Below are 107,622 nucleotides of genomic sequence, written 5' to 3' on the forward strand. Positions count from 1 at the left end.
TATAGAAATATCAGATATAAACATATGCTGAACTTTTCTAGTTGTGGTTTAAAAGGGAGAGACAACCTCAAAGTTTGAGTCTGGAAAAGAGCTCCTGTGACTTTAATGCACAATGGCGAATCTTTAGTGCGTTCAGGCTTCCGGCAGTGTTGCCGTAGCTGAATAATTTAATCAAACGGTCATCATGTGCCTAATCCAGTCACCAGGGGCGGCTGGTAACTTTTACGACTGGATAAAACAAAGCGCACATTCAGTCTTCCAACATTTGTATCTTTTGGTGAAGTTTTCGGGATAATTCTGAATTTGTGATGAATGCAAACAGGTTTTGTAGTAATGGAGAAATGACTCCTCGTCCTCAACTAATTGACTCGGGTCAGAACAGCCGTCGTGGCTAACACTGTCAATCTAGTTAATCTTTTCTCCTTACCTTAGTTCTTTCTTTATAAATTTTTTTTTTTTAGGTCTGCCTTGTCAATATTTGTTTTTCTTATCTCGCGATTCGTTGGATAAAATGATTTCCCTGCGGGGATCAATATCTTGAATTGCGTGAATTCAGGTTCAACTCAGTAACTAGACTGGATTAGAGTTACAGTTTTCTCCTAAAGCGTAAATCTTCACGTCACAACAGGCTTCGTAGTGTTTTAAGTTGGATTTCATGTGATAGACAAAAAAAAAGATGTTACTTTCACATCTTGAAAAGTCAGAGTTTTAATCATTTTCCACGTCTGAATAAGTATGGAGAAGAAAGAAAACAGGCAAAATGTTGGAGTTTCTGGATGTTGTTCCTTGTCCTGTTATATACATTTCTAAATAATCAATTTTTCTAGAGTGATTTTATATTTAATTTACATTCTTTATCTTTGATTTGAACCATCTTAACTGGACATTGTGCTTAACTTATTGATTACTTTGGTTTTATGGTAAACTTTTGTTTTTTTGGGGCCTTTTTTAGTCTTATTCTGAATTATAATGCTTCAGCATCTAACTAAATTTGTTAAAAAAACAACAACAGGAAAATAGATTTTGGAAGAAGAAACAGATCATGGGAAAATAACAATATATTGGGCAGAGAACCCATAAACTGATTTAAAAAGGTTTAAACTGGAACGTTCTTCTGCTTTTCTGGGCATCTGGATCTTCTTGGATCCAAAATAAAGGCATCAAACATTGTTACAGAAACCTATTGACACTCAGCTATCACTATCATGCATGGTGGTGGCAGCATCATGCTGTGGGTGTTCTCTTCTGTTATAAGGTCAGTCCTCATTTCGTTGCGTCTCCTGTGTTTCAGAGGAAATCCAACAAAGCGAAGGAGAAGAAGGCCCGGCGTCTGGAGGAGAGGGCAGCGATGGACGCTGTGTGTGCAAAGGTGGACGCAGCCAATAAGGTAAATTGGTGGGAGATTCAATGCAGTTAAACTTTATTTATTTATTTATTTAGCGGCAATTCACAACACACGTCATCTCAAGGCGGTTTAAAAAGTAAAATTCAATCAAATCATACAGATTGGTCAAAAAGTTTTCTATTTAAGGAAACCCAGTAGAGTCCATCAAATCTTGACAAGCAGCATTCACTCCTGAAAGAGTGTAGAGCCACAGGGAGAGTCGTCTGCATTGTCCATGGCTTTGCAGCAATCCCTCATACTGAGCAAGCATGAAGAGACAGTGGAGAGGAAAACTCCCCTTTAACAGGAAGGAAAACCCTCCAGCAGAACCAGAACCAGGCTCAGTGTGAACGGTCATCTGCCTCGACCCACTGGGGGTTACAGAAGACAGAGCAGAGACACAGAAAGCACAGAAGCACACATTGATCCAGGAATCATTTCTTTAACGCTTGAGGTAGCTGCCCTCAGCACAGGAAGCGGTTAACTACTCGCTGACGGCAAAAATAAACTAAAACCCTTCGGTTTTACATGCGCGGGTCATAGACCAGTTCCTCCGGTGAGACTGGATTAGATCGCACACGGCACTTAAAGCCGTTTTGCAGCTTACGGTAAAGGTCACCATTCCACGTTATGTAAAAAAAAAAATAAATAAATAAATAGAGCTCAGGATATCTATAATTAATATGCACATGACAGCAGAAGCTCGCGGCAGCATCATATGCCTCCCTATACATAATTAATCAGCGTCATTAATTGGCGCAGGTTGGGTTGAATTTGAGCAATCTGTGCCCATCATCCAGTCACTGAAGAGCAAATGCTTCGTCAACAAGCTCCCTGTGGACGTATTGTGACCCTTACAGAGATTCATCATCCGACTGTTCCTTAGGAGTTTCCTACCATCGATCTGATTGCTGGAGGTCTCAGATTGATAAATAAATAGCAGAGCTGTCTAGATCCCTCTAGCTCTCTGTCTCTGGTGATCATTAGCTGCAGAGCTTTGGTGGTTTCGCAGATCTGAATCTGAAAGGTAACAGAAAGTGGTCACCGGTAGGACTGCACAATTAATCGCATTTTCAATATAATCGCGATTTTAAAAAAACAACACAATTTTCAAATCGCAGAGGTCTTCAATTTTTGGCTATGTAACAAATAGTGAATCAGACGCGTCCTTTAGGTGTCGGTAAAATGTTTAAAGTGGGATTGCCTCAACATGGAAGGGAAGACAGTTGCAGCAGTGAGATAATCTAATTTTATTACTTGTTTTAGCGTTTATATAATCATACATAGCATTAAGTACTGGTCAATCAGTTTAATACATAGACTTGTTGGTTGGTTGGACTTTATGTTTAACAAGGATTGATGTCCAATTAAATTAAAAGCGTTCTCTTGAATAATATTCTGATCAATAGAAACATTAAAAGTTCATATTTAAAATAGTTCTTGTTTACAAACATCTTTATCTAGAGGCCATTTTTGTTGCTTGTGGTTAATGCATAGAAAAGTCAAAATTGCAATTTTGGTTGAACTATATCGTAGGCAGAACGCATTACTGCTCTGAGTTTAGACGCTGTGGGTCTTTTAGCAACTAATCCACACGGCGAGGAAACAAAATGATTTGTTGTTTGTATATGTTTAAAAACACATGATAAATTAAACTGGGGGGGGGGGGGATCGCATTAAATCTCAATACTAACATAAAAAATCTCAATTAGATTTTTTGCCAAAATCGTTTAGCCCTAGTCACCGGTGCTTTTATTATTTTTTTTAAACCACTTCCATCTGTGCTTGTTAATTCTCTGGCAATAGTGCTGCGACAAGACCAAAAACGTATATGTAGTCGCACTTACCTCCTGGCGATAACTGTCAGGTTATTAATACTTGTTAACGCTCCGGTTAAGATCACAAATTCTTCAAGAAGTTAGAAAAAGGTGTTATTTTCTGAAATCCGTGTCCAGCGTTGTGCTTTGTGGATTTTTAGTTTCCCCGCAGGCCTTGTCCACACGTAGCCCGAATAGCTGGGAAAACAAACACGTTCTCGTGCACATAAAAACTCGTCTTTACGCGACCAAAGGTTATTATTTCTGAAAGCTCCCGACAATGTGGAGAGTTGATGAAAACGCTTGTTTTTTTTTAGCCCTTGTGCGTGTTTTGTGTATGACAAAATTGAGTTTTAGGGTCCCGCGTATCACAGTCTACGACAAACGATGGGGTTGCTGATTTTTACGTTTTTGCTCGTTTGTTTTTACCAGCCCAGCTGCTCTCAATACGTTGAGGTGCAACGGAGAAAGAGGGCTTCGAGGTCGGCCGTTTTTACGCCCTCCCTATATGGAGGGTCCTTGGGTTGTTGTGAAGGATTCTGATTGGTTGACATAGGTTTTAGCTTTGCGGTACACCGCCCCCCTATGCTCACTCAGGTTTAAAACAACGCCCGCTGGCATATCTGTGCAGGTTCGTATATATCGCAATATATCAAGATTTCTTTTAAGAGATATGACTACCGTATTTTTCAGACCATAAGGCACACTAAATATTGTTCCAAAGTGCGTAATATCACTCCGCCGCTCCGCGTACACGCATACTACCTGAGAGGGAGAGTTATCTGTCTGTAGTTGGACAACACTGCCCTGTTTCTAACGCAAGGCCAAAATAGTGAATTAACTTACTAGGTTTATTTTTGCTAACACTAGTTTAGACATTACAGTCAGGCAGTCTTGTAGACAGCTCAGGGGTCCTATCAGGTAGTGACACACTGTACCTTGTTGCTCTGATTTTCCATTGAGCAGAGCGGCTTCATTGCTAACTGAAGTCGAGCTTACACGTTTTAACATATTTTAGCGCATTGTACCACATAAAATCAGCCAATCAGCACAACTTTAATCACATATAAGGCGCACCATACATTTTGAGAAAATTTTAAGTGCGCCTTATAGTCCAACAATTACGGTATATTGTATATATCGAGACAGTCTATGTTAAGTTCTAATTATGGTTTTGTGTTTTGCAGTAGGTTATCGTTCAGCTGTTTCTCATATTTATCTGCAGCTGTTTTAAAAAAAAAAAAAAATGTGGCTGTGAGGCATTTGGGTTAAATCTCATTGTTCCCGCCAGCGCATTCCAGCGTAGTGGACCGTTATGCTGAAAGTTGTCAAAGTTACGCAGAAATTAGAGCGCAGCAGTCAGTACGACACGGGTGTTTGAGAGCATAGAGAAGCCAAAAAAAAAGCTCTTGAACGTGCATCAGCGCAGCTATAAAGCTCCCGAACAACATTAAAGTAGGGCTGTCAATCGATTTAAAAAATTAATCTAATTAATTACATACTCTGTAATTAATTAATCTAAATGAATCGCGTATAATTTTTGCCGGAGAAACAGCCGAGCGAGTGCACAGCTGTTGTTGAGCGTGGAATGAGCAGGTGCGCGCGAGCAGAGATGGAACTGTGAGCGAGGAAAGAAGGATGAGCGCGCGCCAGACCAGTTTTGATCGTTGAGAGTTGTCTCACTGCGTGCTTCATTTGTTCCTGCGCACTCAGACAGAAGGCAAAAATATCGCTACATATAGTTTCACAGAGCTGAGCAGCAGTGCTGTCTTCTTCTGTCTTTACTTTCTTTTTCTCTGTCTTCTCGCGACTCCCCTGTGACTCTTTGGCGCCCCCCCCCCCAAGGGAGGCGCGCCTCACCGATTGAAATCCACTGCTATACGACATTGATTAATTTGTGTTATTTTTTTTAATCCGTTTTTTTTTTTTTTAAATAATTAATCGAAATTAACGCGTTATTTTAACAGCCCTACATTAAAGCTAACGCTAGCTAGCGCTAGCCTGACGGACAGCCCCCTTCAAGCTGCGCTACGCTGCAGGGATGCATCCAGAGAAGCAGCGAAAACGACACGCCAGCGCAAACGCCACAAAACCCTGATTTAAAAAAAAAGAAAAAAAGAAAACCCCAGAGTGAATTAAATGGATCTATTGCCCAGCCCTGGTTATCACCGTAGGGTCAAAGCATTTATCGTCTTGCAACTTGCCAAGAAACATTTACAAGTCTTGGCAGGGGACGTAGGATATATCTGCGCTTGTATCCATAATTTAGTTTTCTGACGGGATTGGAGAAAAGTAACACACTGAAGTAAATTCAAAGTATCTGCGCCACCTCATAATAAACCCTGCGCATGCAGAAATGTAGGAAATCCCCTCACGTGTTTGCCTGCTAACCGCGATCAACATCAGACCGTTGTCTTCATATGAACAAGCGGCGCGTTCAGTTTGATCCTGATCATCGAAGTTTTGACGTTTGGCTGTGCATTAGTCGCTTTTATAAGCTTTTCTGCGCCGTAATGATGATTTTGTCCCTCCTCACAGCTTGACGACCCTCTGGCTGCCTTCCCCGCCTTCAAAAAGTACGACAGAAATGGGTACGCCTCCCCGCTACAAGTTTCCATGCAGCTTTTCTGGGACTGGTGAATGCTCCATGGTGACGTTTTGCTCTGGTCTCGTTCAGGTTGAACCTGCAGATAGAGTGCAAGAGAGTGACCTCCCTCAACCCGCTGGCCGTGGAGTGGGCCTTCGAACTCACCAGAGCCAACATGCAGACACTGTAAGGAGTCCTTGGTTTGGTCCCGCTGGCAGCAGACGCCGCATCGATTGCTTCGCTGTGTTTGTTTTCTCTCACTTTGGCAGAGCTTTTTTAAAAAAAATCTGCTTCCGTTCCACCAAGACGGTCGTACACTGCAAAAACAACTCTAAAAATAAGTCAAATTTTCTTAAAATTAGTGTATTTGTCCTTGATTTGAGCAGGCAAATAAGATCATCTGCCAATGCAATGAGTATTTTTGACCCCTAAAATAAGATAATTTGATAAACTGCACTTGAAATAAGATGACGGAGATGAGTTGTTCCTATATTAAGTGCAAAAAAAAATCTTATTCCATTATTTGTCTGCTCAAATCAAGGACAAATGCACTCATTTTAAGAAAATTTGACTTATTGCAGTGTAAAGTCTAAGCAGCCTGTGTGCAGTTTGTGCCGTTTCAGAGCGGCTTCCCCTCTGCTGTCGCTGCAGATACGAGCAGAGCGAGTGGGGGTGGAAGGAGAGGGAAAAGCGAGAGGAGATGAACGACGAGAGGGCGTGGTACCTGCTGGCCCGCGACGCCGACTCCACCCCCCTGGCCTTCTCCCACTTCCGGTTTGACGTGGAGTGCGGGGAGGAGGTTTTATACTGGTAGGTTCGCTCTGCACCCCAGGAAAAACAAACCCTGAAGCCAGTTTATGTTGTGGTTTTTATTTTATTTTTTTGTTTGACCCGCTCTGGTGTTTCTGGACCCTGCAGCTACGAGGTGCAGCTGGAGAGCAAAGTGAGGAGGAAAGGACTCGGCAAGTTTCTCATCCAGATCCTGCAGCTCATCGCTAACAGGTGACCGGCACAAAGCATGTGTAGTTCATGCAGCCACCGGCAAAAAAGCATTTACGTCTTCTCCATAGCTGGGTCGCATTACAACCACAAACCTTATAATAATGGTAATACGAGTAAAAATACATTTATTTAAAACTGCCTTTCAAAGCACTCACAGGGTTCCCACGGGTCCTTGAAATCCTTGAAAGTTTGTGAATCTGAAAAAATAAATTCAAGGCCCTTGAAAGTTATTGAAAACAGCCAAAAAAACACCTTGAATTTTTTTGTGGGGTTGAAAGTTCACACGGATGATGACTCATGTCTCATTATTTTACTACCACACGATCTTTTAAAATTATGTTGATTCCACAGACTTTTAATTTGCAAAAGTACGTTGACTCTTCTTCGTTAGTTGGTAGGCTACGGTTCAGGCCTACGTGCGTCCAATAGGTTACATTCACGCAGTGTTGCCAACTCAGCGACTTTGTCGCTATAATTAGAGACTTTTCAGAGTCAAAGTCAAAAACTAGCTTAATCAAAGATGAAAGTAAGTGAAACAAATTGATATAATTCTGAACATCTCAATGCTGCACTTTTTTCCATTGAAATTCCATGAAGCGGTAGGCTAATGTACATCTAATATGTAATGCATAGCTATGTACTGTGGATATAAATGTAAGCTAAGAATATGATCAATATCAATGTAGGCTATAAATTTAGTCCACTTTCTTGCATTACTTCTGACCCAACAACTTCTACGCCGTTTAGTCTTTTATTGAATTTGCATTGTATTAAAATATGATAACCTATTCAGCGGTCACAGTAGGTAAATGCCGCCACGTGTGGTCCTTGAATTTGAGGAAATTGGTCCTGGAAAGTCCTTGAAAGGTCCTTGAATTTGATGTTCGCAAGGTGTGTGAACCCTGCACTCAAGGACGCTGGACAGATCAAGCAGCGTAATAACAATAAAGTAGGAATTTAGTGTATTTATTTAAGGTAGCTTGGGGCAAAACAAAGTAGTGCACATCTGCAAAGTGGAAAGAAAAGTATATATGCGTTTAAAAATACGAGTTGAATGTCTGCTTTTTACAATGTGGTGGAATTGAACGGTCGACCAGCGCCTCCTAACCGCCTCTCCTCTCGTTTCCTTCCAGCACACAGATGAAGAAAGTGATGTTGACGGTCTTCAAACACAACCACGGAGCTTACCAGTTCTTCAGAGAAGCTCTACAGTGAGTGCAGCAGCTCTGTCCTTTTAAAATGTTAAAAAGATGTAACGTCTACTCTTATAGAACACTTTCTGTTCATCACATCAATACAGCAGGGGTGGGAACTTCCACCATTGACCCATTTTGACCCATTTCCTCAGGTAAATGGTAAATAATAAAAACGAGTAGACTCAAAAACAGCTTCTTTCACTTATAAAGCCAGCAGGGCCCCTGAGCGCCTCCACTGGCCGGATCTGCTCCAGATTTAGTTGATTAGTGCCCTTCATATCAGCATAAAGTAGATTTTATTATTAAAAAAAAAAAACATTATTAAATGATTTGAACAGCTTTTCCCCGGATTCTTCTAAACCTGACGATGGTAATTTTAATCCATCAGTCCACCGTTGTAGGTACCAGATCGGCTCGGGGTCCTGCGCCTTCTGATGACGTCACATTATGGCAACGCCACTCAAACAAACTACATAGAGCCCGCAGTCTGCATTTGTAACAAATCAATTTAATTTTGTTAATTTAGCGGTTTCTTTTTTCTCAAAAGCTTCAGGCTTAAAGATGAACATAGAAAAATGTGAAATCTTAGCAATTCAAAAATAATCAACCCACTTTAATTGATAAAAATTAGGTAAAATATTTAGGTATAATGATTAACAAGGACCACACTGAAAATGACAGAACAAATATTCAAGCCATTTTACAAAAAAAAATCAACAAATATTTGCCAATTTGCTCAATTTTTGAAAGAATATTGTTAACAAAAACGGAAGGGATAGCCAGATTAATTTATCCAGCATATATCTTAAATATACCAAATACTACAATAAAAAAATAATCAAATTCATCACAATTTCATCTGGAATAATAAAAAACACGTGATCAGAAAGAACGACATAGTAATATCAGTAGAAAAAGGGGGAATAAACGCTATTGATTTTAAAGTGATGAATGCCGTGATAAAGTTAAAATGGCTGCAGGCTTTTATTAAAAATTAAGAGTTTATGGTTTATTTTCCCTTCAAAACTTTAAAAAAAAAAATTGGAGGAAGGAAATTTCTCTTAAGATGTAACTTTGATCCGGCAAAATTACCATTTAAATTGTCAGACTACCACAGAAGCATTCCAAAATGATATTAAAAGTTTTCATGCCTAGATTAAGTTACTGGAAAATAACCATAAATTAACAAAATAAAATTGATTTATAACAAATGGAGACCGCGGGCATAATGTAGTTTGTTTGAGTGGATTTGCCATATGATGACGTCATCGGGAAGCGCCCGAGCCGATCTGGTACCTACACCGGACGTGTCGCCAAAAATGAAGATCTTTGCCTTGGAGTCCATTTGAGGATTGTAAAATGTCTTTTTACGGTATAAAAGGCAGATTAGTCTTCAAATGTACTTGGGCAGTAACGGTTTCTCCCTCTTGTCACGTTTCACACCAACACCGATGCGCCTCTGTGACACAGAGCCCGTCTCTCTTCTGATCGGTGCGATGGCAGCATGTTCCCCTGCCTGTAGTCACCTGACCAGAGGAACGTGGCCCCTTCAGGCATCTGGAGGTCCACGGTTCTCCTCCTGATACCTTAACTCATTTTACTTCCTTTTTTTTTTCTTTTTTTTTTGTTATGAAACCTGTGGAAGCACCTAGTTTTAGGTTTTGGCTTGAAATACATTTACAGGTGTAGCTTTTTTTAATTATAAATCAGCTTTTGCAGAATCTGGTCCACCAGGTTCTGCAAAAGCTTTTTCCCTGCTGCCATCAGACTGTTGAACTGCTGAACTACAACCCATAAACTCCGCACAAACATTTGCATATTTGCACATTTTGCATCATTGAATCTCCACCTAGCATTATAAATGCTACCGAACTCTTAGTCTTTAAATGCATTCTTGCACAAATACCCTTTGCACAATCAATTCTGCACAGACAAATGGTTTTTCTAAAAAAAAAAAAAAAAAACTCACCTGTACACTGTGACTTCACCTGCATTGTCTACATTTAAATTGTTTACTTTTAAATCACTGCTGCACCTAAAACTGTAATTTAACTTTTACTGCAATTTACAAGCTGTATGCAACGAAATTACGTTCAGTACACACTCTGTGCATACAAAATTACAAAGTAGTCTAAGTCTCTAAGTCTAAGAAACACTTCTCTTTTTTTTTCTCCCCACACAGTAAGGAGTCTCTATTTATATAGTTTATGTGAACATGTGGTTTTCAATTTTAGTTTGTATAAAGAAAATGGCTCTAAGATGCAGTCGTTTTGTCCTTTGATCTACTTTTAAAAAAAATCGTACGCTACTATTTCTAATTTTATGTTTATTAAGCTGGAAGCGCTGACAGCGTTGCTGTAAGAGCAGAGCTCTGCACTGCAAAAATGGAACTAAAAATAAGTAATATTTTCTTAAAATGAGTAAATCTGTCCTTGATCTGAGAGGGTAAATAAGATGATCTGCCAATGGAACGAGACTTTTGCACTTAAAATAGGAACAACTCATCTCCTTCATCTTATTTCAAGTGCAGTTAGTCTAATTATCTTACTTTAGGGGTCAAAATACTCACTCCATTGGCAGATAATCTTATTTACCTGCTCAAATCTAGGACAAAAACACAACTTTTAAGAGCATTTTACTTATTTTTAGATGTGGGTAAAGTCTTCTCTCTGTCAGAGCCTGTGCCGCTCGCTCACCCAGCTCCTCTCCCTCCAGGTTCGAGATCGACGAGACCTCGCCGAGCATGTCGGGCTGCTGCGGCGACGACTGCTCCTACGAGATCCTCAGCAGGCGGACCAAACACGGCGAGGCCTCGGCGGGCCACACCCACGGCGGCGGCCACTGTGGCGGCTGCTGCCACTAATCCCTCCACCCCCCACCCCCACCCCACCCCGCTCTCGGTTAAAAGCCGGCAACTTTCAGAAGCTGTGTGTGTGGAAATGACGGAGCGTTTTTGGGCTTGAACGGCCTCGGAGAGCCGCGGGAAACGATTTCCTGGCTCGAGGTGCTTTCTTTCTTTTTTTTTTTTTTTTCAGGATTGTGTTTTGTGCGTGTTTTGTTCAGTGCTGCAACGACATCAAGCAGCTTTTTCCCCTTCTCCAACTTATTGACCTGCACCCAGTTTCTCCACCTCCATCCACTCGTTCCTCTTAGTTCTTCTCAGTCAGACGTCAAGGCGACTCCTCCGTCTCCTCGTCGTGCCGCGGAGTGACGACATACTTTCATTCCTGAACTGTGGCTCAAGACCCATTACTGGTGCTGGTGTCTGAAGAGCTCTTTTTTTAAATAAAGCTGTAGTCAGCTGTAAAGCTTTAAATCATGCCCTGACTCACGACGGTAGGCGTAGAATCTGAACGAGGGTAGGATTGGACCGGTTTCAGCTTCTAGATTTTTCTCTTTGCGTTATGGACACAAGTCACAGGATTGCTTTCATCAGTGTCTTTAGTTATGGACCTGGAAAAAAAAACAACCAGATCATTCCCTGTTTTTATAGTCGCATAGAAGCTGCTTTAGCCCTTTATTTTTTTTTTCTTGTAGTGCCGTTTTTAATCCAGAAAGTAGCTTTGCTAGTTCCTTTCCTCTCTTTTAATGCTTTCCGATACTCGTCCACTGAAGCCAAGCGGTCGCGCTCTTCTCTTTAGTCACCCAAGAAGAAGACCTCAGTCCCGCTCGCCTCGTTTCTCAGAGGTCCAGATATCAGTGTTGGCGCCACACGCACTCACCGTGAGCACGAGATGTTTTTTTGCGTTCTTTTTGCCAGGGTGGATCGATTATACAACGTTAAACCGCGATGGCTTTTAAGAACAAGAAAGGGGTGCAGGGCGTGACGGCTAATCCGCCCAGAGAGCAACTTTAACTAGATACTCGCCTACAATCTGCGCCTCAGTCGCCTGCTTTGTTTAGGGAATTAGCGAAGCTCCTGGGATGATAACTCTGGTTGTTTTTCTACAGCTGCTCATGTTATCAGAACTAGTGGGTAGTTTAAATCCTAAGTAATTAGGGATGACTTGAAACATTTCAGCAGGTTTGAGGACTGTTGTCTTTCCAGAAGCTTTATGCTGGTGCTGCTTTAACCCCGCCTACCCAGGTTTAGTCGCGTGTTTCTGGTCATTGTTGTGTTGGAACACCTTCTTTTTCCCCTGAGTTTGCACCATCTAGCTGTTGGTTTGGGTTTAAGTAAAAAAAAAAAAAAAAAAGTAGATTGTCCTCCTTTATTGTTCCATCTATTGTTCCATGTTTGGCAAATAGCCCTTATCCCAGGATTACACCAGGAGCTCGCTGGCGGCTAGACGAAGCGTGTGGTCGAGGTGCAGCTTGCTGCAGGGTGGCGTCTAACCAATGCGTATTAAACGTGCACGTAAATAGTTAGTCAGTATTTATAAATTTAAACTTGTGCATCAAATACTTGAAAATCATTTGCTGTATAATCAATCCACCCTGGAAGAAAGTAACTGCTGAAATAAATCACTAAAGAGGCCACGATTAACGTGACGTTTATATTCACGATGAGTGAATGCTGAGCTGATCTATTGCTACCTTTAAAAAAAAAAAAAAACTCCCCTTATGTTTTTTTTTTTTTTTTTTTTTTTTGAGCAAATCATATTGATTTTACCAATATCACCTTCAGAAGATTAATAACGGTTTTGTACATGAAAGCTAAGCGTCATTCCTTCTCTGTACCTCAGTGTTACATTTTTTTTTTCAAGGTATTAGTTTTCTTGCATGAAAAGAAAGGAAAATTTAAGTAAAATTTAAATAAAATGTGGGTCTGACAACAGCTCAGATTTTTGTTTTGCAATGTTTTTTATTAACCAGCAGAAATATGCCAAACCTGCAGCTGCATGAAATTTTAAAGTTAATTTAGCCGTGCAGTAAACGTCAAGCAAAGTTATTCTGCACATCTGCGTAATATTGTCGCTGCATAAATTTGTTTTAGGGTATTTTATTTTTGCTTTTCCCCCCTACGGTAGCTCTTTAGTTTTACGTCTAGTCCTACATTTGCGTGCACCAGGGGTTGAATAAAGGAAATGAGGATTTCTCCCTCCAGCATCACAATAAGGGCCTTAAGTTGGTACGTTTTAAGTGTTTTTTTTCGCTGTTTGTTTCAAGAGGCTCCATCAAGTTTTGGTTTTGACGGCTGTTGTAAAAATGTGAACCTGGAGGCTGAAATGTGAAACAGGTCAGAGACGATATCGTAAAAAAAAATTCATGGCTGACTGATTATGAAAGGGTTTATGAAGTGAGGCTTGCTGATTAATTTTTTTTTCCTCAGCTCAAAAATAACAGTTTTTACGTCTCTTTCAACGATCAGGGGCGACTAAAGGACCAGGCGACGCGCTCATATTTGTACTATAACTCCTTTTTGTACCATATAGGTAAAAATTAAAACAGTGCCGTTCTGTGTAGTCTCACACTCTCTCAGGTCAGTCAATCATCTTCTCAGCTTCCTGTTGGCTCTGATCCGGAGTCTGTTTCATACGTAAACACGGACATTTTAAAGACAAACACAACCTGAATAGTGAAAACACTGAAATCCCTGTTAGTAACTTGTTCTTTTTTTTTTTTTTGTTTTTTTTAGTTTGTTCCAGTTCCTTAAAAATGTGACATTGCATGAGAGTACATTTAGATCTGCTGCAGACTGTGTTTTTAAAAATAAAAAGCCTCATTGGTGGTTTGAGGAGGATGTCTGTACAAAAAAAAAAAAAAACAATCTTATCCGGTTAATTTTGAAGCCGATGAGTCATTCTTGTTTCTTCTTCAACGTGTCAGATCCTTCTCTTCACTTTTGTTTCTTCTCTGTATATAAGTATAAATATATATAAGCTGTTGTGGATCCATCCTCTCGACTCTTCTTGGCCTTTTAGGGGCAAAAAAACGCTTTTTTTAAAAATAAAAAATAAAAACGTGGTGTTGAATTAAAAACAAACGCCACGTTTGAGATTGCGTGTTTCAGTGACAATGAAAGGGAAAGTCATTCTGCCTTGTCAGTGTTTTTATTTGTATGTTACAAATAAAGGAAAGTTGTCTGACTTCAATAGAAATGTCTCATTTTCATTTATTTTGTTGGATTGATGTGTGCATACATATATGTGTATACATATTTCCTTTTCTAGTCCCACAGAGAGGAAATTTGTCTCCGTTTAACCCATCCCTTTGGGAAAAGTGTGCTGCCAGCACAGGGTGGTCAAGGGTCTTGCTTAGAGACCCAGAGTGACCGAGTTTCAAACTGTCAACCTTTGGGACCTCTCCAAGGCGTAAACACCTGGCTCTCCAACCACAAGGCCACCATTCCCACATTAGAGATTAACAAGATGGAAAGGCTTTACCTGAGCAGTTCTTTTCCAGTTGCATGTCTTTACCACACCAGTGAAAAATCAGAACAAGGAGATCTTTGAATTTCATGATTCCTTTCAACCTGAGAATCATCTAAGCTCAAACACTAGAATTACTGTGCAATTAAATGTTTGGGGGCATTTTGATGATTAAGCACATTTTATATTTGTAGTGTTAATATATAATTACAAGTTGTGGCGTAATTGTCAAAAACATTAATATTTAAGGGAGGTCAGTGGTGTTGTGGGGACTGGTGGGCTGCTTAAAGTGGACCCGGTTTTGTCAGAAAATGTAATTTTTTTTTATGATTAATTATGAACATATTCTAATTTCAAAATGATGATTCTAAGAATAATTATAATTTAGATCGTTTTTATTTTAGATAAAAAATATATTTTGAAATCTGTATTTTTAATTCCAATACAAATATTTCATAATTGTTGATGGCGATTAAAGACTTCATTTTAATATCTACATTGAGAAAAAAAATTCAGTAATATTGAAACTACGTGGTGGGTAATTTTCTAATTATTTGTGGCAACCTGTGAAAGAGTGGGGGGGAAAATTGTAAAATCAATTATAACTCGTAATAAGATAAATTAGTTAAATGTTATTTTTATGGTTAACTGGAAATATGATAAATAAAGGATATGGGTTCAAGTTACATAGTTTTAATGATTTACATTTTATATCATATGCTGGTTAACTGAAATTTTGTTTATATTATTTGTTTATATATATATATATATATATATATATATATATATATATATATATATATATATATATTGTTCTTCGCTCAGTGCGGAACTCATTGTGGATGTTTCCAGGGGGACTCTTGATGGGGTTGCACTCGCACCGGACGTTGTTGGTGTAGTTCACTGCAGACATAAAATGAATGGAGGTTTTGATGCTGTGAGCTCCCTTTGTTTACATCTGGTCAAGATGACATGAAGCTTTAAGTTTGACACTTTCCCGCCACCGGTGAGTGATGCTAACTGTTAGCCTAGCCTTTTTCTCACCCCCCTCTAGCTTTAATTAGCTTAACCACTGATTTGTCGCCGTGTTATTCGAAGCTCAGATGCCTTTCGGGCACAAACTGCGAAGCTGCTGTGTGAAGAAACGGCTTAATTAAAAAAGAAAGACAAAGAAATCAACACCAGCTTAATGTGTTTTCCTAGAGTTGCCATGGCAGCGAGGATGAAGCTGAAGCTGAAGACTGTGTTTGTGCTCTACTTCATGGTGTCCCTGATGGGTCTCATCTATGCTCTGATGCAGCTGGGTGAGTGGTCAGCACACGGGCTTCACAAAACCCGGCAGCAGGACAAATATATCCATAACTGATTAAAAAAATACAACATAATTTGTCACCTTTATGGTGATTTATACAAGATAATAACAAAATAGTGTGTTGTTATGAACTGAGTCAATACTTTAGAGTAGCTCCACACCCGTTCTAGGAGACAGCAGAAGACCACCTTAGATTGGGTGCGATGTACTTGTGAGTAGTGGTTTTCTTCCAGCCTTGTGACAGATGTGACAGGTCTGGACTTTGACTAGGCCATTCTGACTGGCAGTTCTTATTGTAGTTTTTAAACCTTTGCCCCACTCTTAAATCACTGGCATCCTCCACAACAGGGGTCTGCAACCTGTGCCTCCAGAGATTAAGTGGCTCTTAACACCTTCGACTAACCATATAACGTTTTACTTTTTCTAATGGAACAATTGCGTTGAATTTCCACACCAGAACAAACTGTTTTTCTATTGTCGTTTGGTTAGAAACAGCGGGTTTTTTTTTTTTTTAATTGTTTGAACATCCTTTTACACAGATAAACATCCATAGCCGCTAGCGCAAAGTGTATACAACCTCTTTTTTTGCAAAGCTTTTATGATTTTCTTTATTTTGCCATCTAAAAATAGAAATAAAACAGTGGTTCTTTAAAAATGGCAACAAATTTCATGTGGAAGATATTTGTAAAAAAGAAAAAAAAGATACGTTTTCCAAATGGAAACATTAGCGGCTCTAAAAGAGTTTTATTTAGCTGGACTCAGGGCATTAATGGCTCTTTGGATTGTGAAGGTTGTCACAGACACTAAATTGGGTTTAGGTCTGGACTTTGACTAGGCCATTCTGACTGATAGTTGTGCTTTTCGGCTGAACCTTTGCCACACTCTTAAATATCTGGCATCCTCTAGAAAAAAAAAACTGCTTTCTTGCAGGACTCTGCTGGGTTAACCATCACCCATCTTCGTTGTATCCTGCACAAAAAACTAACACTCAAATCTCATCCAACAACAGCAGCTCCTTCAGATTTGGTGCTCGGCAATGTTTTATTGGGTTTGTGGCAAAGGACATCTTGGATGCAATATTTGGTGCAAATTCTGCATGCCAGTTATGTGTTTGGCCACTTGAGTAGACTTTCAATGCCCTTCATTCCCACAATTCGTGCACATTTTCTTTGTGAGGGGCATACTAAAGCTCTCAAAGAGACACTGTGACGAAATGTTGGTTGATAATAACTCGGGTCATCGTCACCAATACCATGTCAATCCCAGGTTTTCTTGATATAATGCACCCTTTACGGTTAGAGTTTAGCCGTTCTCTTAAATTTTCACATGACGCATTGAACAGGGTTCTATTAGATGCTTAAATCTCGGGTCGTTGTTTTATAAGCTGAACCTGCTCTAAACTAATTAACCGCAGTAGAGTGAAGGGGTTAGGTTTGTTTTCCTACACTTCATGATTATGCTGTAATCTGTGTTTTAATCTCAGAAAAATGCACTGTGCTTGTAACGTGGCCGTACAGGACTGTCTCAGAAAATTAGAATATTGTGATAAAGTTCTTTATTTTCTGTAATGCAATTAAAAAACATGAAATGTCATACATTCTGGATTCATTACAAATCAACTGAAATATCGCAAGCCTTTTATTGTTTTAATATCGCTGATTATGGCGTACAGCTGAAGAAATCTCAAAAATCATATCTCAAAATATTAGAATATTTCCTCAGACCAAGTAAAAAAAAATTATAACAGCAAAACAAAATCAAACATTTGAAAATGTCCATTAATGCACTCAGTACTTGGCTGGGAATCCTTTTGCACAGATTACTGCATCAATGCGGCGTGGCGTGGAGGCAATCAGCCTGTGGCATTGCTGAGGTGTTATGGATGCCCAGGATGCTTCAATAGCGGCCTTTAGCTCATTTGCATTGTTGGGTCTGGTGTCTTTCAGCTTCTTCTTCACAATACCCCACAAATTCTCTATGGGGTTCAGGTCAGGGGAATTGGCAGGCCAATGAAGGACAGTAATGCCATGGTCAGTACACCAGTTACTGTGAGAATCTTATGTCGTCTCTTAACCACTACCATACTTGTGATTTAGTTTACTGAACCAAGCTGAGTGTTTTTCAAGGCTCAGGAAACCCTTGCAGGTGTTTCGAGTTAATTAGACGATTCAAGTGATTAGTTGAATAGCCTACTAGTATACTTTTTCACGATATTCTAATTTTCTGAGACAGTCCTGTACGTGGGGGGGAAATGTCTCCCATGTCTGAAATTGTCCCTCAGGCCAGCACTGCGACTGCACGGAGCGCGACCTGCCAAAGGATCGGGCCATATCCCGCCTGCAGGAGGAGCTCTACCGCCTTCAGGGCCAGATAAGGCAGCTGGAGAAGCTGAAGCAGCCCGAGAAGCAACCTCCCAAGGCCTCCCTGCCCACCATCTTCGTCATCACGCCCACCTACGCCAGGTATTCCTCCGGCCGGGCCGACCCGCCCCATCTCTCCTTTCCGCTTCAGTCGTCCTCAAGCCCCTCTCTCTCTCCTTTTTGCAGGCTGGTGCAGAAGGCCGAGCTGACGCGCCTCTCCCTGACTTTCCTCCACGTCCCGCAGCTGCACTGGATCGTGGTGGAGGACTCGCCGCGCAGGACGCCGCTGGTTACCAACTTCCTGATGAAGAGCGGCCTGACCTACACCCACCTGTACGTGCCCACCGCCAAGGAGCGCAAACTGCAGGAGGTGGGTGCAGGCGAGGGCTAAAAGCCGGCTTTTTTTTGTTTGATTGTTTTTAAACACTTTTTTTTTTACTAACCGCCTCCTGTCGGTGTCAGGGTGACCCCAGCTGGCTGAAGCCCCGCGGCGTGGAGCAGAGAAACGAAGGACTGCGGTGGCTCAGGGAGGACAGACGGGCTCAGCCGGGGGAGGACGGGCAGCAGGGGGTGGTCTACTTCGCCGATGACGACAACACGTACAGCCCGCAGCTGTTTGAGGAGGTGGGGGGGATATTTTTGTCCTTTTTTAAGGCACAGTTTCGTCTTTAAACTGCAGACCCTTTAAACGTCACGTCTGCTTTTCCCCAGATGAGGAGCACTCAGCGGGTTTCCGTGTGGCCGGTGGGGCTGGTCGGCGGCATGAAATTTGAGAGCCCCGTGGTTGAAGGAGGAAAGGTGGGTTGTTGTTTCTCTGCTCGTTGCGCTGCGTTCCTGTGCTTCTGGTTAGAAATTCAACTCAAGATACGCGCTTTTTATAAGTTTAACTGATTACAAGTTTTACAGATTACTATGAGGCAGATTTAACAGACTAATAAAAAAAATTTTAAGCTTCAAGACAACAGATTTGTTTATTTGTGCACAATGTCCACCAGTTCACAGGACTACGCTCTTGTTTTTTGGCAATAAAGTAGGAGATTAAATTGTTACAAAACAGTAAGATTTTACTTTTGTAATTTCATCTTTTATCAATCTAGCCAAACAAGAGTGAGTTAAATACAGTACGAACACTTGGCTAAAATCTTAAAGCCCCAGTGTGTAAGATTTTCACACTGGCGCGCCATCTAGTGGTGCGCTAAATGAATTACAAACAACTTTGCTACTACCGTATTTTCAGGACTATAAGTCGCTGCGGAGTACAAGTCGCCCCAGCCATAAAATGCATAATAAAGAAGGAAAAAACATATATAAGTTGCACTGGAGTATAAGTCGCATTTTTGGGGGAAATTTATTTGATAATATCCAACATCAAGAACAGACATGTCATCTTAAAAGGCAATTTTAAATAAAAATAAAACGGAGGCAACATCAGGCTGAATATTTGTACGGTTAGCTTACGCTACATGAAACAACTGAGAACGTGCCTGGTATGTTAACATGATATATTAAAAGCTATTCAGATAACTATAGCATAAACAACATCCGAAGAAGTTAACCAAAGCACCCGTGTCACTCCAAATAACTAAAATCCAGTGAAATCTCCATCTTCGGTGTCACTTTCAAATAACTCTGTTAACTCCGGAGGTAGAAGCAGCGGCACTTCCGCTTCTACGTCGCTTACGTCTGATTCATCGTCAGTCGCAGTTCCAATTATTCCAGCCTTTCGGTTGTCACCGAAGCCCATGCTTTGTCGATCCATTTAATGACTTCCAGGAAAGTTGCACGCCGCATTCTCCCGGTTGCCGTGAAGCTGTGCTGTCCATCCGTCATCCACTGCTCCCACAGGTTACGCAAGACTGCCTTAAAGCTCTTATTCACGGAGATATCAAGTGGCTGGAGTATTTTGGTTAAGCCCTTCTCAGTTGTTACCGACAATGTTGAAATTATCAACACAGGCCTAGAGCGCCCTCTTGTGGTTTGGTGTGAAAATAACAGGTGTAATGATATATCAGTAATAAATAATTTCACACATAAGTCGCTCCAGAGTATAAGTCGCACCCCCGGCCAAACTATGAAAAAAAACTGCGACTTATAGTCCGGAAAATAGGGTACTACTAATAGCTACTATGGAAGCCTCGGAGTATAATAAGTGTGACAATGCCAACATGTCCTCCATGTATTAGCTACTGCTAATAGCTATTAGCTACGATCATCATGTGAAACGGCTTTTGGCACTGTTGTCAAGTCCGCTTGCTTTTTTTCTAAAGTCGCTGGTAAATTCCGATAGTCACATTTTTTGGGCTCATTTATAAACGTGCATTCGCTTATTTTGGGTCTAAAATAAGCGACTATAAGCACAAGTAAAGAGACCCGGCGGTTCTTGCTGCAGTGCTACAGACGGGGAACGGCTGGCCGATTTCCCTCTGCGTACTGTACACACAGACCCTGAACGACCCGTTTCTGCCGGCAGGACAGAGACGTTGCTGGTCCACACTGCCCTGTTTCTAACGCCAAAATTCAACTTCACCGTTATGTCCAATCAACTTACCTGTCCAGCAGAAAGCCTGCAACCTCTGCATCTGAGTCCGCGCGCCCTTATAGTTATCTCCACTCCACCTGGTAATAATAGCTACGCCAATATAGACTCTCCTTTTTTTTCCCCCCCCTGGTTATTACTTTTTCTTTTCTTGGTTACTTCCCTCTCGCTGGGCAAAGAGTATGGATCCATTTCAAGAGAAAACGGCAAATAGAATGATCTACTGTCGTCTTTGCTTCTCAGACAGATGGGGAAAATATGTCTGGGTGACAGTGGGTGCATCACACCTATGTATTTATAAACTACTAATTCTAACCTATTAAAAGGCTTTCATTTTTGATGTGATGTTAATTAGACTTTGCCAGAATACGTATTTATAAAAGCAATACTTGATTTTTGCTAATTAAAAGCCAAATTAGTTACACTCTGTCCCTTTAAATAAAAGTATGAAGGTTCAAACCACATACTGGGCCCTGCTGATTCGTGTCTCTCTCAGCCATTTGTTGTAGATTTGCCGTCTTTGTTCTGTTGTTCAGTCGGTTTGGGACAAACTTCAGCCGTCGGACACGTCGCCTCACATCAGGCTTTAATAATTCTTGGGTCATCGTCTATTTTTATGACTGCAAAGTGCTGAGATCCAGTGGCTGCAAGGCAAGCCCAAATCTTCACCTCTCCACCACCGAGTTGCTAGGAAGTGTTTGTTATTTTTCCTCTCGCTCTGTAATTTAGAAGCAGGAATCTCTACTTTAATCTCATCTGTTCCAGACGTCTTGTGGTTCACTTAGATGCGGCGTTGCAAACAAAGTCGTTTTGTTGCATTGTTTTGTTTTTTTAGCCAGAAGATCCCTTCCAGTGGACCCATACTTGTTCTTTATCTACTCACTCTATTGTGTACTTTATTATTTAACATGCTGAGGGCTGGGTTTCTTTAATTGCTCTGTGCTTTGCAGAGTTTGACCTCTGGTCCTGGGATGACTGGCAACTTTCCTAAATGATTTATGCGCCTGTAGCAGAATCTAGATTTGACTAAACGAAGGCGCTGGTTTTGTAACAACAGGTTCATGACTAGTAGCTTAATGTGTTGAAACTGAAACTGTCCACCGGAGTCACGCCGGACGCTTCCTTTCAGGTGGTTCGCTTCCACACCGGCTGGCGGCCCAGTCGGCCCTTCCCGATGGACATGGCCGGCTTCGCCGTGTCCCTAAAGCTGGTCCTGGCCAATCCGGACGCCTGCTTTGACGGAGAGGCCCCCATGGGCTTCCTGGAAAGCAGCCTCCTCAAGGGTCTGGTCACAGTGGACGAGCTGGAGCCCAAAGCAGACAACTGCACTAAAGTATGAGACCCTGCACACGTTCTCCATGTCTGTTTTCAAGCGCTTCCATAATATCAGAAGTAGTTTTACTTCTCGTTGAGCATGGTTTGTGTTTGTTAACATCTCTGCTTGTCTGATGTTTAGGTGCTGGTGTGGCACACCAGGACAGAGAAACCGAAGATGAAGAGAGAGGAGGCGCTGCAGGTGCAGGGACTGGGCTCAGATCCCGCCGTGGAGGTGTGAGCGCCTCCACAGACGCATGAAAAAGCATCCCCTTAAAAACAGGCTTCTAAGTTTACTTTACCGCGGCTCTCGGGTTTTTGGTTCAGCTACTAAGCGAGTGCGACACATAAATGTTTCGGTGTACATGGGGTTGCAGTTTTATTTGACGATTCATGGTGCAGTTTAACCAGTTGCCTGAAGGGGGCTCCACATTACAACATTTGACATCCCCGTCTATGGAGAAACAAAAGTGCCACAATTTCATGCACAGATAAGTTGTTAAATAAATATTAATTCATGGGATATTTGACTTAAAATTAGAAATACATTGACCAAATAAATGGCTTGTTCTTTCATTATTTAAATCTTTCAATAATTTGTAAATTCTTTATGTAATCAAGTGAAAATGGATAAATAAGCATCTAGAATTTGTATTTTCATTATATATCTATATCTATCTATCTATCTATCTATCTATCTATCTATCGATCAGGAGCGAGCTACAGGAGCGGAGCTACGAGCGATCGCTCTCGGCTCCTCTCTCTCTCTCTCTCTCTTCTCTCTCTCTCTCTCTCTCTCTCTCGCCTCGCTCCGCTCGTCTCTCGCTCTCTCTCTCTCTATTTATAGATATATAGATATATATATATATATATATATATATATATATATATATATATATATATATATAAATTATTTTACCATCCTGTATTACAGCATATCATAATTTTATTCATTTTCTGTTTTCTACACATAAATATAAATATAAAATAAATGATTATTGTACTTTCATGAAATGCTGCAACACAGGTTATACACTTTTTTTTTTTTTTTTTGGATAGTGGCACTTTTGGTCCTCCATGCTTGCAGACAGATTTTGCATACACAAATGTTAGAATAAACTCCTAGTTGTTCCTGGCAGCAGCAGCAGCTGGATATATTTAGACTGTATGTGTTTTGCCCTCGGCCTCTCCATCCCTCTGTCTGATTTTATTTCCCCCCCGAGAGTCAAAGACAAATATTCATGCATGGCTTTTGGTTTTGCATGATTAACTTGTGAAACTCTGCATTACGTCGTTAGATGCTTTGTACCGAACGGTGGACAAGTTCTGTTAAGTATTTTTGAGCCAAGGTAAAGCGTTAATAGCAGTTCTACAGCAATAAGAAATATTCACAACAAAAAACACTAGCTAAATGTTTAGCATTACAGCGAACAAATCCAGTCTTGTCTCCATGCTGGTGCAACACTGCAACGTGACACAATTCTAGGCTCTAATGGTTTGCCGCCCAAAGCAGTTTCAGAGCTTATGTCTTGCACCACTTAGACCATAAAAACCCCCGAGTGAGGTGAGGGGAAACTGCTGAAGCTCATAAACAAGTGTATTCAAAGCGCAATAAGCAAACAAACAAAAAATGCACAGTGTTGCATTTCCTCTCTGGGGAACACTTGAATTTGACCGTAATGGGCAGGAATCTGTTGCTACTTTTATTTTTTGCGGCATATCAAGGTCGAACAGCAATCTCCCCACAACCTCCTTAGCAGTCAGAGGACTGAAGATCATTAACCTTCATCAGTGTAAAAACAGCCTGTGCCTGCTTAAAGAAAAATAGTGCCTGTGAGAAAGCTTATCTGCTGGTGTTTGTGTATTTATTATTGTGATTATTGTTCTCTACGTTGTACAGTGTGATAATGTCTGCCCCAGGCCTTGTAAATAAACATCATGTAAACACATTTGATCTGTCTGTGATGCGTTCAAACGTCCTCTGTTTTTAACAGGCTTGCAAGTGGAGAAAATGAGCTACAGACGTTAGAGCGAATGCTCGTACAGATAAGCTTTAGGTTTCTGCTGTTTAAACGCAAAACAAAGGATGTGAATCACATTTGGCGAAAAAATTAATTAATTAATTCATTAAAAGCACGGTTGCCACATTTTTTAATCGGGTTGAGTCATTCCAGAAGCTAAATGTTAGCCAGTCTGATCCCTTCCAGAAACTGTTTTTATGGGTTTTTCATCGTGGTCCTGTTGGAATATCTAACCCAGGTAGCGCCGAGGCTCAAGGCTTTTACGTTATCTGGAAACTGTGATGTAAGTTTTAAAGGGACATGGGCGGAGAAGGTATCGACCTGCTCCATCAAGCTCCACTGAAAGCTGCGGCTGCCCACATGGAGAGGCCTAACACCTCAGGAGAAGAGCTTTGTGATCAGATGAGTCAAAGATTGAGCTGTCGGGAAACAATGAGGAGAATTTGTGAAAACACATTGTTGCCTACTGTCAAACCAGGTGGTGGCAGCATAATGCTGAGGGACTGCTTTGGTTGTAAATAGTGTGTTGTACAAAAGGGATGGAGCACTGAAGGAGGATGACCATCTTATCTCTTATGCAGAAGGACACGTCAAGGCTGGTTTTAGGACGGATAAAGCAGAACTCCTGGAAGGGTCCTGAACTCAACCCTATAAAAAAGCTATAAATGACGCTTAAAAGTGGGATCTGTGCCAAAAAAAACCCAACTGGTTTAGATGAACTCTCCCGTTTCTGATTGGAATAATTTTTAAACATCCTGCCAGAACCATTCAGGACCTTCTTAATTAATGTCTACTTAAAGACTGTAGTTCCTCTGCAACTACCGTTAAATATTAGTTAGTTGGGGGGGGGGGGGGTATGTATAATTTTGGCCCTGTGGATTACAGAAAATCCACAATAAATTCAAAAGCTTGCCCACTCAACCCTTGTTTTTAAAACCGCTGAGGTTGTGTGATATCTAACCATTTCAGCCATTTAAATAAATCATTAAAAGCCCCCAGACTAATGGGAAAGCAGGACGAGAGCATGTAAACTGAATAGAGCTGTGTAAATAAAGTTTTTAAGTTTTCTATTCATAGTACTGTTCAAAAACAGCCGGGTTCCAATTTTCAGTTACTGAAAATTAAAAAAGAGAGATCATATTTGTCCCACTTTATCTTTCCTTCATTGGCTCTTTATATAATTTAAAATTCTCCTTCTAACGTATAAAGCCCTTAATAATCAAGCTCCATCATATATCAGAGCTCTGATTACCCCGTATGTTCCTAACAGAGCACTTCGCTCTCAGACTGCAGGTCTGCTGGTGGTTCCTAGAGTCTCTAAAAGTAGAATGGGAGGCAGATCCTTTAGCTATCAGGCTCCTCTCCTGTGGAACCAACTCCCAGTTTTGGTCTGTGAGGCAGACACCCTGTCTACTTTTAAGACTAATCTTAAAACTTTCCTTTTTGACAAAGCTTATAGTTAGAGTGGCTCATACCCTGAGCTACCTCTATAGTTATGCTGCTATAGGCTTAGGCTGCTGGAGGACATCAGGGCCTATTTTTCTCACTCTGCTGAGTTCTCCTACTGTTCTCCAATTTTGCACTATTTGCTGGCATTTCAACTTTCAACAACTGAGCCTTTACTGCAACTAACTGCAAGCTCTCTTTCATCCTCTAGACCTGAAAATTGACTCAGAGCTCATCTGCTTAGCTGTGTCTCTCTCGTAGATTAAGCCACAAAATAAGCTGCCACTACATTTTTACTTTTCTCCCACATAGAAAGTACTCCTGGATCAGTGCTTCTGAGCTCTTTTTGCGTCTCTGCTCTGCCTTCTCAATCCCACAGGCGTTCCTGGTAGATGACTGTTCACACTGAGCCTGATTCAGCTGGAGGGTTCTTCTTGTAAAAGGGGAGATTTCCTCTCACCTGTTGCTACATGCATTCTCAGTATGAAGGATTGAAGTCAACAAAGCAATTCAGACGAATGTCCACTGTGGCCACATGTTCATGCAGGAGGAGTGATTGCTGCACGTCAATGACTCAATGCAATCCGCTTTGTGTCCTTGGATAGAAAACATTTTAATCAATCTGCCCATGAGTTGATTGAATTCACTTCTTAAAGAGCCTTGAAATGACATGTTGTGAATTGGTGCAATAGAAATAAACTGAATTCAGTTCAAAAATTACTCAAAGCTCATTTTAAGCAATTTATTTGTAAAACCCAACAATCTCCTGGCAGAACTTGAAGTCTGGAGATTAATACACACTAAGTAGTAGTAGTACTTCAAGATGACCTTTCTTTCTCGGTTTGTAAAGTAGTTTGACTAATTTGGCGTCTTGTCAAAAATAAAAGCAGAGAAAGCAGATTAATTTTCCTTTCCTCGTCTCCAATGATCGCAAAAGAAGCTTAAAAGCAAATCCTGCGTGTTTTGAGAGCAAGAAGCCGGCCCAGAAAGGGAAGCACAATGAGCAACGGTGACGGTGTTGATGTGTAGGAATTTCCTCCCCATGTTTTTAATGGAGGCAGGCTGGTCAGGGTTAATGGCTGTTGCAGCAATTAGCAGGAGAAACATCTCACAGGAAGATAAGTCACAAGATACAGACTAATGGAAACATAAATAACTTAAAGTGGTAAAACTCTCCACAAAGACGCAATTCTGTCCAAAACCAACTTTGGTCGACTTTAAAAGGTGGCAACAAACCTAAAATCATGCCTGTTAGATCTCCTTATATAGGGGTAAATAATCAGTTTACCCTATCCTGATTTATGACGATTGTTAATCTAAAAAATAAATAACCAGATTCTGACTTTGATGGTAACTTCATTTTACCACGGAGAACAAAACATGTCATTGTTGTCTTGCAGCTCCTCCGGGATGTAGGACAACAAGACAAAACAATCAGAATCTTATGAAAGTTAAACCTTTTGGAAAAATGGGCAAACACTATAGGTTCTAGATTTACTGGGCAAGAACAGAACTGACACCTGGGAGAAATCGGTTTTCCTGTATTCACACTCATTGTCCGAGCCCCTTCAGCTGACTCCTCTCGATGTGGAGGAGTAGTGGCTCTGCTCTGAGCCACTCCCAAACGGCTGAGCTCTTATGTCTAAAAGAAAGTGCCCGGCCACCCTGGAGAGGAAGCTCGTTCTTTCAGTCGCAACCCAAGGTTCATGACCAAAAGTGAGGGTAGGAACATTGACCGATCGGGAAATCGAGAGCTTCGCCTTTTGTCTTCACCACAACGGATTGGTTCAAGTGTACCCATCACTGCGGCGGCCTCCTGATCCATCCTGCTCCTCACTCGTAAACAAGACCCCAAGATAATGAAACTACATCTTAAGTTACATCTTAAGAGAAATTTCCTTCCTCCAATTAAAAAAAAAAAAAAAGTTTTGAAGGGAAACTAAACCATAAACTATTTTCATTTTTAATAAAAGTCTGCAGCCATTTTAATTTTATAACTGCATTCATCACTTTAAAATCAATAACCTTTATTCCTCCTTTTTTTTACTGATATTACTACGTTGTGCTTTCTGATCACATGTTTTTTTATTATTCCAGATGAAATTGTGACAATATTCTTCCAAAACTTTAGCCAACTGTCAAATATTTGTTGATTTTTATTTTTTATTTTTTTGTAAAATGGCTTGAATATTTGTTCTGTCATTTTCAGTGTGGTCCTTGTTAAACATTATACCTAAATATTTTACCTAATATTTACCAATTAAAGTGGGTTGATTATTTTTGAATTGATAAGATTTCACATTTTTCTTTGTTCATCTATAAGCCTGAAGCTTGTGAGAAAAAAGAAACCGCTAAATTAACTAAATAAAATTGATTCGTTACAAATGTCAATGTAGTTTGCACTGCAAAAATGGGACAAAAATAAGTAAAATTTTCTTAAAATTTGTGTATCTGTCCTTGATTTGAGCAGGTAAATAAGATGATCTGCCAACAGAATAAGATTTTGCACTTAAAATAGGAACAATGCATCTCCATCTTCTTATTTCAAGTGTTAAATGTCTAATTATCTTAATTTAGGGGTCAAAATACTCATTCCACTGGCAGATGATATTATTTACCTGCTCAAATGAAGGACAAAAACCACATGTTTAAGAACATTTGTTTATTTTTAGATCTGTTTTTGCAGTGTGATTGAGTGGCGTTGCCATAATGTGACGTCATCGGGAGGCACAGGGACCATGGAGAATTTCTTCGTAAAATTGTCCGTTTACAAACCGCAATCCCGCACTCGAATAAAGCCTACACCCCGCTATAATTACTTTAGTAAGTTGTCCAGACCAATCACAATGTTTTGCGTAATTGTGCAAACGTTAAACCAATCATGTATAGTGACGTCATCAGAAGGCGCAGGACCCCTGAGTCGATCTGGTACCTACACCGGCTAGGAATAGCTGGGCTCTGGAACCCAGATCCTCCTTGAGAGAGAAACGTGTTTACTTCCTGGTTATTAAAAAAATATAAACATAAAAGATACAGGGGTTGGACAATGAAACTGAAACACCTGGTGTTAGACCACAATCATTTATTAGTATTGTGTAGGGCCTCCTTTTGCGGCCAATACAGCGTCGATTCGTCTTGGGAATGACATATACAAGTCCTGCACAGTGGTCAGAGGGATTTTAAGCCGTTCTTCTTGCAGGATAGTGGCCAGGTCACGACGTGATGCTGGTGGAAGAAAATGTTTCCTGACTCGCTCCTCCAAAACACCCCAAAGTGGCTCAATAATATTTAGATCTGGTGACTGCAGGCCATGGGAGATGTTCAACTTCACTTTCATGTTCATCAAACCAATCTTTCACCAGTCTTGCTGTGTGTATTGGTGCATTGTCATCCTGATACACGGCACCTCCTTCAGGATACAATGTTTGAACCATTGGATGCACATGGTCCTCCAGAATGGTCCGGTAGTCCTTGGCAGTGACGCGCCCATCTAGCATAAGTATGGGGCCAAGGGAATGCCATGATATGGCAGCCCAAACCATCACTGATCCACCCCCATGCTTCACTCTGGGCATGCAATAGTCTGGGTGGTACGCTTCTTTGGGGCTTCTCCGCACCGTAACTCTCCCGGATGTGGGCAAAACAGTAAAGGTGGACTCATCAGAGAACAATACATGTTTCACATTGTTCACAGCCCAAGATTTGCGCTCCTTGCACCATTGAAACCGACGTTTGGCATTGGCACGAGTGACCAAAGGTTTGGCTATAGCAGCCCGGCCGTGGATATTGACCCTGTGGAGCTCCCGACGGACAGTTTTGGTGGAAACAGGAGAGTTGAGGTGCACATTTAATTCTGCTGTGACTTGGGGAGCCGTGGTTTTATGTTTTTTGGATACAATCCGGGTTAGCACCCGAACATCTCTTTCAGACAGCTTCCTCTTGCGTCCACAGTTAATCCTGTTGGATGAGGTTCGTCCTTCTTGGTGGTATGCTGACATTACCCTGGATACCGTGGCTCTTGATACATCACAAAGACTTGCTGTCTTGGTCACAGATGTGCCAGCAAGACGTGCACCAACAATTTGTCCTCTTTTGAACTCTGGTATGTGACCCATAGTGTTGTGTGCATTGCAATATTTTGAGCAAAACTGTGCTCTTACCCTGCTAATTGGACCTTCACACTCTGCTCTTTTTGGTTCAATGTGCAATTAATGAAGACTGGCCACCAGGCTGGTCCAATTTAGCCATGAAACCTCCCTCACTAAAATGAGAGATGTTTCAGTTTCATTGTCCAACCCCTGTAGTCTGCTTTAAGTTGTAAGAGTTTTGTGTTCATGTCCAGTGGAAGCCTGGTCACTTTCAATGCTACCATGTTTTGTCTTTCGCTGTTTCTCGAAAACTCGTGCTAACCGGGCATCTGTTTTTAGTCTGAAGATGAGCTTCGTTTTCATGAGGACGTTTCCGTCACCTGTCTGTGATTTTCCCCCCTTGAGTCCGCACCCATAAGATCATTCAGCCTCTCAGCTGTTTGATGACAGGTTTAATCATCCCGACCTGTCTCTACCTGACGGCGGACTCCACCAGCGTCATCCGCCCTCTAACACGGCTGAGGTGTCTAACGAGCGCCGTGACGGACAGCTGCTTGTGGAAGTCGCTGCCCTGTGACCAAACATGGAGAGGGAGGAGACGCACGCACACTCAGTGAGATATGAGTAAGAGGAGCTGAAGCCACAACTCTGTCAGATCCACAATGATTCACTCACATTCACGTGCTTTTTGAGCACCACACTGCAAAAACGGATCTAAAAATAAGTAAAATGTTCTTAAAGTTAGTGTATTTGTCCTTGATTTGAGCAGGTAAATAAGATGATTTGCCAATGGAATAAGATTGTTGCGCTTAAAATAGGAACAATTCATCTCCATCGTCTTATTTCAAGTGCAGTATGTCTAATTATCTTATTTCAGGGGTCAAAATACTCATTCCATTGGCAGATAATCTTATTTACCTGCTCAAATCAAGGACAAATACACTAACTTTAAGAACATTTTACTTAATTTTACATCCATTTTTGCAGTGCACCTCAGTTTCAAGCTGTCAGTGTTCAAAACGCATGACAAGCTGTGCTGAATTGGTGTGTTTGGCCCTGTGCTTCTCTGATGTTGTCATCTCTTCCTGCTCAAACACGCATGTCGGAGAGTACGTCCTGACTTAAATCAGACAGGCTCTGGGACCATTACTTCAGCTCCCACTCTCTGTCCCGCCCAAACACACCGTTCACTGTCCAAACAGAAATATGAAAGGGCATTTCCTTATCTTTTTTTTTTAAAGGTCTTAAACAAACATGTAAAGCCTGCCGTTTAACGTCTGAGGAATGCTCTTGTTTGAAAGGGAGTAGCCCACGCAGCCAATCTGAGCCTGGTAGTAGTTGCTGGTCAACCGTGTGACTGTTCACAAAGAGGAAAATCCTTCAGAAGTCACCCAATTTGGTAAATAGAGTGTGAGTTAACCTCGGTTTGAATCCAGTTGTCCTGTGAAGGCCTCAGAGGTTTGTTAGAGAAGGTCAGAGAACGAACGACGCCATGAAGGCCAAGGAACACAGCGGACCGGTCAGGGTGGAACGTGGAGAGGTTTAAGGAAGAGTGTGGTTTTAAAAGCAATATCAAAAATACTACAATAAACAGCAATAACCTTAGAGAAGAAAATGTTCCTGCTCATCAACCCGGACAGGATTGTTAGGAAATGTGAGAAATAATATCTAGAAGCAGGAGCTCATTTGAGAGATTTGGAAAACTTTGCAGATGTAAAATGTCCTGATTGGCAGAGTTTAAGGAGAAAGCATTTGTTCCTTTATTTTTGTTAAACTGAAAATGGCAGCATGTCTGCAGTTTGTAAAGTTGCACCTGAATTAATAAGAACACTTCGAAAGACAAAAAAAAAATTATTAACAAATGAGACCAGATGCTGGTGAAGGTTCTCAGTCATCCAGGTCATGGTCATTCCAAAAAAAGTAAAAACAAAGCAACTGGACTTGTTTTTCATAGTTGAAGACGTTTTGCTTCCTCTCCAGGAAGCTTTCTCGATTTAAAAAGTGTGGAGTAACAAGCTTTATACCATTGCCAACAAACTCCTGCAAGCCAGGCCAATAACGACCCTAACAACTCCTCGTTACAGAGGAGTGGACCAGTTTCGGTTCAATCTGCTGGCTTAATGTCTTTAACGACCGCCCATTACTAAGGGGTGGACCTGTTTCTGTTGAATTTGCATATTATCTAAGCCATTACCAGGCCTTTGTTTGGCAGTAGTATAAAGCTTGTTACTCCACATTACTCCAGACTTTTTGAATTGAGAAAGCTTCCTGGAGAGGAAGCGAAACGTCTTCAACTACGGAAAACAAGTCCAGTTGCTTTGTTTTTTACTTTTGTTTTTAAATAAGACCAAAGCAGACATATTTGAGGAAAGTACCCTATTTCGAGAAAAGCAAACGGAGCTCCCCAGCACCCACTGCCGAGCACGGTGGTGGAGGGCTGATCATCGGGGCTTGTATTGCAGCCACAGGACGACCATTACCTCTTCTGTATACCAAACCATCTGTTCGACAGCTGAAGCTCAACACAAACTACTTCCTGAACAGGACAATGGTGCCGGATAAAGAAGGGAAAATGGCTGAGAAACCAATTCAATTAATTAAATGAACCAAGTTAAAATGCAGAAGTTTGACTTCAAGGGAGCGGTGCAGAGAGAGAGATGTCTGCACACCTGAATGGAGTGGGCCAGATTTACTGCACAGCAGTAAGTGGGTAGTAACCACTTACATTTATTCAGCTACATTTACTTTTTTGGCCAAAATGTACTTTTAGGAGTACTTTCACTGCGCTACACTTTTTACTTTTACTTGAGTGATATTAATATTCAAGTATCGCTACACTTACTTGAGTAAAATCTCTGGCTGCTCTACCTACTGCGACTAACTTCGTGGATAAAGAACTTGTTTTAACCAAAAAATGCACCAGAGAGACAAAAAACCCAGAGTTCATGTTAAAGTGGGACTTCTTATTTGTCTATTTTCTATCTGCTGAGATCACTGAGCCATTTGGAGGTCACATGAACGTACAGTAAAAAGCAGATATTGTCATTGAAAGTACTTTGCACTGTTCTAACATACTGTGTATTAACTGTAAGTACTGTGTTCTAGTTTAATGTTAGGAAAATGTGTTAGAAAAGTGTTTCTTCTGCCTGAATTTGATGTTTTATTATTTTATTCTTTGCATATTTTTTTCTTTCCTGTCTTTAAAATACCAGAATTTGTACATTACCTTATATTTTTGTCCGTCTGATTACATAATTCTTAAATATTAAATCCTCAGCTGTTGAGGATTGGTTACTTAGTAGTTGAGTAACCTTCCTACTGAATACTTTTATCCTTGAGTCATTTCTTGGCTGACTACTTTTTACTTTTACTTAAGTAAAAATATGTTGAAGCAGTGCTACTCTTACCTGAGTACAGCGTTTTGGCTACTCTACCCACCTCTGCTCCACAGCAACACGAAAGACTAATAAAGTCATAAAGAGAACAAATAGTTCAATTTATTGCTGCCAGAGGGCGGTTCTGCAAACTATTGGGTCACGGGGCGCAATTTTCCTACGACTTCTGCTTTACTTATCTATGCACTCGTCAGTATTTTTGGATAAAGCCCAATAACAGTCACACCTTTTGGGCGCCTGTCAGTCAGTTCAGTCGACTAAGTCTGAGATGAAATGAGTTAACTGGTTCAAATATTGAACAAGATCCAATTATATTCAATAAATTCTAATATGAGCTCTAATAAGGTTCGTTTGCCAGATTAAAAGTACCGTTAGAAGATAACAACCTTTGAGCGGGTATTAAACCTACTTTTTATCATGTTATGAAAAAAGTTTTATTTTTTATTGGCCCGAGGTATTCTTTTAATCTTAAATGTTGGGTTTTAACAGCTGTAAGCGGAAACCCATCACAATTAACACAAATAGTTAATCCAACAGAGTGTGTTTCACTTATTGAACTGAAATAAATTTGCTTTTCAATTATATTTTAATTTATTGTATGTGACTACTGTCTCATTACATTTTTAAGTGGCTTTAAAATCCCTTTAATGGTTGTTTTAATGAGCTGTGAACACCAGTCGCTCACATACGCCTGCTGTGTTTGACGTAATTGTTGTGTTAATAGTAGCTGAACGATCAACCTTTGAGACTGATGTTAATTTATCTCTCTGCCAGCTGTTCAGGTTCAACCCTGTACCACCTAGTTGCTGATAACAGTATGCAGGAAACATGAGACGTCTGAAGGTACATCTTCCTGGAGGCATGCTAAGTCTGCCTTACAGATTTAACAGCAGAGTTGTTGTTTTTTTTTATCTTCAAGAGCGTAGAGAGAAGGTATGCATGTGTCTGTGAGTAGAAACAGAGTCCTTGATAGTGCGAGCTCTTTGCTGCTGGTGCTGCTCCGCTGTGGGTTGATGACGACAGACGTGCAAGCTCGGGTGGAGCTTGTGAGTGACGTGGTGTGTTAAAGGGAGTTTACTGAGCTGTTCTCAGTCATTCACACACACACGCAGAGCAGGAGAAGGACTCGCAGAAGAACAACAGACAACACCAGGACGTCAGGTAAGATTTACATTAATATTATTATCTATTTTAAGTTAGTAGAGTTCGCTTGTTACTGCATCCTCAGAGTAATTTCTTTCTGTTACCAGCAGCAGACACACAAACTTAAAAAAAAAAATGTAATAATGTATATTATACAATGACTCACCACCTTTAATCATAGCGAAAAATAAGAAATGTTTTTTTTTTTTTAAGTTACTGGAGACAACAACTAAGCAACGCTGCAATTTTGATTTTACGACTACCCAAATAAAAAGTTAATATTTGATAAATAAGCAAAACAGAAAGTAAAAATAGTTAGATGAGGGGGGGGGGGGAATAAATAAATTTGAGATTTGTTTGTGCAGTTCTGTTGCTTTTTAGGCAGCCAAAGCTTTTTAAAATAGACGTCATCTAATATATTGCCATCTAAAATACCATTTAAACATGAAACGGTTGCGTCATGTTTTTTTATTAGTGTCTTTTGCTTTGTGTCAGCTGGAAGAACATGTGTTGCTAGGTGTTGTTGCATGCAAAGTGGTTGTGCCACACTGACCGCCTGTGGCACAACCACTTCCTCCGGTCTGATCCCAAAACACAAGCATGGGAGGAAACAAGCAACAAGGAAAAACAGGAACTCATACCATCATCTAAATCCTTGCAAATATGTGAAGTAAACTCCAGATTTAGCTGATCAGAAGAAGGATGTGTCGTCCTCTCCGGCTGCCGGTACATTTAAGAAGTTCTGGGTCTTTCTAGATGAGAAGAATCTACGCTTTAATTGAGTCCAGTCTGTGTAGCGGCAGCCTTGTCTTTTCCAAACAGAAAGCCTGTTAAACTCTGCCGCACCCAACCCTGATTCAGATAGCCTGTCCACCCAACAACAGAGTTAAAAAAAAGTATTTTTATAAGACTAAAGATGCTACAATGAAATGGCAGACTATCATGTGGCATTGTGCCGTTTTTACGGCAACTCATTGGACATAGAAAAGTAGGCATTGAGCATGTGCATATGAGTTTGATTTGTCTCGAAATTGCGTCTCTCTTGAGTTCAGCGTGTTCTAATTGCAAGTGGACAAAAAAACATTATTAAATGTGGTTAGCAATCAGGCTAACAATGCGTATCAATGCAAGCAACAGTGTGCATCTCTCTAGTTTATGCATTGAAACATTACATATTAACAAAGATTGCCCTTTACTTTGTGTGCCACTGGTTTAATGTGACACAAACCATCACCAGGCCAGCTAATTTAAGGTAAGTGATTCTACATAAGAGATTAAAAGGTTTCTCACTGACCCCAACCTTAAAATCCAATATGGCTGCCTTGCAAACAAAACAGAAAAGGTATTTCTCTACACTTCTCGTTAAATCTTTCGCACACTTAGTACAGTACAAACATGTTGCTCCAAATATACAAAATGCAGAGATATGCATTGTCATTACCTTGTAAGGCTAATTGTTCGGTCACTGACCAGCTCAATAAGCAAATACCACCATGTTGGAAAGTAAAACTCGGTTTCAGGTAGAGAGATTTATGAAACGTTGTATAGGTAGCCTTCAGCACTAGTGCCCTGCTCACTCTGCTGCCAAATTGTAATTTTGTCGCCATATTTAGCTTGTATTCCCTCAGTTGCTATTGATTGTTTATTTAAAAAAAACACAACAAATCTACAGACTTGTTCTGGTGTATTTGAGACTTCAGCAGCAGGATCGTCCCTTTCACTGGTAGACGCTGCTGTGGGCCATTCCCCCGTCCAAAAACACTCATCAGCAGCCCAGTCATCTCACAGCGGTCCCTCCCAGCTGCAGTCAGAGCAGGAGGTGTTTACTCCAAGTCCAGACTGCAATTGATTCACACCTTGGTGTTGCCTGGGTTGTTCCTTTTACAACGCCATATAACCTAAACCAGGCATGAAAAACTAAAGTCAAGAGCTAAAAATGGGACATTAAAATTGACAGAAGAAAGTTCTTTTTTAGCTTAAACCTGTATTCATTTATTCTTTGCTAAATGTTTGTCCATCGCATTACTTTAATCCTCTTTCCTACAGCATCCCAATTTAATGACACGATGCACTTAGCCAATTTAGTAAATTAATTGATAACGGGCAATCACTACCTTCTTTAAAGAGGAATTTGCAACGATGGACTCACCATTACCCAGTTCCTGCAGGGAGTGCTTAATATTTCCTCCAAGAACTTCTCTAATAAGTAGTTGTTGATATAAAAGATCAACGTTCTTCAGCAACTCATCTTGGTGGCTGCTGGTGTCTATTAGCTCTATCTCACACCTGTCTAGTTCTTACTTACTTTTTATACTTTCTGAGTAACACTAAAGGTAGCCCAGGCACCACCACTGGCAGCAGTTGGAGAACATTGAGACTTTTGCAGTTTTCCTTAACATGTTGAAGGTCCCATCTGTGGCAAAACCCCAATCTGCAACGTTAACAGTAAGGTTTTGTTCATTCACAGCTGCTATGACGTCGCATGACAACCCAACAAGAACCCCGTTTTGGCTTCAACCCTGCCTTTCACTCTGAATTTATTGATTTTGGTTGCTGTTTTGCCTGCACCTGGAGCGCTGGATGTCAGAGTCCGACTGTCTGTGTTTGTTTTCCGCTGTAAGAACACTGTGCCTTTGGTTTTAACACCCTGCTCAGTCAAAACCCTGATAACGCCGGCACTGACCTCCTACAGTACATACCATCCACAGCAGCTGATCGACACTGATAAACTCGCAGAGCTTTGCACAGTCTGTACCAGTGTGGAGCTGGAATTTGCACCAGAGTTATCCATCAATAGCCTTTTACAACGTTGACTATTCAGTCTTATCTCTTTTAATCATCAGAACCTTTTGAAGAGTGAACCGGGTTGAGTGAAAGGCAAGGAAATTAAAAGAATGGCGGCGAAGGTTGTGTTGTGTAACATTGTTAATCTCTTAATCATGTCATGTCTTTTCTGTTTTAGGATAAACAAGGAGAAGATGACAATCGGTAGAAACTCAAGGAAGACCTCAACCCGAAGCTCCATCCGGGCCCCGAAGTTCCTGGACAAATCCGGCGGCTTCTACGGTCGCCTCGATGAACCCGAGAGCGCCACCGATGGGGGTGAAATGAGCGGCGACAAAGTGGAGATGGAGGCCAAAGACACCGACTCGTCCTCAACCGCGGTACGCAACACGGCGGCAGATGAAGACGTGGAGAGATTTGCCGTGGTCGAGGACGACGGAGAGACTCTCCTGCGAAGGAAACCCAGCCGCCTCAGCAGCAGGTGGAGGAGAAGCTCCAGGAGGAAGCGGAGGGATGAAAGAGTCGAGGAGGCCCAAGACGAGAGACCCGGCCTGGATGCTCAGGAGGACAAGATGAGGATGGAGGCCGAGAAACTGAGAGCGACGGAGAAAGAAACAACGGAGGAGCCTGGCCTCCCTCACTTCCAAGTCCGGGAGTTTGCGGATGACCGCGTCCTGATCCGAGACAAGAAGAGGGGGAGAGAAGAGGAGGAGGACGAGGAAGAGGGAGAGGAGGAGAGGAAGATGAAGAAGGAGCAAGAGGAAGGGATGAAGATGGTGAAGAGGACCACGGTGAAGGACTATCGCAAGGTGAGACGTCGTTAATGTCGGTTTAAGATATCAGATTTGCACGAGTTTTACATTTTTCTCCGCTTGGCTTAACTTTAATCCCCTTTAACGGTTACATAACCGAGCGCTCGGAGCATGTGGAACAAGAGGGCAAAGTTCTGCCTCGTCACTGGTTATTAATCACCAAGGAAACCCTTCATATCACCTTAATGCAGCACCGCCTGGGACAAAGTACAGCCGCCACCGAGGCATAACACCAACATAATAATTAGCAATTTATTTTTCCATCTACTTCACCTTTGGCGGGGTGGTAAAAGTTAAACCAGGGGACAGAGGTCAGCGGGCGGTGGAACATGTGCACTTTGGCCAGCCTCGCTTGTCCTCAGAGATTTTCTGCTCCGACTGAGATGCGCTTACCCCTAGGTGGCATTCCTGAGGCTCCGATGTCTCGTTCTTTGATCAGTGGACTGAAACGGGAGCCTTCCTAGCAAACCAACAGACTGAAAACATTCCTCTGATGTTAATCTACTGCTAAAAGCCTCCTGGTCAGACCCACTGTACCACCGGATTAGAACTTTATCAGCTTGTTGTATTATGATTCAGAAATGGACAAGTCTGTTTTTTTTTCCACTGACCTCAACCCCAAAATTCAATTTAACTGCCTTGCATTTAAAAGTTAGCCATAGACAGCGTTAAAAAAGAAATGTATCTGCACTTCCGACTCCTTCATTAGCTCTTTGATCCCCCATACCCTGGTTCACTGTTGCACAATTAAGATTTTTTTTTTTTTATTTGATGAACATGATTATGCTTCGATAATACACTTATCTTCAGAGGACCACTAGTAGCCCTTCTCCACAGTTTGAAAACGTTACATCTGAACTTTGTTGGTCTTTGATATGATGTATATTGGTTTTTGCCCAGAGCGGCACAACCTGGGGGGGAGGCTAACACTTAACATACCATTTTTTTTATTATTCATCATCAGATTAACAGGTTTTCTGTTACTAACCGGTATGTCCACTCAACAGGAAGTGGACGGCCCAAGCCATATGCTAAGGTTGCACTCTTTTTTGTTGAGGTATCACAACTTTAACATGTTTAAAGCGGTCAAACCTGATCTGGGTTATTCTGATCTGCACAAAGAATCACTGCTGGACATTTGGCAAACCTTGGCAATCAGTGAGAAATAAACATCAGCTGTGTAAGACCCATGTTTTTTTTCCCAAAATATATTTATTTAAGTTTTAATTGTTTAAGTAGACATCTTGAACAGTGTATACAATATGACAACAGAAATAATAGCATTCCTTGTTCACACCAAAGTGAAGTACAGACAAAAACAGTAAAAAAAAAAGAAAAGAAAAAAGACTAACAAATGTCCTCTCATAGTATCTGTTCTAGTACAGCTGGTCACCTTTCACTTTATATTGGGAATTAAGTTTAACAGTAAAAGTCCTTCAATAAATTGTCTTTGAGAACTGCAATACACTTGCTCTTCAATCATTATCAGCGTCTTCTGAAATATTTAAATGCTTGACATATGTGATGAAGGAATTCCAGATAGATTCAAACAGGTCCTGTTTGCCCTTCAATATATACATAATTCTTTCCAAAGGGAGGACAGATAACATCTGCTGCAGCCATAGGTTGATGGTCGGTCTGCGAATCTTCTTCCAACAGATCGATATACACCTCTTTGCATTAAGTAAACTTAAGTTTATAAACACTTGTTCATTTTTTGTATAAGTGTGTTTTCCTGGGTATATTCCAAACACAAATAGCTTTGGCTCGAAGATTATCTGTTTTGAAATTATTTTTTCAATGGTATGCTTTACCTCTTTCCAGAACTGTATAATTTCCCTGCACTGCCACATACAGTGGACCAGAGTTCCTCTGCCTTCTGTGCATTTTGGACATACATCAGGTATCTCCTTGTTATATCTGTTGAGGTCCACCGGTGTTATGTACACCCGCATTAACCACTTAAATTGAATAAGCTTAAGGGCTGTATTAATAGAGCTGGTGTGGGCCAATTTACAAGCTGTCTGCCAATCTTCTTCTACTAGCTCTATCGACAAGTCTTCTTTCCAAGCCTGAAGTCTATCCTGAGATCCCTCTGAAGTATGCGACATCATTAAGTGATAAAAGTCGGTTATGATTCCTTTCTTCAAACTGTCCTTCGTTAACATTTTTTCTAACGTTGACATGACAGGCTTTGTTAACTCATTGTTCTGATTTGTTCGTATGAAGTTCCTAAGTTGGAGATATTTGAAGAAATGTTTCTTATCCAGATAAAATTTATGCTGTAGATCCTGAAAGCTCATTAGTATGTCTGAGTCTGACTCATAACAATTCTGAATCATTTGGAGTCCTTTGTCTTTCCATAGTTTGAATGTTGGGTCAGTTCTTCCAGGTACAAAGAGCTGGTTTCCCCACACCGGGCTGAATAAAGACAGACTATTTGGTTCGTTTAAGGTTCTTCTTACATCTTTCCACACTCTTATCATATTTTTAAGAAATGGATTTTTAGCGTGTTTTAGAAGCTTTAGTATCGAATTTGAATACAAGTATGAGGGGAGAGTTAAATTTAAATTCTGAGTCTCCATTTCAATCCAATGTAGAGAATGGTTACTGTAGTAAAACATCATAGACCTTAGCTGGACAGCATAATAATACAAGCGGAAATTCGGGCACTTTAAGCCTCCCCGGTCATAAGGGAGATACAGTAGAGACAGACGTAGTCTGGGCTTCCTGTTGTTCCATAAGAAACGTAACATCTTCTTCTTTATTTGTGAGAAGAATTCAGGAGGAGGCGGAAGAGCAACATTCTGAAACACATAAAGCACCTTTGGCAATATATTCATTTTAATTATATTTATTCTTCCAACTAAAGATATTGGTAAGGTCATCCATCTTTCAAATAACTTGTCTACTTCATTCAATATGTGATTGTAATTTGACACAACGACCTGATCAAGGTCAGAAAAGATTTGTACCCCTAAATATTTGAAATCGCTGACTATTTTGAACTGCAAGACATCTGAGGGAGGGTTGTTTCTTTCATTTGCGTTCATTAAGAGAATAGAAGACTTGTTTTTGTTTATTTTGTATCCAGAAATTTCACTAAATGATTTAATTATTTCCATGATAGTTTGTATTGATCGATTTAATTTTGATATGAACAAAATCACATCATCTGCAAACAAAGAAATCCTGTGCTCTGTAGGTCCAACAGTGATTCCAGTGAGATGAGGGTTTGAGCGAATTGCAATAGCAAAGGGCTCTATTGCCAGAGTGAATAGTAAAGGCGATAAAGGGCAGCCCTGCCTACAGCCTCTATTAATCTTTATTGGTTTGGAAATATTTCTATTAGTTAATATTTCAGCTGAGGCATTACTGTATAGTATTTTGACCCATTTTACAAAGTTGTTTCCACAGTTGAAATTACCCATAACTTGAAAAAGATAATCCCAGTGGACTCTGTCGAATGCCTTTTCGGCATCTAATGACAAAAGGGCTGAGTCTGGGGCACCTTTATTATAGTGAATTATATTTAATAGTCTCCTCACGTTATGAAAGCCTTGCCTCCCCAAAATAAACCCATTTTGGTCTTGATCAATTATCTTTGTTAAAACTTTTTGCAATCGTCTTGCTAACAACTTGGAGATTATTTTTAGGTCTGAATTCAATAAACTAATCGGCCTAAAGTTCTCACATTTATTTGGAGCTCTACCTGGCTTCGGCAGTAGGATTATCATGGCGGCATTTATTGAGGAAGGTAAATAATTTGAGTGAAAAATTTCTTTAAACATATCTAATAATGGGGACAGGAGCTTGTCTTTGAGGATCTTATATAAATCTATTGGAATTCCATCTGGGCCTGCTCTTTTCCCTAGTTGCATATTGTCAATGGCTTGTCCTATATCTTCTGTTGTAATATCTTGATCCAAATTATCTTTATCTTCCTTTAAGAGTTTAGGTATATTCAAGTTTTTTAAGAAAGAGTTTATGCTTTCCAAATTTATGTTTGTTTGTGATTTATACAATTCTTCATAGTAGTTTTTGAAGGCTACATTAATTTCTTGGGGATCCTGTAGGGTTAGGTCGTTTGATATAATTGCTGTAATTGGTTGTTTTGTTTCCAACTGTTTTATTTGCCATGCCAGTAATTTGCCTGTTTTGTCACCCTTTTCATAAAATGTTTGTTTGAGACGCAAGAGATTTGCTGCTGCTCTGGAAGCTGAATACTTATCATATTCTGCTCTCAAAATCAATAATTCCTTTTCTAGTTGTGTGTCATTCCCTTTGTTTACTTTAGCTTGGGTTGCCTTTATTTTATCTTCCAGATGTATTCTATATCGTTCAGTTTGTCTTGATTTAGAGGCTGTATAACTGATAATATGTCCCCTAAGAAAGGCCTTAAACGCTTCCCATTTTATACTTGCTGTCGTTTCTGTAGTGTTAGTTAGGAAGAATTCATCAGTCTGCTTTCTTATATACTCCACAAAATTTCGGTCTTGTAGCCATTTATGCTGAAATTGCCATCTTGGTGTATCTCTCTTTAATTGATCATCTTTGTAGCTCAAACAACATGGAGCATGATCAGAAATTGCTATATTGTCATAGGAGCAGTCCTGAATTCTAAACTTTAATTCTGTGGAAATTAAAAAGTAATCTATTCTGGAGTAAGTTTTGAAAGTACTTGAGTAACAGGAGTATGTTTTATTAGTTGGGTTTTTTTCTCTCCAAACATCTAGCAGCTTCAGCTCCTTCATCATACAATGAATTGCTGCTCTACAGTTAGAATGTGATTGGTCTTGTCCAGTTGATCTGTCCATGTTTGGGTTTAATGTACAATTGAAGTCTCCCCCTATTATATGTAATCCTTTAAGCGTCGAAAGAGTGAGGAGTAGGTTGTTGTAAAAGTTACTGTCATCCTCATTGGGTCCATATATATTGGTTAGAATTAAATTTTCCGACATTAAGGAGCCTTGGAGAATTAAGTACCTTCCTCTTTTATCTTTAATAATGTTTTTAATTTGCAGGGGCACTGAATCATGTATTAGAGTCATAACTCCTCTAGAATGAGTTGAGAATGGTGCCGTATATATGTTGCCCCTCCACCTCCTCCTAACCTTTAAGATGTTCTCATCAAGAAGATGTGTTTCCTGAAGAAATATAATCTTAGAGTCCATTTCTTTCAGTCTATTCATAACCTGCTTGACTTTTTGGAGACGTTGAAGTCCCCTGCAGTTCCATGAAACAAAATTAAATTTTACAGTTTGAGGCATAAAGTAATAGAGGTAGTTGGACGCTTTACTGTATAGAAATGAGAGGCGCAACAAAGTCGGATGCTAGAACATACATCCAATACACAAACCGAAAAAAAACCCCTTTCTACCATTTCCCTTCTCCACACTGGGAGAATCCCACCCACATACATTAGACTCCCCTTATAGCAAAAAGCCGATCCACAACCAGTGAGGATCTGCAAAACCACTATTCTGCAGGAAATGCCCTTGTTGTTGCTTATAGCTTATGATTCCTGCCCACTGAAATTGAAAAAATATCTTTAACATGTTAAGGAACATTGAAATATAACCCATCAAGTCAACATATTGAATTACCAAGAAGATTCCCAGATAACATGAGACCGCTTTTAACTATATGGTATCATATGATGGATTTCAATGATACAAAGTTTATCTTACTTTACACTCCATCTGAAGCTTCATTCTTTACTTAGTGTTCTATGGGTCCTGAGCCCCCTTGGATTTTCTTGAGAAACTCCCTTGCGTCCCCAGGTGTTTTGAATGCCTGTGTTTTGTTTTCATGAGTCACTAGAAGCGTTGCAGGATGAGTTATTCCGTTGCGAATGCCCAATTTACGCAGCTCTTCACGGATCGGATCGAACTTTTTCCTCAGCTGGTGAAGCTCGGTGGCCAGGTCGGGGTAGAAGCGGACCCGTTGTTCCTTATAGAAGACGTCCTTCTTTTCCCGTGCAGCTCGAATGACGGCTTGCCTTTCTCGGTGGTTGAGGAACCTCATTATCAGGGTTCTTGGTCGGGAAGCTCCGTCCGCTCTCGGTCCTAATCTGTGAGCTCTTTCCAGGCTCACCGAGGGTTGCAGCGCCTCATTCCCCAACGCCTCCGGTATCCACTTCTCCAAAAAAGCACACAGATCGGGACCCTCGGCTCCTTCGGGCAAGTTCACGAGTCTCAAGTTGTTCAGGCGAGATCTTGTTTCCAAGTCCATGAGTTTGTCTTCCATAGATTTATTTTTAGCCTGCAGGGAGCTCACGTTAGCTTTTAGGTTAGCCACTTCGTCTTCCGCGGTAGAAATGCGGTCCTCCGCCCGTGACATTCGTTCATTATAGTCTTTCAGTTCCTGTTTTACATCTTGCATTGTCACCATCACTCCGTCAAGTTTCGCGGAGAATTCGTTTCTCAATGACTCCAGTGCAGCTAGGATTTGATCCGACTTACTATTATCCGGTTCATTTTTCTCTTCATGCGCAGCCATGTTTTTGTCCTTGCTAGCTTCTCCACGAAGGTTGTGTTCGAATAACTTTGTTTGCTTGGATGCTTCTCTTTTCCCTTTATGTTGTCTAGTTGAGCTTGACATTATACATCAGATTGTCCCTTTTTTTATATAAATCTTTGTGGGCAGCGATTATTTTCCCTCTTTTTAAAAGCAACAAACTGCTGGGCGATGTGCGATGCGCCTTCTCACATGGCCGCCATAACCGGAAGTCCAAGACCCATGTTTTCATGTAAACAACCCGCAGCGTTGGCATCTGGTCAGCGGCTAATGTCCCAATCAGGGACAAAGGTTTTGAGGCGTCTGATAAAACGGTTCGCCATTTCTGGTTCTGTTGTAACTCCAGCTTGTTCTTCCCCAGATGTAAATATTCCCCATTTGACTTAATAAGAGCCATTATTTCCTGGTAGAGCTTTATTATTCTCAGGACACAGTAATGCCACGCTGCACAATGGGCAGCTTGTACTCGGAACAAGGAAATGTTGCTCACCAGCAAACTCCAGAAGTGACAAGAACAAACACAACGACAGAAATGAACAATCCTGCCGTAAATTATCAAGGGAAACATTAACATGTTATCAAAACAGGATTGGACTGTATAATTAGTTTGATTTGTGCAGAATGCAGCAGGTTTAATTCAACCCTACACCTCTTCCTTTCCTTCAGGCCTTTGATCGAGCTCTTCGCCGCGGCTGGGGCGCCTTCATCACCAACCTGTACAGCGTCACGCTCACGCCCGTCAAGTCTTCCTCGCCACCGTCCACCTCGCCTTCGCTGAAGAAGAAGACCCAGCACGCCTCTGTGTTGGCTGAGTTTCAGTAGAGCTGCAGGAGAAAGAAAAAAAAACACGGACTTTAAAAAAAAAAATCTACGATGGAGTCAGGGCTGGAGCAGCGAGCTTTTATGCTGACTACAAGGCCTTAGATTAGGCAATAATTATTTATGTTTGTTATTAAGTCTTAATTACTTGGTGGAGCCTTTCTGTTTCTATTCAGTTTGCACCCAGACTGGTATTTATTTTACAGTCTGGAGGAGCCAAGCTGTGGATTTTGCATTGAAGTCTAACATTTGTGAGTTCAGCTGCTCTCTTTTTTTTAAGAACAGCCTCATTATCATATATCTAATCCACTGTCAGGAGCATGCAGTGCAGATGATCTCGTTACCTTGGGGTTGGCACGATGAAACAAATCATGTGTTGATGTGTAACCGCTTAAGGAAACCAAAGATTTCACAAGCAGCGATGACGGATCAGTGGAGTTTTGTTTTTTGGAAATGTCCGCACTTCTATTTATGGCCGTCTGGCAGCTACTCGGCAATCAGCTGGCTGAGGTTAAGGAGCTCGGAAAATACACCCATGCCCGCACATCCACTTTAAGCTTGATTCTGACTCATATTACGTTGAATAAATCTGGATAACAGTATTTACAGAGAAATATTTGAAACACCTGCGTTCCAGCACGGAGATACATGAGGTACAGCTTTCTTCTGTTGTTCTGATGACGGTCATAGAAACCTGACGGGACGGTATATAATAATAATATATCTTCTTTTTTTTTTCTTGCACAGAAAAATTGAAATGACTAGATGTGTTTATTTTGTGTATTTATTTTCATAAAAAAATAAATTAGACATCTATTATAAAATACATATGCATGTATACATACATACATAATGTTTGTTTTACATAAATCATTTTATATATCAATATATTTTTAAATATTTAAGATTCCGCTTAACGTTTTGAGGCTAACACAATCCTAGTGTCCTTTGACATGTGTTTAAGGGCTGTTGACGATTGATTTTTGTAAAAATAAAATGTACAATTACGAGCAATAAATTTGTAAGAACCTATCTTGCCTTTTCAATGTTTTATCGTGTGCATTTTTCCACATATTTAGGGACAGTTAAGGTTCCAAATAAAAGATTGAAACCTTTCATTAGTAAGTTGAACAAAAACCCTTTTCCTTATATCCTAATCAGAGCTTTAAATGCTAGAGCCCCCTCCATACTTTCTGGAACCCCTCATAAGGATGTGAACAAATCCCCTAAAATAAGATGTCTATGGAGACCCTAAGATGCCACACTTTGCTGCAGTCCTACAACAGTTACTTTTTTTTATCCTGCTTGGCAAAATAAATATGGGTCCTTGTTCAGCTTTGTTTGTCACAGTTCCAGTTGACTTTGGTTAGGGCTGGGCGATATGGATTAAAAAATAAATCTCTGATTTTATCATACCAAATCCGATTAATAAATTTTTTTCCTGCTTTTTGTTTCATAAAAATAAATGAAAGAAATTACTTTTCGTCAGGGAGTTGACCTGAATTCAAATGGCAATTAAAAACAAGCTGTGAAACATGCTTGTAAAACAAGAAAATTAAACAAGAACAATGAAAATATAACAAAACATTTGCTGCTAGTGGTATTACACATTGAGCTAAGAACAGGCTTCACTGCACTTGTGAACTTCAAACTAAGTTTAAAAAAAAGTAAATAAGTAAATTAAGTACCTCGTATTATGGTAAAAAAAAGTTTCCACTTAACAATATTTTGACAATACATTTGCATAAACATATAATTAGCATCACACGCTGTTCTCTTCATGGAAACCCAATGAGTGTATTGGCAAAATAAAATCCAGATTTTCCAAAAATGAAATCTTAAAGAATTGTAAATTCGAATTAATCGATCAAATCAATTTAGCGCCCAGCCCTAACTCTGGTCAACTTTAAAATGGCAATTATACATAAAAAATATGACAGTAATAATTATTTTATAGGAATTAGTGGTGCCATTACCTGTAACAATGTTTTTTGCTTCAGAATAAATCAAACTTAAATTAAGTTGGATTTTTCTCCAATTTCCAGTTCAACGTTATTGTAAGAAAACAAGCATAAAATTATTTTAAGGCTTTTTTTTTTGTAAAATTCTTTGCAATTTTCTGTAAAGGTTGACATAAAAAATCACATGAATCAACTGTAAAGTAGAACTTCGTTTTCTGTGGTTGTCGTAGCTCTATACACAGTATAACTTATACCAGTTCTCAAAAAAAGAGATGATTTAACCTGAATTATGACTATCTTATAAAAACACAATAAAACCGGCAATAGGTTTCTTGCAGTCATGGTTTAATCTCTCAAAAGATTAAGAAGCAAATCCTGGCTCTACAACCACAAAGTCTACTGATCCTGTTTCAAAATGCATCCAGCAGTGTTTTGCTAGGTTGTTAGACTGCAAACATACAAATATATTATGCCTAGTTGGTATATTGCAAGAGTTTGATGCTAAGTTTGTATTATTTTATTCTACAGCTTTAATACATTTGGAAAACTGCTAGGTCAACCCAACTTGGGTTATTTTTCTAACCAGTTCACGTGTTCAATTATGGACTGTTTCAGTACGGGGTTTAATCCAGCACACTACGTCAGGTTTTCTGTCCCCAAAACAGGTTAAAGTGACAAACAAGCTTGCATTTAGTCCTTAAAGGAGTGATTTGTAAAGAATAAACCATAATCGGGACTACTAAACAAGCAATGCTTGGGTTGAAATTAAATAATTTGTATCTTTCCATCAATTTTCTATACCTACCTGATCTTTGCAGAGTTGCAGATGTGGCTTTGTGCTCATCTTTGACAGCCAATGGCAGAGAGGCAGTGACATTTAGAGAGACCAACTAAGCTAAAATGCATGTTTTTGGCTAGTAAAAACAAGCTATTTCTAAAGTACCCAGAAATAACCTACACATTCACTGAGGAAACATGCAAACTCTATGCAAAGGAGGCCCAGATTTACCCTGTTGCAGATGCAACAACCCTCCACTCCATAAAGTAAGGGCTTTGTACAGTAAGGGCTTTGTGCAGCATGCTGCATTCTTGCTAACTATGCAAAAAAGCAATAGATAACCCGTTTAGGATTCTGAGTAAAGCAGACAACCTTTTTGGTATCGTGGTGCCACACAGGCTGTGCTGACCAGGTAGGGTTGACAACTCTTTAAAGAAAACAAACAAGGGACAATGGTTGGCCAGGTGTTGTCTTCCACCCTACTGTCAGGATTGATCTTTTTTGGCCTTTTCGTCTGCGTATGAAATGATTTTGTAAACATTTGACTTGAACCTTGAATTTGGTTAGACACATAATTTTGTTTCTAAACATGGGACAGTTCCTTTTTTACAAGGGACAGCTGGGCAACTCTATGACCAGGGCCACCGTATAACAAAATAACATAAAGTACAGTTATAATAAATATTTAGCTGTCTGTGTAGATATGTGTACTGAGTTAGCCCAGATCCATCTGTAAATCTTAGCTTTAACTGGTAGAAATATAGACAGAATATTCACTTTTCTGCTTTTTGATATATATAAAAAAATAAACAAAAATTATCCATCCATACATCCATTGTCTGACCCACTTAATCCCTCATGGGCATTAAGTGGGTCAGAAACCCCGCGATCTCCAGCGTTAACAAAATAAAAAAATAAAAAAAAAAAAAAATATATATATATATATATATATATATATATATATATATATATATAATTATAAAAATCTTGTGAGTTTATATATATATATATATATATATATATATATATATATATATATATATATATATATATATATATATATATGTATATATACATATATACGGTATATATATATATAAATCTTAAGAATTTATATATATATATATATATATATATATATATATATATAAATCTTGTGAGTTTAGTTTGGTTGCATGCTTGCTTTTGATAACTTTGGTTCCACCTTTTGGTGGAAATTATAATTTGCATCTAGCGGAAATGACGTGGCGAAAAACGTTTCTCCCGCCTTTTTATAAGTATCTCCAGAGTAGGATTTTCATTTTTTAAATACACACTATTTTTGCTTAAATGTGGTGTTTATCACACATTATATTTTTCCTTAGCATAAAATGACTAGATTAAACGTCATAACGTCGTTTTCCCGGTAAAAGTCCGGCGGTGGGAGGAGTCAAAGCGACAGGAGATAAAAGCCAGACGGACCGGTTTCCTCTTCCAGTTCCTCCTAACCTCCGCAGCTGGTAAGATCATCCGCCTCCCTGCCCTGACACGCTTCTCTTAGAAATGCAGTATTTTCACTCTTGTCGTTCAGAAATAACCTAAAACAGCGTTAGAGCTGCAGCTGAATGATGGCTTCACTTCGCATTTAGTTTAAAATTATATATATAACCCAGAAGCCTCGCTGCGTTTAGCTGTGCAGCGCCAACGGCTCGAAGGCAATCCTCGACCATCCGCCTTCAAATCCTTTTAATCCTCTCTGCAAAATACTCTTAACTTGATTCAAAATACACTTTTTATATTTTTACTTCACTATTGTCGCCAAAACTGCATCTTAAAATATATTTTCCAGTCGGATGGATGCGGTGGCCGCTGCTAGCCTTGTAGCATCGTCTCTCAATGATGAGAATTTTCACAGACCTGTACTGAATGACTGTGATTGTACTTTTATTCTTCTGATGTGAGACGGTATTTATTTTATAATTGTAATTTTCAAATTTTGATCCTGGTGGGTCGCATGGCTCAGTCACGTGTTGGCTGACTGGAGGGGGTGTAGCATGCTAGGCTAGGTTGGCATGCTAACATCTGTGCTCTTGTTTTTTCTGCTAGGAGAGAAAACGCGGGGCGCGTGCAGCTGCTAAAGGTGAGCAATGGCTCCGTTTCTCCCTGATAATTCACCTCTTTATTGCGTTTATGACGTGGCCCTTACGTATTTTTGCCACCTCATGCTACGGTGATGTGCTAATTGAACTCTCTCACTGAATAATCCCATGAGGACACTTCATTCTGTAATTCTGAGTGGCATGCAGCCATTATTAACTGTCTTATTATAGTCTCTTTATTCCTGCAATTCAGTTTTCTTGTTTGTTTTTCTAGGTGGGGAGTTTTGCGGCTTTTTCCAGATGGAGGTAACTATTGATCGAACCTGATTTGGGCTGAATCCTATTCCCTAGTCCTCAGATTAATCCTGCAACAGATGTTGGAACGCACCATTTCTGACAAGAATAGTTATTGCTCAGCAGTCTTCTGCTAAAAAGCAAAATGGAAGATGCAGATAAATTTGAAACCTTTATGTTGCTGGAAAATGTACCCTCCATTAAGTTGTTAAATTGTAACCATTTTCACGTCCTATCCTTTTCTGAACTGTTTCTGTCCCCGTTAAGTGGGACGCCCCCCCACCAGGTGTATTGGGATTCAGCCTTACAGTTAATATGGCTGCTGATAGGGCTTTTGGTTGATACTCCCTATCAATAAAGCCACCTTGTTGTTGCCATATCGGGTCTTTTTAGTGTTTAAACTGACCTGTATTAAGGTTACAGTAATTGCTTCCCCCCCCCCCCCCCCCCCCCCCCCCCGTTTCTGACCCCCTCAAATTGAAATCACCCTCTTTGTGGCCATTCGTGCCCAATAATCCCAATTTTCCTTCGATACCCAATGCAACAGTTCATATGGCTCCATTTCAACCTCCAAGGTGTTTGTGTAAAACAGTGAGGGGGGGGTGAAATAATTGTTACAGCAGTCCTACCCAATATTTTTGCCTCTGGAGCGGCGTGCTGCAGTGATGAGTCTATGAACTCTCTCTTACCGAATCTGACTTTGAAGAAACCCCTTTACCAGATTCTGAGCAGCATGGTTGCTCCAGTAGACGCACCAGTACCCATCGTTTCAGCCTAGAAAAGCTTTAATAATCGTCTCCTGTCCCACAGATGTGTCCCGGACCTCGCCGTAAAGGAGGAATGAATCAATTCATGCAGGTAATGAGCCTTCATGTGAAATGTGGGTTGATTATAAAGGCGTAGTGATGAGTTTTATAACAAACAAGCATATGCCTGAATCTCCTGATGAGTTATTTATCTGAGCAGCCTTCCTAAAGCACAGATTTGTGTTTTTTATTAAAGGCAGCATCTAATTAACTCCTTCTCCTGCAGATTAATCCACCAGTGGGAACAGCAATGTTGGAAAAATGTCAGAAACTACTGGATGTAAGTAAATGGCTTTTTTAAAGGTCTGATAGTCTGGCTGTGGGTATAAAACTGATGATTACTCTTGACAAGCATATGCCTGAACATTGTGATGTCAGACTTTAATCTGATTGCCCTAATATTTAGCTTTATTTTTTTTTTAATGAACCATCAGTATTTTGTGCATTTTAATAACCTGCCTGATGTGTTGCAGGTGAATCTGGAAGCCTGACATGAAATCTCAGCTGAGAAAAGCTCCAATCATTGGGTAGGTGCTCTTCTGGGCCTCCATAACTTTGTTGCAGGCTTTTTTTTTTTTTTTTTTTGTGTGCAAATTGTAAATTGTTTGAAAGGATGACATGGGTTAGCACCCATTAAACTCCTGGACGACTGATGTCACATGGCGGTCTGTCACCAAAGCCCTGATCAAACATGCAGACCATTAACAGAGCAGCAGGTTATGCTTCTTGACTCTTTCTGATGCAGTCTCTTCTCTTCCTACAGTGACTCTTCAGTGACCATTTCTCTGACTGCAGCCTCCTGAAAGATGTCTTGGTGAGGATTTTTATTTCCCTTTTTTAAAGACTGGGTGGAAATTAACACTTTATTAAAACAGTGTGGTGCCAAGTTCACAAACTATTAAGACCCCATGAGCCTAAACCTTTTTTAATCTAAAGGGTTTTACTAGTTTATTTCCTTCAGAACTTAAAGCCCCCCCAACCAGCCACAGTAGGAAGATCTATATTTTAGTGTGCAGATGTCTGACCCAATGATGCAGTTAAAACATTTATTGGTCAACATTTGTTACAGGGAGGGAATTCCTGACAATTCACCAGTAATCCTGAAATCTGACAAGCTTTGTTTACATTATTTCAGTAGGTCTGATTTTTCTAGTTGTGTGGCAAAATTCAACTGCATCAAGTAACAAAGAATGTATCATTAATTTGTATTTTTTTTTCCTGCTAAAGTATTTGGCTCTTTGGGTGAAGTGGGGCAAGTAGCAACAGTTCTTTTGGTGTCATGTCTCTGCCATCCAGGAGAGGGCGCTGTGTGTACAGTGTTAATTTCCACTCTTGATGCAGCTTCAGTGATGAAAACTACTCAGCTCACTTTGATCCGATGTGAAAATTCCACAAACATCTGAGCAGCTGCATTTACCCGTTTCTAACCTCCACACATCAGCCGATTGAAACGAGCATTAATTTGATGTCTATTTTCTTTTTTTTGATAGATGTCGGAGCCGCATGGAGGCCTGGTGATCAGAGGTAAGACCTGGTGTCTGCTCTGCAGATCTATTAGCTTCACATCTGCTGTAAATGATGAGATAATCTGGAATCTCGTTCGTCTGAACTGCTGTTGAGAAAACCACATCTGACATCAGTCAAATTAATAATAAAGTTATTCGTTTTAATTAACCACATGAGTCCCCTGACCTGGTGTCTTTTTGCTGCTACAGGTTGGCTGTCCTGCGTGGCGTCGCTGTGGCCTAGCTGCTGGTCTAATAGGTGAGATGTGACACTTTGTTAGGGCGAAAAAGCAGGCGTAGCACATCCAGTTTCCTTTGTGATGAAAACCCGCACGCGTCTTACGCCGTGTGTCGACGCCAGACCTGAAAAGGTGAACCCACTGGTGTTGCCTCGGCAACAAGGGGACGGCTTGTTGGGGGTACCAACGGTCTGATTGGAAACCAGGATGTGGATTGAGAATATCTGCATTTTGTTTTTTTTTTTTTTACCTAAATAAGCTACATGAAGCATGGTGATCCATATTAAATGACATTTTGTTTTATTTTTTTTAAAATTCAGGTTGTGTACGTGACAGCTGGACCGAAGCAGACCAGGTTCTGACCAGGTTGGTGCTCCTCTATACTGTAATTTCTAACGATCGCCGGTAGACATGATGACTTGTTTTACCGCCCCAGTCTGAAAAGTCATGACTGATTGGTATTTCCTTCTGATCCGTCATGAGTGGCAGTAAATCCGAAAGTCCTTAAACGCATCACGGACCAGTGATCCTCTTGTTTCAGGTCTGCTGATGCTGGGAACCCATCTGTGGGGCCTCACCTGGTCTCTGCTGCAGGTAAACATGCAGATGTGGTGGCATAGCTGGGATTGTGTAAATGATGAAACGATGCTGATCAGTCGGGGACTCATCAACCCCCCTCAGTCTGCATCTCCTCCTGTTGACTCTGTCAGGCACTGAGAACCCTGAACAGTGCCAGGTGTAAAGTGACCTGCTGAGATCTGATGGATTCAGGAGTTAAAGCTGAGGGTCTGACTGAAGAAAAACTCTGACTTAATCCCAGCATATTCATCGCCCTGATATGCCTGCTGACATTTAATGTTTGTAACAAAGTTTTGAAGTCATGCTTTTTTTTTTTTTTTTTTTTTCCTTTTTTCTAAGGGGAAATCCTCTTCATCTTGGTGAGTATTCTGTTTTTAACTCATGAATTTGAGGTTAATCTTTCTTGGTGGCCTTTAGTCTTGATTTGACATTGAAGTCTTTACCGTATATTCATCTGGTACCCAAGATGACATGATTTCCATTAAACCAATGGTTGATAGTTCACCATTGGAAGGACATCTGGGTGTATGTAAGCTTCTGACTTGGACCAGACAAAGTGTTGCTGGGATGGTGGAAGTGATGAAGCTATTTCACAGTCGTGGGGGGCTTCCACCTCAGCTAGTATCCCCCCCTGTTGACTCAGTGTGGCGCTGAGGAGCCTGGGCCATGATCAGGTGTAAGGTTGTCCTGCTGAGTTCTGATGGAGCTGGGGTTCTGGTTGAGTCTTGACTGAAAACCTTTTCTGACCACCATCCCGGTTAAAAGTTGCACTTCAGCTTTATTGCTGCACCTGTCTGCTGATGATCTGCACTTTAAATCGACACTCTGCTGCTTTCCTTTTCAGCTCTGAAGTCATAAAGTGATGAATGTTGAGTGATCAGAAACATTTACCCTAGTCAGCCTGATGGTCCAGCTCCATCACTGACCTCCCAGCTCCATCACTGACCTCCTGCCTGCTGCAGGTTTACAGTCTGAAGAGGAAAAGACTGATTCCAGGTACATGAAACCAGCGTCTGCTTCATTTCTGACAGAACCCACTTGCATAGTGATGAGTTCCTATTACCGCCCCAGTCTGAATAACAATGACTGATTGGTATTTTCTGATCTTGTGTTTTTCTACATGCCTGGAAAATCTACCTGCCACAATCTGTCTTGTCTGACATCCATTTATTTGTCTCTTCCCTGCAGGTCAGGGGGCTCACCATGGAGACCGCTGTCTGCCCAGAGGAGTTGTAGACGTGCTCATTCTGTCTTATCTTCATCTCATGCTGTAATAATAAAATATTGATTAAACATTCTCAGGTTTCATGTTTTTATGCTCTTATGCAGTAATGAAGCTTTAAATCTAGGATTTCATAAAATTGTTCTGACTAGTAGATTGCACAACAGGCCTCAGAACTGAAGTTGTGGAGCACTTGGCGACTTGTTTGGTATGGTTTGACTCATTGACCACCAGACCTGCTGGAGAACCAGTGAGGTTATTAACATTTCTGTTTTGGGGTTTAGTTGCTGCTTCTCGTTGCTCTAGTGCCCAAAGTAAAGCAGTAAAAATAACTTTAATACCCATAATGGTTATTTCACCTGGTATGGAAGTAAAATTCCCCACAAGCAATCCTCAGTTTTCTTAATTAAGTTAATGGTGCCTTTTTATCTGGAAAGTCGGAACTAGGAGCCGCAGATTACGTCATCTCCGCTTTTGCAGTCCAGTCTCCACCACTGAGTTATATAAAACACTGGAGTGCTGATTTTGCCGAAAAACAAGTCACTGGCCGCCATTTTGCTCCTCCCTACTCTCACAGAATGCCATAGGATTTGGTTGCAACAACAAGCAGTTTTCTGGCTGTGAAAACGTTTCACAGGTAATTCTACAGTCAGTGGATGTACTAACACTCAACTACTAGGAAATTAGGTGCTGAAATATTTTACGTGTATATGTATACACGTATGTAAATGTTTTTGTATATATAAATGTTTTATATATACATAACAATATATAATGCAAAATATTTCAGCACATGACTTTCTCAGTACTTGATAGTTTTAGAACATAAAAGTATATGGCATTTGACATTTTAAAACTCTTAAGCCCCCCCCTGAACATGAGAAAATCCTCATTCGATGCTGTAGCGCACATATTCCCTAGCCTCGTGAGACCATCCTGATCTCGCGAGCTTTCAAGGTTTCACTCGCAGATCAGTCTGGCTACTCTCCGTTAAAGAAAATTTGGAGCCATTCACCAAACGAACGTCCAATCAGCGTTGGCTTTGAGGCGGGTTGAGGTGTGACGCAACGAGAAGCGCGTCAGTTCAGTCTAAACAACATGGCGGCTTCAGCCGATGAAACTAGCGTTAGCGTGGCTATCGAGCAAGTTTTATCGGAATTACAGAGTATTTCTTTGCTGAGCTAACAGAGTGACGACGAATCTGATTGGTTCATTTGGCCCGTCTATCACCAACATAGGCCAATCAGCTAACCAGTATTTTCGCCCCTTCCCAAAATTACTTCAACAGAAGGTTTCCAGATGGATATGCGGAGCAAATCTATCTGGCGGAGTCAGGTTACATATTCCCTAGTTACTGGGGGGAAATAGGGAGTACCAATATGGCGGCTGGTGGCTTCAAAGCGACTCGTTCTAACAGACGGTGATTAGCACTCCAGTGGATAAGAGATCAGTGATTTCCACCCGTCGGATAGTAGGAAAAACCATGGATGCGCACAATGACAAAACATAAATGCTGTGGTGTTTTGTGCATATAAACAGCTCCCTGGTGCCCACTGAATGGTAGCAGATGTATGACTAAATGTTACATGACAGCTGCTACAGTCAGGTTTTACTATACTGTTTACAGTGTAGCAGCCATCATGAATGCCGACGTCTGGAGCCATCCTGTTCATTTCCTGACTCAGAATCCCGACTTTAGGGCCGTTCCAGTTACAGTTTTCTGACCAGAAAGTTGTAAATCCCGAGGACAAATGGCACGCGTTGTGTTGCCCATGTTCCTGAACCAATGACGTGACAGAGCAGCATTTTGTCATATATTGGCAGAAGAGCAGCGGCCTGCAAACATGGAAGCCAGAAATGGAGCAGGATACAACAGCATTGTGTCAGTAAACATTCAGCAGCCTCAGGGGGACGCTGTTCAATAATACGTTTCCTTTGGCTGAATGGTCTCCACTCTAAATTTTGCTGCACAAAAGCCTCACTTCTGCTGACTATGCAACCTGTGACACTTCTCCGTGTGCTGCGTTGTTCCAGTTTAAAACACCAGGTGGCATTACTGCTTTAAGCTCCTTTTTAAGGGCTTGTTTTATTGAAAATTGACTTCACTACCTGCATGTGAACTCTGAGATTAACAGCAACACTTACTGTACTCTTGAAGGCAAACCCTAGTATTTTTTTATTCTGCCACATCACTGGCAGTGTTAATCCAGCTTTTACAGCCAAGTAAGCTTTCTAGGCTTTAAAGGTGTCAAATTGAATCAGACATTGATTGTTCATGCTTTGATTTGGGCTTGTCTTACACAGCATTTTTTTTTTTTTTTTAGGGAAAAAAAAAAGCATTTTTTTTGTTTAGAAGTTAAGGATCATGAGCGCCTCCAGCTAATACTTTAAACCAACACAACACCGTATAATACTTTTGGTGTGCTTTCTCTTCTTTAAAGCTGTTAGTGAGTCAACAAACACATTTTAAACCTTTAGAGCAGTGGCTCCATCTTGATTCTTTTACAAAGCAGCCAAAGACTCACTTATTAAGCCTAGCTACTGACTTGTTTTAACTTGTATGTTCCACAAGCTAAAAACTTAAATTATGAAGGCAGGGTACTGACAATACATTCTTTAATCTTTCAGTGTGGCCAATTAAACTATAGACTGGAGTAAAAAGAGGACAAACCTTCACCTGCAGGGGAGGAACGTGCATTTTCCACCCCGAAAGCTTGTGGGTTGGATTTGAACCTGAGAGTCTGAACCAATGGATCGTGGTCACCAGTTATTTATTAGACAAAAATCAAACATGAATAAAGGCAAAACAAAAAGTGCAGCGTTTCTAATCAGTCCAGCTCTGTCCGAACCAAAGCCTCAGTCTGCGGTGAAGATCCTGGCAGCGATATCGTCTAATAACCAGTCCACTCCAGCCAACAGGTTCTCTCCCGTTACCGCGCTGCAGCCGATGATGCACCAGTGATGCGCCTTGATGTCATCCAGAGCCAACGCCTGCAGGGGAACATGGGAAACAGGAAGTAGGCCCGCTTAGCAACGCTCTGACTGCCAATCAGGGGTCCGTTCTTCGTACGTCGCTAACTCAGTTAGCAGGATTTCATTGTTGACGATTTGGCATGATCTTGGATCGTTTGGTTCTTCGAAACTCATCCCGGACTTGCTGTCATAGTAACATGTGCGCAAAGTTGAGCCTGCTCCCGAGCAGGCTTATTTCATGTAAACAGGATTAGATCGTAGCGGAGGAGATAGGGAAGTCTGTCTAGCCAGCGCACTTGGACCACCTAGTGGCAGAGAAAGGGACAGAATTGTGGAACACCATTTTTTTTATGTTCAATAAAAGACGAAACAAATAATGCTTTGTTCCTGTCGTTTTATTGAAACAATTATTTATAAAGAACTGTCAGCAAGTCATCTTTTGCCTGCAGTAAGAGATAGTTATGTAAAGTCAGCAATACTACTATGTGTAAAATGGTGTATTAGAATTTACTCTGAAGGTCCTTTTGAAGCAATTCGATCTCTAGTGCAGTTTTTCTCTTTTTCACGTTGTGAAGTTCAATTTCTCCTCTTAATTTGTATATTTTTTTTTTAGGTCAAAATACTTTTTCTTTTGTTGAAGATGCCGTTAATATAGAGAACAGATGGCACCTTGAGTCATTTTGTGGAAAAAAAAAAGAAAAAGGGTTAAACATGTAAAAGTAAAAAGAACCCGATTTTTTTCCAGCCTTCTTATTGGTGGCAGTTAAAAACAGACAAACACATAATTTAACAGTGGCTTTTAAAAAATAGGAAGAAGTTGCTTTTTAAAATACAGTATAATAATTAAAGGCTATCATTTTGTATAATATTCTTTTACTTCACTTATTTCCACATGTTCTAGTGGCCCCCATGGAGGCTCTGACATAAAAGAACAAAGTATTTATGAAATTATTAAAATGCAAAAATACATACTGTAGAAAGTGATAGAAACATCTATCATGGACAGTATTTACAATTTAATTTGTCTGCTGCTGTTTGCCAGCCCTCTCTCCTGGTTTTAGCAGACTTCGTTCCCTGTCGTTTTAATTGACTCAAATTCGGCATAACCTTCCAAGCTGTTGTTCTGCTGGGAGAAAAACTGTGGGCGTTCTTTGGCCATGCTGAACAGCCAATAGCAGCGCTGCTGATCATTGTTTCTACTATCGATACATTTCCCCTTTTAAACAAACGCATGAACGCGCAGTTGTCTCAGATAACTCAATCCAGCCATACTAATCATAAACAACAGGTGTGTTCGAAGAACCTAATTAGCCGGATCATGATTAGCCCGATGAAATCATCTTGGATGTGTCATTTGATCTTGGATGTTTCAAGCAACGTACGAAGAACGGACCCCTTGACTTCATTTGAAGTGGGCCTACCTCTCTTATGGCCTCTTTGGACAACGCTCCTGGTAAATCCTGCTTGTTGGCAAACACCAGCAGCGTCGCGCCCGCTAACCTCTGCGAAACGTAGAAAGGCGTTAGAACTTGGTTCTTTGTAGAGCGGCTGTTTTATTTGCCTGGAATCTCTGAAATACGACTACTTTCTTTTATGTGACACTCTGACCAACTTTCTCGTCTATTAGCAAACAAGCAAACCAACCAAAACGGTCAAAGATGACACCTTGTGACTATACAGCTGGTATTCATGACTCTTAATAGGACAAAGAAGTTTGCTAAACCTCCTCCAGCAGCAGCGAGCTCAGCTCCTGCCTGCAGTCCTCCAGTCGCAGTCTGTCTGCGCTGTCCACCACCCACACCAGCCCGTCTGTGCTCTCAAAGTAGTTCCTCCAGTAGGAGCGCAGGGACTTCTGGCCGCCAACGTCCCAAATGTTCAGCTTGAACCTGGAAGAGTGGGAGAGTGGGATCAAGATGGAAAGTTAGCAGCGGATCGTTTCTCCCTGGGGGACAGGGTTGCTGGAAAGTATGGATTTTATTTTCAGTGTTTGTCCAGGTCTGGAGGAGTGTAGACACCCGGACCCCGTTTCAGGAAAAGATGTCTGATCTACCCGGAGTAGTTCTACCTCGCGCTGTCGTAACTCGCCGTATTTGGTTTCAGAACAGGTGATATCAGTCAGGTAACTAAACACGTCAAAGAAGCCCTCATCAATGGAGCGCAGATAATGTGATTCATCATGGCAACGGCAGGAAATAAGAAGCCTGGAAATGCGCATGTCCCTCGAGCGGAATTAGAAATCTTTAATGAAGGCAAATGGAGAATATTAAACCCTAACTAACATAAATAAACATTGCTGCAGAAAAAGCGAGTTGGTGGCAGAGAATTGCTGAAAAAGTCAATGAGTGAGTGATATGAGTTATTGGATGGAGAATTAAAGCTGTACTCTCACACTACTTTCACTCAACATCCAAAAAAAAAAAAAGAAGGGGGGGGGCATTAATTACATGTCTAGGTGTAACCAGACAGGCATAAAAAGGGCGTGGCACCAAATCAAAACATGAAAATACAGTTTAATCAGGTAAGGTCCAGTTCTAGGTCATTCTTATGTTTACCCTTAATCAACTACAGCATTAATTGTCTATATTCAACATAATCAATTAATAATGGGATGGTGTGAGTTATTGAAGTAACTGATATATTCAGCCATTCCTTCTAAAAATCAGTTCTTGTAAGTGCATAATTTGTGCCATCCTACTTTATATTAACCATATAGGATATATTTCTACATTACTTTGAAGTATAATTGCCGTTATTTAAGTGAAGAAATTTGCTGTAGCCCTATATATGGGGGAGGGGAGGGGGGGCAATCAGAGCTGGAATTCACCCAAATTTGGTACAGACTAAATTATTGCTTTCAATCTGTGGTTTCTTTTTATTAATATTGTGGGTCTCTGACTATGGAACGCCTTTAAACTACAACTGAGTGCAACAATAACATTCCTGACAGCGCAACATAGTTGCCTCTGAAAGATTTTATGCATCACCTACATTATTAAAAAAGAGCAGCATAAAAAAACTGTTCTGAACTGAGAGCGTTATATCATTATAGGAGCGATGTGCGGGCTGAGAATATTGAGATAAATCATTGACAGCAGAGAAAAACGGCAACGCTTGAAAATATTTAAATCCAGAAATGATCAGACATTTAAGCTTTGACTCAGGGTAAAGGCTTCTGAGCCTTCTGAAACGGAAATGCCAGGGTATGCAGGAATTTACCCCAGAAATTACTCTGAATCTCCACTAACCCAGCTTTCTGAAACGGGGCATGAGCAACAAATAAAAACAAAGACGAGCAAAAACACCCGACTGAGAAAAAGAACCCCCGTAAACCAAAAAGCCAGGCATGACCAGAAGAAAAAAACATGCTGGCAAAAAAAACAAACCCAGTTAATTCATGTTTCAGCTTCTCTCCTGTCAAATTGAATGGTTTCGTCGTATTATGTGACGGTTTTGTCCCGCGTTTGTACGTTAAAGAGCTGTTCACCCTCTGTGCTCCAGGGTCTCGATGTTGAAGCCCAGCGTCGGAGAGATGGTGCTGACATCCTCTCCGTTGAACTTCTTCAGGATGGTCGTCTTGCCTGCGTTATCCAGCCCTCTGCAGGGAGCAACGTTAAAGCAACTCCACACAGCTTCAGACACACACGCCCATATTTACAGAAACTTCCCCCGAGAGGCATACAGAAATATTGGTATTTATTTTGGTCGTTTTGCGTACAGATATATGTCGGAATATGTTAAATTTTGTGTCTTTAATTACATCCACCCTGACTTTTTTTTTATTATCCTTCCTTAATTCAGTCATTTATTTATTATTTCTGCTTATTTTCAGTCTGAGGGGAGCTACTCTGTGGTATCGGACTGACCTAAACATAATAACCCAGAGATATCTTGTCCCTCCATGGAGATGCCTCCACGGATTCAACCCGGACCCACCACCAAACCGATCATGCATCTTCAGCAATGTATTTATTGTCTTTTTATTTCTATTTACTTTTTTCAGTTGTTTCTACAGCAGCGATTGAACTACCCGGTGATACAGACAAAGTCCCAGAATTCCCCTTTTATCCACGTTGTTATATTTGTGTCATAACCTACATAAATTTGTGCTGCAAAAAGAAAACACCAGTCCGCCTCAGTACAAAATGGTATACACACACAATAACATGCGGCGTCTAATAGAAGTGCTGCAGCAGAAAACTGTCATTTTATTACCACAATAACAGGCGGTGGGTATAACGGGTTTTATGCTTCCTGCAGTTTGTTCTGGAGAGCAAGCTTGTTTTTAGCTAGGCTAAACCGTAGCAGAAAAGGATACAGCATCAGCAGCCTCATCTCCCGCTCCTTCTGTTTCATCTTCTTCAATATCGTCAGCAAACCCATCTTTAACCTCAGGAAAAACTCCTAAAAGAAACACTGTGGTTGTTAAAGAACGCAGACGTTGGTTTAAAGGCTAAAGATGTTAGCTTTCACAAGCAGCATTGCCGTGAGAGACGCAGCCGGTAGCGTAAGCCCCACCCGTAGCTTCTGATTGGTCCATTCGCTTCTTACAGCCGTTCGATTGGATGCCAAGTGCCTCTGAAGCTAGGGGATTGGCCAATGGGTAACTCTTTTGTGCGTTCCTTTTCCAATAGGAAATGTCAACTGGAACGCCCTCGAAAGTACGAGTCGGAAAAGAACACTGAGCTATATAATACACTGGAGTGCTGATTTTGCCGAAAAACTGAAGTCACTGGCCGCCATCTTGCTACTCCCTACTCTCACAGAATCCCATAGGATTTGGTTGCAACAACAAGCAGTTTTCTGGCTGTGTGAAAATTTTCACAGGTAATTCTACAGTCAGTGGATGTACTAACACTATCAACTACTAGGACATTAGGTGCTGAGATATTTTACATGTTATTCATATTAAATATACATATATGTATATATAAGTATGTGTATATGTATATATGTATATATATGTATACACATATGTAAATATATGTTTTTGTATATTGTTATTTATATATTTATAAATGTTAAATATATATATTTAAATGAATAAAATGCAAAATATTTCAGCACATGACTTTCTCAGTACTTGATATTTTTAGAACATAACATAAAAGTATATGGCATTTGACATTTTAAAAGTTTTAAGCCCCCCCCTGAACAGGAGAAAATCCTTGTTATTCGATGCTGCAGCGCACATATTCCCTAGTTACTGAGGGGAAATAGGGAGTACCAATATGGCGGCTGGTGGCTTCAAAGCGACTCGTTCTAACAACAGGCTATTAGCACTCCAGTGTATAATATAGCTCAGTGGAAAAGAACCATACCCGACTTCCGCGCTCAAGATGGCGGCTACTTCCGTCAACAGTGAGTTAAAACCTGTCTTACTTTGGCTGTTTTTTTTAGCGGTTCTGTTGTTCTTATGCAACATGTGTTGAACTGAACACGTACTACTTTTCAGTGTTTATAAGACGTGAGGTTTCTACGTTGTGTGTGTGTGTATGAAACACAGCGTATGTAAATCACTAATGTTGCAGGCTGCCGTTGCTAGCGAAGCGAATAGATATATTGTTGCATTCCATTTGTCTCGGAAATAGGAGCTGGGACTGAGGTAAGTCCGAGTAAAAGGCGTTCCAGTTAATACCGTCGGAGAAGTCGGGATTCCAAAATTAAACGAATAAAAAAGGCTTTGGATTCCAATATGGCGACGGCCAGGAACGATGTTGTTTTGTCCATGGCACTTCTATAAACGTCATTTGAAGCTGTACTCTCCACGTGCCAAACAGCACTTTTATTTTTTTCGGTTCAGATTTATAGTTGTTACAGTTGATTTTTCCAAATTGAAGCCGGGATTTTCTAGTTCCGACTTCAATGCACTATATCACTGCGCTGCATTCCATTTCTCCTCGGTTGTCGGAATTCTCGCCCTCCGGGTCAGATAATTTGGAACCATAGGCGTAACGGTCGGGGTGTACTGGTAGGACATGTCCCCCCCTACACTTTTCCATTCTGCCCCCCCCCCCCCCCCACACACACACACACGTTTTGAGCCACTACGACTGTTTAATCCCTTTTTCACCTGAGGTAACGTGTTTTTCCCAGCCGTCTGTCAACGCATCATGAGCGGAACCAGCCAAAGCATGCAAATGTAGAAAACTGATTTTTTTTTCGCCCCAAATAAAACATGTACATTGAGTAATTAGCTAAATGACGCCTCGTTAATACTTCCCATTATTGAGTAATTAGCTTAAATGATGCCTCATTAACCCAGTATCACGGTAAGCCAGTTAAAAAGAATACTATTGTTACCTCTGTGTCGCCTCCCTTGCTAGTTAGTTCATGGTCGAGAATAAATACAATACAACCCTCTTTAATTTCTGTGTAGACCGTTCCATATATTTTAAAATAATTTTTTAGTGCCACAACAGAGCAGAAGCAGTGGACAATGATGTTGGGTCTTCACCAAGCAGTTATCAGGAGAAGGGTTTTTTACTGATATTTCAGAGTAACTCTCATTCCCACGCTAAAATATTTTATTCTGTATTTAAAAGGTCGCCCGGGGAGAAGGCCATGAGGCAAGGCAGAGATCAGACTGCAGCACTGAAAGTGAGAGCCTGCAGACAGTGACAGAGTAGGGGGTTGATTCTTTGTTTGATTCATTTGGTAAATGTTTGATTTCAGATATTATTGACCTCTGCATTATTTGCATTCTTAAAGGAAGCAGGGATACGTCAAGCCATTTTTCTTTATCGTGATTAACTGTGCACATCTGTTACATTTACATTTAGTGTTTGGTCACTTTCTATGTTCATGCCAATACATTAATTATGAGGCTTACAACCCTGTTACCTTGTCACTTCCATTTTTGTACGTTGTTAGTCGGAGCTAACCATGTGTTTTCCTTTCTTTTTTTTTTTCTTTTAAGTCTACGTCGACAATGGCATGTACATGTTTCTGGACCCCCTGAAGACTACCCCGTTCCCAGGTCCCTTATACCAGAGGGCAGGAGACCCTTTGTCATACTACATGGACAAGGCTCTGTCTGTGAAAGTCAGGATGTTGCAGCTGAGCGAGCTGAACCACCCGCCAGGTAAGACGGTAACACCAGTAGAAATGGTAAACAAAGTAAGTTGCTGAGATTAATTTTCTTTCCTGTGTTTCAGAGGAGTCCAGTGTCCTTGTGGACGCGGAGAGATGCCCCTCACCGGCCCTCACCGTCAAACTGGACGGGTTCAGCAGAGAACACACGCTGTTCCTCATCGATCTGATGCGGCAGCACCTGGCGGACGACAGCGGCCCCCCCAGAGACCTGGCGGAGCTCGTCGCTCGGCTGAAGAGGAAAAAGGGCAGCAAGAGGCTGCTGTGGCAGGACGCCGCGGAGAAGCTGGAAGCTCGCTTTAAGGCGTCCTTCTGTCCGGACAGAGTAGCCAGAAAATGGGGGACGCTGGTCGAAGCCTACAAGAAGATAAAAGACAGCAACAGGTCCGCGGAGACGGGGAGGATGCGCTTCAAATATTACAAAGAGATGGACGAGCTGATGGGGGGAGAGGACGACACGGCCCTGTCTGATAATGAGGGGAGTGCAGATCTAGATGTGTGTAGACCTGAGGAGAAGGTGGAGAACCACGCAGAACCTACGGGCACGGCAACGAGCCCGGAGCCGGCTGTGGCCAAAAACGACGGGTTCAGCAGGAAACACACGCTGTTCCTCATCGATCTGATGCGCCGACACCTGGCGGACGACAGCGGACCCCCCAGAGACCTGGCGGAGCTCAACGCTCGGCTGAAAACCACGAAGGGCAGCAAGAAAAAGCTGTGGCAGGAAGCGGCGGAGAAGCTGGAGGCTCACTTCAAGGCGTCCTTCTGTCCGGACAGAGTGTCCAGAAAATGGGGGACGCTGGTGGACGGCTACAAAAAGGCAAAAGACGACAGATCCGCCGGGAAGGAGACGACGCGCTTTAAGTACCTCAGAGAAATGGAGGAGCTGGTGGGCGCGCAGGACGACGTCGTCCTCTCTGAGGTCGGCTCATGCAGAGGTCTGCTGGGACAGGACGACGACAACAAGACACCCAGGGGCGCCGCCACGGAGCAGAGAGACAGACTGACGTCTCCCACAGACTCACGGAAACGCAAGAGGGCGGTGGACGAGGAGGACATACTGGACATGTTCCGTCAGTCGGAGGAGGCCAGCCAGCGGCGTCACCAGGAGACGCTGGAGCAGCTCAGGGCAGCGCAGGAGGACTTCAGGTCGGCCCAGCAGAGCTTTGAGTCCCTCATGAATCAGCTGCTGAAAAAACTGTAGTCCGAGTTTGAAAGAGGCCGCGGCTGCTTTGTGTTTTCACAGGAGGCCGTGGAAGTTGCACACTTGTTTTTTTTTTTTTTTTTGTATTTTAATAAAATACCAGCTGTCGATTTATCACAAAGATAGTTTTTTTTAATGCAATGACTGGAACCCTTTCTTTTCCCCGTCCACTGTACAGATGTCAGGGTTTCCGCTACATAGCGCAAAAAACCCGCCACGCCTTCAGAATGAATATTTAAAAATAAAAATGTTAAAACAATGTAAAGTATACCAGATTTATATACCCTATATTATGCAAAGCTGATATTTACGCACTTATACTAGCCGTATTGTGAGTTTGAAATTAATTATCACGAAAGGTTAAAATACTTTATTTTGAAAAACCGCTGCACTGTTCTCAGGGGGGGGAAGGAAAACGAGATAGACCAGTCCATAGGCATTATAAACGTAGACGCCTGGTTACATGCTGGAGCCACTGAGCTATATTTATTCACTGGAGTGCTGATTTTGCTGAAAAACTGAAGTCACTGGCCGCCATCTTGCTACTCCCTACTCTCACAGAATCCCACAGGATTTGGTTGCAACAACAAGCAGTTTTCTGGCTGAGTGAAAACGTTTCACAGGTAATTCTACAGTCAGTGGATGTACTAACACTATCAACTACTAGGAAATTAGGTGCTAAAATATTTTACATGTTATTCATATAAAAATATATATATATATATATATATATATATGTGAGTGTAAATATGTTTTTGTATATTATTTATAAATGTTATATAAATAACATGCAAAATATTTCAGTACATGACTTTCTCAGTACTTGATAGTTTTAGAACATAACATAAAAGTATATGGCATTTGACATCTTAAAAGTCTTAAGCCCCCCCTGAACATGAGAAGATCCTCGTTATTCGATGCTGTAGCGCACATATTCCCTGGTTACTGGGGAAAATAGGGAGTACCAATATGCCGGCTGGTGGCTTCTAAGCGAATCGTTCTAACAGTGGGCGATTAGCACTCCAGTGTATAATAAAGATCAGTGGAGTAAACACAGAGGGAGCCACTTTTCCCATATTTTTTGCAGCTTAAGGTTGCAATAACCGGCGATTAATTACTGAAAGCAGATCACCATTTTGGGCTGAGATTGGTTCTGAAGATGAGTTTTTACCTGGTGAGAACATTGCAGAAACCCAATAGATGGACCATAATTTTATACTTATTAATCTGTTATCTCCGTATTTAACAAACTAAGGCTGAATCGCGTTGCCAAATTAAATACCATAGAGTTAAAGAGTCAAACACATGAAAGAAGCTGTGTCAAGCAGTTGTTTTTCCAGGGTGTTAAGCTCCAGCTCTAATTGCAGGCAGGGTGTAAGACACTGGAATGACCTGGAAATTTTAAAATACTCCTAGAGGAAACCCTGAATGTGCTTTTCTGGCAAACCATAAAATACCATGTATAAATTGTGGGTGTGGTTTTCTATTTTGCTCATGTCAACTTTTTTTGTTGTTGTTTTTGTGCTTTAACTACTGATAACTGCAATAATCCTGATCTGCTTCCATTACCGCTTGCTTTAAATAATAGATGAAACAATGAAAACAATGCAGCACAGGGTGGAGAATACGTTTTTTAATGGATAGCATTTAGTGCAATATAGAAACAGCACTGCACTGCAAAAAGGGAACTAAAAGTTTTCTTGAAATTAGTGTATTTGTCCTTGATTTGAGCTGCTAAAATAAAATGATCTGCCGATGGAATGATATTTTTGCGCTTAAAATAGGAACAATTAATCTCCACCTTATTTCAAGTGCAGTATCAATCAATCAATCAATCAAATTTTATTGTCAATTACAATTTGCATTGCAATCGAAAAATCAGTATATATAATTATCTAATTTTAGGGGTAAAATCCTCTTATTTACCATCTCAGATCAAGAACATATGCACTCATTTCAAGAAATTGTAACATAATTTTAGTTTATATTTTTGTGCATTGCAGAAGAATCATTCACTCCTGGAAAAAGTTTGAAACACCAAAAACAAAAACGGACGTTCTCTAGCAGAAAACAGTTTCATCCTGGAGGTTTTTCACTCGTTTCCATCCTCCTCCCTCGGGCAGCCGTGTGGGTGATCGGGACACGTCTCTGAAGCCTCGGCGCAGACGTTGTGCAGAAAGCAGGCCGCCAGCACCACCATCACCACGGCGTCCAGCCTCGTGTTCTGCAGATCACGGAGACGCCTCCACCGGCACTTCAACCGTCCCAACGCTTGGTCCACCACCGCCCTTCCCCGGCTGATCCGGCGGTTCTGCTGCAGCTCGGCTTCGCTCAGCGCCCCGTCGTCGGGTTTACAGGCCACGATAAACGGGAAGCCCTGATCAAAGTAGGCGCTGTCCCCCAGCAGCCTGTACTCGCCCAGCATCTCCTGCCGCGCGTCGTAGAAGCTGGACGCCCGCAGCATCCGTGCGTCGCCAAGGCGCCCGGGCGGCCCGGCGAACACGTCCAGGAAGCGGCCCCTCTCGTCTACGATGGCCTGGAGGAGGACGGAGTAGAAGCACCTGCCGTTCATGTAGTCCCCGCCTCGCACCGCGGGCCTCTGCACCCGAACGTGACAGCCGTCGACGGCGCCGATGACGCCGCCGAGGCCGCAGACGCGCTGGAAGGCGGCGGCGGACGAAGCCCTGTCGCCCGCGGCGGGCCAGGAGACGAACGTCGGCCCCATGGCGCAGACGCCGGCGAGCACGCCGAGGACGATCCGGTGCGCCGACGACGGCGACACGTCGAACCTGTGCGACATCTCCCTGAAGCTGTTCTGGTTGGCCATGTACCAGAGGAACATCAGGACCCGTTTGGACGCAGGGACTGGAGGCAGACCCTGACTGTGCTCCTTGGCTACTCCTCTCTCCTGCAGCCGGCTCAGCAGGGATGTAAACTGAGGCTTGCTGAGTCCGAAGTGGCGCCTGAAGGCGTCGTCGTCCGCGTTGAGCATCGCCTCCCACTGACCTCCGGCCTTCAGGACGATTTGCCCTCTCGCCCGCAGCGCAGCGGTTATCAGTAACCTAGGTTACAGAGACAATAATGTGGTCATTTGAAGTAAGAGTAAGCAAAATGCAGCGTGTCATCTTCAAACAACTAGTCAGTGAGAATGCTATACAGCATTCTCATTTATTGTTTTCCTGTTTTTCTTTATTATTATTATTATTCCGTCAGCGTCTAACTACTCCCGCATACTTCAACCGACTTCAACAATTTTGGTATCAAAACGTTCAGCTCGTTCCCGGCATCACTCCTATATGTCATGGTTATGCTAACTTTTACTCTTTTTAAAATATTCCACTTTTTGTGCGATTTTTTTGGCTGTTCCCATTGAAATCAATGCAAATTGATACAAATTCCTTCAAATTCTTCACATTCTTCCAATTCTTTCAATTGTTCTAGTTGTTCTAATTGTTCTAATTGATTGAGTTTCAAATTATTAAATTCTTCAAATGTTTTCAAATTCTTCAACTTTTTCAAATTCCTTCACATTTTTTCAAATTCCTTCATATTTTTCAAATTCCTTCATATTTCTTCAACTTTTTCACATTCTTCAAATTCTTCACATTCTTCTATTTCTTCTAATTCTTAATTTTTTTCAAATTCTTCAACTTTTTCAAATTCCTTCACATTTTTTCAAATTCCTTCATATTCCTTCATATTTTTCAAATTAAATTTTTCATTAGCATTCTCACTCGCTGTTATGCAGGAACAGTTTTTTCCTAGTTACTCCTGCTATTAATTCAAGATTATTAAAACCAAAAAGTACTGTGAAGTAACCTGCTAGTAATTATGGATTTGACTGGTGCCAGCAGCCATTTTCTTTTCTAAAACTAGCTGCTGATTGAGTTGGTGAACCTTTAATTTACATTTTTAATCTGAGCCTCAACACACAAAAAAAAACACCTTCTGTTCAATAAATGAACATTATGAGTGAGCCTTTATTTATAATTTTATGTATACAAAATTAAATTACATTTAGCTTATATAAAATGTATTTTCTACTGTGTTGGTTTATCCTAATTAGTTAAAGCTTAGTTCCTGGGTCTGCGTTGTGATTGGTTGGGAAGATGTAATGACTGTAATATTAACCTACATGGTTAGAATGCATAAGGAAGGAAAACTGTTATTCTATTGAACTTTTTATTTACCCTTTTTTTCTATCAATCGATATGTTGTTATTGAATTATCGTCCAGCCCTAGTTTAATAAATTACAAATTACCACACACAGAAGAGAAAATAGCCCCAAAGGTGGGTCAAGTTGCCGCATATTGTACTCAGGTAAGAATAGACTCATATTTTTTATTAAAGTAAAAGAAACGGCAGTGATCCATTCAAGTCAGATTAAGAGAATTGTTGGTATAATGGAAACTCAGCTACTGAGAAACTGATTAACATACAATTTAACTGTTAAAAACAAACAAACAGATAAGCGGACAAAAATATAAAAAGTTATGCACCAGTTCAGATGCTTTAAAGACTAAAACGATTCACTGGATATCAACTTCAGCTCCAAATGTTACAGGAGCTCAGCAGATAGAAAATATTTCAAAATACAGATACTTAGGTACATGATTGTTTTACACAATTAAGCTGCAAACAACAGGACCTTCTGCGCCTCTCGTCCTCCTCCGATGCATTCATCATGACAGCCGACAGACAGTCTGCGTATCTTTCTTGCAACTTTTTCAGCTCCAACAGAGCAACAGCGACAACGACTTTACTGCGGGCGTCCATGTTTTGCTTTTCCTCAAACTACCGGGAACTGAATGATGACGTAATCTCCAAGTTCTGAGGTAAATGGAACGCGCCACTGCTGCGGTACGTCTACGCCTCCGCCATGTTGGGAAGGACAGCAGTGTGCGCCCAATAGAGGTGAGGAAGAAAGACAAAAGGTTTGTTGTTTTTTTCTACAGATTTTCCCTTTTAAATTTTGATTACATTTGTTCCGCATACTTTCAGCTAACGGGTTAAAAAGATAAAATGTCAGGAAAGTAATTCAAGGACAGCAGAACTTTAACCGTGTCGCTGTAACTGATGGAAGACCAAATGGTTTTATGTGGGCCACCAACTCAGGTGGTTCATGCAGATGGAGACTTTTTGTTTTTAATTAGGGAAAAATTATTACAGATGAGTAAAAAAATCTTCTTACAAATGAAAATATATTTCATGCATGACACAAACTATTCGTCTTTTAAAAAGCACACTTTTTACATTTTCATTGTTTTCATAGTAAACTGGACCACATCTATCCAAACACGTTAAATCAGATGCAGAATTTGGTCCAACAAAATCTGCTTTTAATTAATTTATTAAAAATGGCTAAATACAACAAGAATTTTCAAAGAGAAACTGACCCAAATCCCGTTGTTATTGCTATGAATAGACAACTTTTTTTTCTTCTAAATTGAGCTCAAATAAATTTGCAAACTGGAAAATCCTCTTTCAATGAGGAGATGTGCAAAACCCTTTTTAAGATTCGGATCTACAGTGGTTTACACATCACTTTCCAGCAGAAAATCTGACTGATTTGTTTATTTCAAATATTGCATGATCAAATTATGTGGAGCCTGTAAAACAAACAAACAAAAAAATTACAATAGTTTTTTTTTGTATATTAGTTTTTCCCACTCAATGACTTTTTACTTGACAATTTTGGCCCATGTGAGGAATAGTTTTGAAAGCTGAACTGAATTAAAAGATGCTTCAACAAAGTAATTTTTTAAAGTTTGTGTAGTGTTCCACATCTGCGTCTCTGGTATTGACACCTTGGGTGCTATATGTTTGTATCATGTTGCATACAATTTCCGTGTTATTAATACATTTAAAAACTCATTTTAAGAAAAAATATTTAATAAAATTCTCAAAACTTAATAAATTGTGCTTTTCTTGAATCTTGCAGGAGTGCCATTTTGGTGCAACACTTGTAAAGCTTGTTTATAAAGAGAGACTATACTTTTCTTTGCTGAATGGTTAGCCTGGGCCCGACAGTGATACAGTATGACATGTGGGATAAAATCATAGCATAAAAGTATAGTTTAGCAGCATTTAGTGATAGAATCGTATTAGGTGAAAACAATTCAAATTGGTCCTGATAGTTTTTCTTAGTTTGATTCGTACCCAAACTCTCAAAAATCATCATGTCGGACATGACATGAGTCCTCTGTTTCAGAGACATCAAAGTGTACGTTTTTATTTTTATTTTTACATTTAACAAAAGTAAGCATTTTAATATTTTAGAGCATTTCAAAATTTAATTTATCTAACTCAGTTTATTCACACAGCACCAATTCACAACAAAGAGTCAGAAAGAAATGTGCAAAAAAATATAAATCTCAAACCCATTTTTATTCAACCGGTGAATTTGCTTGATTTATTTTTCTGCTTTTGTGTAAATCTTTTGGATTTTTCTCAGTGAATTGTGCTTTATAGATGTAATTTACTTACAATCGCCTTGGATATTAATCTTCTTACATCTTTCACAAATTTTCACAAACTAGGAAATACTTTTCTCCGCCTGGTCAATAACAAAACAATATAGCATTTAACTGCTGTGATATGACTGTTTTAAGAGATACTTGTTTTTTTGTTTGTGTTTATTAGTGTATAAATCAACATTTATACATGAGTAAATAGAAAAATATTATACTTTTGTTGTTAAAGATTCTTTCTCTGATTTGTTTGATACATAGAAGATTTTGGCAATTTGGCATGACATTGCCAGACTTGATCCAAATGGCCCTTATTGTTTAATATGTTGGTGGCGTGTACTGCAATATGCTCTTTCTTGCTGTTTTTCTATGTTTTGTATTTTACCAAGTAAACAAAATTTAACTATTCGAACCAAAGGACAACATAGGACTGTTTAAACTGTTAATAAATCTCATTTCTGTAACACATTCATGTTTTTGCCAGATTTTTGTAGGCCGAATTTAATTATAAAACGGGGGAAAAAAACACAACAACAAAACCTTCAGTTTTAGGTTCTCAGCAGTGTTCCCCAGCGATGTGTGGATTCTTGTCCCCACCAGGTGGCCATAGTTGGAATTACACGTTCAGTTCACCACGTCTAGAAATTCTGTGTAATGATCCTTATTGCGCAGGTTCTGATGTATTTTTTTTAATAAGCTGCAGTAAAAAAGTTTTACCTTGCAAAAAATATTCCCACCCCTTGAACTTTTTCCACATTTTGTGACAATGACATGAATTATTGTATGTTATTCAGACTTTATGTGATGGACCAACATGAAGTTAATGCATACATGTGAAGAGACAGAAAAAGGACATAAGTGACTCTGAAGGACCTGCAGCTCAGGTAGGGACAACTAGTAGATGTGCACGCCAACAAGCTCAGCTTTATGTAAGCCCTACATGCAAAACAATGTACTTGGCCCTAAACAGACTATCCCCATTTTGAAACATGCTGGTGGGGAGTTTTTTTTTTTTTTTTTTTTTTTTTTTGCCAGAACAGGGGAGGTGGTCAGGGTTCATTGGAAGATCCATGGAGGGAATAAAATGCAGGACAATCCTGGAGAAATCCATGACAGAAGAGTTGAGAGTGTGGCGGTGATTCACCTTCCAGCAGGAGAAAGTCCCTAAACATACAGCCAGAAATGCAATGGAATGGCTGAGATCACTGGATATCCATGTGTTAGAATAGCCTAGTTAAAATCCAGACCCAAAACCAGGCGAGAATCTGAGGCTAAACTTGATTTTCTCAGACGTCTTCTTTCCATTCTAACGTATCTTAAGCTGCTTTGTGAAGAAGAATTGACAGAATAGTGTTTGTAAAATTTTATTGTTTTGTTGTTTTTTCAAGTATCTCTTGAAAATTTGATTTTGGATTTCAATGACAATACCTGTATAAATATAGGTTGAATAAAGAAAATGCAAATAATCGCAGGATTGAACTTTATAAAATAAAAATTCACATTCATATATAATTTTTCTTCTAATTCACGAATGTACTTTGTTTCGGTGAATCACACAAAATGCTAGTAAAATGTCTGTGATGACAACATAGGAAAAAGGTCCAAGGGTTACAATTACTTTGGTAATACACTGAAAAAAGTGTTCATTGCACAGATTAAGCTGCATTTATTTCTGAAAGGTTCTGCCATGTCTTAGCCAGTAGGAGAGAGTCATTGTTTACTAGTAGGAAACTTAAAAATGGTGAAAACCCAAATATTTAAGTTGTATTGAATAGATGAGAAAAGTCATGTTAGAACCACCTTCTAACCCCAAAGATCAAAATCAACCAAAAGCGGCTCAAACCCATGTCTCTTGGAGGATTTTTTTATCTAGAGCACTGAGTGGACAAGAAAGTGTACACAAAGGAGTTAAAACATAAAAAAGGCAAAATACCATTAAAAGGGACTAGCTAATTTAAAGTGATGGGAACACGCTCGTAGCAAGAAACCTTTCTTACACTATATAAGAGGCTCCTCTTATATAATTTAATAAAAACAGCTCATAATTTAGATCCGAGAAGAGAGAGCGTTAAAATATATATCGCTAAAAAAAAGTCTGTAAAATGAAAACATCATCAAATACAAAAGAAGATATGAAACCAGTGATTATGGAGAAGCAAAACCTCAAGTGCAAACTATCTAGTAAAAGTCTATTTTAATAATAAAAAAAAAAAAAAACGAGACGCAGTTTGTCATCAGTTTCTTTTTGTGTTTTAAACTGAAATGTTTTCTGTGAAAAGAAAACTATGTTAGGCCAAAGGCTGTTTTCAGCAAAACGAGGCCACACAAGTTTGTTTGTTAGTAGCAATGGAGAGGGACTTAAATTATATCCCAAACTATTCTGGGTCCAGATTTCTGAATAGTCTACCTGCTGTTTTGTGAACATGGAAAATCAATATAAAAAAAACATTAAGCCTTTGAGTTCTAGAGATAAGTCAATGACTCAGAGGTCCTAGTGTTTATGAGGTGTAATAAAGATGTATATGAGGGTGGAGCAGGGCATGTATAGCGGCAGTGAGACAGTGGAGCGTGAGGTTGCTTTAAAGAGGGAGTGTTGAGTTTATGGAGTTTCTATGAAATGGGGTGTTTGGAGATTACGCTGTCTAAAGCATTGTGTGATTAGCTAGGATGTGGGGCGGAGACACTGGAGGTGGAGGCCTTGTCTGAGGAGACAACATCAAACAACTCAGAGCATCTGTGTGAATGAGAGGAGGACACGTTGAGCAGTAAAGCTGCAGGAAGTGGTCACTGAAGACAGATGAGTTTAGTTACCTGGGGTCAAGCGATCCATAGAAAGAGGCATTTTACCAGAGGCAAAGGAGAGAGTCCGGTGAGGGTGGAGTGGGTGGTATGTCAGGGATGGTTTTGTGACAAAACAAGAGGTTCATGAGTGGTAAGGGAGGTTTGCAAATGTTTTAGTGACGCCTGAAATGTAAAGATTTAAGGTGTTCAGACAAGTAGAAACTCCTATGTTCGACGTTCAGTGTTTGCCCCATACACGCTTGGGTTCTCTGGCGTCCTCCTCACAGTCCAAAAACATGACATCTGGGTTAACTTGTCACTCTACATTGCCCTTTAGTCCTGTGGGTCTCTGTAGATGGACTGGCAACCTGTCCGTTCTATACCCTGGCTCTCGTCCAACATGGAGATAAGCGCTATAGCCTCCCTGTAAGGCTAAAAGGGGAACAGAACATGGATGGGTGGAAGATGATTAACCTGGGGCGATACAACCTGAACAGCAGGTTGAGCTGTTTCGACACAAAGGACGAGAGGGAAGGCTGAGTTGGTTATGGACGTGTACGGAAGATTGGTAGAGGACATGAAGTGCTCTACAAAAGTACTAATACCCCTTGAGAACTCAAACTCATGTAAAATCTATTGGATCTCCAGAAGAAGGCTGTGGACATAAAATGTCCTTACAATATGTGTGATTTTGAGAACTTTTGCAGAGCACAGAGGTCAAAATATCACCAAGTCAAGATGTGGTTTGCTGACAGAAATCCTGGCAAAAGCTGTTTCAGCAATGTATTAATGTAAAGGGGCCTGGTCACGTACTAGGACTTTACGAACTTCTACACCAGTAACTCATCCTGGTTGCCTACAAAGGTTTTCTGATGAAATTATGGTGCCCTGTTGTCTTATCATCTTTGATTACTAGTTTTACACTTTCTGTAACTGCCATCAAGAGCAGTTATGTTGTTTAAGTTAATTTCATAGGTTTAATTTGCAATAAATATGTTAAAAAACAATGTTGATTTAATAAAATCAACAATTGAAGGTAAAAATGCACATTTGGAATATATGTTAACTTTCCAGGGTGGAACCAATGTTCAGTGTGTTGTTTCTGGTCGGATCGATGGTTTAAATGCACATGGATGATCCAACAAGATAAATTTAAAACAAGTTAAATTTAAAGAAGCGGATCAACTTTGCTAATTACTTTAAAGGACACTGCAAGTACTGAAAATATTAAGTAATCTGGTGTGCTGTGTCATTATCAGTTTAAGGTGCTTTCCATTTATGCTTTATGAATGAAGTAATTTTACATATTTGTGTATGTGAATGCTAAGGGTGTTGGAGAACTAAATGTTCAGGCATGTTGTGTTGGTTGTATCTACAGTTTATCATGTGAATGCAATTTAAAGTAGTAATCATTTAGATATTTTCCTAAGGTTGTGGTCCCTTTGACAAAAAGAAAAACGAACAAAAGAAAGTGTTTTATTGTTGAAAGGTATTACACACTTAAATATTTCAACAAGTTTATCTGAAGCAAAGTTAGGTTTATAGCTATTATCTTTCCAGTTGTTTGAGTTGATCCCTTTTTGAATCTGTTAAGGATACAGCTGGAATCAATTTAATTTATTTGTTTGTTTTGGCAAACAATTAAGTAAACACTGCAGAATGGAGCAAATCACTGAAACAAAAAAGGGTGATTTACTGAATGAAGGTAATACTGCAGACCTACAACAGTTAGCAGAAAGAGAAGAGGAGCCACGAAGAGGTCAGAGGAGTCGAAAGCTCACCGAAAAGGCACAAGAATTGCATGAAAACAAATTAAAAAAACTACATCATCGTTTTATCATTGTTTACAACAAATGGAAAGTGATTGTTAAGCAAGCTAAGAAAGTGATACAGGGATCTCCCTCTATTGAAGTTGTGCAGGAGTTAAAGAACAAAATAAGTGGTGCTTTAGCAGATGTTAGACACAGTTATGAAGATTTGCGCAAATGTGCTCCTCCAGACAGTGAGACCCGTCGCAGAGTTGACAACTGTGATGCTGTTACCAAAGTAATCTTGGAAAATGCATCCACCTATCTATGCAGTAAGGAAAAAATGGATGTTCAGACAGTGGATTTTGTCTGGCCTAAGTCAAGCTCTGTGTTTTCATCTTCAGCTTCTGAAGGCACAAGTAAAAGCTCTGTAGGAAGTTCAAGCTCTGCAAGCAGTACAAGCATAAAGTCAAGACAGTCAAGTCGTTCCTCCATTAAGAGACAGGAGGCTGCAGCAGAGCTGGCTGCCACACAAGCTGCTTTGAAGGTCCTGCAAGAGATAGAATGTGAACAATTAGAGCTTGAAAACCTTGAGGAAGAAAATAGAAAGAGAACTGCATTACAAGAGGAAGAAAATGTGGCAAGAAAGAAGGCACTGGAAGAGAAGCGCAGGCAAATAGAGCGCCTAAAGACTGTTAAGAAGTTAAGTGCAGCAAAGGCACGGCTGCAAGTTTATGAGCAAGAAGCAAGCTCTGACGAGGAGATAACAGAGTTACTTCATAACCATGCAGCTGAGCAACATAGACCATCAAGTGTTAAGGGAAAATCATGTGACCATCCGGTGACAAATTCAACAGACAATGCCACAGTCCTTGCTGAAGCAATAGCGGAGTCTATTAATGTAAGCCGTCTCCCAGTACCTGAACCTTCTGTGTTTAATGGAGACCCTCTAAGATACAAGGATTGGAAGATGTCATTTCAAGCTCTAATAGGCAGAAAAAACATTCCAGTAAATGAAAAGATCTATTACCTTCGTAAATATGTGGGTGGACCCGCCAGAAAAGCCATTGAGAGTTATTTCCTATTAGGAACGGATGCAGCTTATGATTCAGCATGGTCTCTTTTGGAAGAAAGATTTGGAAGCTCGTTTGTAATAGCCAAAGCTTTCAAGGATAAGCTTTCATCCTGGCCTAAAATGGGACCCAAAGACAGTGTGGAGCTGAGGGATTTTTCAGACTTTCTTAGGGGCTGCCAGGCTGCAATGTCCCAGATCAAAGGCCTTGAAGTATTGAATGACTGCGATGAAAATCAGAAACTCCTCACAAAGCTTCCTGACTGGCTGGTAGCCAGTTGGAACAGAAAGGTGATTGAGATAGAAGAAACCTGTAACATGTTTCCTACATTCAATCAGTTTGTGGACTTCATCACAAGAGAAGCGAAAATTGCTTGCAATCCTGTAACTTCGCTCCATGCACTGAAGTCTAGTGATGTTGAAAAGGCCAAGACAACAAAGACACGAAACGTTGGTGCTAAGGTGCTTGTGAGCAACTCTGAAGAAAGAACAGAAGCTAAAGTGTGCGTCTTCTGTGAAAAATACAATCATGACATTCAGTCATGCTGGAAATTTAAAGAAACCCCAATACAAGAATGTCTGAAGTTTGTCCAAACAAAAAAATTATGTTTTGGATGTTTACAACCAGGGCATCAGTCAAGGAGCTGCAAAAGAAGTCTTTGTGAAACATGTAAAGGAAAACACCCAACGTGTTTACATGAAGATCGCAAAATTACAAACAGAAAGAAATGCAGTAATGAGCATAAGGAGGATATAACAAACTCTGAACAGGCCAAGTCATCTGAAAGAGCAGAGCGCAGACACACAACTGAACCATCAAATGAAGTTACATCAAACAGAATAGTGCAAGGTATGGACAACATGTACTCCTCTACAGTTGTTCCAGTGTGGTTATCTACATCAAGTAACCCTGAGAATGAAATTCTCGTATATGCACTACTTGATAACCAAAGCGACACTACATTCATCATGCAAGATAAAGCAGAAGCTCTAGAAACAAAAGGGGAACCTGTGCAGTTAAAACTCTCTACACTTTCATCCAGAAACACAATCATCCCAAGTCAGAGGATAGTTGGATTGCAGGTGAGAGGTTTCTACTCATCAAAGAAAATTTATCTCCCTGTAACCTATTCAAGAGAGTTCATTCCTGCCAACCTAAGGCACATCCCCACACCAAAGACAGCTCGAGCATGGCCACACCTAGAGCATCTGGCTGAGGAGATCGCTCCATTGATTGAGTGTGATGTAGGACTGCTCATAGGTTACAACTGTCCGCAGGCTTTGTTACCTCGAGAAGTGGTACCAGGTAAAGACAATGAGCCATTTGCTCAAAAAACGGATCTTGGGTGGAGTATAATCGGCTGTGTTAGCCCATGTGTCGATTATGGTGATGCAATTGGAAGCAGCCATAAGATCATCATGAAGTCCGTGAAGCCTCATCTGCAGACATCTAAACAGCTCACAAATGAAGTAAAATACATTTGCCGAACTCAAGTCAAGGAGTTTATTTCCCCACCAGATGTGCTAAGGATGCTTGAGTCTGACTTCAGTGAGAGAAGAGTTGAAGATGCAAAGTTATCTCAGGAAGATTTGCGCTTCATCACCATAATGGAAGAAGGTATCAACATTAAAGCAGATGGACACTGTGAAATGCCACTTCCTTTCAAGAAAGATCGACCAAAGCTCCCAGATAATAAGGTATGTGCAGTTCACAGGCTCAGATGCTTAAAAAGAAAATTTGAATGAGATAAGCAATACCAAAGAGACTACACAACCTTTATCAATGAAATCATAACAATTGGGGATGCAGAAAAGGTCCCAGAAGAAGAAATTAACAACTCTCCTGCATGGTACATTCCACATCATGGCGTGTACCACCATCATAAGCCAGGAAAGATCCGGGTTGTATTTGACTGTTCAGCCAAATTTGAAGGTGTGTCATTAAATGACTATCTTCTCACTGGCCCAGAATTAACAAACAGCCTGATAGGTGTTCTCTGTCGCTTTCGCAAGGGACAAGTTGCCATAATGTGCGACATTGAACGTATGTTCCATCAATTCCATGTTAAGGCAGAAGACCAGGATTATTTGAGATTTCTCTGGTGGGATGATGGAAACGTACAGGCTCACCCATCAGTGTATCGCATGCGAGTGCACCTGTTTGGAGCTGCCTCTTCACCGGGTTGTGCAAACTTTGGTTTGAAGCATGTTGCTGCTCAAGGACATGGACATTACAGTGAAACAACCATCCGGTTCATTGAACATAACTTTTACGTTGATGACGGACTGACAAGTGTTGCATCCAAAGATGAAGCTATAAAGCTGGTGAAGGAAGCAAGGCAACTCTGCATGGCTGGCCAACTGCGAATTCACAAATTCATTTCTAACAGCCAGGAAGTACTTGCATCCATTCCACAAGAAGAATGTGCAGATTCAGTAAGAAATCGCAATTTGGTTCTTGGTGAGTCTCACATCGAGAGAGCTTTAGGAATTAAATGGTGCGTGGGTTTGGACCAGTTCCATTTCAGAGTGACTGTGGATGAGCGTCCACTTTCCAGAAGAGGAGTTCTATCAACTGTGGCAACCATCTATGACCCTCTTGGCTTTGTAGCACCATTTATTCTGGTTGGCAAACAAATTCTCCAGCAGATGTGTCGAGATAGGGTTGGATGGGATGAACCATTGTCAGAGGACCTCAAATCACGGTGGGAGTCTTGGCTTTTAGATTTAAAAAACCTGTCTGAAATCAAAATTCAGCGATGTTATCTCCCTGAAGGCTTTGAGACCGTGGAAAAATATGAGCTGCATCATTTCTCAGATGCGAGTGTTAAAGGGTATGGTGCATGTTCCTACTTGAGAGCCATTAGTATATCGAACCAAGTCCACTGTTCTCTAGTTTTTGGCAAGGCTAGGGTAACTCCAACAAAGGCCTTTACAGTCCCTAGACTTGAGTTATCAGCAGCTGTTATTGCCGTCCGAACAAGTGACCTGCTCAAGAAGGAGTTGGAGGTTCAAGCCCAAGAATTCTTCTGGACAGATTCAAGGGTTGTCCTTGGATATATTAATAACGATGCCAGACGGTTCCACATATTTGTGGCAAATCGGGTTCAGCGTATCCAAGATAGTTCCAGTCCAGATCAATGGAGATATGTGCACTCTGAGGATAATCCTGGTGATCATGCATCACGTGGCCTGACGGCAAAAGGACTAACTACTTCTAACTGGTTCACTGGTCCAGATTTTCTCTGGCATGACAAACTTTCTTCTGCTGATGAGCAGATAAGAGATTTGGGAGATGAAGATCCAGAACTTCGCAAGACCTTTGTTCACAAGGCACAGGCAACAGAGTATTCACTGCTCAATCATTTCTCAAGGTTCTCAGACTGGACAAAACTCGTTAAAGCCATCGCACGACTTATGCGGCGTGTTAAAGAGGCCAAGGGTTTCATATCCAGAACCAATGAAGCCAGCAGTCTTGAAGAGAGAAAGGAGTCTGAACTATTTATCATTTCTACTGTCCAAAGGGAAGTGTTTTCTGAAGAAATAAGACGTTTAAAATCTAAGAAGGAAATGACAACAAGGGACAGTAAAAATCGTCTCCACAAACTGAATCCTTTCTTGGATGAAAAGGGTGTTCTAAGAGTAGGAGGTCGTCTGGAGTATGCTGATTTACACCCTGATATTAAACATCCGGCAATTCTGCCAAGCAAAACCCATATATCAAAGTTGCTGATTGAACATTTTCATCGAAAGGTTCATCACCAGGGACGTGGAATGACCATGAATGAGCTGAGATCAAATGGCATCTGGATATTAGGATGCAGTCACACTGTGTCCTCCTACATTTACAAGTGTGTGAAATGTAGGCAGTTTAGGAGAAATGCTGAAGTACAAAGAATGGCAGATTTACCAGTTGAGAGAGTTGAAACGTCACCTCCCTTCACCTATTGTGGAATGGACTGTTTCGGCCCATTTTATGTTAAAGAAGGAAGAAAGGAACTTAAACGCTATGGTCTGCTATTCACGTGTCTGTGCTCTCGTGCTGTGCACATTGAGCTACTTGATGACATGACAACTGACGCATTTATCAATGCTCTTCGAAGCTTTATTGCCATACGAGGAAATGTTCGCCAGCTTAGGTCAGATCAAGGAACCAACTTCGTTGGAGCAAGGCGAGAGTTCTTGGAATCTTTAAAGAAAATGGACCAAGAATGCGTAAAACAACTAGGTTGTGAATTTGTCATGAACCCAGCATCTGCCAGTCATATGGGTGGGGTCTGGGAAAGGCAGATCAGGACGATAAGAAGTGTACTGACGTCTACTCTGGATCGTGCCTCCAAAGGACTTGACACTTCATCCTTACGCACTTACCTTTATGAAGTTATGGCAATTATAAATAGTCGGCCCTTGACAACTCACCAACTCAGTGATCCTACTAGTCCACAGCCTCTTACGCCAAATCACATCCTGACCATGAAGTCTTCAGTGGTTCTACCACCACCTGGTGAGTTTGTGAAGGAAGATCTTTATCTTCGTAAGAGATGGCGCAAAGTGCAATACCTGGCCAATGAATTTTGGACCAGGTGGAAGAGGGAATACTTGTTAAATCTTCAGCAGAGAGAGAAATGGTACAAGATGAAGAGAAATGCCAAGATCAATGACATTGTGATGCTGATGGATACTAGTATACCCAGAAATGAGTGGAAGCTAGCCAAAGTCACAAAGGTGTATCCTAGTGAGGATGGAATCATTAGGAAACTTGAGCTGCTGCTTGGTGATGGAACATTAGATGACCAAGGAAGAAGGGTCAATAAGCCAGTTTATCTTGAGAGACCTATTCACAAAACAGTTACTTTACTTGAAGCTGACTAGATCACAACTTTGGTGTTAAACTTATGTTTGACTTAAGAAGCTACTTTATTTTGTTTGCATTAAGGTTTTCTCCTTTTAAAATCACGAGTGATTTGGTGGGAGTGTAACTGCCATCAAGAGCAGTTATGTTGTTTAAGTTAATTTCATAGGTTTAATTTGCAATAAATATGTTAAAAAACAATGTTGATTTAATAAAATCAACAATTGAAGGTAAAAATGCACATTTGGAATATATGTTAACTTTCCAGGGTGGAACCAATGTTCAGTGTGTTGTTTCTGGTCGGATCAATGGTTTAAATGCACGCTAGATTCAGTAGAGGGCAGCACGCTGGATTTTTCCCTGTCCATTAGGTTTGCAAGGAAGATTTTTGGTTTTGCACATTCCTGAAGAAGATGGTGCTGTAAGATGCATTTTTATTAACCCCTTCAACTTAATAAGGCCAATGAGGTAAACAAAGTTTATTTTGTGTTTCTATAAAGGAATATGTTTGTTTGTGATATCTGTTAAGTTAATTAGTCACATGTCTCTAAATGTTACACAAGGGTGTCAACCTATTAATTCAGAAAGGTTTATATTGTTACAATTACTCTGTCAATTACTCTGTTTATTCTCCATGAGAATGCCTTATTGTATGTTGATTATTCTATGTTTTTGTACAGTTCTCACGGCATAATTGATGACACCTGTGTCTAATTAAATGCCAGTAAACGCAAAGAACGCCTTGTGTCCATTATTCGAATTGGAGGGAGTTACACTTTCTTTTGCCCGATTTGATAGTAAACCAAGCATTTCTGTGTATATTTACCATAACAAGACCACGTGACCAGAAATATTGTATTACACATCCATGCAATGGGTAAGCAAGAAGCAATGAGCCCACAGACATATATATACTGCGTTACAATGATGTTATAATGGATAAATACATGTTCATTCTTACCTGTGAAAAGTAATGCCAGTAAACCTAGTAAGCATGTACCGGTCAGTACAAATCTACGCTGCACATGAATGAGGCACCTTCTCCGAATGGCCCCACTGTATGCCACCCGTAATATGGAGTTGACGTTTGATTCAGCGGACGGTCGACTGGCTCTTCCAGTAGCTGCCTCAATTGTCGCCATCTTGCTTTCTGATAGTTTTTCGGGTACTGCTGGCAGATGGCACGACAATGTGTACGTCTGCTGATGCGCCTGGTGCAAAGTTCTTGTGAGGCTCAAAAAGTAAGTCAACACTATCAGGACGAATGTTTGCCGTACGTTGTTTTGTTCGAAGATGAATAGATGTTTTTTTTGGGCTTTCTTTATATGATCAAAATATGTGATTAGGCCCCTTTAAAGGAGCATATGCAAGTTTCAGGATTTTTGCAGACCTCTGCTTCCTCTGGTGACAAGTTGAAATGGCATCAGTGTTGTGTGCGTGCATAGGAGAAGAGAAGCATCTGCCACTGTGACAGCACAAGTCTTTTGTTTAGAGGCATAATGTCTTCTAAGGTAAGAAAGCTATAAATATAGAAGTTAGCCCGTGCTCTCTCACTAAACCATCGATTACGGTGGAGACTTAAGCCAGGAGAACAACATCGCACCCAAACGACTCGGCACAAATCACTCTCTCATGAACAGACTAATCCAGCCAATAGAGGTAACTGCAATAAATAGAGGATAACTCTTTACGCATCAGGAAATTGTGAGGGCATGTATTATGGACGTGTTTATGTAACCAGAATTATACCAATTTTTCCTTTTGTACCTTTTACACCCTGGACATATTTGCTAATTTCTCAGTAAAAATGCACGGAAGAAATGTAGCATTAAGCGTGGAATATGTTTTGAATTGATTTATCACAGTCTCACTTTCAAAAAGTCTCAGAAACCTGGATTCTCTCCGTAGACCAGGGGTGTCAAACATACGGCCCGCGGGCCGATTCCGGCCCGTCGAACAACAATGGCTAAATGCATTATTATTATTCAAAAAAAAAAATTAAAAAAAATGTGGGGAATATCTCAAATGATATGGACACTACAATGGGAAAGTAGGAGAGGAAAGGAAGAACAAGAAGAAAAAAAGAGAAGGTAAAAGAAAGAGGAGATAAAATGAATAGAATGATGAAATAATTATTGAAAAAAACATGTACTTTGTTTAATTGAAAATCTGCAGTTCCTATATTGTCCACGAGGGGCGCTGTGTTTTAACCAGCAGATGGTAGCACTGAGCTTCAGATGCGTAAAATTTATTTTAAATAATTTCTTAATTTTTATCTGTTTGATGTATTTTGTCATGTAGGACAGTGTTTTTAAGTTCCAAAAAATGTGAATAAATGTTTTTCAACATTGTACAATCACTGTGATCAGTTCTTATGCATAACGCACAAGTAAATGTTCAACTGAGTAAAAGTAGTATTGAAATTGCACATACTTTTCTTAAAAACGCTGAGGTTATTCATAATATATTCTTGAAAAGTGAAATTCATTTAATATAAAAATCAACAACAAGTCCACTTTTATTAGTTCTATTTAATCTTGTAATGAGTTTCCTCGTGTGGCCCTCTTGACATCAGATTAACCTGAATGCGGCCCCTAAACCAAAATTAGTTTGACGCCTTTTTCTGTCCAGCAGCAGCATAATTAAACGTCTGCTCTCAAGGTAGAGCAGTAGAATAGTATCCACCTTTAACATGAACGTTTTTTTCGTAAATACAGTCCCGGCTTTAAATAGTTGAAGTGGGATGGTTTCCTTTGAACAGGACGTTCGTCTCTGCAGAACAGGAGAAACAGAGCAGCTCTGTGAAAACCTCTGCCTCAGGACATTTTTCTGTCTTTGGCAGCGAGCTAGAGTCATTAACAGATTCGTGGGAAGCCCTTTTTCCACCTTCCACTCATGTCATTTCCCACACAGGACCAGTCAAAGCAGTGGCCTGTTGTCTGGTGGGCTGGGCTGGGTTTATTTCCTGGCAAAATGATTCCAACAAAAATTCCCTGCACGTGTGGGCAGCGACCCCCCCCCCCCCTCTCCTAATATGGCCATAAGCGCAAAAGAGTTCCGTTTGGATGCGCTTTTCGTCTGCGTGTTGCCTTCACGGGCGGGTGGGAAATTGTAGCTCAATGTTTCAGGTTGTTGCAGATGTTGGCCACACGAGAACGGGTTCATCCGAGGAAATGTGTAACTTTGTGGTGTTTATCACAGCTTTGAGTCTGTTCGGTGACAGCGCAGGAGCGTCCTCTGTTTACGCTCGGGCCAAGTGAAACTAACGCGCAGCACCTGAAGGCAGCAGCAGCCGGCCTTAGCATTAATGGGGCCGTTTAGAATAAAGCGAAACTGAAAGCGGCTTCCTGCAGCATCATGTTGCATCATCGCCATCCTCCTCCTCCTCCTCCTCCTCCTCCTCCTCGTCATCATCTGCCGGGAGCCAAACCGCCTGCGCTCAAAACTACCCGGAGCGGCCGGCTGAGCGGCTCAGTCCACGCAACCCTCCCCTATACCAGCTCAGTAACCAGTGTGGGTCAGTGTGTGTGGATGTGTGCTGATCCGGACCGGCTGAAGGTCCGTCCTGCTGGAGGAGAAACATGCCCCTGCTGTTCATGGACGCCGGCTGTGAGCTCAGCAGCCCCTGCGGCTCCCTGTCAGCCGAGGAGTGCAGCAGCAGCACCTCTGCTCTGGTGAGTGCTCACTGCTTTTTATTATACTGTTTCATATTTTTTTTTATTATATATTAGAAAAATTAAAACAATTAAACAAATTAGAACAATTAGAACTGAAACCAACCAGTCATTTGTACACTCATAGCCTGTATATACAGTATTTATCCTCACAGTTATAGTAAATATATATTCTATATATGCATATACTTAGTTATAATACACCCATAGCCTGTATATAATATACTCACAGTTATAGTACATTTATATTCTATATATGCATATACTTCATTATAATACACTCATAGCCTGTATATATTTATACTCACAGTTATAGTACATTTATATTCTGTATATGCATATACATAGTTAATAATACACCCATAGCCTGTATATATATATATACTCACAGTTATAGTACATTTATATTCTGTATATGAATATACTTAGTTTTAATGCACCCATAGCATGTATATATTTTTATACTCACAGTTATAGTACATTTATATTCTGTATATGCATATACATAGTTAATAATACACCCATAGCCTGTATATATATATACTCACAGTTATAGTACATTTATATTCTGTATATGAATATACTTAGTTTTAATGCACCCATAGCATGTATATATTTTTATACTCACAGTTATAGTACATTTATATTCTGTATATGAATATACTTAGTTATAATGCACCCATAGCATGTATATATTTTTATACTCACAGTTATAGTACATTTATATTCTATATATGCATATACATAGTTAATAATACACCCATAGCCTGTATATATATATATACTCACAGTTATAGTACATTTATATTCTGTATATGAATATACTTAGTTTTAATGCACCCATAGCATGTATATATTTTTATACTCACAGTTATAGTACATTTATATTCTGTATATGCATATACATAGTTAATAATACACCCATAGCCTGTATATATATATACTCACAGCTATAGTACATTTATATTCTGTATATGCATATACATAGTTAGTAATACACCCATAGCCTGTATATATTTTTATACTCACAGTTATAGTACATTTATATTCTATATATGCATACACTTAGTTATAATACACCCATAGCCTGTATATAATATACTCACAGTTATAGTACATTTATATTCTGTATATGCATATACTTAATTATAATACACTCATAGTATGCATGCTTATATTCATTCATATTTACAACTATAGCACAATCATAACACTGTTATTGTGGACTACTGAAGCACTTCTTGGATGGACGCACACTGAATTTCGTTACTTTTACATGTGACATGTGCAATGACAATAACATTTATTTCTATTCTATTCTTATTTAATGTTAATGTACATTTTATTCCAGCCCTTATCTCTTTAATAATTTATTACATTTCCTTATAATCTATGGAGTTGTCATATTTGAACAGTGTAACCATAATCGTTTAGTGTTTTCAATGAAATTATTTCACAATTAATAAGTATTTTCAGTTATTTCAGTTTATTGAGTTTTATATTGATGAACGATGTTCGTATCCATATCCCGTATGGGGCCCATAATTCACCCCATTTTTATAGATAGTAAGACACCCAACAGGTGCTCAGGTTAAATGAGCAATAACAGAAAACCGGTCGGCCAACCTGTTCAAACTAGGTGTTAAATCAGAAAATTTGCTGAAACTGAAATTGTTTCAACTCACCAAAGTCCCTTATGGACCTCACATTTTCCCTCAGAGTTCTCCTGCATCAAACCAATATGGGCAAATAACATGAGGCCATTTTTTAAAACTCGCAGGCAACCTTATACGGGGTCCTTTTTTGTCAATAAGTCCTTTTTCTGCATGGGCCCCATATGTAAATGTTTGCCAGACAGACAGCAGGGCCCCATAACTGGGTTCATAGTGGGCACAGTCCCAAAATGAGATTGTTTTTTTTTTTTAGAATATATCTAGATTATGAAGTACATTTCAATATCTGTACTCTAAAATGGTTCAATGAGTGCAAACAAACTACCGAGGTGTGTCTCGTTTTTGTTGCGGTTGTAATGCATAACTCATTATTTGCCTCCGTACTCTCACTTTCAGTTTAAGATGGGGATATTTACTGTACTTTATAATGCTTGTCTGCATTTAAAATCAACAACAAAGCAGGACTCTGCAGCAAAGGCTTGCAGCTGTTTGCAGGGGCGCCTCCAGAAAGTTTTCAAAGGGGTGGCAGGAGCCCACTGTCATCATATAACTAACTCATAAAGTCATAAAGTTAGGTTTTTGCTGTTGGTTTAACGTTCCCACAAATATTTGCAGTTTATTCGGTTTCCTTTTACCATTCCAAGGAATAAAAAAAAAAAAAAAAGATTAACGTGACGTCACGTTCTATCATGGGGTTCTTACCTAACGCTTCTCTTCCGCTCTTTAAGTAAGAAACACAACCCTGGATATATGGCGCGTGGGAACAAGCAGAACCCAAACTCTAAAAGTTAGCCAGCTAGACATGGAACGTGACCTTCATGTGGCATTTGGTAGATTTATTCAAGTTTGTTCCGTAACCTGTGGATGATTTAGTGCATGCATCTACAGCAAAAGAAAGCGTGCATTCATTTTTATCTCATATGTAAGAAAAAAAAAATGACAGCCTGACTTTTATGATTGAAATACATGAAATTTGCTCTAATTCTTTCTATCTGGACGCCGCAACTTTGCTTTAAACGGTGCAGCGCATCCACGTCCACGAGTTGTTTATGTTTTAATTGATTTGCTGCTTTATCCTGAGGGTTGTCTCGTGATTGGATTATTACGTCTTAAATCTTCACCTCCTTTCATTTTGAGGCTGCGATACCAAAACTAAGAGGCTCAGAGAGTTATGTCTTGGGTCATTTCACATAGTGGCTTATGGTTGTGTGTTTTGTTTTTGGCAGGAGAGAGAAGGAGAGGCGAGGCAGCCTCGGCCCAGAGTGACAAAAAGACGAGAGAAGAACCGAGACGCGGCGAGAAAGAGCCGGCGTAAACAAACGGAGAGAGCTGACGAGCTACACGAGGTCTGAATCCACCCCTCCCTGACAAACTGAGCTCCTACGTTGGCTTTTCCTTCCTGCTTCCCTCATGAGCGTTTCCACTTGGCTCGGTGGGGCTATCTGCTAACATACTTTGATTTATTTTTTTTGTCTTACCTGGGCACCCTGCTGAACGCACCTGAACCTCGTGGCGTATGCCCCTGTGTGTGTTTGTGTGTGTGTGTGTGTGTGTGTGTGTGCAGCGATAATAAAGGCATCTTATCTGATCTTATCACAGCTTGTCCAGTCTTATCATAGTGCAACCTCTGACTTTCAGTCTCGTTCCCGTGCCGCGCTGACCTACATGCCCTCGGGGTTAGGTGGCAAAGACACACAACGTCCCTGGGGGTGTGTGTGTGTGTGTCTGTCTGTGCGTGTTGTGTAATCGGCAGGCTCACAGCCGTTTCTTGTAAATGCTCTGCTTAGGAGAAGGACTTTCCCTCTCGCGTGTCCTCCTCTCCGGCCCGCCCCCCTTACACACACACACACACACACACACACACACACACACACACACACACACACACACACACACACACACACACACGCACACACACACACACACACACACACACACATTCCTTTCTTCTGTCGTTACCTACGCCATCTCCCCCCAGTGTGTGCTGCAGTATGAGGTGTCGTGTTATTCCCTATAGCACCAGTGGACTTTTTCTTTTAAGAAATTTACATTAATTAAATATGTTGCAACATGTGTTTTACATATTCTATGAAAATCGTATTAATTAAGATAGCTGACCACGAAAGCACAATGTATTAGTTGTGAAACAAAATATATATAAGAAAAAACAGGCACCGTGCTTGAAATGATTCAAATAACAGTTTCATATTTAAAAAATGTGAATTTTCTCGCCTTATTTCCTGTATTGGACTTTAAATTGTTGACCTCATGATGCCAAATGCATGACTTTTGGTCAAAGTGTTTCCGTGACCTGTTAAATCTTTTTGTTAGTACTTTCAAAATAAAACACTCCGCCATTTCAAGTTAATATGTTGCTTAATGTGTTTTACACATTCTACACAGAAATACAAGAACGTATGATTAAAAAAAAACAACATTCTGTCCAGTTAGAATAAATACATGACCACAAAAGTCTGATTTATCAGTTATGATGCAAAATAATCACTAAATGTTCTTTTAACAGCTACAACAAAAAATATTACGGTTTCCCATTGAATTATTTTCTAGAAATACTTACAACTTACTGGCATTAACTACAGAAATAATAATAAATGGCATAAAATATCTGCCCCAGCATCTCCAACTGAACAGGTTGTCATATCAGATCTCAGGAAAAAAAAGTTTTTATGCGTGAAACACATCCATAATTTTAAATAATTGGCCTGAACCTGAGTGTTTACCTGTACTTTTCAGTTTTTTTTATTCTAATTCAGTTCAATTCAACTCAATTCAGTTTATTTATATGGAGCCAATTCACAACTAATGTCGTCTCAAGGCCATTTAAAAAAATCCATTCAATCAAACTCATTCAGACAGATTAAAGGTTAAAGTTACTAATTGGATCAGAGCTGGACCTGATTGTTTTTATCTAGTTGCCTGAGATTCAATTATCTTAACTGAATTTAATTAAATTTTATGGAACTCTGAACTGAACTGAACTGAACTCCATCTTAAATCAAACTGAATAGAAATAAACCTTTTGAACTGAACTGAAATTAAAATTTAATTAAACTGAGCTCAAGTAAAATTATTAAATTCAAATACTCTTAAATAAACTTTAGTAAATTGAATTAAAATCTATTTAATTTAATACAGTTAAACTGAACTGAACCAAATGGGATTGCACCAACCTGAACTAAACCGGTCTGAATTGGGTCTGTACAATCATTTTGAGAAACAAAAACTCATTAATCCACAGAAAGAAAGGGAAACTTGACTCAAAACTGTCTTTTCCCACCACTTCAAAGAAAAGCTGCGTAGAAAAGCGCTCTAAAGACGGGGTGGAGGGGAGTACTGAGGTACTGTCATGAATTTGTTGCATTTTGACCAACACATGAGATTCAAATTACCCCTCAGTAAATTACGTCCCTGTTTAATTTCATTTTGATCACGCATCGCTAAAGCTGTTAAAAGTGTTAATCTCAAAGACGAAGGGAAATCCCAGCAACAAGTTTTGAACAGGACGAACCAAACTTCAGCTCAGAATATATTTACCAGCAAAAGGCAAACATTTCTACCCAGGGTGGAACAAAAACCACGTTCTGTGGACTTTTCATTGTCATTGGCTCAAAAATTAACACCTTGTTAATCTTTAATTCTTATTTTGAATAGCGTTTAGAGAGAACACTAGTAAAACATCAGTAAAACATTTTATTCATAATATGTATAATTTATCCAAATTTACATTCTCGCTCACTCTTCCCCAAAGCTGTGTTTTCTTGCAGGTTGGCTCTTTACGTAAGAACTTATTATTTCAAACTAGACTTACAAGACATTATTGTGTAACACTAACTGTCAGAATACCAGAAAGTTTAAATTACTGGTCCCACGTTCTGATGCAGATTTTTATGTTGCACAAGCCCTTGTTAACTGAAGCACAAAGAGATCAGCGGTGTTAATAGAGGAGCCTCCTAAATACAATACAGGGAAAAGGGTTTAAATATTACTTATGAGTCCACTAGTATTTCTCCATACATTTAATAAGCCTGTATATATCCATATATATATATATATATATATATATATATATATATATATATATATATATATATATATATATATATATTTATATATATATATTCTTCTTTGGGTCATCCATAGATTACGCTAAAGTTTAATTTCAATATTGTTATTAATAGTGTCTTGGTTTGATCTGTTTCAGTACTGTGCAGCAGTGAATATATTTTTATAAATAAAATGCATTAAAGAAATTGGAACAAATTGGGTCTTTGCTGCAAGCAGCTGGTAAGGCAAGGCAAAGCAAGGCAAGGCAAATTTATTTATATAGCACAATTCAGTACAAGGACAATGCAAAGTGCTTTACATGATTAAAATATAGCAAAATAAAACAGAATAGAAGGCAAGTACGAATAAAATGTAGATAGAAAATAGAACAAAAAAGTGGTGATTCAGTTAACTAGAACAGTTGAATGCAATCCTAAACAAATGTGTTTTTAATCTTGATTTAAAGGAACTCAGGCTTTCCGCACCTTTACAATTTTCTGGAAGTTTGTTCCAGATAAATGGAGCATAGGAACTAAATGCTGCTTCTCCAGCACTTTGGTAACAAAGTGCTTAAATATTTAAATTTATTTAAGTTTTCTGTCTTCTTTTTTTATTTTATTTTTGAGCTTGGGAGTCTTTTTATGCTTGAATGACTTATTGCTGAAAGTTAAGGAGCCTAATAAACAGAAAAACAAACATTCCCCTGAAAACAGTGAGGCACCGGATTAAAAAACGAATGAAACTGTAACCAAAAAAAAAAAAAGTTAAATCTTTCTTTGAGATGTTTGGAGAAGTGAGGCATGACTCAAGACTTTTGCATAATAAATAACCCAACGGTGAGAGAAGTCAAGGTGTCTAGACAAGCAGGTAAAAAAAAAGTCCCTTTTACCCGTTTGAATGTTTTGAATGCCCTTGACGTTGAGGCCGCTGGAGCCGGTCGGGTGGGTTTTAATGTAATCTCTTGAATTTTATGAATGGGTGTGTCTCTGTCATGTGTAGTAGGTCCCGACTTTTGTTTTCTGTCTTTCATCTCTTTCACTTCTGCTTTCGGTGTGTCGTTTAACCGCAGTTTGAAGAAGCACAGCGGCCACAGGCTGCTCGATTCTTTAAAATAAAAAGCACAGCGTTGTGTCAGCAAGTCATGGTTTAAAGGGTCAGCACGAGATGTACAGTTACACGACTTTGAGACTTAAAATATCTGTATACAAGTTTTATAGGAGAGGGAGTACTTCTTTAATTGGAGCAATATTAAATCACAACGTTTGAGGTTTAAGTTTTCAATATAATTAGGAGATTTAACAAATCTATTTTTTCCTCCCAGTGCGTTGAGACTCAGATCTCTTTTACAAGGTAGACTTGGCCAAGATGGCAGCAGCAGGGTTCAAACACAAAGATAATTCTTCTCAGACTTGTTGCCAATCCGTTAGGGAGTTCCACAAGGTTTAGTTCTTGGTACCCTGTAGAAGTTGTCCAAGGAATGAAGGTTTCCTTGTTTCCACATCAAAAGAAATGAAAAGAGAGGAGAAAATTTCCCTAAAATTAATTTGTATCTGAACGCATAGTAGTAACTAAGAAGGTGAGCATGTCCACTCACAGTCCCTTGATATACAAACCCACTCAATAAATAAGTTTATTATTGAAATGTCCATTTACTTATGGATTAAATACACACACAGTCTGATGTTTAAAATCCTTTATTTCTGTAAATTATGATTTTTTTTGCTTACAGCCAAGGAAAACATTGCATTTAAGATTAGAATATAACTTCAGACCGATAAAAAAAACATTTTTAATGCAGAAGTATTTGCTTAATGGCAAGGATATATAAAACCTGATTAAAGGTTATTTTCAAAAGGTATAATATGATTGAATTTGACTTTGTAAAGTGCCTTGAGATGACATGTTTCATGAATTGACGCTATATAAATAAAATTGAATTGAACTGAATCCTTAAATTGTAATTTATTGAACATGACCTGATTCCATCTGTTTAAATTTTACATGAAAAGAAAAGCAAGAATTGGTTGTTCAAAAAAAAAAAATCCTTATAAGAGCTTAAAGGTTTTTTTCAGACAAACTGTCACCAGCCGAAAATCGTAAATATTCAGGAGCGTATACCAACTGTGTTTATCACATTCATTACAAATATAATCTATATAGTTGTAACAAGTGGTCACTTGAGTTACTAATGGCTTTCTATCATCTCAAATCTGTTGTGCACTACGTATTTTCCTCTCTCTTTTTTTTTGTTGGACCATGCTCTGTAAATCTGGTTGTATGTGAAAACATCAGCAAATACTGAAAAATTCATATTTAAATTAATATTTAAAAAATTCATATTTATATGTCACATTTAAAGTCACTTACGCTTTAATTCCCTATCATGACGTTTGCATTTAAAATGTCTTGGTGCCTAAATGCATTAGCTGTCTGCAATGTGATTGGCTAATTACATATGAACAAGCAATTTGCACAGGTGTGTCTAATAAAGTGGCTGGTGAGATTATGGAGAAATAAAAACAAAAATAAAAATAATGGGCCCAGAACCGAACCTTGTGGAACCCCCTCATGGATTTATGACCATTTAAATGAAACACCTGCAGCCTCCAGCTACAAGATGCAAATCACCTTATATGTGTGATTTGCATCTTGTAGCTCGTTAAGAAAAAAAAAATATCTGTAAGAGGTTTAATTAAAATTCTTAAATTAAACTTGGCTTTGTACAAGTTTAAAAAAAACATTAGAAAGCGCCTCTGTTAGGTCACTGATGAACTTCATAGCTGTGCTCGTGTCCTTTTATAACAGCGGTTTATGCTTTTAATTAAACTCCTGAGTTAAGCGCTGCTCAGCAGGGGACGGCCGCCTCCGTTTGATCATCCACTCACTTATTTCACGCTGAGCTCACTGGTGCTGTCTATTAAAAGGCCATATTTCTTCTCTCCAAAGGGGGGGACTCTGGTTTGAACCTGGCGTCATCCTTTTTCGGTGACTTTCGTGCGTCCTGCCGCGGCGCTCAGAGTCTCAGAGACTCAGAGTCCCTCGGCTGTGTTATCTAATTACAGCACCCGTCAGGCCTGGTGTGATTGTATGTGGGTGGGACGTTTTTAGTGTTACTGTAGGATTTTTATGGCTGACAAGGGCTTTTCTGCTTTAATAAAGACACTTCATCATTCTTTTTTTTTTTTTTTTTTTTTTTAGGAGCTACAGCATCTTGAGCAGTCGAACTCAGCCCTGCAGAAAGAGATTGCAGCGCTGAAGAAAGACCTGCGCCTCTACGAGAAAGCTCTGGAACGCCACCAGCCTCACTGCCGCCTAAAAGACTGCGGCTCGTCCCCGGCAGGGTGCACGGCCCTCTGCAGTCCTCCTCAGGCCCCTGACTCGTCTCCCTTGAACACCACAAACACCACAGCGCAGTTCATAACCCTCGGCAGCCCCAAAAGGACTCGCCTCCAGTCTTCAGCTTCTTCTCCGACGTCACCGACAGGACCAGCATGCCCCTCGCCGGCTAAACTCCTCGTTGCGTCCTCCTTGTCTTCACTGACTTCTCCTTATTCCCTGTCCACGCATCCGGCCCCTCATTCCTTGTTTTGTACGCCACCTCTGAATACCTGCGCCAGCTTTATTACCTCCGCAGCAGCAGCCGTGGACGTCCACACGACGTCCTCGGCAACCCGAAGCTCTTCGTTTTCAGAGGACGTGCTTTTAAGGAAGCTAGCTTCCCGTTTGGCTGCGCCTGCCGTGCATTCCCAATCCTCCCATTCAGGCGTGCAAAACGCCGGTTTACTTAAGCAAAGCGGTCCTGGGAACGTGCCGCAGCTCTCTTTGTGCAGGTTCAGCGGAAACGGTGCTCCTCCTCAAACGGCTGCTCCTCAGACTCAGTCAGTTCCCGCCCCGGGGAGCTTAGGGCCTCCTGCTGCTGCTTCCTTTGCCCCCGCGCAAAGTTACGACCGACAGGCTTCACCTGGTCCCGGGTCGTTGCTCTCCCTGCTCACCGTGCCCAGCCCTCCGACTCACTGTCAGACTACCTCCAGCGGCTCTAACGGAGCTCTCTCCCAGCCGGCATCAGATCCGTCCAAAGACCTGTCTCTGTCTGAGCTCCTGGAGCTCAACGAGTGGATCCTCAGTGGCTTTGGTAACTCATAGCGTCGCATAATATATATATATATATTTTTTTTATGATTACACTGTGATAAGCAAACCAGCTGTAGCAAAGAAGAGACACCCAACATCTCAGCCATAGATTAAGCTTTCCATAGGAGACTGTGCAGAACTTTAAAACAATTTCTTCATACTCCGCTTCCAATGAGTCAGACTTTCTTGTAATCTGCAAATGTTTCCGTCAGCGCTAGTTTTTCCGGGCTTGCTTAAGCTTTTCCAATGTTTCTTGTTAGACTTGTTTGGTTCGGTGCATCGGGAGGCTTCAGGTACCAAAGCCCCAGGAAAGTAAAGTGGGAGGGGGGGAATGAAATTAGTTGGGTAAATATGAATGGAAACGCTACCCACTACCCTTCTCTAAAGCCCCGGGCTTCAGAGTTGCATTGGAAAAGGGGCTCTGGTGAATTCATTCTTCTTTTCAGAAGAATTGTTTTATTCAGTTATTGCGCCACTTCCCGCTGGCCTACTTAAACAACATGTCTTTGTGGGCCCCATGTGGGGATATAATCAGTAATCAAGAACTTCAAGATGGACCCTTTACATGGAGCCCACTCACTAAATGGGCCTAATGCATTCGAGAACCCTAATTATCTTAAATGTGTTATATCAACGTGTCTCGTTACTTTAACCTGAGTTGTCTTGCATCATAAGCTGGGTAGGTTTCTTTAACATTTTACAGACAATAGGCTTATTTTCTAGCAATGTGGGCCCCATAAGTGCAATATCAAGGGCATCCCAGGTACAAATATGTAAGCAGCATTAAAATATGACATTTCTACTGCAGCAGTATGATTTACCAGACTTTCAAATATAGTAATGCCAGAATAAAGGCTTTTCTGTCCTACTGCCACAAATTTAAACATGAGTTGAGTTTCTGCTAAATCTGCTGTCAATGGTTTGCACTACCAACTACCAATAGGATTGATTATTTTATCTATTTATGTAGCTCCATTCAAACAGCCAAATGTGACCGATTCAGACTTTTATCTAACATTTCCTGATATTTAAGGGTTCATCGTGCCATACTTCTGTACTTACCAGCTGGCCTGAGATGCTTTTCTTCAATATTCACCCTTTGTTTTAACACCAAACCCACGTGGAGTGCTAGTTGTTGAAAAAGACAGACTCCACACTAGGACCAGTTTCTGAAATGTGCGATATGTGCAATTATTCAGGGCGGCATTGGAAAGGAAAAGGTCGCACAAGCATCAGATAAAGAAAGTAGGTGACCCTCGCTCGAGGTAAAGAGGCTAGGTTATGTACTCGGTGCAGGACTGAGCTGCGTTTTACCCCATCCCCAATTCTCTGATAGTTTCCTGATGTTCAATAGCTCGGCGGCTTGCAGAAGGAAGGGCTCGCCCAAGGGAAACGCCGCCGCTGGGTTCAACAGAATAGGCATTTCCTGGCATTAAAGATAAAGTACCAAATTTAAACGCTTTACACATAAGTTCTTGGGCAGCCAAGCAATACACCGGCATCTGAAGATGTTGACTGGGTATGAATCATTCAAGCTGCTATAAAACAACCCCTAATAGACGACTTAGCAAAAGAAAATGAATTGTGATTATGATATATTACTCGAATCTCAAAGACGAGACAGTTTGACAGGCATAAAATATAATTTTAGCACCAAGGATGTGAATCCCAGTGATCCAGCCTCCCGTGTCGGGTTTAAGCCGATTTTGTTCCTGTCGCTAACAGAGAGGACTTTCAGATGTTGTTCTGTTTTGAACTCAACGCCTCTCTGTTCGACTTTCAGACAGCATGAAGAAAGCGATTGATTAAGACCCATTTGAAAGATTTCAAAAAACGTCTGGCTCCTTGGAAGGAAAGCATAAAAGAAACTAGAGGTTGTACGAAAAGCTTTGCACAAGATAAGATCAAAGGAGACAAAAGAGTTTTATTTCTCACCTTGAGGAATAAAAAAAGAAAACGCTAAACCACAGATTTGCTATAAAACAGTCAATAAGACTCTGACTTCAGATCTGCCCCTTTCAGTCCAACTTTTTCCTCAGAGGAAAATGGCAACGAACAGAACAGAGGATCCCTCAGCACCAGCCGGAGAAACGCTGCCACACTAAACTTAAGTCGCTACATTTTTAGGAGTTACAAGAAGTCGGTCTGAATCGTCAGCGGTTTCCTGATTTGAGAAAGAAAAAGCTGTTGAGTCGGTTTTGTAGGAGACATGGTAAAACAGACCCCTTAACTCACGCCGGGGTGGAGGCCACACTTCCTCCCCGGTTCATGGAAGTGTTATTTTGGAGGACTTTGCATCAAAAGTTGCTAAACTGAACGACAGAGACAGCTGTGGCTGCATAATGCGAACACTTCTTTTTGTATCCCAAAGAGTTTCCTGGACGTGCCTTCACCGTCTGCTGCTGCTCCTGTTGCTGCTATTTATTTCTATGTTGCGAAAGCCTGCTCTTTAAATTTAATCTAGACGTGGCGGTTTGTTGCAGCATCCACAGACTGTTGGGACATGCGACACTAAATCGTGTGAAACTTAATTTAGACGCAGGGCAAGCAAAGATCCCAGCAGGTTATTTGTATTTAGTCAAGAGTCAGATCAGGAAATAGCCTTTTGTTCTGTTGTTTTTAAATGAAGAGATGGACTTCAAATGTGGACCAATGTTGGACCAATGGGAAACTCTTGGAGGTTCCTTGATTTATTGCTCCACAAGTTCCTCACACACAAAAAAGTAGATATTTTTTCTGAATGTTTTGCTTCTTTAACGCCACGTTTTTACAAGGGTTATAACAGAAAGTACATTTTACTACCCTATCCAGGCTATAATCTGAACCAAAGAATGTGAAAAATGTGCAGCAAAGTGATTTTTTTATATATATATATATTTTTTTTATTTTTCAGAAAGTTGTTGCTAGTAAAAGTAAAAATCAAGGTAAATTGCTTTAAATTTGTCCTTTTAAAGACAAGACAATTAAACCCTCTTTCTCTCTCTTTGTTGTTTTCAGACACAAATAGTTAGCTTGTTTTCCTCTCCAATACATCTAAATTGGAATTTGGGAGGCGTGGAGTTTCATAATTTGGCAACCACAGTTTTTTTGGCTTTTTACAAAGTTGCATGTAAATACGTCGTTCCACCTGCAGCCCTTCGACATAAAAATTAAATAAATACATTTTTAAAATGCTCTGCTAAACATTGCAATAGAAATTTACCCAATTTTCCTTCGAGGTATGACCTTAACATACTCATTTACTTCATTTGTAAAGCACTTTAAATCAACCATAGCTGCAACAAAAATGCTGCACCTTAACTTTAGTCCTCACCAGATTGTGTTAACACGATTCTGATAAAGTTTTACTACAAATTCATCAGAAAGTTTGTTTTTTGCCTTATCCTATATATGTAAATTGGATTTATCCTATAAGAGGAATGTCTTCAACTAGTAAAAACAACAGAAACATAAAATTTTGAAGGGATTTCACCATCAGGGAATGAAAAAAAGAAAGATCTAAATCAGATTGTGTTGTTATTTTATGTAAAGAATGCATTTCAGATGGGAGTCGATGAATAAAAAAAAGGTGACACTGACTTATAAGTTACGCTTAAAAAATTGGTCTGTTTCTTTGTGCATTTGCTTTTAAACAAACTTATTTAGGTGGGAGTTTTTTAAACACCTGAATTTAATGATTAGATTTAATTATTACACAATGGAAAATAGAGACAAAAGCAGATGCTATCCTCCTATGAAACTGTAATCATGCTCTTCTGAGATTAATTAAACTTTTTTCTCAAAGGATTATCTTGCAATTCAGAATTTCTGTGTCTAAAATGGTTGTAAAAGGTGAATGCATTTAGATTAGATGGTGCTTTATGAATATAGGATCAATGTGAGGTTCTTAGGGCTAGCTTGTAATGAATTTTTAAATGTTATTTGATGTCAGTGTGCCTTACAGACTAAGTTGGTTTCCTAAGAAAACATCAATAAAAATGGGATTAATCTTTACTAAGGTTTATTATAATTACAGAAAACTCCTCTCTCCTTTCTTACAGAGCAATTATTGTTTCTTACGTCTAGGAAATGCACGGCGCTTTAATTTAAATGACGATTTGGGTTTCTCTAATGATTTATGTTGATTCTGACTCTGTAATGTCGTTGTAAGATGTTTAATATAGTTTTTGTGCGTATATATATATATATGTCAATACAGGGGAAGTACATCAGAGTTTGTGTTAACGATTTGCCATGTGTGTGCAACTGTTTATTTATCACTTATATTTATGCTGAAACACCAGTTTTTGTGCACAGCAATACAAAGGAAACGCCTTTCTTCAATGCATAAATCTTTGTTTTTTATTTCAGTCATAGTTTTTATCTACTTTCCTGTATTTGACTCCACGATGGCTCTCTTAAATTCTCTGAATAAAATCACATTCATGAATGTGCGCTGGCTCGTGTGAGTTTGATCTGTTTTTTTTTTTTTTTTTTGTCGGATTCTGTATTTTTATAAATCAGAATAAAAATATGAAACTTTCTGCATGTAAAAAAATGAATAAAGGGAGGGTTAGGAAAACACAGTAAAAGTATTTGCAAACATTTCCATAGCTTATCACGTTACAGCCACAAATTTCATGCTATTTAATCGTGATTTTTTTTTGTGACAGCCCAACAGAAAAATGTGAAGTGGAAGGAAAATTATACATGATGTCTCCAGTTTCTACGAATAACAGACCAGAAAAGTGAAGTTTATTTTTGTTTTTAGCCACTGAGTTAAAACTTTTTGCCTATCTTTTATTTTTTTTTTTAAATAGCCCAGCTGCCGTCAGCTTGGAAATAATGTGTCTGTAAACGTTAATGTTCAAGTTTTACCACTGCTGGTACCTTTGAGTAGGCCGTTCTAATGCATAAAATCCACCTAAACCAGTTTATTATAGTGCTGGCTGTCTGTTCATGGCTGCTGGTTGTCCTTTATTCGCTCGATGCATCCTCCCATCAACACTGACCAGCTTTCCTGTCTCCGACTGAGAAAACCATCAGGCAGCCACCACCATGTTTCCTATGAGCTTATGAAAATGTGGAGGATGTGCAGCTGCTACTTTTCCACCAAGTGGTGTTTTGCATGCAAGACCAAAAAGTTAAAATGTCGCCTCATAAAGCCAGAAACCCTATCTGTTCCACCCAGGACTCAGTGGATGAGTCGCTGCTGTTCTCTTGGAGTAATTTTAGTAGGCCGACACCTCCCTGTTTTGTCTACTCTCCATTGTTTGATGGTGCCTCTCTCTCTCTGGCTTTATAGTCCTATTCAGATGGATAGACTGTTGATTTCGCTTTCTGTCTTGAATTTCTTCAGATCGAGGCCTGATGGGTCACATTTGGAGTTCCTTCAGCGTACTTCCTGTTGTTAGGCAGCTTCTATCCACGAGATTTAGTCATTTGACAGATCAGGCAGTAATCAGGCCGTAAAGAAACTGGTGACATAAAACCAGTAAAATCCAGATAATTCAAGTCCATTCATGACTAACCATAGACCCAGGATGCTTAACACTGCTGTTGCACCTTGATAAATAAAATCAGGATGTTTAAATTGAACTTTGTTTTTTACCAAGGTTATATTTGCCTGATACTTAATAAGATCATCAAAATAACTTAATTATTTTGATGATCTGAAACATTTCAGTCTGACAAAGGCGGTTGAATCTTAAAGGGGACAGCGACTTTGTCACTTCACCATCAGGTTTTCTCTTAATCTTCAGGATACCAAGTGGTCGGTTTATTCATTTTTTCTGGAGGTTTTTCAGCGAATCATTATTGAAGCCCATCTGCATCCTGAGGCCTACTCTTCTGCATCTTCTTCATCAACCATTTGTGACAAGAAGTCTCCCCCCAGAGGTTATTTCCCACAACGTTATCTAATGGTTCGGTCACACTTCTGCAGGGGATGTTCCTTGTAGTTCCCCGGTGATGTCTTGGGCAAACGATAAATCACATGGGGACATTTGCTGACTGCTTCTTGAAGCCTGTCCAAACGCTTTACAACATACACTGTAATTTAATATATTAGGCTTCCTGGAAGTCCTCTGAAATTTTCACAGAGCTAAATAAAAGACAACAACAAAGCGGAAAGTTATGCAAATTACCCCTCTTTGGTGGCATGTAATGATGATAACGTAGAAAAACGCAACAAAACGCTTAGGAAAACAGCTAGAATCATTTGGTCCTTTGCAGGAAATCATCAAAATGTGTGTTTATTTTGTTTAATAAACATCATCTATTGTTAGAATATAAAACTGCACTTATGAGAGTATATACAGACTTGTTTGAGTGGTTTTGTTGTTTCAAAGAGTTTTCAAATGATCAGAGAGTGCATTCAAACACTGTAAAAATCATTGCAAATTATCCTGTAGGTTTGACCAACTATTTGTGATGCTGTTGTGATAAAATGAAACAGATAAAACCATTTTAATTACAAAAGATAGTTATATTACAATTTTGAGCCACGTTCAATCATTTAACTTGATTTGGAAGTTGTTTTTGACATGCTTAAATAATCTTTTTTGTGTTTAATTTATGACTTTTTAATATATAGGCATATCCTTCAGGGAGTCGGATATTTCTTGAAACCAAGCAGTAGGATGTTTGTTTTGTGGCAAATAGAAAATAAATCTGTTTAACAAAGATTTGTAGGAAGATAACAAAATAGAGATTCAGATTCTAAGCCGTTTACCCATAACGTGCTGCAAACAGTAGGGAAAGTCAATATAACTTTCTGTTCGTTAAATATGTTTCTCTACTTGTACAAAATGAAAAAAGTACCAAGATACCATTATGTTGAAATTGGCAATTATCTTTAAAGGGATGTTTCAGCTAACAAAAAGTCGACCAAACAATTACCCTGCAGCAGATGAGAACAGAAAGCTCAATCAACTAAGCAACAATTATCCTCATGCTATTGTACAGTATATCTTCCTTGTGCCTCAAAGATATGTAGTTCTTGGGGTAATACCATGCCTTCATGGCCGTTCTGTGCTTCTGACACCTATATAAATATAAATATATATATAAATAAATATATATATATATATATATATATATATATATATATATATATATATATATATATATATATATATATATATATATATATATATATATACATACATAACATGGTCTGGGTGAATACTCAGCTCTGATTGGCTACTGGGTGTCTGTTAAAAAGTGTCATAGGACGCTTACAAAGAAGTCAAATAGCCTGATTGTTGTTAATTATCTTGCTGGCTCAAACATTGACACGTTACCTTGGCAACGCTTCAAAATTAGAGATATTAAACAATTGTGACAATCTTATGATTTTAAGGGTGTAAAAAACTTTAAAGCGTTAAGAATTGGTTTAATATTTATTTCTTTTGTAAGTGACCATGATGCCCGTCGAGGTTTACATTATCAGAAACTAATGGACTTTGCAGTAGCAACCATCTGATGCGAAGCTGAGGACGGTTCACGCCTCCACGTTGTCCAATAATTTCTGATAATGGACACCTCGTCTGGCATTTTTCCTTACATAAAGCATATAAATCCCACTTCTTTACAATTTACATAAATGTTGCTCAAATTATGCAGCAATGGCAGAATGAAAATGTCACCTTATTTCATGCTATGCTATGCAGATGATCTGTCTGCACTGATGAAGATTTCGGCATACCAAAGGCAACAGAAGGACAGTCTGGACTATTTCTGATTAGCTCAGATATTATTTATGTGACCACTTGGGGGTGCTAACAGACTTTGTCTAGAGCATTGAAATTTCAGCCCAAGATCATCAAAAATCCAAGATGGGTGCAACACAGCAAAACATAATTCCATGTTATAGCACAATGTAAATTTTACATCCAACGTCCATGCAATGTACGTCACAGACTTCTTAGATGGGTCAGGAGTCGATGTTTCACAATATACGCCTAATTTCTGCTTATTTAGACTTAGGTAAAACACACTTTTGCACACTCCAATATACACGATCAGGCAAAACATTATGACTGCTGACAGGTGATTACAACTGGTTTTATCTTCATCAAGCTCAATTTGTTTAGTCTGTTGGGGTTCATTTCATTTAAATGTTTAAATTTAATGCAACCGCTAGGTGTCGCCTCAGTTTACATGTGTTTGAGACTTTGAGACAAACTGGTACAACTGGCAGATGCCTGAAGATTCATCGGCACACCACTGGGGGATAACATCACACAGGATCCAGTCGAGTCCATGCTGTCACCACTGGGCATCAACGAGGGAACTACACAGTATTTAGGAAGATGGTCATAATGTTATGCCAAGTTACTACCTACTCGGTGTATATGACAAGATAAGAAACAGTTTAAGAACAACTAAATCCAAATCCATGACAAGGAAATGAAAGATTTACACTGTTTAGCATTTTAATTCAAATGAAGGCAGTTTAACATTCAACTATTCAATTAATAATCAGATCTAGACCAATAAAACCAATAGAGGGGTTTACACAAGAATGAGAAGTTTACACCCTGATAGAAGGATTGTTAACCCAACTTTCAATTTGAAGACAGCATTTTTTAATATCTAAAATTGAAACAAGATAGATTTTACAGTGTAATCAGTAGTGAAAATGTACTACGGACGATTTTAAGGGCTTTTAATATGTGCACCTGTGCAGGAAAACTGAACTAAGTGAAATCGTTTCGTCATTTGTAGTGAAATTATGTAAATGGTGGCTCTAACATTGGTGGTAGCTAATATTTACAGGGATCTGTGGAGTTTATCAATAAAATATGAATACCGCTGACATAATTCTAACAACTGTAATAAATGGGGCATGTGTGTGTTTTGCAATTAACTTTCCCTCTTGCACCATCATCAGGATAAAAAAAGAAAAAAATATTGTAGCAGTTGACACGTGCACCAAACATATTTCTCTCTTTTGCGTTGTGTCCAGTGTCTTCAAGTTAATTTATGGCCGGGAAAGAATAAAAAAGACACGATTAAAGGAGAGATTAGAGGAGCAAGCAATATGAAGGGCAAAAATTGACAGAATTAAAAATAAAAGTAGAAATATTACCCAATAAATAAACCAATGCACTTGAAATGTGCCAATTAATGTGAAAAATTAGAATTTATCTTTTTTCATGTCATTGTTTAAAATATCCAATTTATTTACTTGACCAGTGGTTTCTAAATTAATTGACCTATAAATGTTTTTCTCTATTTATTTCCAACACATCATTCTTCATTTAATTTTACTGTTTTGAATTTTTACCCCCGTGTTTTTTTCCCCATGAATGGGTGCATTTGTGTATTTTTTTTTATCCCACTTGAGTTATCTTAACTTTTTTTTTGTTTTCCCAAAAGGCTTTTTATTTCCAAGTATTTTTCTTTTATATTTTTCTGTCTCATTTTTTTTAAATTTATTTTTATTTTATTACTTTTCCTTATAGATTTCTTCCTCATTATGCAAATAAGGTGGGCTGTCCTTCGTTGGGTCGGCTTCTCTACTATTGGTCAATCAGAAGGAGAGTAGATGACCTGTGTGTGTGCATATCCCTTCCCTCCATAACTATACCTGGGCTGCTAAACAGAGGAAGTGCAGGCATGCACAAATGAACTGCACACGGATCATCTGACAGTCATAATCATCTATAAGTAAAAGAAAAACATGAGAAAAACTTAAAAACAACTGTAAAACTAAAATCAAATGCTTAAATAAATAATGTGTTGGGAAAAAAAAACAGAGAAAAACGTGAATGTCAATAACATTATTAAACACATGGTAAAGAAATGGAATGAATTAAACAGACATACTAATAAATATAAAATTACATAGAATAATTCGTACATTCTAAGTGTATCTGTTTATGTATTGAGCTATATTTATAGTTCTGCTTTGATTTTTTTTTTTTTTTCATTCTGTCAGTTTCGGTCCTCCATACAGGAATACCTGCGCAGTTGACGGTTTCATTGAGAAGAACAAAAGGAGGAGGCTTGATCCTCAACTTATATTCCTTTCAGGAGGAGGGGAGGGGGACAAGAAACCTGGGGGAAGGAGGGAGAGGAGGAGGGAGAGGAGGGGAAGGGAGTCAGACAGAAACACCCGATGGACGTCAACGCGCTGCTGGAGGTCACAAGGAGAGATTTTATAACCAAATCACACGGATGTTGCAGATTTTCTGCCAGCGGGAATGCAGAAAGCGACCAAATTACCTCGGCTTACATAAATAAAACATCAGCATGCCTCATACCTAAAATAAATAAGGCATATAAATAAATAAATCAGTGCCGTAGCGTCATCTGCAGTGAGGAGCCTTTCTCTCTCTCGCCTTGCACCACCTTTCCGCTGAGGAACGAGTCAAGACAGGAAGAGCGAGGCGACGGCGCATCCGGTCACTGCTTTCAAAATAAAAGCACGCCTAATTAAACCATTCAGTAAAATAAACAAACAAACAAATTATTAAACACACAAACAAATAGTTTGTTTCACTTCTGTAGATCAAGTATCAAGGCGTTCTTCAACTACAAGGGTGTTACAAACTACAGGTCTATCTACCTTCATTATTACACGCAAAATGCCATTCAATTCTGTATAATCTTGATTTTGTACAATGAAAAAAATGAACGCATTAGGATTTGTTTTGACAGACAAAACAAATTAGTGTATGATTGTGACGTCGCAGGAAAATATGCAAGGATTTCACGTTTTTTTTTTTTACAAAGAAAATCTGAAAAAAGCTGTGTTTGTGGTCAGCCCCTTTTACTCGGATGCCACTAAATAAAATCCAGTGCAAGAAACTGCCATAGAATAAGTGAATCAATCAGAAGAGACCAAACTTTTTGCCCTACATTCAAAATGAAATGTATGTAAGAAAACAAATGCTGCTCATTGCCCTGAACACAACATTCTGCAACACATGGTGGTGGCAGGATTTGGGCATGCTTATTGGGTAATGAAGCTAAATACAATGCAATCCTGAAAGAAAACCTATTAGAGGAGGCCAAAAACTGGAGACTGGGAGGGGTGTTCAGATTCTGGCAGGAATTACCCTAAACATGCAGTCAGAGCTACAAATGTTTAAGATAAAAGCCCATTTATGTGTTGGAATGGACAAGTCAAAGAATCTGTGTCAATATTTTAAAGGTTTCATATTATCCTGTAAGCATATATATAATGAATTATTGTGTTGTTCATTTGTCATGAAACATAATTTTTTTTCTGGTACTATTTTTCCAACCCAGAAGAAAGATGCTTGCCCTCACTACGATGCCATCTCTCATCCTGTGGGGTTTGCTTAGAGCTGCTGCAGATCAGGTGCTAAAAGAGCCACTTGGTTTCACCTTTAAGCTGAAGGGATCTGCCTCATCGCACTGCTCGCTGGGCCTGTTGTTGTCTACAGGGGTGGGGTGTCGCAGTCATAAGGTTCTTTCTGGAGGGGGCAGGTTAATCAACGCCACTCATTTTCTGGGACAGGGAGGGACTGCTGCTCAGACATGCATGAATCTAGCAAAATACCACTTTGGGCATGATTATGATGAACAAATAGCATCAAAGCATTGCTAAAAAGCTCAAAAAAGTTGA

General features: G+C 40.0%; 7 protein-coding genes, 1 long non-coding RNA gene and 4 other non-coding genes across 12 annotated transcripts in view; 10 read left to right on the plus strand and 2 right to left on the minus strand.

The window, feature by feature from the left end:
- naa40 (N-alpha-acetyltransferase 40, NatD catalytic subunit) overlaps nucleotides 1–13,191 on the plus strand; it is a 16,806-nt gene extending 3,615 nt beyond the window's left edge. The window contains exons 2-8 of the mRNA XM_012862663.3: nucleotides 1,292–1,387; nucleotides 5,740–5,792; nucleotides 5,879–5,974; nucleotides 6,440–6,598; nucleotides 6,707–6,790; nucleotides 7,924–8,001; nucleotides 10,702–13,191. Coding sequence (XP_012718117.1) covers nucleotides 1,292–1,387; nucleotides 5,740–5,792; nucleotides 5,879–5,974; nucleotides 6,440–6,598; nucleotides 6,707–6,790; nucleotides 7,924–8,001; nucleotides 10,702–10,849 — 714 coding nt within the window. The 3' untranslated portion in view covers nucleotides 10,850–13,191. The remainder of the gene's footprint in view (nucleotides 1–1,291; nucleotides 1,388–5,739; nucleotides 5,793–5,878; nucleotides 5,975–6,439; nucleotides 6,599–6,706; nucleotides 6,791–7,923; nucleotides 8,002–10,701) is intronic.
- Nucleotides 13,192–15,159: 1,968 nt separating this feature from the next.
- On the plus strand, nucleotides 15,160–22,520 carry b3gat3 (beta-1,3-glucuronyltransferase 3 (glucuronosyltransferase I)). The gene is made up of 8 exons (XM_012862649.3): nucleotides 15,160–15,303; nucleotides 15,501–15,601; nucleotides 17,891–18,071; nucleotides 18,156–18,339; nucleotides 18,432–18,593; nucleotides 18,681–18,767; nucleotides 21,635–21,838; nucleotides 21,962–22,520. Exons 2-8 carry the CDS (start codon nucleotides 15,508–15,510, stop codon nucleotides 22,058–22,060), a joined length of 1,011 nt encoding a protein of 336 aa, XP_012718103.2. The 5' UTR covers nucleotides 15,160–15,303; nucleotides 15,501–15,507; the 3' UTR covers nucleotides 22,061–22,520.
- An 11,321-nt stretch (nucleotides 22,521–33,841) lies between these two features.
- Nucleotides 33,842–45,878, plus strand: sb:cb1058 (uncharacterized protein LOC394209 homolog). The gene is made up of 3 exons (XM_012862693.3): nucleotides 33,842–33,930; nucleotides 36,875–37,505; nucleotides 44,694–45,878. The coding sequence occupies exons 2-3, from the start codon at nucleotides 36,891–36,893 to the stop codon at nucleotides 44,847–44,849; spliced, it is 771 nt and encodes a 256-aa protein (XP_012718147.2). The 5' UTR covers nucleotides 33,842–33,930; nucleotides 36,875–36,890; the 3' UTR covers nucleotides 44,850–45,878.
- A 5,071-nt stretch (nucleotides 45,879–50,949) lies between these two features.
- On the plus strand, nucleotides 50,950–54,384 carry LOC105926402. The gene is made up of 10 exons (XR_001166235.3): nucleotides 50,950–51,043; nucleotides 51,237–51,290; nucleotides 51,527–51,577; nucleotides 52,254–52,287; nucleotides 52,479–52,527; nucleotides 52,828–52,873; nucleotides 53,049–53,101; nucleotides 53,426–53,445; nucleotides 53,931–54,082; nucleotides 54,275–54,384. It is a non-coding gene; the product is annotated as an uncharacterized LOC105926402 (long non-coding RNA).
- LOC118565974 lies at nucleotides 52,335–52,402 on the plus strand. Its single transcript, XR_004932721.1, has one exon. It is a non-coding gene; the product is annotated as a small nucleolar RNA SNORD30 (small nucleolar RNA).
- On the plus strand, nucleotides 52,581–52,707 carry LOC118565978. The gene has a single exon (XR_004932725.1). It is a non-coding gene; the product is annotated as a small nucleolar RNA SNORD22 (small nucleolar RNA).
- LOC118565977 lies at nucleotides 52,909–52,985 on the plus strand. Its single transcript, XR_004932724.1, has one exon. It is a non-coding gene; the product is annotated as a small nucleolar RNA SNORD31 (small nucleolar RNA).
- LOC118565976 lies at nucleotides 54,125–54,196 on the plus strand. Its single transcript, XR_004932723.1, has one exon. It is a non-coding gene; the product is annotated as a small nucleolar RNA SNORD31 (small nucleolar RNA).
- A 2,678-nt stretch (nucleotides 54,385–57,062) lies between the features above and the next one.
- Nucleotides 57,063–61,817, minus strand: arl2 (ADP-ribosylation factor-like 2). The gene is made up of 5 exons (XM_012862704.3): nucleotides 61,597–61,817; nucleotides 60,766–60,876; nucleotides 59,005–59,167; nucleotides 58,703–58,783; nucleotides 57,063–57,299 (listed from the first exon to the last, which is right to left on the minus strand). The coding sequence occupies exons 1-5, from the start codon at nucleotides 61,659–61,661 to the stop codon at nucleotides 57,165–57,167; spliced, it is 555 nt and encodes a 184-aa protein (XP_012718158.1). The 5' UTR covers nucleotides 61,662–61,817; the 3' UTR covers nucleotides 57,063–57,164.
- On the plus strand, nucleotides 61,175–65,825 carry LOC105926371. Its single transcript, XM_012862675.3, has 5 exons — nucleotides 61,175–61,243; nucleotides 61,913–61,948; nucleotides 62,585–62,639; nucleotides 64,198–64,362; nucleotides 64,436–65,825. Exons 2-5 carry the CDS (start codon nucleotides 61,916–61,918, stop codon nucleotides 65,572–65,574), a joined length of 1,392 nt encoding a protein of 463 aa, XP_012718129.2. The 5' UTR covers nucleotides 61,175–61,243; nucleotides 61,913–61,915; the 3' UTR covers nucleotides 65,575–65,825.
- Nucleotides 65,826–67,388: 1,563 nt separating this feature from the next.
- On the minus strand, nucleotides 67,389–70,427 carry LOC105926221 (protein ALP1-like). The gene is made up of 2 exons (XM_012862452.3): nucleotides 70,224–70,427; nucleotides 67,389–68,636 (listed from the first exon to the last, which is right to left on the minus strand). The coding sequence occupies exons 1-2, from the start codon at nucleotides 70,349–70,351 to the stop codon at nucleotides 67,667–67,669; spliced, it is 1,098 nt and encodes a 365-aa protein (XP_012717906.2). The 5' UTR covers nucleotides 70,352–70,427; the 3' UTR covers nucleotides 67,389–67,666.
- A 15,460-nt stretch (nucleotides 70,428–85,887) lies between these two features.
- batf2 (basic leucine zipper ATF-like transcription factor 2) lies at nucleotides 85,888–99,805 on the plus strand. Its single transcript, XM_036146603.1, has 3 exons — nucleotides 85,888–86,172; nucleotides 89,072–89,191; nucleotides 95,109–99,805. The coding sequence occupies exons 1-3, from the start codon at nucleotides 86,080–86,082 to the stop codon at nucleotides 96,051–96,053; spliced, it is 1,158 nt and encodes a 385-aa protein (XP_036002496.1). The 5' UTR covers nucleotides 85,888–86,079; the 3' UTR covers nucleotides 96,054–99,805.
- Nucleotides 99,806–107,622: the final 7,817 nt, after the last annotated feature.

This window comes from Fundulus heteroclitus, chromosome 14 (genome assembly GCF_011125445.2).
Source record: "Fundulus heteroclitus isolate FHET01 chromosome 14, MU-UCD_Fhet_4.1, whole genome shotgun sequence".
Lineage (NCBI taxonomy): Eukaryota > Metazoa > Chordata > Actinopteri > Cyprinodontiformes > Fundulidae > Fundulus > Fundulus heteroclitus.

What these genes read in the sequence shown, in the direction of transcription:
- sb:cb1058 (XM_012862693.3), top strand. Translation starts at nt 36,891, where the DNA reads ATGACAATCGGTAGAAACTCAAGGAAGACCTCAACCCGAAGCTCCATC. An exon ending in CGGTGAAGGACTATCGCAAG is followed by an intron (nt 37,506 to 44,693) that starts GTGAGACGTCGT and finishes CCTTTCCTTCAG; the next exon opens with GCCTTTGATCGAGCTCTTCG.
- arl2 (XM_012862704.3), bottom strand. Translation starts at nt 61,661, where the DNA reads ATGGGTTTGCTGACGATATTGAAGAAGATGAAACAGAAGGAGCGGGAG. An exon ending in GAGATGAGGCTGCTGATGCT is followed by an intron (nt 60,877 to 61,596) that starts GTATCCTTTTCT and finishes TGCTCCCTGCAG; the next exon opens with AGGGCTGGATAACGCAGGCA. An exon ending in GCTCGCTGCTGCTGGAGGAG is followed by an intron (nt 58,784 to 59,004) that starts GTTTAGCAAACT and finishes TACGTTTCGCAG; the next exon opens with AGGTTAGCGGGCGCGACGCT.
- LOC105926221 (XM_012862452.3), bottom strand. Translation starts at nt 70,351, where the DNA reads ATGGACGCCCGCAGTAAAGTCGTTGTCGCTGTTGCTCTGTTGGAGCTG. An exon ending in GAGGACGAGAGGCGCAGAAG is followed by an intron (nt 68,637 to 70,223) that starts GTCCTGTTGTTT and finishes TCTGTAACCTAG; the next exon opens with GTTACTGATAACCGCTGCGC.
- b3gat3 (XM_012862649.3), top strand. Translation starts at nt 15,508, where the DNA reads ATGGCAGCGAGGATGAAGCTGAAGCTGAAGACTGTGTTTGTGCTCTAC. An exon ending in ATCACGCCCACCTACGCCAG is followed by an intron (nt 18,072 to 18,155) that starts GTATTCCTCCGG and finishes TCCTTTTTGCAG; the next exon opens with GCTGGTGCAGAAGGCCGAGC. An exon ending in AAGCAGACAACTGCACTAAA is followed by an intron (nt 21,839 to 21,961) that starts GTATGAGACCCT and finishes TCTGATGTTTAG; the next exon opens with GTGCTGGTGTGGCACACCAG.
- LOC105926371 (XM_012862675.3), top strand. Translation starts at nt 61,916, where the DNA reads ATGTCAACTGGAACGCCCTCGAAAGTACGAGTC. An exon ending in CGCCCTCGAAAGTACGAGTC is followed by an intron (nt 61,949 to 62,584) that starts GGAAAAGAACAC and finishes ATATAGCTCAGT; the next exon opens with GGAAAAGAACCATACCCGAC. An exon ending in CGAGCTGAACCACCCGCCAG is followed by an intron (nt 64,363 to 64,435) that starts GTAAGACGGTAA and finishes CCTGTGTTTCAG; the next exon opens with AGGAGTCCAGTGTCCTTGTG.
- batf2 (XM_036146603.1), top strand. Translation starts at nt 86,080, where the DNA reads ATGCCCCTGCTGTTCATGGACGCCGGCTGTGAGCTCAGCAGCCCCTGC. An exon ending in GCAGCAGCACCTCTGCTCTG is followed by an intron (nt 86,173 to 89,071) that starts GTGAGTGCTCAC and finishes TGTTTTTGGCAG; the next exon opens with GAGAGAGAAGGAGAGGCGAG. An exon ending in GAGCTGACGAGCTACACGAG is followed by an intron (nt 89,192 to 95,108) that starts GTCTGAATCCAC and finishes TTTTTTTTTTAG; the next exon opens with GAGCTACAGCATCTTGAGCA.